Genomic DNA, 139614 nt, shown 5'->3' with positions numbered 1-139614 from the left:
CAAAGCTCTGATCTCTTGGAGCAAGGAGGAGTCTTTGCAGACCGGTTCACCTGTATGGAGCTGTTGGATCTGCCCCTCAAAGACCCAGTGTCAACCTCATCTTCTGGGTTTGTGAATTTAAGGTGACAGTTTAAGAGGTCTGAAGCTGCCTGTTTCCTTCTCCAAGCCTTTCTGCCACAAGGATTTGTCTCAGCATGGTAAACAAGTGTTTTTCATGCCTTATTCTGCCGGGTGGGAGTTGAGGGAATGATATCCTGCTGGATGTGTGCCCTGGACCTCCTTCAGCGCTTAAGAAATCCAGCTGCAAAGCTGCTCCTCTGTGGAGCCTGTTCTCCACAGCTGCCTGAGGAATGGATGATCTCAGAGCACCTGGATGCAAAAAGGATCCTGTCCTCACTTGGTCCTCATCTCCCGGAGCTCTGGCGTGCTCCGTCTCGTCAGCAGCTCCGGTGCCTCATTCTCGGTAAAGATTAACTTGCCTGAGCTCTCAGGTTTCCAGGAGACCAGCGACAGGAACAGCTACACCAGCAAGGTGGTGGCACTAATCTGCAAGGGCATCTAAAGTGGCTTCGGATTAGGGTGACCTGAACCTGTGCCAGCTGGGGAGCTGGATCCCAGCGTGCAGCAGCCTCACAGCGAGGCCTGAAAAAAGGTTTTTGTTCCCTGAGGGAACGGTGTTCATTCCTGTAATTAAGTAACCCAGTAAATCTCCTGGATTACACAGACACAGGGTGATGCGTGGGTGGAGTTTAACAGCTTCGGAGGGAAGGGATGAGGGCTGGAAAATAGTATAGCCAGCAGGCTGGTTGTCCTGGACTGCGCACTGGGGAGACCAAACCTCGAATCTTGGGCTCAGTTTTGGGTCCCTCATGCCAAGAAAGGCCTTGAGGTGCTGGAGTGAGTTGAGAGGAGGGAAGGGGCTGGAGCACAAGTGTGATGGGAGCGGCTGAGGGACCTGGGGGGTTCAGCTGGAGAACAGGAGCTGAGGGGAGACCTTCTGATCTCTGAACTGCCTGCAAGGAGCTTGGAGCCAGAGGGGTCGGGCTCTGCTCCCCAGGAATAAGTACCAGGAGCAGAGGAAACGGCCTCAAATTGCACCAGAGGAGGTTGAGGTTGGATCTGGGGAACAATTTCTTCCTGGCAAGGGCTGTTGGGCATTGGAACAGGCTGCGCAGGGCAGTGGTGGAGTCACCATCCCTGGAGGGGTTGAACAGACAGGGATGAGGTTCTCATGGACGTGGGTCAGTGCCAGTGTTGGATTAACGGTTGGACTTGATGATCTTGAAGGTCTCTTCCAACCAAAATGATTCTGTGACTCTATGAAATGACCCCTTCACTCGCACTGTGAAAGTGACTGCAAATACCTCGAGAAAACCCTGTGCTGCTGCTTTCCATGGGCTATTTGCATTGTCCCTGCCACTTGGTCACTGGTGATGTCCACCGAGTCTCTAGATACCTTTTCATACCACACGAGACAGAACTTCTGCACCTGCAGGTCCCTTCCCAGTGGGCTGGGGTGGCAGGAGACCTCCAGCAGCTGGGCAGCCCGCTGCAAGGGCAGAACCGCTTTTGCCAGAGCTGGAAAAATCTCTCTCCCTGTTTGCTGGAGCATGAGGTCATCTCCCTCCTTGGCAGCAGCCTGGGCTGCCACTTGCTGAGTGCTGTCGTCTGGAATGTGGGTGGTTACGGGTGTGCGGGAGGGCTGGGCGCTGCGTGCTCAGGCGGCGAGCGAAGAAGCCTTTGCCCAGAGTCACTGATGGGGAGGACAAGGATCTTGTATCCTTGGGCTAAGCTGTGCCAGAAGAGTGCTGGAAGGAGGAGCCTCCACGTGTCTAAGTACAACGTGCCGTTCGAATCCGCGCTGCAGGTTTCTGCTAGTGCTTGGGTTTCCTCCAACTCCCGGTGCTGTTGGAGGTGACCTGAGCTGGGATAGGACCACTTCTCATGCCCCAAGGAGATCAGCAGTGAGCAGAGTTTCTTACAGGAAGGTTGAGGATCCCATGGCAGTGTTGGGGTGGTTTGGAGCAGGTCCTGCAGACCATGCTTTGTCCCTTGGGGTGTTTCTTTCTTCTACCTGTCTTGGCCAACCATCATCTCAACTGTGTCTGCTCTCCTCAGTGATGCTGAGGAACTCACCTGAAATTAAAGGCCACAGGCTTGAACACTCTAGTACTGACTGCTGGGGTCTTGGCAAGTAGATGAGAGGTGACTTCAAGAGAAGACCTGGGCAAGACGATGAAGAAGAGTGCTAGTGCACTCATGTCTGATGGGGTGCCTGCTCCCCAAAGGTCCTGTTTGTCCTGGCCACACTGGGATGCAAAACTCAAGCCTATCCTTCCTGGCATCTGTCACACAGTGATGTTGGCAGCCGCAGCTTTTCTTCCTGGGCAGGGTGAGGTGAGATGACCTGTGTAATCCTGCCAAAACCTTTTTTCGATCTCCCTCTTGGCTGGCACATGTCCACCAAGCTCTTCTGATCACAAGCCACTTCTCATCACACCTGTGTTTAGCCAGGAAGACACTTGCATCACAGAACTAGATGGAGGGACCTGGTGGAAGTCAGTTGAGCTTTTCTTCCTGTGCTTGCTCCTGGTCAGAGGCCGGGTGAATGAAATATAACCTTAGGGATCTTCCCCTTTTCCCTGAAGTCACCAATAAAGTTCCCCATGCTTTTATCAGGACAAGGTTTGGAGTTGTGTTTACCATCTCTGCTTACTCAAAGACCTCATTGTGTTGGAAGGCCTCTGAAAGGACAGAGAACATCCATGGACATGCCGCACTGTGGAGCAGAGGTGCTCAGATTATGGGGTTTGTCCCTCCTGAGCTGAGTTGGCAGTGAAATCAGTCATTGCTCCAAAGCTTGAGGATGCTCATGACAAGAAAGGCCTTGAGGTGCTGGAGTGAGTTGAGAGAAGGGAACGGAGCTGGGGAAGGGTCTGGAGCACAAGTGTGATGGGAGCGGCTGAGGGACCTGGGGGGTTCCGCTGGAGAACAGGAGCTGAGGGGAGACCTGATCTCTGAACTGCCTGGAAGGAGCTTGGAACCAGGGGGTGTCAGGCTCTGCTCCCCAGGAACAAGTGCCAGGACCAGAGGAAATGGCCTCAAGTTGCACCAGGGGAGGTTGAGGTTGGATCTGGGGAACAATTTCTTCCTGGCAAGGGCTGTTGGGCATTGGAACAGGCTGCGCAGGGCAGTGGTGGAGTCACCATCCCTGGAGGGGTTGAACAGATGTGGAGATGAGGTTCTTCAGTACATGGGTTAGTGCCAGAGTTGGGGTAACGGTTGGACTTGATGATTTTGAAGGTCACTTCCAACCAAAATGATCCTGTAATTGTGTGATGTGGAGTGTGGTGTGGCATGGAGGTGGATGCAGATAGTTGGGGATGGGGCTCGCTATTAGCAGAGCAAGAAGGGGACATTTGCGTCACCTGGGCTTGTTCCTTGGGCATCGCAGTGGGTTTACAGCTTTGTAGCTGGTGTCTTTATCTTGAATCATCACTTGAGATGTGTCTCTCCTCTCCCCAGTGTGTGACTGCAACGGGATGTCCAGGCAGTGCATCTTCGACTGGCACCTCCTGCAGGAGACGGGGAACGGGTACCGCTGCCTCGGCTGCCAGGGCAACACGGAGGGTCCCCGCTGTGAGCGCTGCCAGGACGGCTTCTTCCGCCGGCGGGACAGGGACTGCTGCCTGCCCTGTCTCTGCCACCCCCAGGGTACGTGGCTGGAGGGGACGGGGTGGGGACAGCAGGGTTAAAGCACCTGTGCGGCCCTCGGCCCTGTGTGGGCCAGGTTGGGTGCTGGGTCGCTGCACCGGACCAGAGTGTTGCGGGAGGAGCGAGTGGGACCAGTTTGCTCCAGGTGAGGTTATCTGGGGAGGTGTCAGAGCCCAGTGCTGTGTTGCAGCACCGTAATTCGTACCAGCATCTCCTGTGTGCTTCACCACTTGGTGCTGGGTGTTTTGAACCCTGCAGCAGCTCCAGGCTGCAAAACCCGCCTGGCCCCCAAAATAATCACAGACTCACAGAATGGTTTGGGCTGGGAGGGACCTTCAAACTCATCCAGTCCAACCCCTGCCATGGATAGGGACATATTTCTCTAGAACAGGTTGCTCAAAGCCCCATCCAACTTAACCCTGAACACTTCCAGGGACTGGATGCCCACAACTTTTCTGAGCAACCTGTTTTAGTGTCCCACCACTCTCATCATAAAACATTTCTCCTTTATGTCTAATCTAAACCTCTTCTCTTTTGGTTTAAAACCTTTAGAACTTTCTTCTGTTGCTACAGGCCCTGGTAAAAAAATCTCTGTGTCTTTGCACTGTGTCTTCTTCCTGGGCATAGTGCTGTGAACTTGGAAATGATCCTTTTGCTTTTAGGATGCAATTAAAAGCCTTTGTGGAGCCCACCTTTCTATACTGAGGCCCCATGAACCTGCTGACCCCCCCCCGGGAGCTGCTTGTCCTTCCCAGCTCCCATCCTTATGTCAAGGGCAAGGGCCAAACCCCAGTGTGGGGAGCGGTGGCTTTCGCCGGCTTTGTGAGTCAGGCAGATGCCTCCTGGGTGTCGCAATGTTTGGCAGGCTCCGCAAAGGCTTTTAATTGCGTCGTAAAAGCAAAAAGATAATTCTCAAGCTGGCAGCATTGCATCTCAGCAGGGGAGGTGGTGCAAAGTGCCGTGGCACTTGGGATGCACAGGAGCCTTCAGCCCCTGCAGCTCCTCCAGCAACTTTTGGGGGGCTGCAAGGCTACAAAATGGTATTTCAAGCTCTGGGGTGTTTGCTGTGGGTCTTGTGGTGGTTGTACAGTAGATGTGATGGCTCCTTCATCCTCAGCAGGTTTCAGCTTGCTTGGCAAGTAGGCAGCTAATACCTCTTGCACCAAGGTGCTGTAGATACTGAAATGCCTGTTAGTCTTTGTCAATGCAAGAGCATCACTAGCAGCACCACCTGAACATAAAATGGCTTGCAAGGACAGAGCAATAGGCTTTGAGGTGTTGGGGGGCAAGTATCTCCTTACATGTTCCCGCACCCCAGCAGCAGGACTACTGCCCATGTCTCTGACATCCTGTCCCTTTGGTGCCCACATGTGCAGGATGGTAAGTCAGAAATGAAGGATCCTGCCATGGTCCTTGGCCCCATAAAGTCCTTGTGGTGGCCCCAACATCAAACTGTACCAATGTCTGCTAGCAGGGGGCCCAGCAAAGAAGAACTAGGCTGACATGAGGAAGGAATTTTTTACACTGAGCGTGGTGAGAGCGTGTCCCAGGTTGGCCAGAGAGGTGGTGGATGAACCATCCCTGGAGACATCCCAGGCCAGGCTGGATGGGGCTCTGAGCAGCCTGAGCTGGTGAAGACGTCCCTGCTCACGGCAGGAGTGGGACTGGATGAGCTGGAAAAGTCCCTTAAACCCAAACTGTTCTATGATTCTGTGGTTTTTAACTAATTTTCCACTTGGTTTGTGTGCCCTGGAGTCTGTTCTGTCGTTTTCAATGATGTTTGCAGTAGCAAAGAAGCTCCTTGTTCTGGGCATCTGGTCAATACCAGCTGGGATTTGTCTCTTGCATCAGCTGGGGAGGCTGGAGCAGCTTTAACAGCCTGACCTGGTGTCTCAGCGCTGTGCTGGGACCTCAAGGGGGCCCTGGGGCAGGGTTGCTGCTGCAATGATGATCTGATGCTTTGTTCCCAAGATTTTAAGCAGCATCTCTGAGAGGCGCCTATTCCAAACCTCTCGTTCCCCTCTTTCCACAGGTGCCCTTGGCCCGCAGTGCAACAGCGATGGCCACTGCAGCTGCAAACCCGGTGTGATGGGTGAGAAATGCGACCAGTGCCAGCCGGGCTTCGAGTCCCTCTCCGAGGCCGGGTGCCAGAGGAGCGGGCAGTAAGTGCTGGAGACCATCGGTGGCATAGGGACAGCTTGGGGGTCCAGCCTCCAGAGCTCTCCCAGCAGATCTAAAGAACCCGTGCTGGCTGTAAACAGCTCAAGCAGAGGTGGAGGCAGCTTGTTTCGTGGCAGTGCACTGATAGCCCCAAGCTAACCCCGTTGCTGGTTTGGGAGAGAGAAGGCTCGAATGGGGCTGGATCTCCCTTCTGACCCCCACAGCTATCAGACAATAGCATCAAAATCAGAGCTTAACCACTCTCTGAGGCAATTGCTTTATTATCCAAATAACAGCAAACAGACACTGGCCACATGGGCCAATGCAGAATAAAACCTGCCCGCATGTGGTTCTGCCTGGTGTTGATGCCGCTTACAAGGACTGTCCCCGTGCAAAGATGTACATGCAAAAATCGATCCCTTCCTTTGCACGAAGCCCTGTTTAAACACCCTTTTAAGTGTTTCTGGTTTATTTTCCTCAGTATTCCGTCCTCTTCTGCCTTGCTTCACCCCACCATCTCTCCTTTGGGCTCCCAGCAGGCAAAAGCTGGGTGTGAGGGCTGGCTGCCTGCTGCCATCCCTGGCCCCCTGCCTGAGCCTTCTTGGGGTGTTGCTGCCTGTTGGAGCTCAGCCAGGCTCTGTTAAGCTCAGCAGAGATTTGCTTTGCTCTTGTAGGTGGGTCTTGCTAAAGAGAGGCACCTGGGGTAGTTGCAGACTGGTCCTCGGGGGTGTCGTGAGGCAGTGGCATTGGGCATCATCTCAGCCCAGCATCCGTACTGCTGGGTTACTCAGAGATGTGGCTCTGCTGATCATTTTTCCCTTTCTAGCACTGGACGGGTAGCTGGGCGGGTTCTCTGCTGTCCTATATAACAGCTAGGGGCACTGAGCTCTCAGCTGAGCTGGAAATGCAGGTGAAGGATCCCGCTGTCCCTGTTGCAGGAGCCTGCGGTGCGAGTGTGACCCGGCGGGCAGCACGGGGGGCTGCATCTCTGGCCGCTGTGTCTGCAAGGCGAGCGCCACTGGAGAGCGGTGTGACAGGTGGGTGTCAGGGGACTTGCTGGAACACCATGTGCATCTCCTCCATCTCCCTGGCAGCTCCATCACTGGCAGTGGCACATGCCCATCTTCACCATCCCAGCACAAGGGTGACCTTGAACTGTGGCAATGGCTGCGTTGCTTGACTATCACTTGAGGGCTTGTGTTTGTTGGCCAGGAAGAGGAGAAAACACACTTAAACATTGTCATCTTCTTATGTTTTTCCCAGGTGCAAGCGAAACTTCTATAACCTGGACGCCAGAAACCCTGCAGGATGCTCCCCCTGCTTTTGCTACGGGCACTCGGCTGTGTGTGTCAGTGCGGACAACCACAGCATCCACAACATCACCTCCACCTTCCAGCAAGGTGAGGCCTGAGCAGGACATCCCTATGGTTACTGGGGGTGTTTGCCATCCCTTCTCTTGGACGTGCTGGAGGAGCTGCCTGGTTTGCAACCCTGCTGGGGTCCCTGGATTTTGATGGGTGGGATGGCTTGACCGTGGGCAGAAGTAGAGTGCAATGGTGGGGGAAGCATAGGTTGCTCCATCATGTCTTTCCTGCCACACAGGAGGAAAGCCTCATGCCAAGCCTGGCTTATTTTGAAATATATCAGCACAGGGATATCTGTGCTGGTCCCTTGGAGGTCAAGGGGTAGGGAGCTGGAGGGTTTTGGTAAGACACAGCTCCATAAAGATGCTGGGGTCCTGGAAACACCTTCCCTGTCCACGCTGACTGCTCCTTGTTGGTGCTCCAGGTTCTGAAGGCTGGCGAGGTGTCCATGAAAGTGGTTCCCCAGCCCAGCTCCAGTGGTCCCCACGCCATCAGGATGCCTTCATAGCAGCGAGGAGACCGGAGCCGATATACTTCGTGGCACCTGGTAGGTGTGGGATGGGAGAAGTGATGGCGTTCCCTTTGCTTGGTCCAATCTTGCTATCTGAGCCTTTGGAAGGAAGACAAGATTTTAAACCTTCAATTTTCTCCTTTCCTTCCCTTTGCAGGGAAATTCCTTGGGAACAAGCAGCTGAGCTACGGCCAGACACTGTCTTTTGATTACCGCCTGGACCGAGGGGGACGCGAGCCATCTCCGCACGATGTGGTCCTGGAAGGAGATGGCCTGAGGGTTACTGCCCCCTTCTTGCCCCAGGGGAAGGTCCTGCCCTGTGGTGTCAGCCAGACATACACATTCAGGTAAAGGGAGATGCTGGGATGTTTGCGGCAGGGTGAGCAAGAAAAGCTATGGCTTCAAAGAACTCCTGAATTCAGCTGCGGTCCTTTGGAGGTGGTGAATGGTTGCCTGGTTTGGGCTAGATGCGTCTCAGATGCTTCTGTCCTGGATGAGGTGGTTACTTTGTGAGAGGGGCAGTACAGAATCTGGCTTGAAGGTTGGTCTGGGAACTTTGCTCAAGGTCAGTTGTGTGGGTGGATGTTGTTCCCCAAAGCCTGGAGCTCAAGAGGGAGATGGGCAAGAGCTGCCATTCAATGAGACCACTCAATGGCCTCAAGTTGTGCCAGGGGAAGGTTCAGATTAGATATTAGGAAAAAATTATTCCTGGAAAGGATTGTTGGGCATTAGAACAGGCTGCTCAGGGCAGTGGTGGAATCACCGTTCCTGGAGGGGTTTAACAGACATGGAGATGAGGTTCTCAGGGACATGGTTTAGTGCCAGGGTTGGACCTGATGATCTTAAGGGTCTTTTCCAACCAAAATGATTCTATGATTTTCATCTTGTTTTCTTAAAACTGGTTCTACTTCTCCCCCTCCCACGGGCAGGCTGGACGAGCACCCAAGCAGCAAGTGGAGCCCGAGGCTGAATCACTTGGAATATCGCAGGCTGCTGGGAAACCTGACAGCTCTCTGGATCCGAGCCACCTTCGGGGAGTACAGTAAGTGGGGGGAGAGCTTGCAGGCACAAGGGTGGGGGCTTGCAGGTGGAGCTGCTGTCACCCATGGGTGACTGGCCGTATCTCCCTCCAGGCACTGGCTACATTGACAACGTCACCCTGGTGTCAGCGCAGCCCGGGGCTGGTGTCCCCGCTCCATGGGTGGAGCGATGTGAGTGCCCGGCGGGGTATGAGGGCCAGTTCTGTGAGAGGTGTGCCCCTGGCTACCGCAGAGATGCCCCTGGCATGGGACCCTTCAGCATCTGCGTGCCCTGCAATTGCCAGGGGGGAGGAATTTGTGATCCCGACACCGGTAAGAGAAGCCACTGCTACGTTGTGCTCGTAGGGTGTGTGGGATCACCTGCATCCAGAAAGTTTGGCTATAAGGTGGTGTGGGGAGCACTGAGCGGGGTGAGATCCCTGGTTGTGGGGGGCTGGAGTGCAGGGAACATCACAGGTAAAACTTTCTGAAGCCTAGAAATTCTTCGGCCAAAAATACAGGAAAGATGCATTGGGATCAAATCAGGCTTAGGGGATCATTGAGAGATAAGAAAACATCTCCTGCTGCTTGGATAGTACTAAAAATATTTTCTTATGACTTTTTGTTTTAAAAGTGTGGTGTGTGTAGATAACAATGATGTAAAAATTTTACTACACATTTTGCTAAAATAGCCTGCAGCGTTGCTATAGGAAGTCAAAGTAATGCAATGTTAAGATGTCGCTGTTTTCTAAATCTGAATTGGAATTAAATTTCCCAGTATCCGAGCATTGATCAGAAGGCACAGAAGGCAAGATGTGGCCCCATGGGAGCTATATGAGCTGCGAAAAATGAGATGCAGCCACCTTTGGGTGGTGATGGCCATCCTCCATGCCATGGGATGGGCTTCTCCGTGGCGTCCCACTGGGCTCCCGTTGCAGGAGCAGGACATGGTCCTTCCCACACGATGATGGACTGATAGGCAGAGAAACAGAAAGAGTATGGGCAGGTGTGGTGATCGTGAGGGATCTGGTGGATGATGCTGGACCACAGGGGTTTGTGATGCAGTGGGTGGTGTGGCCAGGAGGTGGGGTGGTGGAGGTTGTCCCACCGGGGGTGAGAGAAAACTGTCCTAAGCCTTTTCATTCCTCCTCCAGGTGAATGCTACTCGGGAGATGAAAACGTGGGTAATAGCATCGGCTGCCCCTTCGGCTTCTATCGAGACCCTCGGCAGCCGCACAGCTGCAGGGCATGTCCCTGCAGCAACGGCCAAGGCTGCTTCGTGGTGCCGGGCAGTGAGGAGATCATCTGTGACCACTGTCCTCCTGGAGCTGCTGGTAATGTCCTTGTCCAGGTCACTTCTGCTCTGCCTGTCCCTGAAGTTTTCATGGGCTTTTTGGGGAGATGGAGGATGCTCAGAACTGTGTGGATTATCCCATCTTCTCAGCATAGCTAGCCTGCCTGCAACGAGATGCTTCAGCCCCAAGGGCTGTGCAAACATGTCTTGCCATGCCTTGGGAAAGGTTCTTGTCTAAACAAATAATGTGGATGGAAAAAGGATGGGTGAGGAGGGAGTGGAATAGAAAAACAGGGGAAAAAAAGATAACAAAACAAAACACACCAAAAAGAAACCCCAAAGAACAAAACAAACCAACCAATCTGCCCCCCAAATAGGATATGACTTGCACAAGGTCATTTGTTGCACCCACCTTTTGAGATCCTGCCCAGAGCACCATGTGTTGGCCGTGGTGGCGAGGAGAGTGGAGATGCTGTTGTGCCAGCCCTGATGGGGCCGAATGCCCCCATTTATGTGGGGCAGAGGAAGCAAGGTGGCGTCTGCCTTTCAGGCAATAGCGTGAACTTCAGCAGCTTAAGTCACTTGTTTTGTTCAGCCTGGAGAACAGGAGACTGAGGGGAGACCTCATGGTGGCTGCAGCTTCTTCCCAAGGGAAGGAGGAGGGACAGGCACTGAGCTCTTCTCTCTGGTGGCTAATGATAGAACCTGAGGGAATGGCAGGAAGATGTGCCAGATGAGGTTTAGGTTGAATGCTAGGAAAAGGTTCTTCACCTAGAGGGTGTCAGGATTCAAGAAGCAATTGGGCAACACCCTCAGACACATGGTGTGAATTTTGGTGTTGTTCTGTGCAGGTAGAGGAGTTGGACTTGATGATCCTTGTGGGTCCCTTCTAACTCAGGACATTCTATGAACTTCTCCCCATCCCTCTTTTCCCAGGGGCCAACTGTGAGTACTGTGCTGATGGCTATTTTGGGGACCCGGCGGCTTCCCAGCCCTGCCAGCTGTGCCGGTGCAACGGCAACGTGGAGCCCAACGCCGTGGGCAACTGCGACCGCCAGACGGGCGAGTGCCTCAAGTGCATCTACAACACTGCCGGCTTCTACTGCGACCGCTGCAAAGACGGCTTCTTCGGGAACCCCCTGGCCCCCGACCCTGCTGACAAGTGCCGAGGTGAGAGCCGGGCTCTGTTTTGAGCTGGGAATGACTAGAGGAGTAGCAGGATGCTGGAAAGTGGGAGCAGAGAGCAGGAACAAGAGGACGGTGGGAGGAAAGCAGGGGGAGAGGGTGGGTGGAAGGATATGTTGGGACATGAGGTGGGGATGGCCTCCTTCGAACCTGTGCTGCTCCCACCCACAGCTTGTGCCTGTGACTCGACTGGGGCCGAGCCCCTGAAGTGTAGGAGCGATGGGAGCTGCATCTGCAAGCCTGGTTTCCAGGGTCCCCGCTGCGAGGAGAGTGAGTGCCCAGCTTGCTATGGGCAGGTGAAGGAGCAGGTGAGCATCTGTGCCAGCCTTGGGGCCACTGAGCAGCAAGGGGTGCAGCGACACGCCAACCCTCACGCATCATTCAGGATAGAGGAAATGGCCTCAGCTTGCACCAGGGGAGGTTCAGATTGGATATTAGGAAACAATTCTTCCAAGAAACGGCTGTCAGGCATTGGAACAGCTTGCCCAGGGCAGTGGTGGAGTCACCATACCTGGAGGAGTTGAACAGATGTGGAGATTAGGTTCTCAGGCACATGGGCTAGTGCCAGTGTTGTGTTAATGGTTGGACTTGCTGATCTTGAGGGTCTCTTCCAACCAAAATGATTCTATGATCTTCTGGTGCAAGTGAGAAGTGATTTTGCAGGCTGCACCTGAACTTTAGGGTTGTACTCAATTCAACTGATACAAAAAGCCATGACGTGGAGCTGCAGGCCCACTGTGCTCCATCCGAAAATGATCCCTTGCTTTGCTCTCCATTCTCTGTCCAGACTGCAGACCTGGTTTCCACCCTGGTCTTTCCACTGTGAGTTTGCTGTCCTGCTGGCTGATGGCCTGATCTGCTGTGTTTGCAGGTGGACCTGTACCTGCAGCAGCTGGCAGAGCTGGAGCTGATGTTCTCAGAGGTACAAGCTGGCAGTGGGGCTGGGAGCCAGGAGCTGGAGGGAAGGATGCAGCTGGCTGAGGAGATGCTGCGGACCATCCTCGGGGAAGCCCTGAGCCTGCAAGGTACCACCCACTCTGTGCTGTAGTAGGGGAGCGTTTTCCTCAGAGGTGATTTTTTTTTTTTTTTTAAATTTTATTTTTTTTCTCTTCAACCTCTCTCTTTCCTTCTCGCCAGCCTCTGACAGGTCTCTAGAAAGCCGCCTGGCCATGATGAAGGGGCAAGAGTCCAGCTCGCAGGGCCGCTTGGATGAGATGAAGGCAACGGTGGAGAGGCTGAGGTCTCTGGGGACTCGGTATGAGAGGCAGGTGCAGGACACCCGGCGGCTGCTGGAGAGAGCCCGGCTGGACCTGGACCGCAGTGGAGCTGCTCTGCGTTGGGTGGTAAGAGCATCCTCATGCAATGCACTCCTAGTCTAGTCTAGGGCTGAAAAAAATCCATGGAGAAAGCAAGAATTTAACGTGCTCCAGTTATTATGTCTGTTTTGTGAGTGCAGAAGACATTCTGCTGGCCCTTTCTGTAGGGCTGGGACTTGGAGAGGTGCTGGTGGGTGTCTCTGAGGGGCTGTGGAGGTTTAATGTGCCACAGTTGCCTTTTTTGCAGCTGAAGTGGATGGAGGGCAGGGAAGAGCACTCACACCTCTCTTCCTTCCTCCTCAGAACATTCCTGTTTCAAACCTTCCTGGGGGCTCAAATCAGTTCTCAATGCTGGCCCAGGAGGCTCGGAGCCTGGCTGACAGGTGAGTCCCTGCTGCTGTTGGCCGAGAGAGAGGGGAAGGGGATTGAAATCCTGCTGGGTGCCCAGAAGGTCCCTTTTTGGGGGTCCTTGTCTCACCCCCAGGCTACAGCTGCCCCAAACGCTTTACCAGGCCTGGAGCAGGGGAAGATGTGGCTGCTGAGCTGGTTTCACTGCAGTATAGAGCCGTGCTCGGTTGCCATTGAGGGTGGTGTTTGGTGTATTTTGAAACTATCTTTGGGGTCAGAGTTTGTCCCAAGGATGGTCAGTTGGAACAGGCAGCACTGCCTCCCGCCTGGTGCTCCTCTACCCTTGGGAGATGCAGGAGAGACATCAAGGTGTGTGTCACGTTGTGTTTCCCAAGAGGGTCCAATCCAGCATCACTGAACACAGCAGTAAGGGGAATTGGTGGAGGAACCTGGGGTGGGAAACATTTCTCATGACCCCACCCCGTGCTTTGCAGCCACCTACAAGCTGCCAACACCATTGAAGGAGCCGCCAAGGCGGCGCGGGAGGATGCACGGCAGGCACTGGAGCTTGTGCGTGCAGCTGCTGGTGGAGAAACAGCCACCTCTGGGTCCCTGCGAGGGCTGCTGGGCAAGTGAGTCATGGCTGCGGTCACCTACGTGGTGTCGGGGGATATGGGAGGGACAAGGGGGATGTCTGTGCCCCTGCTCTGGCTTCCTCAGCAGAGCTGCAGGAAGGTGCAGCTGGAGGCAGAGCAGGCAGGGACTTGGTTAGACTTTGGTCACTGGCATGTCTGAGTGGTGGAGATATGGACGGTTGGCAACTCTGTGGAGCATCTGAATGAGGAGAGTTGATAGGACAAGAGGAAACAGCCTCAAGTTGTGCCAGGGGAGGTTGAGGTTGGATCTCGGGAACAATTTCTTCCCAGAAAGGGCTGTTGGGCATTGGAACGGGCTGCCCAGGGCAGTGGTGGAGTCACCACCCCTGGAGGGGTTCAACAGACAGAGATGAGGTTCTCAGGGACATGGGGTAGTGCCAGGATTGGTTTAATGGTTAGACTTCATGATCCTGAGGGCCTTTTCCAACCAAAATTACTCTATGACTCTATCTGCTTCCCACTTCATGGGCTGTGATGCTCCCCGAAGCTGGGGAAGGGGTTTAGTGCCATGTGTGTGAAGAGACTTCCAGGGGCAACTCTATGCCTGGTTGCAAATCTGGGCTGGGTTTAACCCAAGGATAGATTTAACCTCATGTTGTCTGGTCATGCTGGTGCCTACCCAGAGCCCACTACGGTGCTGGGACTTTGCACACCACTGGTGGGCTGTGAGCAATGACTCCAATGAAGTTCAGGAGCTGAATGGGGACATGCAGGAGGAAACATCATGTAGCAGGACAGGGATTAGCAGAGCCACTGAAGAGCCTGGGAGGGTTCAGCTGGCATGAAACACCTCTGGATGTTGGAGCGTGAGGAAGGAGCCAGCAAATGCCCTGCTTAGCAGTGCGGCCATGATTTGGGAGATGTTTGCAATTAGCTTGGCCAGCATGATAAAGCTGTGTGGAGCCCTGGAGAGGATTTGGAGAGTATAAACAAGTCAATGCAGGAGGCAGCATTAATGCTTGAGGAGGGTGGTGTTGGAAGCTTGGTTTGTACCGTGTTCTTCAACCTCACATCTGTGCAGGTACGAGGAGCTGAAGTTGCTGGCTGGAGGCCTGAAGGCTGAAGCTGATGATATGGCCTCTGAGGCAGACAAGGCTTATCAGGGCAGCCTGGTGCTCCTCAACTCCCTGTCCCGCTTGACGAAGACCGACATTGGCTCCTTTGAGGTGAGGGCTTTGTGCCTGTGGGACCAGGAGATTCCCCTTTCGCTCTCCCCTACACTCCCTGCCAGCAGCTCAGCCCTTCCCAGGGCTCTGTCTCCACGGGGGAGCCATCAGAGATGCATCTTCCCACCCTTTTGCCCTCATCGCTGGCCATGGCACAAGTAGCAAGAGACAACCATCCATCGCTGCTTGCTGTGGTTCCTGGGTAGATGAGAAAATCCTATGACAAATAGGATATGATAGATAGATATGATAGACTCACAGAATAGTTTGGGTTGGAAGGGACCTTCAAAGCTCATCCAGTCCAACCCCTGCCATGAGGAGGGTCATCTTCACACAGCTCAGGTTGCTCAGAGGCCCGTTCAGCCTGGCCTGGGATGTCTGCAGGGGTAGGTAACCCACCATCTCTCTGGGCAACCTGGGACAGTGTCTCACCATCCTCATTGTAAAGAATTCCTTCCTCATGTCCAGCCTGATGCTGGGACTCTCAGGCAGTCATCACATCTCTGTGTTTCAGGGGGAGGCAACACAGCTGAAGCAGGACGCCAGCGCTCTCCTGACCCTGGTGGACACCTACATGGCCCAGTACCGGCAGCTTCAGGCCCGCACGGGACGCTGGGAGGAGGAAATCAAGCAGCTGCTGCAGGGGGGAGAGGGCAAGAGAGCGGTAAGAGGTTGGCTGGGGGGCTGTGGCTTGAGTCATCTTCATTGTGAGCTGGAGCCTTGGTGGGATGTCTACGGCACTACTGCTACTACATGCTGTTCTGGCCTGATCACCTTCCTGAGAAATACAACCCCTTGGGGTTGGTGTTCTGGGGCCGGTGGGGCACTGTGTGTGCAGAGCCGCTGGGTGCAGGGTCTTGCTAGCACAGCTCCGCCATGTGAGGCGGGTTGAAGACCTGCTCCTGGGAAGAGTAGAGCTCAGATGACTCATGATGGCTGCAGCCAGGTGAGAGACTGATGCTCCTGTACTATATCCTTCATCTGCCTGTTGTGTCCCTTTGGCCTGTCACAGGTGCTGATGCAACTGCTGTCCCGAGCCAACCTCGCCAGGAGCACAGCCCTGCAAGCCATGAGCGCTGGCAATGCCACCTTCTATGAGGTGGAACAGATCCTGAAGAGCCTCCGGGGTAATGTCCTAGAAACCTTCCTTTCCCATCCCTCGTGGGACCTCACAAAGGCAGCGCAGCTTCATTCCACATGCATTTCTTTCAGAGTTTAACCTGCAAGCAGATGACAAGAGAAGGGAAGCCGAAGATGCCATGAAGAGGCTACCAATCATCAGCAGCATGGTTGCAAGTGCCAGGGAGAAGACAGACCGAGCTGAAGCAATCCTGGGCAGCGCCGCTTCTGAATCCAGGGCGGCCAGCAACACGGCAGGGGAAGCAAAGGAGATCTCCATGGGGATCCAACAGGTGAGGGCAAGCCCTGCTGCTATTGCTGGCAGAAAAGGGTTTGGAAGGGAAAACCAGGGAAGAAGAGGAGATAGTTGGCAACTCCTAAGGATCTCTTCATGGTGGACCTGATGCATTGACTTTTGTGCCTGATGCATTGACTTTTTGGCTTATGTTTGTCTGTAGTGAATCCTGCAGAGAGAGTTGGCTGTAGATGAGTGGGAGTGTGGGGATCTCAACAGGCACGTTTATCCCCTGATGATCTCTGTGGCCTCTCTCTGAAGCCACCTGTTGGTGACCAAGGGGGTTTTTCACTTCCACACTGAGATCTTGGCAGGCTTGTGAACTCCTGGACTTGGTGGATTCAGCTACCAGAATGTATGTTGTAGTTACCAAGTGGTTTGCTGGTGTCTTCAGGAGGGCTTGAGTCATAATCACAGAAGCAACTCTCTGGATCAACTGGTGGGAGCATGTGAAGGATGCAGGAAAACCTGCAATAATTTTGGGTCCCTGTGGAAGGAACCAGTTTCCACCAGCTCCATGCCCCAGTGCACCCAGGCAAAGTTCAGCTGTGCTCTGCCCCTCTGAAAGTGCCTTTTGCCTTCCCTAGGAGATCACACGGCTGAGGGTGGAAGCCAACAAGACGGCCGATGGTGTCCTCGCCCTGGAGAAGGTGGTGGCCACCCTGCAGCGCGAGGCCAAGGAAGTGAATGGAGAATTTGAGAGAAAGCTCTCAGAGGTTGAAATGGATGCCACTATGATACAGAAGGTGGGTCCCCATCTCCCTCACCTTGCCCCTTTCCCTGTTGATGTTTGGGTGAGACTTTGCCTTACAGCTGTCACCTTGCCTTCTTCAGACAGCTCAAGAAGCTCAGAGGGTCCATGCCAAGGCTGGCCAGGCAGGGGTGGCTGTGCAGGAGACATTGAGTGCCCTGGAGGAGCTGCTGCATCTGATGAGTAGGTTTTGCACTGCTGCTGAAGGGCATGGGTGCAGACAGGTCCCTGTTGAGATCTAGGTGGGTTGCCAGAAGCTGTGTGAGAAGCTGCTTCAGTTTTGGGCCCCTCAGGACAAGAAAAACCTTGAGGTGCTGGAGCAAAGAAGGGAACGGAGCTAGTGAGGGGTCAGGAGCACAAGTGTGATGGGAGCGGCTGAGGGACCTGGGCGGTTCAGCCTGGAGACCAGGAGCTGAGGAGAGACCTTCTCACTTTCTGCATCTACCTGAAAGGAGGTTGTAGCATGGAGGGTGTTGGTCTCTTCTCCCAAGTACCAAGTGATAGGACAAGAGGAAATGGCCTCAAGTTGCACCAGGGGAGGTTTAGATTGGATATTGGGAACAATTTCTTCCTGGAAAGGGCTGTCAGGCATTGGAACAGGCTGTCTAGGACAGTGGTGGAGTCACCACTTCTGGAAGGGTTTAAAAGACACAGAGATGAGGTTCTTAGGGACATGGGTTAGTGCCAGTGTTGGGTTAACAGTTGGACTTGATGATCTTGAGGGTCTCTTCCAAACCAAAATGATTCCTTGGTTCTATGATGCCCGTAAACAGGGTGGGCAGCAGAATGGAGAAAGTATCTAGAAATATCTAGTCCTCAGCCCTCATCCATGGCTCCCTCTTCTTTGTTTTCCTCATGTGCGACAGACCAGCCTGGTGCTGTGGACGAAGAGGGCCTAAAACAGCTCGAGATTAATTTCAGTAAAGCCAAAACCAGAAGCAACCAGCTGAAGGATGAGCTGTTGGAGCTGGAGCAGACTGCTACGCTGCAGAAGACCCGGGTGCGGACACTGGAGAGCAGCATTGATGAGATCTTGGCAGATATTAAGAACCTGGAGGATATCCAGAGAAGTCTTCCTCCAGGCTGTTACAACACAAAAGCCATCGAACTGCCCTGAGTGAGCTCTGGAAAGGCTGCAGCAACTGCCAGGCTGTGAAGGCAGGAGAAACTGGTCCAGCTGCCCTCCCCAGACCCAGCAGGACCCAGCTGCATTTGGTTGTATTGAACTGACCCTTAACCTCAAGCTCAGCGTGGCGGCTGAAGTTCACATTGTCACGCTAGCCCTGGAGGGTCCCTGATTTTTACAAAGGAGAAGTCGCTTGGTTGTGTGAAGGTGCTACTGGCTGGAGAACAGCCCATTCCTACATTTCTCTGAGGTGCGGGTGGGGGTTGCTTGGTGTCAACCTTGGGAGTTTGCACAGTTCAGAGCCTGATGCTCAGGGCTGAGAGGTTCTCCACCCTCTGTGGATCCCCTCTCCTGGTCTGGCACGCACGGAAGGACTAAAGTCTCTGTTCTCACTTTTGACACTGCCACCACCACTTCCTCCTCATGTTCTCCATGGAGTCTTTCTCACATTTCATAAAGCTGCAAGTCTTCCACAGTGCTTCTCAGTGAGGTCATTACCATTTTGCTAAAGGAAAAGCAAAAAAAATTGCCAGCTGCCTTTGAGCTTGGTGATGTGCTGGATGGAGGAAGATGGGGTTCCTGGACTAGCAGGTTGGCAGAGGAGAGAACTGCTGGGCCTCCTGAAGTGGAAAGTCTTTCATGTTCCCTTCAGCCAGGAGAAGACCTCGTTTCTCCTGCACTTCTTTTAAAGTCCCAACACCCTTGAGGGATGGCTTTGTTGTCAAACCTCCTCCTGGGCAAGCATGGGTCTCCCTACCATCCCCTCACATGCTCCAGCACAACCTTTCCTTCCAAGCCTGGCCAGTTCGGTACCAAGCAGCTTCCTGTGTGTCCCATAGCCTGGGAGAAGGTGGTGTCCCCTCTGCACAAGCATCTGGGACCCTGCAGCCCTTGTCATGGGAATGGGGGGTCTACAGCCACAAGCTCTCACATCTGAGAGCCCAGTCCCATCCTGCTGGAGAGCCACTGCTCTGATTTGATCCATTTAAAAATATTGACATTGTCTTGAACGTCTTTCTGCCTCTGGTTTGATGCTGCCTTTTCTCCCTGCCTCCATCCATCCCTTCCTCCTGCCTGATATTGGACGTTTCTCAGAGGCTCAGAGGGGGTTTCCCACTCTACATTTGAGCAGAACTTGGAGGAGATGAAGACTGTGGTGCTCACTTCACTCACCCACGGCCTTTCTGTGGGCCCAGCTCCATTCTGGCACTGCTCCCAGCTCCCTTTAGGTTTCATTTCAGGGAAAAAAAAAAGAGCCAGCAGGTGCTGGAAGTCAACTCTGCTGAAGCCCCCTGACCTGCACGGTGGTGAAAGATGTCCTGGATGGAAAGGGACGCTGTGGGGGACATGCTCACACCTCTGACTCTGACAAAGCATCACCCATACTTTTGCTTCTTAAGGATACACCAAGTACTATGTCTGCCTTATAATTTTATTTAAGCAAGATGCATTCTTGCCTCTGGTATGTCTTCCTTCTCCCATTGTACAGCATAGAGACCGGTATTATGGACATGGCTTGATTCTTCCACGAGTTGGGGTTTTTTTGAAAGAGAGGAGGTCAATAAATAATGCCTATTTTTGACTGGATCTTGCCTACCGATTTATTTTCTCTAGCTCCCTGTTTCAGGTGAGTTTGGCAGTGCAGCCACTTGCATTCTTCATGCTGAATTCAGTCTTGGGACTGTTTTGAAATGACACCAATAACATCTTTCTTCTGTTTTGTTTTGTTTATTACATAATTTAAACATTTTGCTGATAAAGTTTTTTTCTTCTTTTTTGTCAATGACCATTTTTTTTCCATATAGCAACAGAAGAAAAAAAAAAATTAGTCTCCAAAACTTTTGACAAAGGTGAAATCGGTGGCATGGCAACTTCAACCCCTTTCCCTCCCCACCTGTATTATTTTTTTTTACCCAAAAGCGTTTGAAGTTCATTTCTCTTTTCAGCAAATTGCACTGTTTAAAAGTGGAGGTTCAAAGACCAAAACCCACAAACATCTTCCCCCCGCTCCCCTGCGCCCTGGAAACCCTGGTCCTCACCTCCCCAGCGGTCACATGGATCTTCATGGATTATTATCTTTTTGTTTTGCATACCAAACCAGTCCCAGAGCTGAATGACCTGTTACAAACCCCCCGACCTGTTACCGCCCACCCCCCCATACTGTGACCTTTACTGTGAGCAGATACACAAAGGCGCAGGTAAGACCAAATCTACTCATCATCCCTACCGCAAGGCTACATCTCTAAGGTGCGCTGTCCTAACTGCGGTGGGGTGGGACACCGGCTGGCTCCCTGTGCATCCCACCTCACGTTCCTGAGGGAAGGAGGGAGGATCTGAGATGGCTTTGGGATGCACCCCTTCTCCATCTCCTTTGTTTTTTTTCCTCTTGTCTTTTCCTCAGTTCAAACCCACTGTCCTTCCACCCACTCCAAGGAGGAGTTGCTCCCCCCAGGAGGTTAAATTCCCTCTCTGTGTGTGTATGTTTTGGAGGCTGGTTGCTACCATAGCTTTTTCTCCTCTGGCTGGGACCTAAGAAACATAGGAGTTAGGAGAAATTTAGGCTAGACATGAGGAAGAAATTTTTTACACTGAGGGTGGTGAGACCCTGTCCCAGATTGCCCAGAGAGGTGGTGGATGAACCATCCCTGGAGACATCCCAGGCCAGGCTGGACGGGGTTCCGAGCAACCTGATCTAGGTAAAGATGTCCCCATGGCAGGGGCTTGGACTCGAAGAGCTTTGGAGGTCCCTTCCAACCCAAAAGATTCCACGATTTTATGATTCTATGTCTGGCAAGGAGAAGCAGCTGCTGTCTGAAATAACTTCTGTGCAGGGTAGAGGGGGAGGAGAGACTGAAAAATGGAACGCACAAGAACGATGGATGGAGTCCAGCTACCTGCTTACGTACTTCGGGTGTTTCATGGATATGTCCCACCACAGGCATCTGCCCTGTGTGTTAGCTAAGGGGGTCAGTAGGGTGTTGGTGAGCAGCCCAAACTGGGGGACCAGCAGCTCATCACTGCGCTGACCTAGGAAAGCCACAAAGCCAGCATGGACAGAAGTTGCGCCTTGGTGGGGGGTTCTAGCCTGAGCCTAGTTAGCCCAGATTTGTGGCGAGCAAGCAGATGTCCAGGAGCTACAGGCAGAAGGGCTAAAAGGTTAGGCGGAGCAAAGGGAGAGGAAAAGGTGAGGAGCAGAGCAGGACTGTACCTTCCCCCTTGCGGCTGTGACCTTTTCTAGGGGCTGTGCAGCACCCTTGCACCCTAAGGATGCTCAGCAGGACAATGCCATGCTTCAGCAACCCTCCTATCCACAAGATTTAAATAATATTCTTTTGTTTCACGTAACCTGTCCTGGTTTTAATGCCAGCATCTCCACTAGGCTCCTTCCCTGGCATCTGGGGGCACGTCAAGGGTGGGAGAGCAGGAGCCTGGCTTCTGCCAAGGGATGTGTGAAGTAGCCACAGCCTGTTTGGAAGGGGGAAGGTATCGTGCCTTTAATAAACTCTTCAAAGAGAGGAAGAGGGGAGGAGTGGAGGTAGAAGGGGGAAGTTTCCAGACAGAATGGAGATCTGGAGGCCAGAGGATGGGGATAGACCCAGCACCCACAAAGCTCAGCCAGATTTGGAGCAAATTCTCACCAAAGGCTTTGGGTCACCACCTACTTCTTCCTCCCTGGTTTCCTGGCAACATAAAGGGCAGGTCCCTTTCTAGGTGCTCTGGGCTGACCCCTCCAACACTGGATCAGAGCAGAGCATCACCGCAGCTCCACTTGCCTAGGGAATGGGGTGGGTTCACTTGCAGCCAAGGAAAGGTGAGACATGACCTTCCCCTCAGTAGTGCTTAGGCAATGGTGCTTGTCAAGGCCTCTGCTCCCCTTCAGAAATGCCCTTTTCGTGTTTTTTCAGGGCCAGGAGGAGGATTTTGTTAGCTGGTTTGTCCTACTGCTGGCCTGAGAAGGTCCACCTGCTGTGGGACACCGCGCCAGTTGGTTACAACTGCCCACTGCCAACAAGGATTCATTTGATCATTGTTGCCACAGGGCTCACGCTAAAACTATGTAAGAAAAAAGAAGTCCACTTAGATTTATTGAGCTTAAGTATCATAAGACGGCACAGAAGAGGAACGCCCTGCTCTGAGCATGCTGGGAGGATGGACCAGGGGGACCATTTCCCAGTGTCGTGCTGGGAGGGGGTGCTGGAACTGCCCCACCTTGAGTGCACCAAGCATATCACTCTTTTACTGGTTCCCCTCCTTCCCTATGTATGAGGGGGAGGGCAATTCCCTGAAAAAAAGAGACCAAACCATTCCCCTCAGGGCCATGCCATGGTTCCCTGGACATTGCTGAACAATGGAGCGTTGGCGCTGGGAGTGAGAGGCAGATGCGGTCAGGAGGCCATGGGGTGGGGAGAGAGATGAAGACATGGACTCAGAGAGAGAGAAACAAGAGTGATGAAGAGCTGTGGGCAGGTGGGACACGAGGGCTGTCTCGCTGCGAGGCCTCTGGCGCTTAGCCGGAGGCGTTGATGTAGAGCTGGCTCTTGAGGATGTAGTCGATGACGGGCTGACAGAGGTAATCCACGACGTGTCCGTCCCCATGCTGCAGGGCCAGTCTGGGGGTGTGGAAGGAAAGAAGGGGTCAGAGCCCACTTGGGGGGTTGGGTGGCACCTTGGTGTCCACACAAATGGAGAGGCTGGCTTGGGGGCACCCATCTCCCCACCTCATAGCAGAAGTCACCCACCTGCTTTTGGTGGAGCTGACAACTGACATGGGGTGGTTTGAGTCATCCTTCACCACCAGGATGTTGTTCTGCAGGGGAAGGAAGAAGAGAGGAATGAAGGGATGGCCTGAAAGCAGGTGTCTGTCCCTCCAGCCCTGCTGTCCTTTGGGGGCTGCTGTGTGGTGGCCCCATTGCTTATCCCACCTAGCAGCTCAAAGCATCTGGCCTCGAGACTTTCTGTGTCCTGTGGCAGAAGTAGGTAAAGAGAGGATGGGGGGGTCCTCTCACACCCTTCCCCAGCCACACACGCATCCACTTACTTTGTACTTGCGGAGTATGGAGGAGTGGTTCATGATCCGGTCAGGGTCTGCTCCATCTCGGGGCACCACCACGATCCCGAACTCCCCCACGATCACCTCCATCTAGGAGCAACCCAAAGTGAGGAGAGCTTTCATAACAGTCCCACGCAGGACCTGCCACCATCTGCCAACCCCTCCCCATGCCGTGAAAGCCAGGCCATGGTCTGGATGGACATACAAAGTGAATTTGAGGCTATCTGGACAGTCTTTGGCAGAAACTTGGATTTATCAAGGAGTGGTGAGCGGTCTGCAGTGGATGAAATAAGAAGAGGGTTAAATCCTATGAACAGATGTTGAGGCTAAGGAGGGCTTGTCATAGTAGAAAGATTGTCTGAGGAGGACATGACCTCTGCCTCGCTGAAGGCTTTAGGAGCAGGATGGATGTGTTTGTCCTGACAGAGGTCTTCTAGGGTTGTTCTGCCCTGAGCAGAGAAAAAACGAGTTTGCGCCAAGGCTGGTGGCCAAGTTTCTCACTGCATGGGTATGGCTCCCACTGCCTTACCCATCTCAGGACAATCCAGGCTCATTCAAAAGAGCTCTGGGTCAGCAAATTTTAATATGCAAAAGCTGTAGATTTGGCTGTGTGTTTAATTTCTAATGTCAAGCCAACTTCTGCAAACCTATTTCCTACCGCCACACCTCACTCTGCTGGGACTTGCATCTACTTGAAGTTGGCTCCTTCCAAGGGACGAGGAGTGGGAGCAGAGCCTTTGGAAATCCCTTGGGACAAGCTTACCTGTACTTGGGGTGATGTTCTCTGTGTGAGAGGGAGCAGGGCTTGGGGCTGTGGAAGGGGCAGCTGGGCAGGGTTGGTGACTTGGGTGCAGAAGGCCCCATCCCTCAGGCTGCCCATGTGTAGGGGAGGTGAGGGTTGGGATGGAAGAGGAGGTGGGGATGGTGGCCACAACTCCCGCCATCCTGAGGGACCTTAGCAGCTCACAGGAGTGCTGGGTGTGGGGAGCAGAGGAGGAGGAGGAGGAAGTGAGCCTGGGGAAGAGGAGCACAGAGGCACCCAGCAGTGGTGACTCACATCTGCCTCGTTCCAGAGACCAGGGATGCAGAAGGACTCCAGCAGGTCGCTGCCGCAGAGCAGTAAGATGCGAAGCTCTGAAGAAAAGAAGCAGAGAATCTGAGAGGTGGGAGCAATGGTGAGCACCTCCCATTGCCATCCCACTGTGTTGCTTATGGGGATTCTCTTCCACATAGACCTCCTCTGTCAAAACAAGTCTCACTAAAGATCCTTTGGTCCTTCTCACATCTCTGTTGGTACCAAACATTAAATCACCTCTACCTTATTTTATTTCAGCTCCTCTCCTATGCTGCTGCACTTGCTATGGCTGCACTCCAGACCTGGAGGCGGGGTATACCAGGGGAAGGAAGTAATTTCTCCATGCTATAGAATCATAGAACAGTTTGGGTTGAAGGGACCTTCAAAGCTCCGCCAGTGCCACCCCTGCAATGAGCAGGGACATCTTTACCAGCTCAGGTTGCTCAGAGCCCTGTCCAGCCTGGCCTGGGATGTCTCCAGGGATGGTTCATCCACCACCTCTCTGGGAAACATGGGACAGGACCTCACCACCCTCAGTGTGAAAAAATTTTCTACTTTGGCTGCTTAGGCTGCCAAAATCCCTCCTGCTGCTGAGTGAAAAGCTTGTTGGGGCCATGGACAAAGTGAGGATGTGGGTGATCTCACTGCCAGAGGGAAGGTTTCATGGCACTTGGCCTCAAGTTGCACCAGGGGAAGTATAGGTTGGACATTAGGAACAATTTCTTCCTGGAAAGAACTGTTGGGCATTGGAACAGGATGGCCAGGGCAGTGATGGAGTCACCATCACTGGAGGGGTTGAACAGATGCGGAGATGAGGTTCTTAAGGATGTGGGGTAGTGCCAGGGTTGGGTTAAGGTTGAACTTGCTGATCTTGAGGGTCCCTTCCAACCAAAATGATCCTGTGATTCTATGGGGTGACTTTCAAAGCACGATGCCACAGTGGGTCTGTGCCAGCGCTGGGAGCTGGGTCTCAGTGGCATGGTCAGTTTGGGCTGCTTTTCTGCCCTCAGGAATAGGCTCTGGACAGTTTAGTGCTGCTCTGGTTTTACCCCTGAGAGCTGGCACTGGGACAGGATGAAGCTCCAGCATCCTTCTCTCCCTGCCAGATCTGTTGTGCAACCTCTCCTGAGCCTGTAGTGCCAGCCCAGAGGAGCCAGAGGGAGGTGGATGTGTACTCACCGATCTCCTCGTACCTCATCACCGTCCCCAAGTTGGCGTTCTCATCTGCGGGAGGGAAGCACAAGAGAGTTGCTGGTGCCCAACCTGGCAGGAAGGCTGGAGGATGGTGTTGAAGCCAAGGCAATGCTGGAGCTTTCCTCTACCTACCCACAAAGGTGAAGCGCTCCATGGGTGGACGAACGCAGCAAATCCGGCTCAGGCTTTCTCCCACCTTCCCCAGAATTTTTGCTAAAGGTGAAGAAGAAAAATTAACCAGAGACAATGATGCCCTGGCAGACTGACCCCTATGAACACTCTAGACACCCTGATCCTGCAAGATGCTCCTGTGCCCACGGGTGGGAACCGCTCTCAGCATCTCCCCATCTTTTGTGTTCTTAACTCCTGAGTGCTATGCTGTGCCCTGAAGAGAGCGGCCGGATAGCTAAAATCACTAAAAAAACTATCATGAGATGTTTGTTTTTATGGGATTTAAGTAATCCTCCCTCTTCTGCCCAGCTAATACCTCCATGTCCTACATCCCATTGGCTCATGGGGGATCCAGCAGTGTCACCTCTCCTGCCAGCTTGTCCTTTGCATGCACCCCACAGGTACCAGGTAGCCTTTCTCTTGGCTGCTCTCACTGCCTGAATATCATCCAGCTGAAGACCAGGGAGATTTCACAGACGTTTAAAGATGTTCTGGGCTGCCCTTGTTGTGCTGGGTGCTAACCAGTTCCTCCATTGCATTCCACCCGGGCTCAGGGCATGGAGCCCAATAAACCGACCTGACCCAAAATTAAGGTGATGGAGCACTGTTCCTAACACTTGGCAGCCCTGTCTGGGAGGTGAGGAGTGGGTGGCCATTCCCTCCTTACATAACCTGCTGCCACCTGCCTGCGGTGGGCTTGTTGGAGACGTTGTTGTTTTGGTAGATGGTCTGCGAGGACTCGTTCTGCGGCTGGCCGATCACAGGGGTGATGGAGGGGGTATTGACATTGGAGAGGATGCAGCCGGTCACTCTCTGCAATGAGGGAGAGATGTAGCTGGAACAGGTCCTTCATCCCAGCTGCCTCCCAAAACCCAACCCCTGTATCGAGCCCTCATACCCCAGGCTGAAGGTCGTCTCCAGTAACAGAAACACAACAATCCCTGGATGCACTACATGTCCTGCTACTTCTGTGCCTCCTTTTTGGGTTGCCCATGAGCTTTTGTGTTTTCTATCCTTGGTTTGCTTGCTATATCCACGTGATGGCAGCAGTCCTTCCCTCCCTGTCTCTACAGTCACTGAGGGGAGTCACCTCCTGTCTCATCTCTCAGGCCTGCCTGGGCTTTGGAGGGACTCTTCACCCTGGGTTTTTTTGCTCCCCACCTGCTGAATTTCACACCTCGCTGAGTCTGTCCCAGCCATATTTTGGTGTTTGATGCCCATGTGCTGCTGCAAAAGCAGCCCTGCTCCCTCGCTCTCCCCACACCCCAGCCAGGGCTGCCTCACCTTCATCAGGTCCCGGTGGTGCTCCAGCACGCTGCAGGTGGTCTGCCAGGTGTCCTGGTAGCACTCCCAGGGATCCACCCTGCGGGGAGCACAGCAAGGCAACAGTGTTCACTGATGACCTGCCTGGACCTCTTGCCATGCGAACTGCTCCCCACTGGGCCATCCAGCAGCACCGTGAGTAGCCACCATCACCCCATGAACTATGTCTTCCTCCAGCCCTTCCACCCAGCTGTCCCAAACAGCCCTGGGGACCTGAGTGTGTGCCTGGACACCATTCCACTCTTAGTATCCAACTAATGAGGTTTATTTGGCTTGGTTGTAATTATATGTGTTACAACCCTGTTTCCCGAGATGTTCCTGGTCCCACCTCATCCGTCAGATGCCATGTGGCAAGGCTGGGAAGAGGAGTCAGCGGGCTGGTGCTGCAGGTGTAGCAAAGGTGCCAGGGCACAAGGCTGGGGTGGGCTGGGTGACTTTGGGCCTCACTTAGACATCACTGACTCAACAAGTGGCTTGTGAGACCCCCCACCCAAAGCCAAAGGGCCTCCTTGAAGGATGATGTAACACTCCTGATCAGTCCTCTGCTGAACTAGGAGAGGAAGGCCTCCGATTTTTAATCAAGCTTGGCCTGGGAGAGGAGAAAATCCATCCTGGATCTCTAGCAGCCGGTGGCATCTCCACTTTGCATGCAGGACTTTGCCCTCACGGTGCCAGGGAAGGGGCAAGGGCTGCCAGGGCCGCCGGTGCTGTGGTAGGTACGAGCTCTGCCCCTCACCTGATCCAGTCGGAGGACTGAACGGCCAGTTGGCACATGGTCAGGCGGTGCCGGCTTGAGACCAGACCCTGCAAGAGAGAGTGATGGGGGAACGGTTATGGGATGCAAGCAGGGTGCCCTGGCCAGCCTGGGCTTGCAACCCTTCCTGGGGCAGAGCATCAGGCTCGCTCAGATGAGACAAGCCAGAAGGATTTGTTCCTGATCACAAACATTTATTTAAGCCCCTGCTGGCTGGAGAGGAAGAATCCCAGCCTTGCTTCAATCCCAGCTACAAACCAGTCAGTGAGGTCTGCTCAGCACCACTACTCTCAGCCCTGAGCTGGTGGGGCCAGACCCAGTGATAGTGGTTTCTGATGAAATTCCTCCAGTTTTCAGGAGAGGAGAAAACTCTCTCCTATCCTAATCTGGATTTTTCCCAACCCAGAAAGTGCTTTTAAAGGTCCCTGTTTGCAGTGTTGCCAGCCCCACAAAAAATTGTCTTTGAAATGGTTCAAACAAAAAACCCAACCCAACAAGATGACCACTACTGTTTTGAGAGAGAACACTTGTCCTTTTTGTCTAGTACTTCAGCTGGTTGTAGGGTCTCACTGCAGTTTTTATCTAAAGAGTGAGAGGTTTCATCCTCTCCCTCCTCTCGGAGGCTTTCCCATGGTCAGGAGCTGCCCTGGGCAGAAGAGGTCCATAAAGGATCATAGATGCATGCAGCACTTCCCAGTGCTCCTGCCTGGCTTCAGAGATACCACACACACAGGAGAAAGAAAGGGAAATGAGGACAACCCACCGTCTTCCCATAGGAGTCATGCACGGGTGAGACAATGCCACCGATGACAATGAAGCGTCCAGTCTTGTGCAGGTAGTCCCGGGCTCGCTCTGAAGGAGGAGGACAAGGAAAAGGGTGCAGGGGGATTCAGCTGGACCCATCAACCCCACTATCACCCACCGGCTTTGTCCAGCACCCATTGAGCAGCTCATCATTGCGTAGATGAGGTTCTCAGGGACATGGTTTAGTGCCAGTGCTGGGTTAACAGTTGGACTTGATGATCTTGAGGGTCTCTTCTAACCAAAATGATTTCATGATTCTATCCCAGTGCAGGAAGTGCTGGGTGGGGAAGGCAACTAAGGGCAGGACTGGATGCATCCTGACTGCCCATCTCATCCTTGGTGATGCTAAGCATGGACCTTCCTGGGGACCTCCAGACCTCGCAAGAAAGACAATTTGGTGGGGAGAGGGCAGGTCTTTGGCAAAAGCTAAATCACCTTCAGACCCCAGATCACCTTCAACCACCTCACCAGGGTTCTTCTGGTAGTCCTGGAACAGCCAGACAGAGCTCGTGAGGTGATGCATGAAGCTGTTCATTCCCTGCCTGCAGACAAATTCTTTCCTTTTGATTTTTCATTGTTAGCAAACTATGTGCACCCCTTCTCTCCTCGTAACTTCTCCCTTCCTCACCTGCTCCGGTTTGCAGCTGTCTACCAGCCAAAAATTCCCTTAGCAGCTAAAAGGTGACCAGTGGCTCTCCTGACATGGACCATCCCTTCTGACAAGGGCTCCTGGCCTATTTGTTGTTGTTGAGCTCAGCTTCTGTCATAGTTTCCCTGCCCATTTCTTGCCTGTTGAATACCTGTGATGTCCAGAGACTGCCCTGGACCCCAGAAAACACCCTCAGGTATTTTTATTTTCTATGAGCACTTTATAGCCTGCAACACCAACACAAGGATGTTGGGTCTGAAAAGAAAAGCTCATTTCTTTTCCGGTGTAAATGGTCCTTAATGCCCCAGCCAGCCTTGCATGGCTTTTAAATGTTGTAACATAAATAAGCTACCGGTGATGGACCCTGCCAAGATGTGCATTAGCCCACCGGCAGCGTGCTCGTGCGGTGGAGAGCTCTCATCTGCGGCTCTGTGTCCCCCAGCACAGCCCTGCTGTGACAGCTGGTGACACCTTAACCTTGCCATGGTGGGGATGGAAGGGACAGGGGTGGCATTTGAACCCTTCCCAAGTGCTGGTGACACCTGTCCTGGTTTTGTTAAAAACAAGTTTCTCTTTTAGTGATTTTGCCTGTCAGCTGAAGTCTTCATATTAGCTGCATTTTTCTGGAGAACCAGACACATGTTTTGGTAAACATAGCAATGGAATGCAAACTTATTGATAAGCATGGATGGACATCTCGCGAGAGGGGCAAGAAACCAGTGACCAAGAAACTGACCAACTGTGTATAACATTCCATTCACGTGAATACTTCATATAAAGGTGGGAGATCACGAGGATCTCGGCCCTTTTCCCCTTTGCCTTTCCCTTTTCCCTTCTGCTTATGGCCGACATTAGGAGAGGACCTTGCTAGTCGTCCCTGCAAACTGAGGCCTAGTGACAGACTGAATCCAGCTCCGGTTGGCTGCAGAGTCCAGTCCAGGACTTCGGTTGCCGGCTCTGCAGTTGCTGAGACTTTCAAGATTGGTTTTGTATATTTTGTATTATTTTCTCTATTCTTATTAGCAGCATTAGTAAAACATCTTTAATTTTTTCCAACTCTCTTCTCTCTGTCCTTCTTTCCCTCCCGATCGCCTGTCCTTAGTGGGAAGAGGGGAGAGGAAGTTAACAATACATCTGCCAGGGTTTTATTGTCACCCCGCACTCTAACCCTCGACACACCTCAGCCTTGCTCACTGCCCCTGCAAATGCACTTCAGATGTTTTCTGGCTGCCCTGCTTTCCTGTGAGCTGATGGTGGCGAAAGACTGGCCAGAGGATACACTCCAGGGCAGCAAAAATTGTAAGTGATGATTTTTGTCCCAATTGCATAAAAATAGTGTCCTGCTTCCCCAATAGGAAATCAATGCTTATTTATGAGATGTTTCTTTTTGGTGGGTCTCACTGAATATATTTAATCGCATCATTTTGGCTCATCTGGCACTGCTCTATCACCTAAACTTACGTTAATGAAATCAAATATTCCTCACATTCAATTTTTCAAGGTGTAATTTCAAATAGCATTTGCTTTGACTTTGTGCACGGTTAATCCGCTTCCTTTTTCCTTTGTTGTTGTTGGTTTTTGGTGTTGTTGTTGTTTCTTGGTTTTTGTTTTTTTTTAATGGAGGAATACCACTGAGTGACTGTGATTTACGCCCTTCTCCCCGCCGGGGGATGGAAGGTGCAGCCTGCTCTGTGCCAACCCTCTGAAAACACACACGAGACACCAAGGAGGTGAGAAAGGTTTGCACAACATTAATCGCTCCTCCCCAAGATCTGGGGCAGGGGAGGCTGCACAGCCACGAGTGAGGGAGAAGGCAAAACCATTTTCCTGGGTGCCTCATTCTCCTTTCAAGCAATTTGGCCTCCAACATCCTCGGATGGGAAGCGAGACGTGGCTATGAGGTGCTGAGGGCAAGGCAGGAGCTTTCCCGCTGTCTGAAATACCTTCTCCTGCAGGGGAGAGTGACCTAGATAAGCCAGCACAGTTTGGTTTATTATTGAGCTAGCAGCACTTGCAGGACCTAAATGTTGCTTCCTGCCCTGAGCCCAGCTCAGGAAAGGAGCCAACAGTTGTTTCTTGTCTAGTTGAGTGATGTGCGTGTATATATATATTTTAAAAAATAGAGATATAACTCCGAATGCCAAACCAGTGATGTATTCATCAGAAGTGTAGTCATCTCAGAGCCCAGCTCTTCTCTCCCACCAGCCCCAGCACCACTTTCTCTGTCCCACCTCATGTCATCACCTCCATTTCCTTGACTTCACACAGGGACAAAACAACTTTTCTACTAGAAGAACAAGCCCTAATTGTGCTTCAAGACAAGTTTCTCTTTAGGGAAGAAGCAGGCGGAGGAGGCAGAGTGTGGTTCTTTGTTGTGGGATTGACCCTTCCCAAGGCAAGCCTAGGGAGATCCCAGTGTATCCTGCCTTGAGCTCTGTGCCCCTTTGGTGATCTCAGTCAGATTCCCAGGAGACTTTTGGTTGGTAAAACTATCTCATTTAACCCCCTAATGTTTAATGATTTTTCATCTCCAAGCTAATTGCTCGGTTATGTTTTTTACCCTGCACCCCATTAGCTGCTTCCAGGCACTGTAGAAGTAAGAAATTTGGAAGGGACTTCCATGCTACACATCTTCAGTCTTTGCTGCACATTTGTTTTGATGTTTTTTTCAGAGGCACAAAAAAGCATTGGCCACTAAGTACCTGAAAACTCCTGGAGGCTACGGAAGACCCCAGAGAAACATTGCTGCTGGTCCCCCCACCTCCCAGCCCACCCAGGCACCCCACTGGTGTCCAGCTCTGATAGCCACCCAACTGATGACTAATGAAACTCGTGTTATCACCATCTGTTGACCACTTCATAGCAGAAAAGTGAAATTAGAAGTTTAAAGCAAACAAGTAGCAAAAGGTTGAAGACTGAATCGCCATGAGCTGACCTAGAAATAGCAGAGCATTTGCTGGAGAGCTAATGAGATGGAGCCTGGATGAGGGACCTAGCTGGGCCCAGGTGACCTGGGTTTCTTAGATGAAGCTGTAGAGGAACAGCCTATTTGATGTGATTGAAACAAACTTAAATTGAAAGCATCCTATTTTTCCCTCTATTTTTTTCAGAACTGGAGTATTCCAAGTGGCAACGAGTGTGAGGAGGTCCACAGGAGCCCGGGAGGAAACTCTGGATCTGAGAGCTTGAGAAGAAGCATCTGAGGAAGAGCCTGGCAAAGCAACCCAGGCTAAAGAGCTTTTTTTCCCCCCCCTGGAGCATCCCACCTGCTGTGGTGGAGCGGGTAATGCCCATCAGATGAGCAACATGAGGACAAGTATGGGGAGATGCTGCGTGAGTTGAAGCAGCCACCAGCTCCTCCAGGTAGGGCCTGGACCTACTTTTATGTCACTCTCACCACTTCTAAGGAGAAGTGATGTAATTTATTGCCCAGAGATCTCCATCCTGGTATCACAGGAAGAGCAGGAACATGCTCAGCAGCTTTCTGGGTCTCACCTGAAGGATGGACCAAGGCAGACCACCCTCCACCTGGTATTTAACACCCAGAGCTTGAGGCAGCCTCTGACCTGGTCAAAGCAACTCTTAGCAGATAAAAAGGGGTGAAGAAGATGACTTTGTGTAAAGAAGGATGTTTTGTTGAGCTCCCTGCTGCAGGACCGCACCAAAACACCTTGCTGGGAAACCCTCGGAGAAGGATTAAGCATCTCTAGGTAAGGTGAGTGTCTGTATACACAGTATTGAAAAGTGAGAGGTGGTAGAACTTTCCCTGGCTGGTGTATTAACTGGCTGACCCAAAAGTCAGCAAGGGCTGTGCATGCTGTAATGTGGTGCATGGTGGAGAGGAGAGACTGTTTCTTTTCCAATACAGTATTTTTCTCATTTTTTAGAGAGAAATGTACCAAAACGCACATTTGCCAGCACTTGGTGTAAAACGTCCCCCTGAGCACCAGGATTTATTTAAGTACAAACCAGGTTAGGGGACATCAATGCTGCTGAACCAGGCAGAAAGCAGTCGGAGCAATTTCAGCTGGAATCCATCTCTCCTATAGGGTTTTTGAGACTGAGCAGCTCTCCAGCTGGTGTAAAGCGATGTAAATACGTTGCCTGCAGTAAAGTGACATCAATTTGTGGTGCGAATCTGGCTCAGAGCTGGTATTCTGTGGCTGTATGAGTATAAATATCAGGAGCAAAAATAAACTGTTTGGCAAGCAAAGGGGAGGGTGTTCCAGATAGTCATGACTGCTCTGTTTTGAAATGATTTTTCTTGCCCTGGGCCTACAGATATAGTCAAACAGCACAAGGGTAGCAGTGAAAGGAACCTGGTGAATATTTTCATTATCCTGCTATGGTCTTATTTTGCTTCCACCAGGGTGGGGGTGGCACGGCCAAAGTAGGACACGCACCTCCATGTTTGTCCCTGGGGAGGTCCCAGTCCTTATCTTAACCAGCCACAGGTTGGGAAATCAGTGTCACCCAGTGCCTTTTGTTTAAGAAAAAAATGGAGGAAAAAGATCTAAAATAAACAAACAAACCACAACAGATTTCTCCACTTGTTTTCCACTGCCCTAATTTCCCTGTGCAAGTGCTCTGTTTTCATTTCCAAGCTGTTGTAGCACATCAAAGGCAGCAGTTTGTACCCATGGGCACAGGCTGATGCATGGCAGGATTAGAACCCTACTAGGAGCTGAGGATTTATGGTCCCCAAATCCCCCTGCAGCATTTGCCTGGCGGCTTTTTGCTGGTCTTGGGTTGCCTCAATGTGGGGCTCAGCCCTACACCATGACTCTGACCCCCTGCTTGTCTTTGGTGGCAAAGTGTCTGGAAATGCTGATCCTGGCAGGGGTCTGTGTTGGCCGAACGGGGACTGTGTGGGCAGAAAACGTCCCACCTACAGAGATTCAGAAAGGTCAGGGGGACACTGGTGACAACATGGGGCAGAGGAGGCAGCCGAGGGAGGACTTCACCCTCGTGGTGCCACAAAAGGGATGTCACGTTCCCATTAACACAGCTGCACAGCTTAGTGAAACCCTCTACTCTTTGCTGATATATTTTCAAGACCCCTTTTCCCCCCAAAGAAGCTTTGACGCTGGCTTTTTGCAAAGCAAAGGCACCAGAAGCAAAGCCACAAGCCATGCCTTCCAGCATCCCCAACCCAGCTCATGAGTCTTGCTGGGAAAACTGGATTTTCCTTCCTTCCCTTACGAATAAGCCCCAGCAAAATGGGGTCTCCTTAGGGAAGGGGCTGTTGGGTTTTCAGTGAAAGTAGAAACCTTGGTGGAGCAGAGGCTGAGCAAATCCTTCCTAGCCTGGCTCAGGGCTCTCTACCCATCCCGTGGGGAGCTCCTCTGCATTTGTCTCCTTCTGCACTGGCTCCAAACCAGACGTATCCCAGTTAATCTCCTCCTGGGGGAAGCTCTATAGTGGCTCTTGAAAATACGTATTTCGAAAGGCTATAGGTTTTTCTGTTACCAAAATATGGATTTAGCAGTTTTCTGTGGGTGTGAACTTTACTAAGCTCGAGCTTACTAAAGTAAACTAGTTGATTCTGGAGGAGGAGAGAGATAAAGCGTGCTCCTGAATTATACTGCCTTCTCCAGGTGTGATGCACACCTTCAACACAAGCAAGCAATGCTGCTTTGGGGAGATGAGAGCTGTGCTTGGCCCTGTTTTGTTTCCAGAGCTGTGATGGGCACTGCAGACTTTTCCCAGCTTTCTCCATGCAGGCGCATCCCAATAAATCCAGCCCTGTTTGGTTGGGCACTGGTGGCACCATGAAAGCAACTGCAGTGCTCGTCTCAAAGTCCAGAGCTACCCTGGCTTTATCTCCATCTTAGGCTGACTTTTCTGTCTTGGAGGTTGTCGGGTCTTTCCACAGGTGCTTTAGGCTAGGGTTAAGGTTAGGATTAGAGCTTGAGGTGGGATTACCTGTGCTGCACATTCTATGCCACTGGACTGTTTCTGTTTGCCCCTTGTCTTCTGGCCACAAGTGGTGGGACATGGCCTTGGACCTGTCTCTGATCAATCTCTGTGCCTTCTTCCTTATTTCTGTGGACCCTTCTCAGCCCCCCTGCTTTGCTGCCAGAAAGTATTTCGGAGGCCAGGACATGCAGGGGTGAGGGTATCTATTTTGGGCCAGCTGATGCACAAAGATCAGCCTCATCACCAGCCGCTCCTACCCGCATTCCCCATGACCATGGTACCCGGCACAAACCTGCAGCAGCCCGGCAGGGAAAGCTGAGACACAAGTCCCCCCGCATTGCATCCACAGGGAGAGATTAAGTGACATGCCCAAGGTCGCATGAGAGATGTGGGCTGCCACTGCTGGGGTTTAGCATTCGGCTAATTGATACCCTTGATATTGCACGAGCTGCTATTAAAAAGTATCAGAGAAGATGATGCAGGAGCTGCGAGCATCTTAGCAAGCATGAAGGGTTTTTAAATAGAAGCAGAGCCCCTGTTTCTTTTTTGAATGAGGTCGTAGGACTGGATTTGTCACTGCTAGGTTTGTTTATGGTTGGTGGAAGTAAGAGAATGTACGTGGCACATTTTGGGAGGTGGCATTGTCATGGAGACAATGTAATGTCTCACAGACCGTAATAAATGCTGCTAAATATTTAAAAGCTTATAAATATTTTAAAAGAATCCCTGAGTAGTTATTGATGGAGTTTAATACGGTGCTTGGGAAAACTCCTCCTCTCAGTGGGTCATAAAGAGGAGACAAGATGCTTGAGATGCAGGAAGCTGGCAATAAAGGACATGAAAAAACAGTCTGTATGGGGTGCAGTGATGGGAACGTGACTTTAACTGATATATAATGGCACCCAAAAGCACTATGGCTGCAGTCCTCTGGTGCTGCTTGGTCCTCCTGGCACAGCATCCCAGAAACTGCAGTTTCGGAATGTTTTGGGCGAATGCTGGGAGTGGAGGTGTCGGTGACACCCCTGTGGCACAAGGCTGGGCTGACCAGTTTCACTGCTCTGAGCTGGGAGCACTTGGTTGGGCAAGTAACAAGTGATACGATGAGAGGAAAGAGCCTCAAGTTGCATCAGGGGAGGTTTAGATTGGATATGGGGAGCAATTTCTTCCTGGAAAGGGCTGTCAGGCGTTGGAACAGGCTGCCCAGGGCAGTGGTGGAGTCACCATCCCTGAAGGGCTGAACAGATGGAGATGAGGTTCTCAGGGATGTGGGTTAGTGCCAGGGTTGGGTTAATGGTTGGACTTGATAATCTTAAAGGTCTTTTGCAACCAAAATGATTCTATGATTCTATGTCTTGCCCTCCCAGACCCTTTCTACCTGTGAAAGATTTTGGCTGTTTGCTGTGAGTTCAGCAGCCTGGCTGTCAGCAGAAGCTCCCCATGGCATTGCAAAAGCCTGGCCAGAATTAACTTTAAAAGCTGCTGAGAGGTGGCATGGATGCTGTGACTCCTTGCATCCGATAAATCAGAGATGAGATGGAAACACATGGCAGACTTGCAGAGGCCTCAACTTATTACTCGTGTTGTAGATGGCAAAGGCAAAGACTCTCTCGAGCTCCTTAGGAGCTTTTGTGAGATGGGCAGGGGGGGTTGGAATTTTAATTCTGATCATTTGCAGATATATTTGCTTTTAAGCAAAAGGGCAAAGTGCAAGCTGGCATCCCGCTCATCCTCACGGCTCTGTACCAGGCAGCGATGCTCTTATTAAGCTGTCCTGCAGTTTAGTCATCTCAATATACTAAAAAAAAAGTTGTTATTGAAATTCAGGATATTAAAACAACACACCAGAAACTAAAGCCTCAGCTCCTGCCTGTCCCTCCCTCTTTACTCGCAAAATTTCATCTCTTCAACTCAAAACCACCTTCAGATGATGCAGCAGAGCTCAGTGCTGCTCCTCTGGAAATGCAGCCTTGAATCACCAAAGAGCAGCCTGCTGGGATTTTTAATTGCTCAAATTTTCTTACAAAGCCATACAGTGGAGAATTTTACTTCTGATGGCAGAGTCCTCTTTCATTGTTTTCCATCAGAAATGTTTTTTACCCAGCTGTTGATTGGGATACAGATTCTCTTCAAGTAGCAGATGCTCGTAGGACATAGGGACCATTTAATTCTAATCAGGAAAAAAAGGGTGAGGAAAGGAAAGATGTTGGAGACTTGCTGAATTTCAGGATTCACCCTATTACGAGCTACATTTTTTTTTTGCATGAGTCCAGGTCTCAGCACTGTTTGAAATTAAGTGCATGGGAAACGCTGCGCCTAAAGAGTTTCAAACATTGAAGGTACCAAGACTCCCTATGGGGACGGCACATCTGAGCAACACGGGGTGTTTCAAAAAGATGGATCCAATTCAAAATCATTACATATTTGAAATCGTGTCCATCTTTTTGAAACACCCTGTAATACGCAAGCCCCTTCTGCGTGAATGGACCTGGAGCAATCCCTCACTCCATAAACCACCACGCAGGAGATGAGACAGTCGGGATACAGGTAGAGGCTACAGATTTGATTCGAATCACCTATTTGCTATCTAAGGCTTGGTAGTGCCAAAAAAATCAGTGTAACAAAAAGCCAGATGCCTCTAATGGAGTGAAATAACAGCATCCCAACCCCTTCCTTGGGGGTCACCCACCTCTGAGCATCCCCACCACATTGCTGGACCTCACGGGCACCGTGTGACCATGAGAGGGGAAGGACAGTGTGAAAGTGTCCTCTGCAAGGGCAGGGACATCCCCAATAAAGCTCTGCTGATCAAATGCTAACAAGCAGAGGTGGAAGGGGGACAGAAACGTGTCAGCAAGGGTTGGGTTTAATGGGTGACCCAAGCCTCGGAGATGAAGCTGTGTCAGGCTGCTCTTAGATCTGGGCAGAAATAAAACTGTGTTTGGCGAGCAAGGCTGTTTACTTGAAGCCAGAAGTTCGCATGTGAGAGGATGGGTTTTGAGGAATTTCAGGACCTTAAAAAGGCAAGAAAAAAAATGCCTACCCTGCCAAAATGGGGAATGGGAATTTACAGAGAGGCCTTTCTTCTACAATTGAAGAAAAACAAGTAAAAAGAAAACAGAAGAAAAAAAAAATCAATATCAAAACACTGCATTTTGATCAACCTGATACCACTGCCCCCCACCAAATCCCTCATGCTTCTGTTTGCAGAAATCATCAGAATAAGCCTTCAGTTCTCACGTATCTGTGTGATGGTACAAGCGCTTTTCCCCGCAGAGCTAAGAAAAACCTCGCTCAGCATCTTCCCTCCGACTGGCAGCTTGTTGGCTCCCTCTTCAACCCTGAACCACCACGAGGGAGAACCACACAAGCCTTGGAGCCTCTGACCTTGCATGGTGATGACTTTAATCCCAGGATTTTACTCAAGACCACCATGGCTTTTTGATCGAAAAATACACTTTCTACCTTCCTCTGCAGGGCTGCCCAGTGGTTTTCATGCTCTGAACCTCAGGTAGGAGGAGGACACAGCTGTGCTGGGGTTTTCTGAGCTGGGACAAGGTGAGGAAATGATTTAATTGTTAAAGCAAGCACCAGCTCCTCAGCTGGAAGAGTGCCAGCATGGGCCTTGGTGCGTTAGCAGGGCTGCGCAGATTAGATTTTGCTTTTCACATTGGCTCATTGGCTTTTGTCCTTTGGGTGGCATCACTTGCACAGGAAGGAAGCAGTAGGTGACCTGCGGTGAGGCCATGATGGAGGGAGGTGTTCTTTAGGCAGTAAATCCCACTGCTGGCAGTGTTGTGCTGCTCCATGTGTCCCCACAGGTGTCAAAGCCACCAGGGGAATGTCTCAGAGGTTCCCCTTCTGAGCTGGCTGCAAGGAAGGAGGGTTAAGCATCTACCCCATGCTCAGGTCTTTGTTCTGAATCTTGTTGTTCTCAAATTTTTAAGACTTTTTTTGCATGACATCTGCTTTTCCTTCTCCCTGCCTCTTTAGGATATAAATGGATTTTCCTTTCAGGCTGAAGCCCAATGACGTTCGCAGCAAGTTTTAGAAACAACCTCTGCCCTCTTCTCTCCTATCCCTGACATTATCATCCTAATCTGTCTCCCATAGCCACATAAAGGTAGAAAATACAACTCCAATTTGTGACTCAGAACATACATACATCTCAAAGCACATCTGATACCACAAATAACTCGGAGTGTTTTCAGGGCAATGTGGGTGTTTGTCTCAACCCCTTGGTATGGATGGCTGTACAGCACTGCATCTCACCTACTTCTTAATTATATTATGTATCTTATGTGAATTATTAGTTTGCATGTATGGTATTCATTTTATATACACAGACATGAATCAGCCTCGTTTGGGGAGCCCTAGTGACCCAGTCTCTTAACTGGCAGAGGATGGAGGGAGCCCTGTTGCAGTAAGTTCAGCAGTTGTAACAAGAATCCCACCTTTCTGGAAACTCAAGGATAATGATGATACTGAGTCTTAAATCCATATGACTGGTGGAAAAAATAACCCAGTGGGAACCTCTCCCCCACTAGAAGAGATTTCCAAACAATTAACCCGTCTCCTATTCAGGCAAAAATCCTGTGGGCAAAGGTTGGCTTTTGGCCTGAATAAAACATGGCAAAATCCAGTCTGAGAGAAATGATGGTTGGCGTACAATGGTATGTCTACAGTGGCATACCAGTGCGAATGTTAGATTTTTCTTTGGCTCAGTGCCACATGTCAAATAAATTGTGTCTCTCTGCGTTAAACAAAAAAATGCCTCTATCAGTCTCATGATGCCCAAATTTCTGTCTGAAAGATAAAGTCCATCCTTTTGCACAAATTCAGCTCTTTGAAATACATTTACAGGATGGAGTACTGTTTCGATTGGATTCCTACAGCACAGAGCTAAAGGAATAATGCAGATTTTGGCTGAGATTTCCATGGCTTCACATGATATTTCTTTTGGGCTTGGGGGAGAAGTGTTTCTCAAACAAAAATGAACAGGGATTTAGAAGCTAAATTCTGTGTAGCTTCCTTGTAGAAGACTCATTTGTCCCTAGTAGGTATCTCAACTTATATTCCAATGTGCCTACAGGACATATATAGAAAATTTCCACATCAAGCCTTCCTCTTTGAGCTAAAACATGTCTTCCTGAAATGTGTCCGAGTCTTGAGCTAACAGCCTTCAGGTGACGGAGCATCAATCAAGTACCCAAGTACCTTTTCCTGCTACTTGATTAGCTTCGCTCAAAACCACACATCATATTTGCAGGTTGAAGTTGTGCGGTATCCAAAGCTGTTCGTGGCACCTCCTCAGTCTGCTGAATAAAGGAGTCCCCTTCCATCACACACCACGTATCCCTCCCCCATGCAGATACTTAAAGGCCATCATCAAATCACTCCTTAACATCTTTAAGGATGGATCTAGGCTGAGCCTCTCTAGACTCTTGCCACAAAGCCTGGTTTCCAGAGCTAACTTAATTCTAGTTACTGTTCTTCCAAAAAGGGTTTTGCTAACACTGTACATGAAAATAATACCACCTTTCTTCTGCTGCTTGATATTCCTCTGCTTATATCTGCAAAGATTACATTTGCTGCTTTATTTACAGCATCGCATAGACTTTGTATTCAGTGAGCTACAGACAATTGTTCCTCAGTCCTCGACACAGCCACTGTTTGGCAGAAGACATTTGCCTGTTGTTTATATTTGATGTGCATTCCTCCTGGCTGGACATATGACTTTGCATTTGACTTCACTGTTTGAACAAGCCCTTTTGATCAAACAGCCTGAGTCAAGAAGCACAACTGATTCATTACCATCATTAATTGCTATTCTACCTGCTTTGGGGTCACCGGCACTTTTTACTGGCAGGGATTATATATATTCTTCCAGGTCATTGATAAAGATACCGAACAGCACTGAGTAAAAAAATAATCTCATCAGGAGTCTGCTAAAAACACCCACTGTATACCAATATCTCACTAATGCTTATTTTCTAAAATCTCTATTGTTGGTGGCTTTTAGTCCACAGAATACGTGCCATGTTAATAATTTTAGAATTATTTTTCTTAATAAAAATATTATCTAGGACTAAATAATGTGGATTACAGAAATCTGTTTTATCAATAGTTGCTTCTATCAATGTCTTTGTAATTTCATTTAATTATTGTTTTTATTTTTAAGTAGTTACTCTTGTTCCTTGTTGTTTGCAATTGTTTTAACCTTAGTTAATAGGCTTTTTTTAAAGTTTCAGGTATATTGATGCCCAGGACTACATTTTGCTGTCACTTATGAAATGGAATAACAATATGATCATTTGCATCCAGAAACCCATCATTTTCTAGCCTGCTGCTAAACTCATTATGATCGACGAAAACAAGGTCTGACTCAGAAATACCCCAAGCTGCCTTCAGTTATTTTTGCACTTAGAAACTTATCTACAGCTTCTAGAAACCCCAAGGATGCTTCTTCATCTGTAGCATGAGAACTTCAGCATCTGCTCACCAGCCTCAAATCTCCTGTCAGACATCAAGGATGGTTCCTCTCTCTGTGCTCCAAGAAGGGACATTAGAGGAGCTGATTTTTCTACCCCTGTGCTTTATATGGTCTGCAGTAGACACTTCACCCTCACTCCTCCCCACCCAGGTAAGTCGCTGTTTACATAGAGATCTCCTGGCATTTCGAGCTTTACCCGAACCGTCAGTATTTATGGCACGTCAGACTGCCTTTGACAGAGACTGCCCTTCCTCCATCCCTTCCTCCCTCTTGTCTTGCCTGAACAGGCTGTAGCAGTGAATCCAGCATCCCCATCATTTGGATCATCTCACTGATGCTCGGTAATATCAGTCACCTCACATGAGCACTTCGGATTCCTTCCCACTATTATCGATCTAATGGTTGGGTACCTTAGTATTTCAATTAACTGCCCATATTTTTGTTCACTTCTGGTTTTAGCTGCTTGGCCCGGTCCCTCCCTCGCTCCCCGGTCAGAGAGGATATAGAAGTGCTGCAGCGACCGCAGGCTTGAGACCTAATGGGCAAATGTCAGCTTAGAAATAGCACTGGGAGGGACCCCCGGGGGGCTTGTGGGGGCTCCTGGCGCTATTTTAAGCCGCCGGTCTGACGAGGTGAGTGCAGAGGGGGAAGCCCGTTATCCGAAGGGAAACACAGCCCACGGCTGGGGGCCGAGGGTGGGGTTCCGCCTCCCCCCGCAGCGCCTTCAGCACCACCTGCCGCGGACAGCGCCCGCCCGGGGCCCCCGCTCCCGGGGGACCGCGGCTGCGCCCCTCGAAACGTCCTCCCTCCCCACCCCCCGCCCCCTGCAAACCCCTGCCCGGGACTGACCGAACATCTGGATGTGGCCCTTGGTGATGGGGTTGAAGCTGCCGCAGGCCAGCAGGATAACGTGGGTCTTGGTGGTCTCCGTCATGGTGGCGGCGCGGCCCTGCCCGGCCCTGCCCCAGCCGCTTTTTGTGTCTCGGTGCGGCTGCGGTGGCGGGAGGGAGAGGAAGGAGGGAGGGAACGGGGGCGGTGCCGCTGCTGCGGGAGTGGGGCCGGGACCGCCCCCCCCGGCATAGCCAGGGGCACGGACACCTCCGCGGGCACAGACACACACGGTGCATCCGTACACTGCCCTGGGGGTGGGGGCTGCAGCCAGGCACCTGCGTGTGTACACACGCATATATGTGTATACACACATACATGTATGCATACACACATATACACGTATGCCCACACACATGTGCACACCCCCCCATATGCACACATCTACCTGCACAGGCACAAATATGTGCACACACATTTGCAGAGACATGCACACCTCTACACATGCATGTACACACCTCTACACATGCATGTGCACACAGGCATGCACACATAGAATCGTTTTTGTTGGAAGAGACACTCAAGACTATCAAGTCTGACCGTTAACCCAACCCTGGCACTAAACTACGTCCCTAAGAACCTCATCGATGTGTCTGTTCAACCCCTGCAGGGACGGTGACTCCACCACTGCCCTGGGCAGCCTGTTCCAATGCCCGACTGCCCTTTCCAGGAAGAAATTGCTCCCAATATCCAATCTAAACCTCTCCTGGTGCAACTTGAGGCCCTTTCCTCTCATCTTATCACTTGTTACTTGGGACAAACAAGTATGTACATGCAAACATCCACACCCTCTGTGTGTGCACATGCATGTGCACTACTTCACATGTGTATGCACAGGTACACAGAGACACATCTCCCTGCTCTGCAGAGGGCTGGGGAGAGGTGGCAGATGCCTACACACATACACGCAGGGGTTATGCCACCCCCACCAAACAAAGGGAATGCATTGGCTTCCTCAGACCTGAGATGTAACACACACCAAATCACCCCCAAAACTTGGTGTTCGAAAGCAGCCACACTGTGCTTGTCCCCTGTCCTGCTCAGATGACCCCAGACACCCCAACAGCTACACCCCCAGCCTGGGACACACTCGGGCCTACCAGCTGCCCCAGCCTCAGTGCAGCATCACTGCAACAGCCTTCTCTGGGGGGGGAGGACCAAGGGGAAGCCAGCTTGGGAGGCTTTAGCTTCACCCACCACCTCCATTTCTGTCTGAAGGAATCCAACATCACATAGATGTTGTGGGTGAACTGAAAACTAGTCTTTACAGCAAGGTAAACCAGTACCAGACTGACTGACTGCCTGCCTTCATTTCTCATTTGTATGACTGCAGCATCGCTGCTCTCTGCTAATGAGGCTTCTCTCTTGGAGAAAGGGCCACCAGAGTCCTCTCTGCTGCCAGCCACTGGTGGCAGAGCTGCAGGCAGCTGCCTTCAGCCACCTCTCAAAGGCTGTTTCTATCTCTGGCCTCTCACTTCTCTCCATCTCCCCCACACAGGTTTCCCTTTCTCTTTCTTCATCTGTCCTCCTTCCTCTGTCCTTAGAGGTACCAACACAGGACTATGAGCCACTGTTATCTCCCCTCTGCCTTCCTGGGATGCTGGCTTCCAGCCCTGCCTGCCCCAGCAGGATGTATTTCTTGCTGTCTTGCTAAGACAAATTATTTCCAGCCCTTTGCTTGAAAACTTTTCCCAGCTCAGCCAGGTGCTGGGATGCTCGTTGATCCTACCCCCAAGTGATACAAAGGAGCAAGACCCCCAAGGGATGAACTCAAGAAGATATTGAGGCCATTTGCTCAGGAAACCCTTAAATCCTTGTTGTGGAGGCCCTGGCTGCAGTGATACCCCTAGGAGCATGTGCTGGTCTCTCATTGCACAGGGAATTCCTTCAGGGAATCTTCTTTTCTCACCAGTGGAAATCCAGATGTGGAGCTTGCTGCTGCAAACACCAAATGATTTGGATTCTCGGAGGTTTGCTCTTGGTGCCAGTCTTGGAGCCAAGCAAAGCCCACAACAGCAGGCTGGTAGGAGACATGAATGTGGCTGATCGGCTGCAAGGTGGGCTTGGCTGGGCAATGAGGTGGGACCAAGAACGGCCACCCAACCATCACCCTGCTGGGGTGGGAGTGAGGCTGCCAAAACGAACCCGATAGCAGTGTGACCCGGGCACAAGCCTGGATGAGGTCAGCCACCAAATCAAATGCACACAATGGCCCCTAACCTGTGCAAAGTGTCCTGATTGTGTCCTAAAAATGTCGGTGTCACCTTTGCTTGCTCGGCTCAGCTGCAAGAAACACCAGGGAAAGCAGATCCATTCCTTTCCCTCAGCTGTGTGGGGAAAGGGCGGTAAATAAATGAGCAGATAACAGAAAATTAGTAAAGGTGCAGTACCCTTCTACTAGCTCTGTTCAGACATTTGATGATTCAATGGGAGGAGATTTTGGGGGTCATGTTGGTTTTCTTTTGTGTTTCTCTTCTGAGCTTACCCTGAAAGGGAAAGACTGGCTGCTTTAGGAAAAGCTGTGGCTCTGTGCAGCTTAACACTGGTGCTATGCTTGGTGTAACTCTGCCTTTAAAAAACATAGGCTTTAATTAGAATTTAGAAGCCTTGGGGTAACAGCAGAAAAAGAGGACATTCCTCATGCCTTCCCTGGTCACACGTGTGTGCTGACCAACTGGTTCTCTGTGTGCACGTGTGTGCATCTTTCTCTGTTCGCAAAACTTGTTCTCCAATTTCTTTTTTTTTAAATCAGCCAACAAGTTGAGAAGCTGTCATATAATCCAGCAAGCGACAGAAACCTCTTCTCCTTTGGAAACCTGACGATTCTGGGTAAGCTGGTTTGCACACTGGCAAGGCGGGGATAAAGGTGCTTGTTCTCCATTGCAGAGGCTCCGGTGTCTCTACCAGAGGTACCAATTGTTGGTTGTGTGATGGAGCAAGCTGCAAGACACTACAGCTCCTGTGCAAGAGCTGAGGTGAGATGCTTGAAAACCAGTTTTTTGTTAATCCTAACTCCATTCCCCAGTGATTTTGCAGGGAGGGGCATCTTTTCCCTTCAGCCTTCCATAGGTTGGCAGCTGCAGGAGCATCAAGTGCTGGTATTGCAGAAAGCACAAATGGAGAAAACGACGCGTGGCTGAGCTCCCCTTTCTGCATGGCAATCCACACTGCAAACCAGCAGGACTGCCAGCTCCTGGCACACACAGCCAAAGCCATCTGCCCTCTCCATTTCACGCTGGAGTTTGACCATAAACATGGAAGAACAAAAGGTGAAGGTGGCCTCTCCAGATGTGGGTTACGCACCATCTGGCCATGGCAGGGATGAGGTCTGGCCAACGTTGGCTGTACCCACTCCTCTGCTGTCCTGCTGTGAGCCGGGGTGGGTAAGCGATGTGGTAAATCAGCTGTCGCTTAGCAACATGGCAGGTTTTGGTGCAAGAGCAACACCTGCCAGGCAGCACGGCGGCTCAGCCAGGCCAAGATGTGCACCCAGAGCAGAGCGCCGGGGAGAGACCGGGGGGGGCACAGGGAGACTCCTCACCTCCAACACAGGCTGTGTGTGTGGGACAGGGTCAGATCACCCTTTTTGCCCTGATGTTTTCCAGCCTAGTCTTGATTTGCTTTTCCTTTTGCTGCTTTCTCTGAATGTGCGAGTGCGACTTTCCCACCACCGGAGCCAGATGCTCCCTGCCAGCCCTCGCTGTGATCGCAGTGTCGGAGCACCCCGAGCCCCCCAGCCGATTTGGGCTTCAAGCCAGCCCCCAGTGCCAAGCAGCCATCTGCATAGCTGGTACAGCAGGACAGACAGAGGGCAGAAGGATGATCAGCTTGGTTTTATCCTCTGAGGAAGGAAATAGCAGGGAGAAATGCAGCGACATGTCCACCCTGACACAGCTTGTAGCAGCACTGCAAAATCACTGTCGGCGGGACCAAAGAAGCAAGGCTGGACCTCTTAATGTCACCTGGGGTTCACAACCAAAATCTATTGAAAAAGGGGCTGGCGGGTAGCAGGAGTGAGCTGCTCTGCCAGAGCATGTGAGCAGGGAGCTGAGCTTGAAATCATCTCCTGAGCGGAGGATGGAGGCCTTGAGGAGGCTCCTTTGGCTACGGGCTGGTTGCAGGTGGCACCAGACATATGGGAAGTGACCCTGAACTTGGTCACCTTTTCACTGCTCCCCCATCTCTCTGCTGCTGGACCCAGCAAGTACAAACTACATCAAGTTCTTTGGCCATGTTAACCACACACAAGTGATTGTGAGGTCCAGCCGAGGAGTGAGAGGGGCTTAAACCAGTCATGAACCCACCCTGGCACAATTCAGAGCTGGCTAGAGCTAACAGTTCTGCTCTCCACATGCTGGCCCTGTAACGTTTTGTAATGCAACAACACCCATTTAGGAAAAAAAAGAAAAGGTACTTTTCTTGAGAATTAAGATTAAGGAGCAAAATATCTTGAAATAAGGAGGTACTTGCTTTGTAGCTCAGTTGGAATTAAACCCCCAATTGCCACTAAGCCGGTTTTTTGTGTCCACCCCATTTTGAGATGCTGTCTGAACAAAACTCAGGCCTGCAAACCCAGCCCCTGAGAGAGAAGGGATTTGCAAACGTACAGAAGCCATACTGGACTAGCAGATTGGGCCAGGCTGGACCCACCAAGGTTGACCAGCTGGTCATGGAGACACGGCATAGGGCAGTCAGTGGAAGCACACGAGTAAGGCTCAGGCTAAGTGCTACGGCGGGAACCTGGCTGAGCTAGAAACCAGGTCTAAGGCCACATGGGATGGGACAGCCTGGCCCAAAGGAAGAAACCTTCCCGTTCTCATGACCCAAGGAAGGAGCAAGCAGCGCTCTTCAGCTGGTGAAAAAGATGACTTATAACCAGCATCTGGAAATTCCTCAGTAGCCTGGGGAGCATGGCCAGTGACCATCTGGTGATCATCTCTTCCAGCTCAAAAGCTTTTCTCAGGGTATAGTTCCTCATTCCCTGGAAGAAACTGCTTAAAGAGGCCAGGGCATAAAGCTCCTGGGGACATGTTGAGCTTGTGGACCTAATATCTCGCTGTGAGGGCCTCTGCAAACCAATCCCAAGTGCTGTGTGACATTTCTAGGACACCAGGCTGACTTTTCAAGATATCTCCTTGGGAAGGTCAGCTCGGTAACAGATTTCTCTCTCACCCATATTCAGCAGCTGAGCATTGGCCACAGATGCAATTAGCTCCACAGGCATTTTAATGTCTCTAATTCTGTCTGAGGTTACAGCTCAGGCGTGCAGGATGGATCGATCTGCGCAGCCACGGTCTGAGCTGGGCTCTGCGTGATGGGGATGCGAGGAGGAGGCGCTCAGCGTGGCTTCCCAGGAACGACTGCTTTCTCCTTCCCTTCCAAGATTTAGCTTCTATTTAGTGTGAAGGGGTACTGCTCCTCAGGATGTTCAGCACTTAAAGAATTGAAAGTAAATCCATTAGATACCTTATGAATTATAAGGATTAAAAGGGATTTCTTTAAGAGGTGAAGCCTGGTTTACAATTTTTTTCTTTGGCCTGAACGATATTTGCAAGGGAATGATGAAGACTTGACAAACCTCTACACAGTCAAAATTCCTGGAGTTCTGCGTATAGGCCATATTTGGAGAAATGAGGTCCTAATTAGGGTAAGATGAGGCTTTTGTCACTAACAATTAAAAATCTAAGTAGCATAATCTGGGATGACAATAAGTGCACTTTAATCACGGTAACATAATTACAGAGAGGGATGAATACGGGGCAAAATTAAGATTGTTTAGGTATCTTCATACTTTATTTCTTCCCTCAAGTTCTTCAATTGCTTTCAAGTGCTAATTTCCCACGTTGACATCATTCAGATTGAAATAATCACCAAACCTGCAGACAGCCTGGCAGAAGGCTATTCACAGGGTCTCTGGTCTTCTGTCCTCATCTTGGCATCAAATCCTTCCCAATACTCTGCAATTAATAAAATGGTAGGCCACAGTTTTATTATAAAAATGAGAATATGCGTTGACCTCTAAAAAAAAATCTGCTTCTTTGAAGATAATTTTCATCACAAATCTCTTGGAACAAAACTGCAGGGAGACTGACTTGCAGCTCCCCCTTCAATGTAATGAAATTAGCCCCCGTGCTTTGTGCACCAAAAGATTTGGAGTAGACTTTCATAAGAGCAATCACCAGTGACTCTGAGTCTTTGAAAATGCCGTGTGGGAGAAACTGAGGCCAAATCTGAAGGTGTGGGGATGTGGAAGAGCTCTCCAGGAGGTAAGAGGAGTGTGCAAGGGAGAGAAACTCACTGCTCCAATGGCGTAGTAACTCAGAGGGAGGCAAAAGACTCCACAATTCAGAGGAAAAGCCCTGAAAAAGAGATAAAAGCCTGTGCAGGGTCTGACATCCTTCCCTTCTGTGGCTGGAAGATATTAAAGAGGAGTGAGAAGAAGTAAAGGCAGGCTTTGTGGCTGGGCAGGTTGCCCTGATGGGCCAGAGCTTCCCTCATGTCACTGCCCCGAGGAATGGCACTGCTCAGCAATTTATACTGGTGCTAAACAGGTTAAATTACACCGGCAACAACAACCCCCGTCAGATTTGCTTGAAAATACTTGGGGCTGCCTGTTCCCCACTACTCAGGACTTGGAAACAAGTTCTGCCCCACGCAAACCTCTCGGGCATTTTGGGGTGGCTCTGGAGGTGGAGTGGACTCAGACAAGACCAAACAAGAGCCATTGAGTCAACGCTGCCCGCTCCTTGCTTGAGTGTGACGCCTCGAGGAATCGCTTTCTGGTCTCCAGGATGAGACTTCTGTTCATCAAAGAGATACTGCAGAAAGGCAGAATGTGCCCTGGCCAAAATACCCCAAATCAACCTTTTGCCTTCAAGTTTTCCCTCTCCTATTCATGCACAAGTGCAAAGGTCTGGGAGAGGCAACCCTAAAAACTCCTGTTTGCACAGATCCAACCTGTCAAGCTCAGAAGTGTCCTTCCCATTGCACGGGACAACCAGCCTGCGCTCCAGTGACTTTGCCTAAGGTCCTGCACGGTACTAAATGGACTGGAAAATAAATAATCACCTTTTAAGCAATAATAGTGCAGTTAACATTAATTTAATGTTAAGCATTTTTTAAGCAATATTGTTGCGGCCACAGGGGACATAAAGCTGAGGATGTGCCAGAGGGCTCTTTGAAGTTTGGTGGCTACTCTGTAGTCAGGCTGTACAATATCGTTGTGCCTGACAGGAAGCCTCTGGCAGGGGATTCTCTCCAGAAAAAGAAAAAAAAAAGGCAGAAAAAGGTAGAAAAGTGAGTTTGTTTGGCCAAAACTAAGGAAGGAAGTCCCTGGAACAGCCTCTGGGAGAAAAGCGATGGAGAAAACAGACATGAAAATCCCAAGTCACCTCTGTGGGGGGCTCACAGGGAGCCTGTGTTCCTGTTGGGTTTTGGCTTTTGCTGCGTGAGCCAACATAAGCTGCTCTGGAAGCACCACTTTGCTCTTGTGGGACACTGCTGATGTGGGACTGGGTCAGGATCCGGCTGCAAATGGGGAATGGAATTGAGGGGCTGGTGGAAGGGCAAGCGGCACCGGCTTAAGGTGCTTCTGCTTTCAAAACTTGGCCTATTCGGCTCCTCTCTAAGGAGAAGGAATGGATGGAAAACTATGGGAAGAGCAGAGATAAGCGTGAGGTATCTCTGCAGCAGTATGTGCTGCTTGGTGGGTCTCCTCAGAGATCACTGAATCATTTTGTGTGGAAGAGACCCTCAAAATAGAGTCCAACTGTTAACCCAACCTTGGCACTAAACCACATCCCTAAGAACCTCATCTCTGTGTCTCTTCAACCCCTCCAGGGATGGTGACTCCACCCCTGCCCTGCACTGCATATTCCAATGCTTTACAACCCTTTCTTGGAAGAAATTGTTCCCAAGATCCAATCCGAAGCTCCCTGAAGCAAGCCGAGGCCGTTTCCTCTTGTCCTGGCACTTGCTCCTTGGTAGCAGAGCCTGATTCCCCTGGCTCCAAGCTCCTTTCAGGCAGTTCAGAGATCAGAAGGTCTCCCCTCAGCTCCTGTTCTCCAGGTTGAACCCCCCAGGTCCCTCAGCTGCTCCCATCACACTTGTGCTCCAGCCCCTCACCAGCTCCGTTCCCTTCTCTCAACTCGCTCCAGCACCTCAAGGGCTTTCTTGTCACAAGGGACCCAAAACTGAACATAATATTTGAGGTGCAGGGTGGCCCCAGCATGATGGTTCAGGACCCAGAAGGTCGAGGCTCCAGACAATGTGAAGCGTCCAGGGAGAGCTCAGGACAATTTGCCCTGAGAGAAGGACCTTCTAAGAGCTGCACTTGTGCGTTGATCCAGGAGATACAGGCTGTGCAAACTCAGTCTGTCTGTTTTAGCCCAGGACGGGCTGTGGGCAGGCAGGAGCGGCCCCAGTTTGCCCAGTGCTGAACCAGTTTGCTCCTGCTCTGCAGCCGGGAGCCTGCAGGGGTGGCGGCTGAGCCCCAAGCCCTGCTATGGTGCCTGCCCGAGGTGCCGTGCAGCGTTTGACGGGAGGTTTGAGGGAATGGCTTCCTGCCCAGCCCTGATTGCACCGAAACCAGGAAACCGATTCTGCAGCCTCAAGAGGCTTCTGTTTAAACATGTGAGGCCCTGAAAATAATTTCCCTAAACATGTTCTCGTTTCAACCTGAAAAAAAAAAAAAAAGTGAGGGTTTTATTTTCGAAACGTGATCTTTCATTTTGTCCTTTGGGTCACTTATGTGATCAAATAACATGATTTGCATCAACCAGCCTCCTCAGTGCTCATCTGATCCCCAGTTTTCATCTGCCTCATTTCTTCAGCCCACCATCGAATGGCCGCTGAACTCAGGGAGATTTTTTCTGCCCATAAAGATGAGTTTGAGCCTAAAATGAGTCACTGAGTAGGCAGAGGAGGCAGTACCACATGGTGTAGATAGTGTAAATATTTACCTGTGATAGGCTGGGGCTGTTTAGCCTGGAGAACAGGAGCTGAGGGGAGACCTTCTGATCTCTGAACTGCCCGAAAGGAGCTTGGAGCCAGGAGGGGTCGGGCTCTGCTCCCAAGGAACAAGCGCCAGGACCAGAGGAAACAGCTTCAGCTTGCTTCAGGGGAGCTTCAGATTGGATCTTGGGAACAATTTCTTCCAATAAAGGGTTATAAAGCATTGGAACAGGCTGCCAGGGCAGTGGTGGGGTCACCATCCCTGGAGGGGTTTAAAAGGCACACAGATGAGGTTCTTAGGGACGTGGGGTAGTGCCAGAGTTGGGTTATGGTTGCACTCAATGACTTTGAATGTCTCTTCCAATCGGAATGGTTCTGTGGTTCTGTGGTTCTGTGGTTCTGTGACTGCCATACCGAGGTGCAAGGTCACCGCCCAAAGCGCCCATGTCCCAGCTCCACACCGAGACGCGCTGACCGCAGTGCCACGGGCCATGTGCTGGGTGCAGGGCTCACGCTGTGCTTGAGCTCGCTGCCTCCCAGGCGCTGCGGCTGCCGCTGACATTGTGGGTAACGCAGGGACTCGGAGATGAGGGCTGTTCGGGACACTTTGGGGTGACCCCTAGGGAGGGACACCTGAGCAGCTGAGCTGTGGGCAGCCTGGTTTATGGGGGAAGCCCAGGACGCCCAGCATTGTTCCCGCCAAACCGTTTTCTGCCAGAAAGGTGCGAGGCCACCACCACCCTGACACGGAGGGACGGCGCCTCTTCCCCTCTCGCCTCCTCGATCTCCGTGAAGGGGCAGCAGATAACACGGGGCGGACGAGGCCGCCGAACGCCGCGCCTGCGGGCCCGGGCCCGGCCCCGACGGGCGGGAAGGCGCCGCGGTTGCCATGACGACGCCCCGCTGCCCCCCTCGGTTGCCATAGCAGCGGGCGAGCCAATCGGCGGGCGCCGCCGCGGGTCGGCGTGGGGGGAAGGCGCGGGGGAAGGGTTTGCCGGTGGCGCCGCCGGAAGTGGCGGCGGGGCCGGGCCCGGAAGCGCGGCCGGCCGGCGGGAGGGTCAGGGCGCCTCAGCGGGGCGGCGGGAGGGTCAGGGCGAGGAGTGACTGCCGCCGCCGGGGCTGCTGGGCTTGCCGGGGCCGGCGCTGCTGGGGTTGCCGCGGCGCGGGCGGTCTCTGCCCGGCCGGAGCGCAGAGCGGGGACACCCCCGCCCCTTCCTTCCTGCCGCCCCTCCCCCGCGGCGGCAGGCCCTGCACGGGAAGATGGCGGCGGCGGCCGGAGGCGGCAGCGGCAGGAGCAGCGGCAGCGGCGGCGGCGCGGGGGCGGCGGGCCGACCCGGGCTGTGAGAGCCGCGGCGGGACGGTGCGGCGAGCGGCGGAGGATGAGCCTGCTGTGTGCGCAGTATCTCCGGTGAGAGCCGGCCGGGAGCGGCGGGGTTGGCGGGGGCGGGTCGCCGGCTGCCCTGAGGCGAGGCCGCGGCTGCCGGGCCTGAGGCCGGCGGGGAGAACGTGGGGCAGGTGTGAGGAGGCGCGGAGGTCGGGGATGTGAGCCGGGGAGCTGCGGGGGTGACTCGGCCGCCACGTTACCGAGCCCCGCGCCGCGGGCGGGACGGAGCCGCGTTCCCCGCAGGCGGGCGGCCCGGACGGCTGCGGAGCTCAGGGCTCCCCGGCAAGGTCAACCGGTCCCTCGGAGAGGGAAGGGGGAACCCACTGGCTTCCCTTCCCCAGATTCTCCAGCCCCTTTGGAGTAGGTGCCCTGATCACCCGCCGCTGCGGAGCGGCTGCCAAGTGTGATCCCGGACAAGTGAAACCTGTGCCCACAGCCCCCGGGGGCTCAGGGAGAACGGGAGTAGAGGAGTCGTGCCCCAGCCCGGGCGTGCTGCAAGTCCTCTGGCGGCTTGAACGCTCCATCGGTTTGGGGGACGGTCAGCAGAGGGTTTGGGGGAGAAGTGAGAGTCAGCCGTGGTTGTGCTTCTTGGAAACGCTTCGCTGAATGGAAGTGCTCCTGAGCCCCTGAAGCCGAGAGGGCGAGATGCCGCACGTTGATCTGAGCTGAACTTTGGTAGGTTTTGGGGGGAGCTTATCTTTTGGGGATGAAGTGCCCTTTCTTTAGCGATTTTTGGAAAGGAACATTGTGAGATACCAATAGTTTTTCAGTAGCTGTAAAATCCTAAATACTGCATTGTCCGTGATGTGTTACCCCCCTCCAGCCCATCCAGAGCACCTCATGGAAAAGGTGTAGCGATGCCAAAAGGGTGTGCGCACTCTTGCAGAAGAGTTCAGGGCTTGGGAAGGATTTCTAAGGGATGAATTTAAGGAGATCTTTAAATTTTCAAAACACTTTCTATCCAGGGTTCTGAAATGCTTTTACTGTCTCTCCTTACTGATTCTTCAAATCCTTCTCTTCCTACTCATCTTCTCTTGTATCTCTGTCTGCCTCCTTCTGGTAGTCTAGATCCTGCCTCAAGTTTATCTTTTCAAAACAGGAAAAAAAAAGTAATCTTTTTTCTCTAATAGCAAGTTTACGAGCCTTTTTCTCTTCCAGGCTGCTAAACGACGCTGTCTTAGGACGTTCTTCTTTCTTTCCTGTTACATTATGGAAAAAGCTCTTAAATGCCTTATTATTAGCTCTCCTCTACCAGTAAGACTTGCTTTTGTATTTTAGTATATGTCTTCATAATGTTTTAACCTCTCACTCCCGTTTCCCTCCTCGTGACTCGAGTCTTTGGCTGCCTTGCGTCGTTACGAGAGTCACACTCATAGTGTCTCAGTCACCTTTCTGCACCACCGGACTCTTTCTTAGCCTTCTGAATTCTGCCGCACCAAGCTGGAGATCCTCCTTGTTTGCAAGAGCAAGTGGGCAGTAATCACCTGTTTCTTCTAGCTTTGTTCCTCCAACACTGTAGCTCATCCTGGGCCTTTATCACTTGATCCTCACTGCTTTCTTTGTGTTGGGTGTAATACAACAGGACTGAAGCATCTGAGCACTAATGTATTACACATAAGGACTCTTGCCTTTGTCATCAAGAACCTTATCTCCTCCAAAAAAACCCAGGACAGCCCCCCTCCCAGACTTTTCAAGCACTTTGTAGTCAGTAGTCTTCATCTTCTCCCTCTAAAGAACATTTAGGATTGTTCCTCTGTGAAGAAGGTAAGCTTGGGGGTGGTTTCCTTAAAAGCTGTGATATGCTTCTTGCATCCCCAGAGTGTCTGTTTAAATTGTTTGATTTACATAGGGCAGAAATTGAGCTGCAGATTTCTGCACCCAAGCTCATAAAGAGAACTGGGAATAGAGCCTGGAACTCTCAGAGCCAGTTCTGTTAGTCCTTTGCATTAAAGAGGAGGGCATCCTCCTTCTTACTGCAGCGTTACAAGCTCAATCCAAGTGTAATGAGGAAGGAATAGACAAAAGTATAATGATATGAAAGGGCAACTTAACCAAACATTGTGCCAAATGAAGATGTGGAGTGATTAGTCTCTGCTGGTCTTTATAATCTTAAAACTAAGGAGGGACAGGAAAGTTTTTGTGAGAAATCTTTCCCTGTGTATTTGAAGTTTAGACAGATGAGAGCTGAATTTATAAGGTGACCACATAATGGTTGAATAACTAGTGAAATAATGACTCTGCAAGAATCAAGACGCTGAAAAAATGAGCAGGGAAGAAAGGACTTATATCTGGACTTACCTTAACTCCTCCACTACCAGTCTCTTGCTTTCTGCATAAATGTATGTGAATCAACTGTTTTAAAATGCCATCCTTAAAAGATAGTACCCCTTCAGTTAAAGTGCAAGAACTGAGAAATACCTGAGGCTCCTACAGAAGTCTTCCAGAACGAACGAAGAAGGTCAGATTTCATGTACTGAGTCTTTTAAGTGACAGGAGAGGCTGTTTGTAAGTAATCTTTGTGTGTTGTAACAAAACATTGAGATTTTTTTGCTTTTCTAGTCTTACTATCCTTTTCAAGGTCACCTTTCAAGCCTTCTGTCCTATCCAGTTTCTTAGATACTTCTCTCGGGTCATTGTTTGAGTAATTTCTCCAAGATTTGCATTATGTCTGGTCAGGTGAGTAGACTTTCAGAAGGTTCTTTCAAAGAGTTTGTAGGAAAAAGAGGCACAGTTCGCATCTCTCTGTTCAAGTGATGGTGTTCGTCTCATCTGGCTAACAATATGTACTCATGCCATTTGTGCGGCTTTGGCAATCTGCAGATATTCCCCATATCCTCCTAGGTACAAAAGAAGTAACTTTTAAGCAAAATATCTATAGGATTTCTAACATAATACCACAGAAACTTCTGAGTGCATCCTTTCTATAAGACAGTATTGAACTTTAGTTCATGTTTGTTCACTTTAAGGAAATTATCTTCGCTGCCAATTTTATATGTTGATGTTTGAAACATAGTTAACTTGGATTCAAAAGCTTAGCAGTTTGACTGTGATCTGACTGTCTCAGTTGCATTTCACAAAGATGTGGACTCTAGTTACTGGTTAAATGTTGCATTACCCTGGTAAATTGTGGCTTTTAGCACTCTGTAAACATAGAATCAAAAGTACTTGAATTACAGGGCTTGAACACCACTTAGAAATTTCAGTGCTGACAAACCTAGTAGTTTCCTGTAGTCTTATGATGAGGCTATAACCAACTTCATTAAAGGTTTGACTACTTTAATAATTTAAATTGTGGGTCTCTTTTCAAAGACTCATCAGTAGCTCCATTAACTTCTGCATCTCCCGTGTCTCTTCATGGTTGCTCCTTTGCTGTCTGCCAGCCCATGACGCACCTCTTGCAGTGTTTCTTCACTTTTAATGGAGGAGGGTAGAGCAGAGGTAATTTAGTGCTGCAATCTATGCTTGTGAGTGTGTTCTGGTACCAATTCCTGATCAGGATTATGTAGAAACATAGAATTGTTTAGGTTGGAAAGGCCTTTAAGATCGAGTCCAACCATTAACCCAACTCTGCCAAGTTCACCTCTAAACCACGTCCCTAAGAACCTCATCTTTGCGTCTGTTCAACCCCTCCAGGGATGGTGACTTCACCAATGCCCTGTGCAGCCTGTTCCAATGCCCAACAACCCCTTCCAGGAAGAAATTTTTCCTAATACTCAGTTTAAACCTCCCCGGCGCAACTTGAGGCCGTTTCCTCTCATCCTGTCGCTTGTTACTTGGGAGAAGAAATGTAAAGGTGATGTTTGTCAGTGCTAGAAAGGCACTAAACAGAATAGTTTTTGAAGCCCACAATGAATTTCACCAGAACAGGCAGAGCGAGTTATTTAATTATCTTGAGGAGGAAAAAATAAACGTAACTACAGCGTTAATAGATAATCTTGTCACATGTGCCTGCAGTATGCTGCCTGAAGGTCATAGGATCACAAGGTAACTTGGGCTGGAGGAAACATCAGGAGGTCCCTGTCCAACTTCCTGCTCCAAGCAGGGGCGGCTCTGGGGTTCGGCCGGGTTGTTAGGGGGTTGAAAACCTTTGAGGATGGAGGCAGGTCAGCCTTTTGGGGCAGCCTGTGCTATTTGACTATTCTCACAATGGCAAAGATTTTCTTTACATCCAGTCTGTACCTCTCATATTTTAACTGATGCCCATTGTCTCTCATCCTCCTGCCCCAGGCTGCTGCATAGCCTGGTTCCACCTTCTCAGTCTCATCCCTGCAGGCATGTGGATGCTGTGGGTGCCCTGAATCCTTCCCTGCCCCAGGCCAACCACGTCCCGCTCCCCTTCCTCCACCCCCAGCCACGCTGGGATCCTCTGCTGACCTTCATCTACATTTTTCGTGGTCTCTCTTGATATCTGAACAAGACCAGTCATTCTCAGAGAGTATTCCCTCCAGCTTTTTTATTTTCTGAAATGATTAATGCTACTTTCATACATTGTTTACTCCTGAATTTTAACCAGGAGAGGAGTAGTGGAGAGATCAAATACTGTGGTGGCCTTCAGGAGGCACCTCTTAGCACACTCTTTTCTTTGGGGGAACATGAAGGGAAGGTGTTCCATCTTCATTTCTCTGGTTTTTTTCCTCTATGCAAGATGTCCCTACCATTTGATAAATAGAATTGCTGCCAATATTTGGTATGAGCAACACTTCTCATCCCTCTTCAAGGGTGAGGGTAATGGTTTAAAAAGGTAAATAAGATTGACGATTACTACCGATCAACAAGCTTTTTGTGGTGATCTGTGAAGTAAAAAAAAATGACAATTTAGAAAGCGTTAAGCAATTTGCCTCTGAGCTTTCTGCTGAAGGCAATTCATCTTCCTGAGAGGCCCAAGACACGCACTGTACCCCTGGAGTCTTTAGGCAGGTTCCTCCTAGCCCTGGCCACTGGCGGTGGCTGGGACAGCCAGGCAATGGTAGCCCAGCAGCTATTTTTTGCTCCCTTCTGTTGTGGAGATTTGCATTATAGAGCGTGCCACCCCTGGACAGCTTGTGCTAAAGTCACAGGTTGCCTGGATGTGCTCTCATAGCTCTGACACTTTTTTTAATCAAGCCTAGATTCCAAAGGGAACAAGGCTGGTGTGAATGTACCGCTTATCACTCGTTGCTCCCCTTTCTCAAATGGCTTTGACTAATTTTAAATGTCTTCTACAGAGGAATGGAAGATTCAAAGCTGATTGTTACCATTGACTTTATGGAAGTTAGAGCAATCCAAATGAGAGGCAGAGCTCAGCTGGTGTAAATCAGCACATACAGAGCTTCATGTCCACTTTTGTGTGTGTGGAGTTTGAGTTTGCTCCTCTGTATGGAGCTGGAGTGCAGGATGTTGAAAGAGTGGCTAGATTCACATCCTTAGAAATGAGAATTTGAATGCGTGTGCGGTTCAGCAAGTGGTGGGCTTGTTTTTCCACTGGAGGGAATGGTGGCACGATGGTGACTGTGTATGAATGTGTGCCAGCAGGAAGAGCGCTGCAGTAATCAGAAAACCTGATCCTTCTTGCTTAGTACTTGGCAAAAACTTGGCCATATAGACAAAGGGTGTGTTTTAAGTTTGAAGCTGCTCCTGACAGAAGTTTCTCACCCTTCCTCTCACCCTCAGCCCTGATTTGATGGTGTAAGTGTATGGCCAAGTCTTCAGTGAACTGGACTGGGGAACTGCCCGAGGTTAAAGTGCCTTTTTCTTTTTTAAACCCACGGAGTTTAACCTGAGTTGGTGTCTTGATGTGCTGACAAAAGGGGTGAGGTTGTGTACAACAGGAATGAGGCGCTAATAATAAGGGCAGGGTGGGACCACTGCTTCTAGTGATAGCACTGGTATCGTTAAAGTGCTCACTGACCCATAACACCAGTAAATAACACCCCATTTCCTAGAACATAGCTGTATATAAAATATATAATGCTATATATATATAGATAGAATGTAGCTGGTATCACTGTCACAAATAGTTCTCCTGTTTTCAGTCCAAGCTGAGTCTCCCTTTTTTTTATTTTCTGCTGCAGAACACAGCTTATTATGGGTGCTGTTACTGCGCTTGCTTTGAGGTTACTTGCAGAGCAGTGTTCCAGTGACCTAGAAGTGCAGGTTAGTGTAAGTAAAGTTACAGCTGTATTTATTTGTGATGGCAGGGGTGACTCCTGTAGCTGTTAGCTCTTGTTCTAACCTGCATATTCCTACACAGTTTGATCTTTTATTGAAAACGAAAAGGTTTTCTTGTGGCAGTGAAACCAGGTGATGCTTATCTGTAGTTTTGATGGGGCACTTAAGCTGTGCCAAAAGCCTTTTGAGAAGGCTTCCCTGAATATGGGGTTTGGAAGCGTTTTTTTTCCCCATTTCTTTGTTTTCAGTAAGTACTCAATATAGAGTATACAGTGATATTAATGAAAATCTCTTTCTTCTGTCCTAAGAGTGCATTTTCCATATAGCAGCCTCATAACAAGTAACCCTAGCCTGTTCCAGTGAGATGATTTTGCCTCCAAGTGAACTGATCTGTGTGCTGAATCGTATCACTAAACTTTTACCTCAGACAACTCAGAGCTTTATTTAAATCAATCTATGTGGATTAATTGCAGATCGAGTGCATGGTGTCTGGGGAGGGTGGAGAGGATAGTTTGCGGTCGTGTTTGATATTGTTGGGTGAGGAGCTGCTGGGGGTTGTAGAGTTTTAGGGGTCCTTTGTCTCTACTGTTGGATCTTTGCAAGAGCAGCAGAGGTGCACTAGTAGGAGCGTACTCCTTGGGGTAAGGAATGGTGGAAGAGCAGTTAAGGAATGCGGCTGTGATGTAGAAGGAGTATATGTGGGAGGACATTAGGTGTTGATTTTGTTACTTTGAACTTGAGGCTTGTCCTCATCTCACTCGAAAGCTGCACAGCTGCTGTCGAGCAAGTGAGGAATGAAACCACAGATTTATTTCCTTAGAATCATTAGCAGAGTTGCATACTTTGGTCTGGCACTTTTTAATACATTACTAGAGAGGTCATAGATTTCAGTGGTGTTTGGTAAAGCCAAAGTTTTCTTGTGCTCAGGAAGGGGTATGGCATCTAAACTTTAGTTCTCTGTCTTAGTGCAGTGAAAAGACCAGAGAATCGTGGAACTGACTCTGGGCCATAGTTTTTCACTATTTCCTACAGGAGGAAGTTGGGTGTTGTGTTTTTTGCTTGCTTGTTTGCTTTTTTTGTACATACCTCTTGAGCACTCATGTTGTTGCATGTGGTATCTCATTGAATGTAGCTTTACAGTTGTACTGGTTCCATCACCAGCTCCCGCTTGTGCAGCCGTGCTCAGGGTCCTGCCTTTAGCCCACATTTCTAGACTTGTCTGGCCACTACTTTTCTTCCCATTTGAATTGAAGAAGAACTTCCGATCGTAAGCTTGGGGACTTCCTAGACAACCAAATGAGGGGGAAATGGCTTAAGCTGTGTTTTGATATTGTATATTTCAATTCCTCTGAGATAAATTGGTAGCTACCCATTCAGATCAATGTAATGCTGTGATTTGGGGTGGAATAAGAGCTTTTTTGAATAACATTAGGCCTGCTTTCTCTTCTTTCTGTATTCCAGTAGGGTTTTTCTCGGATTATTCACACTGGCTTCTGCACTCAAGGGATTATCTTGAGGAACCAGAATGCTGAGGAGTCTCTTGGGATTGTAACACAGCCGTGGGCGACAGACTGAATTTCACTGATGGGACTCAAATCAGAGATACCCTTGAGGTACTTAGGAGTCCTGGTAGAGTTAATCTTCTCATCCACCTTTAGGGAAAAGAAATGTCATTTTTCTGAAAGTACTTATGATGTCTTTAACACACCAGCAGTATATTTCATTGTGGTGTTGAAAGTACCCTCTAGTGCTCAGCCCTATTGAACAGTTTTCTGCTTCATCTAATATTGGTATGTGTAAGTTGATTTTTATTTTCTTTCCTGCCTTCTGAAGCATTGTCTGTTTTGAGTCTGTGGAACCATTTGTCATATGACTGAATTATCTCAGAGAGCTGCTCTCTAAAAGTGAGAAATTAATGCTGCGTGTGTTTTCAGTGAAACCTTTATGATTGATACTGCTGAATTAGCATGGGGAAAAGTTCTTGAATTACTTTAAAGGACCTTAGGCAGCGATCAGACTTTTTAGATGCAGTAAAACAGACATTTTGGGCATTGAGAGTCTTTATTCAAGACTGACTTGGTGGTTTTTGTTGCCTTGATTTATTGAGGCCTTGATAGTTGTTCGTGTTTAATCAGGTTACAGCATAGGACAGTTTGGAGACAGCATGTTCCAGGGTCCCCTGGATTCCCTGATGGTCTGTGTTACATTATTTATCCCAGTTTGACTTCCCTACAGGTGTTGTCAGGAATATAAAGAAATTATCATTTTTTCCCTTTTGTTTTCTGATAATCTTATAAATTCTGCTACTGTACTTACTGTTAGAGTGAAAGTCTTCTGGTATTTGCTTTGCTGTGTCCTGTCTTGGTCTTGCTGTGATTTGAAGAAAGCACATGGATATTGCTATGTGTCAAACAGCTGCGACTGTGTGATAATCTTTTTTTAAACCAGGGTTTCCTGTAGCCAGCAAGGAACCTTTGACAGACTCCAGCTTCAGTTCCTTCTGCAGTTGGTGCTGGTTTTGGCCGTGCCTTTGAGCATTCATACCCTTAATTTAAAGTACACTTGAGCCATTAACAGGCGTCTCCAGGGTAGTCTTTCTCATCTAGCCTGATAATAACTAAAACCAGAAACGCTAATCTTCTGCACCTATGAAGAGAGGGAGAAGGAAGGATGAGACAAGAGTTTTGGCTGTTGAATAGATGTTGGTGGTTTGTCTTGACGCAGTATAAATACTTGTTGAGGACAAAGCCGTGACAAAACTTCTGAGCGTAAAGGCTTGATCTAGCCAGCTATTCCCAAAAAAGCCAGTCTACTAGTGGGTCTGTTTTTTGTGAATAGCAATAAGAATAGTGCCGAAAGGATTTAAGCTACATTTTTAATACTAAAGAAAAACCTAAAACCACTGAGAGTGCATAAAACCATGAAAATTGTAGCAGCTCTTAGAGCTTCAACACCCAACTGCAGTTGCTAGTAAAACAGAGGAAAAATTATTTCAATATGAAGAAAAAGGTGAGGTTTGTATATACATTGATGATTATAAATTAAATTATTAAAAGATGGAGAGTGAACTTGCAATAAAAATCTAGAAAGTGTTTCAGTTTGTCTTAATACCATCAATGTGCACAAAGTCGAACACATCTGAAATCTTTAACTGGAAAAGAACTGCCTAACATGCATTATCAACATTTGTTTGAATTAATACAGAAGGTCTTAATTCAGGAGTGTGTCGCATAGATGATGCTAGGATATGAACTTCTGGCAGTTTTTCCACAGTTTGAACATATTTATACCATTTCAGTTTAGAGGTGTTTTGGTTTGAGGTAAACTGGAAGACTTATGGGGCTTAGGGCAAAGGGCTTTGTAGGCAATTGTGGCTTGCCAGGTGTGCAGTCCAGCTTCAGCTGAAATATTCCTCTTCTCCTGGCTTTGCTATCAAAGACCAGAATAACCTCTAAAGCTTGAAACTATCTGGAAAGATATTTCCAGCATATATATTCAGAATTTTAGGTTGATCTCTCAAAATCAGGTAAAATTCTCCACACTTTGCATTAAAGATGGTTATAAAATTTTATTTTGCATCTTGTGTAACTGATTCTGTTAATTGCTGGAATAATTCTTTGTGGATTACCAAAGTAGAAACTGCTGTGCTGGAGTGAAGTGATGTGGCCCAAGAGTGTCTTGTCTTTAGGAATGACGCATGAGAAAGACGTGAAGATCTTTGGGCCTCTGAGGACACAGCCGCAGGAAATTTTATTTGTATGGTTGAAAATGCCATAGAACAGATGGATTTCAGATTTTGGGTTAGGGCAGCATGGTTCAAGTAGTTTCCATGCTTTATTGTCAAATACTGAAATAGAATGCCCAAGTTATTCTATTTTGAAATTTGTTTTGGACTTGCTGGTATCCTATACAAAACTTTTGATGAGATCCAAGCTATTGTGGTTGCAAAGTGAAATGCTGAGGCTGAGTTGGCTTGTGCAACTAGTGTTGAGTTAATAACCAGTAATTGTGTAGTCACGTGCTGAATAGTTTACCAGCATCGTCCCTCCTCGCTTAATATGTGCCAAAGATTCAGAAAATGTCTTTTCAGTCTAAGCAGGTGAGGACAGTCCCTGCCTCTTCACCGCCTTAGGAAGGTCGTGGTGAGTCAAATGAGGCTGCTGGTGTTTGGTGAGGGGAAGGAGCCAGAGTGGGTGAACCCAAAGCAAAATGCAGTGCCATGTGGAGAAGGTTTAGCCAGGTGGCTGAGATGGGCTGCTTTGGGGTATGGAGGTGTCTGGGCTATGTAACCTTTTGAGGTCCCTTCCAGCCTTAAGGTTTGATCTTCAGGCTGGGTGTGTTAGGCCATTGCTTTGGAGCCTGTTCCTCAGCTGTTGCAGAAGGTAAAATTAATGCAATGAATGAGTCTGGTCTGAATATTGAAAGGGAGACTGCAGTCTGGTAAACTGTTCTTGAGTTTATGTTCTGTAAAGATCTGCGAGACCCCCAGAATTTTACATATGTGATTCCTGAGGCAGATACTGATTTGTAGTTGGCTGAACACCACGTGAACTTCTTGAAGGCAGAGACTTTTTTAGTTCTGCAAGTAAGATGTTGAGATTTTAATTAGATATAAAATGATTTTCATAAAAATGTTTAATCACCAAAAGCAGCATTAACCTTGGAAGTTACAAATGTACTCGGCTGCTTGCTCTGAACCAATTTATTAGTTTTTAAGATGCGAAAGGCAGGGGCTGTTCTTCTTGTAGTGTATCCATACCCCTTCTCAGCTAATAAAATTGGCTAGATCTGAGCTGGTTGGATTGGTCACAGGTTGTTCCTTCAGCTGAACACAGATGAGAGTGATTAACTTTTGCGTGTTCCAGGAGTAGGTGCGTGTTGGTGGTGGGCTCTTGGGTTTTGTAGGAGACAGCCCACACTCCGGTACTTGGGAGAACCAAGAGCAGAGCACTGGGAGTGAGCTGTGTGTTGGTAAACCTGAAGTTGAATCTGAGGTTCAGTAACAAACTCAACTTCTCCTTCGCATAGTTCCATGCAGCTCAAACGGGTATCCTCGGTACTTTGTGTTGCATGTATGCTTTTACTGAAATATGTAGGAAATCTTGCTGGTTGTGCTGTTTGAGGTGTGAATTTGATGATCATGCCTTTTTTTTTTTCTTTCATTAGAAATTAATGTATTTAGTAGGCCTGCATTAAACCTGTGGTGGTAGAGGATTCAACCTCTTTCTTATTTCCCTGCTTTTTTGGGGTAAATAATTATTCAAATATTCTCTAGTTGAAAAGTACGTATGTTTAGAACAGTGTTGCCTGTGTGTTTGTGATAGAGAATGGGAAGCAGCTAATGAAACTCCTGTAAACTATTGGCAGTATGATGCACTGAGAACCCATTTAATTATCATAAATAGACAATATAATTCCCCCTGACTGGTATTCTCAATAACAGAGTCCTCTAATTCCTTCCTCCATCCATGTGAGTAGTTTTCAGCTTGACTGAGGGTAAGGATCAGCATTTGCTACTGGGCAAGGGGTAATTTCAGAGGCATCCATAGAAAACACTGAAAATCAGGCAGATATCTTGGCTTTATATCCTGAGCTGGTTTTAGTGGAGGTTGGAGGCAGTGGGGCCCTGCTAAGGCTCAAAGTCAGGACTTGGAGGGCTGCAGGTATTGCCCTCTTCATGCAAAGTGGGCTGGTTTTCCAGGGGGAAATGTGTGTCACCTTTATAACCAGCTCCCAGCTGCAGAGTTCTGCTCTCTGGCTCCGTGGGCAGGTGTGAGGGTGTATTTGATCTGTGTGGCACTAAATTAGCTGTGTAATTACCAGCCCTTGAATTGAACACCGTAGACTTGCCTTGGAGATCCCCAGCGGTGGCTGCGGAGGGTTGGCATCTGCTGCCTGACCTCAGCTGATCTGGCCTCTGCAAGGCTGACTTAACGAGCAGAACAGTCTGAAAGTGATGTGAAGATATCCAATTTGCATTTTCCATACTTCTGGACATGGTTTTCATAATGCAAAAGCTGCTGAAAGAAGTTAAATAATGTTAACTTATCTTAACATCTGTTATCTGCCATTTCCAGCCTTTAACACAAATGTTTACCAAGTAAGGAACTGTAGTAGAATGAATGAGTACTGGTGTTACTATTTATCACAACTGATATTGTGTGCACTCTAATCAGGGTGGATTTGAAAGAGCAAAATAAATTTTGTTGTGATTTTTTGTTTGTTTGTTTGTTTGTTTTGGTGGTGTATGTTAAGTTTTTGTGTGTGTGGTGGTTTTGCTTGTTTGGTTTTGGGGTGTTTCTTTTGTGTGTAAAGTAATTCTATGCTTTTCCTTGCTCAGTCTTGAAACCTTGTGGGAATTACCATGGGAAATAAGGTAGTTCAGATGCAAACCTCTCACATCCCGCTGAGCACTGTAGTCATAAGAACTAATAACGCTCCTATGTGCTTACTAGAAGTTCCTCATTGTGGGTAGCAAGCAAGCGGAGCTTTATAATTTTTCTCTTCACGATTTGTATCTTTTGAAGGGAGTGCCTGTCAATGGTTGAGTGGTTTGCAAGGCAATCTTGAAGAAGTTCTGTGTCTTCACACCTTTAAAATTGCTTTGGTTTTTAAAAACTAGCTTGACCAATGGATAGTGTGAAGTTTAAGCAGGTACGCAGACAGATTATATATTCTGTTGAACGTTTTCCAATTGACTTGCTCTCAGGTCAGCTGCAAAGCTGATATGTTGTCAGCTGATGCAGTAAATGTGTTGCTGTATGGATGCTGACAAAGACACAGACTATTCCATAAGCAAATTTATCAGCTGTTTCCTATTAGAAACTTTCATTTAGAGGTATTGCTTAAAATATGCAAGGATATCCATGTCATGGACTGCCACAGATATTGAGTATCTGTTCTTTCCCGAGTATGCCTTTATTATAGTTATTAAATAGTTTTTAATCCTTTGGGAATTTGCTCTTAATTTTTCTGTACTGCAGACAGTGTCAGGGTTACATGCGGAGTGATGCTGTCAGCTCCGGGAAGGTGAACAGTGTCAAGGTGACTGGAGTTTGTGTGCTTTTCTTTCATGGGCAACATCCATTTAGAGGTGGATTTTCTCCCCTATGGCTCCAGTAAAATTCCGGATAAGGAGCAGGTCAAGACAAAGAATGGCATAGTCAGTATTTTAAAAAATACATTTACAAACCAGTGACTGTGGAAAATGCAGCTGAGCTTTCCCAAGTTGGTCTTAATGCTGCACATTTATCCCAAGCTATTTTTGTTTGCATTGAAAAATACAGATTGTTCGGTATTTAGTTTGCGGATTACTCTCTACTTAAATTTTAGAACTCTGTGGGATGGACACAGCCATATTGCTGATGCTGAACAACTGCCTATGGGCTGGATCCCATTTCTGAGGCATTTAACTCAGGTTTGCAGCACCGCTCTTCTCTCAGGGCTCAGACTCGCTCCTGTGCTTTGTGATCGCTCTCAGCTGTAAGAAGAGGGAGGCTGGAGATTTTGGTGAGGACAGCTGAATGCTGAAAGCCTGAGCGGAATGGGAGACTTATTTCCCTCCCTGTAGATTAAACTGGAGAATAATCACATATAAACTTCCTTCAGGGTAACTTTTACCTGTTGGGCACATCTTTTTCAAAACTTGAGTCAAAGGAACTGACTTTGAATCTGGAGGAACAAAATGAGTTTGAATGAAGGTGACTGTGAGGGTGTATCTACTCTTATCCAGGGAGGAGGCTTGTCAGTTCTGATCAAACTTGGAAAGAGCTGCTTTTGGTGGTTGCTTTTTGAGGATGATTATTATGACTTCTAAGAGAGCCTGTGCTAGGAGAAAGGGGGATGATGGGATTAAAAGAAATCCTGTCCTGTGTCCCTGTTTCTCACCACCCCTCTCAGCTGAGGTGGGAACAAGAAGGTAATGGAGCAGGATTCCCTGTGGAGAGGGTTTGGGTTCTGGTGCTGATTGCCTTGCTTCAGCAAGGTGGCTTTTTACTTGCACAGTTACGCTGATGCAGAATTGTTTGTGTGGCTTTGATTTATGGCTATAATCTGATAAAGCCACTGGTGAAAGAAACTAGAGGTACCCTGGCTTCAGTTGCCTGTAACAGGAATAATAAGCTTTAAACTAGTTAGCACATAAAATTGACAATAAGGTGGTACTGTTGAAAGTGGCTTTTGTTGCCGTGTCTGTGACAACTGTCCTTTCAGTGTAAAAGGCACATGGATCATTTAATTTGATGTCTCACAGTCTCTTGCTACATCAGTAAGAGCTGACATCACCAAGACCTTCCTTCTTCCAAAGCAAGTGATTTCACCCCTTTTTTGAAAACTGTGGTCATTTGAATTAAGTGACAACACTTACAAGTTTGGAACATTAAGTTGTTCCATAAAGATAAAGCTGCTTGAAAAAAATTGTTAAACAGTACATAGCTGATGCACAAGTGAGTAGGTAAAGTCTATACGCAAATAAATAAAATCTATATCGGGCTCTGTATATCACCGCAAAATCCTGACTCCATCCAGTTACTCTTTCAGGCTGAGATGTGTCAGGCTGTTAACTGGAGCTGCTGTCTGAAACCTGTTGTATTCAGATGATGTTGAATTAATAGATGAAGGAAATATCCAAGATGAAGCTGATCCACAAGTTCCCTGCTACTGTTATTCAGGTATAAAAATTTAGGTTTGTGCACAATCCTAAGATTGCTATAAAAATATGTCCCTTTGACAGGTTGTAGTTAGAGATACAGTCGCTATCTACAAAACAGTGCAGGGAAGTCAGAGTTATTTTATTTCGGTATGTTTCAAAATCCAACGTTTGGCAAAGAGTGTGAGCTATAAAGGATTAGTGCCCAGCAAGTCTCTCAAAACTGCTAATAAAGCTTTATATGTTAGCAAGTATTAGTGGTTATTCTTAGGAATGAAAGGAAGAATGTTTATCTTCCATAAAACTGTCAGCCACTTAGATCAGACCATAATTTTTGCTCAGCGCTGAACTCCAGATGTGAATGTTGTCTTGGGAACAGTGTTCAGGGGCTTCTGGGCAACTCAACTCTCCCCTGAATCTGCTATGGAATATTCCGTGTTTTCTATAGCTTTCCCCTGCCCTGAATCAGCATGGGTACACTTAAATCAAAACAAACAAAAAACATACTGAGGTATTAAGCTTTTGTAAAGTTTTCTTGAAGTTAACGACTGTTTTGAGGAAAATCTGCAGTGGTAGTTGCTGGGTGTTGCTTTGGAGTTCCCTCTGGGTGTGAGCCTTGCCAGGTATTGGAATGACTAATAAGTGTTAAGTATATTTGACTTTTTTTTTTTAGTGCGCTAGCATAGAAAATTTACCTTCTCTACCCAAAATGAAATATTTCCTACCTTTATTCTATGTATGTTCTATATCATCTTATTCTTTTTCAGAGGAAGGAAAACTTTGTGGCAATGCCCTTCAGATCAGTCACCTCATGCTAAGGCTTACTTGGCTGTGGGCACTTTTCACCGTGGTACGATTTCTGCACTTACCTCCGGTGAACAGAAGTGCAAGAATATAAATTCCTCCTTGGAGTGAAACTGCCTGGGCCTTTCAGTATGGTTTTCAGTCTGTATTCACAGAACAAATGACTGGATTCTAATTGCTGTTGTATACCCAGTTGGATTCATTACCCATTTTGGTACTGAAAGTCTTCAATTCCTTATCAAGGGGTTTGCATTACTGTGATTTGATAAGGGAACTGATACAGATGCTGATGCTTCAGGGCTGCCAGGGGAAAACCAAGTGGAGTTCCCCATTCAGCCATGGTGGAACGCAGAGCATTGTGTTCAGTGTTTATTTTGTAGGGCTTGTCATGCCATAGCAGTTCTTGCCTGGCTCATCCTCACTGTGTGAATGTGGTGTAAGTGAAGCTTAACTTGGACCAGTTGAACTTTCCGAACTAGTGGATGTTAACTGTCTAACACAAGACTGCTGCTTTGAAAAATTTGGCTTAGTTTTATTGGCCTTTCTGTGTGCTTGATGATGAAGCTTGATAGCAAAACCAAGCTTCTGTAGAACTGATATTGCCCTCTTACAGATGCAGTGTGGTATATGGAGAACTGAAGTTTTTTTATTCTCCGTGCTTTGAATTATAACGGAATTGAAGAATGTAGGTTGAAACACAGATGAACTGTTTTGGGGTCAACAGTGAAATAGAGCCATTTGTTTAGTGCTACGTGAATGGAGTTCAAAGGCAGGGGGTAATAAGAGGATTAGGATACTTAATTTACAAATGTTAATGTTTTGCTGTACAGGAGAGAACGGACGGTTCAGAGTATGGATTTAAGCTGCTGGTTTTCCATGGTGTTGGGAGCAACACATGGCTGTGGGGAGGGCTTGCTTTGCATAAAGGGGCCCTAGTGTTTCAGAAAATGCTTCTGGACCTTCACTGAGCAATAGAATAGTTCACCAGTGTGCATGGGAGAATCATCCTCATATTTGTAGGGCTTCTCTAGTGTTTATCAGCTGAAGGGGAACAACTGATTTTCTTTGTCTGCTTGGGGAAAATTCAACTGATTAAGAATGGTAAAAACTTGAAAACAAAATGCATCTGTCTCGTCTTCCTTTGCTAAATCCGGTGGTTCATTCCAGGCTGAACGTGGTGTCTGGGTTCCCCCGAGTTACAGTAAAACAAGACTTTGTATACTGCCAGGTTTTTAAGAGGAGAAAAGTTTCCTTTGCCATCTGTGGGTACTCAAATGTCAATATGTGTTATACCTTCAGAATGTCAGAAGAAAGTCCTGACTATTGTCTTTTAAAATGTTTAAACGTTTCAAATATTTGAATAAAATGAAAGTTCCTTTACCTGTCAAACTATTTGACTGAATTGAATGATAGGCTTTTGTACCTGACTTTTGAGTTGAACTAAAGCATAGGCTGAATTATATTTGGTTAGGAAGTCGTAAAGAATAGCTATCACAATATATCAAGATGATGTATCATCTAACAGAGATGCTTGAAATACAACTTTCTGAACTGTGGTTTGTGCTTATTTGGCTTTGGACCAACAAACTCAGGGAAACTTGCCTGAACTGCTGAGTCCAACTAGGCAAGGAGGTGCTTGAGAATATTCTCAAAATGATAAAATGTGTAAGCAAGTTTGTTTGCAGGCCACGGATTTTTGCACCGGAATAAGTCATTGTAATGCAAATTCAATATGAGACGGTGCAAGAAAATATATGGACAAAAAGCCATGTTAAAAGCAGCTTGATGATGGAAGGAACGACCTGCACTATCAGAAACTCTTGCTGTTATCAGTGAACTCCAATTCGTGCCCAGTAGAAGTCTCTGAGCACCAACGGAGGCTCCTCAGTGACATTCTTTCAAGGAAAAGACAATTCATCTTTCCTCTCGAGATGCTAATATTTTGCTACTCCCATGGAACACATTTGGTACCCAGGCTGCTCTCTCTTATCGTGGTTTAGCTATGGTAGGTGCAGCTGGTTTAAATAAAAGTTGGTTTTAGGTGGAAATGAGAAATGTCAGACCCACTTTCTAATTCGTTTGGCCCCTAGGAAGTATTGAAATGACATCTGTACATCTTATTAAAAATTACAGTGATTATCAGCTCAGTGTAGCTTGTTGCGAGCTTATTAAGTATAACAGGCAGTTTGCTGTATGTCTAGTGAAGAGATTGGCCCTAAAGGCTCTTGTTCTGTGAGCCCATGAGTATTGCCTTCCAAAAAAGTTGTTCTAAAAAGAAATCTTTCTGATAAAAGTTCCGATCTGGCCATGTTGTTAGGGATATGCAGTTACGGAGCATCTGTCAGCAGTTGCACTGCTATAGGGGTTGAGGCTCACTGCATCTAAATTCTCCAGGCAACAGCTGCTCAGAACTTTATGAAATGAAGCCTTCAGAATGGTGCTACTTGTAGTTCCCCCTTTAAAGATTCATACTTAAGGTAGTGGAAGGTAGTTCTGCACAAGTCATTTTCGGAGGAGCAGTTCAGGCTTTTACAGGGCAGAGCCTTTTTGCCTGCAGGAGAATTTTGGGCTCAGCTTTGCCCAAACAGCACTGTGTGTCCTTCTTGGGCTGAGCGTCTCGGTAGGATTCATGACTTTGGCAATGCAGATTGTGTTCTCAGCTCAAATAAAAAGTTTGCAGAACTGGCGGGTGTTTAAAGTGCGAGCCAAACTGTATTAACTTGACTGGCCGTTTAAAAAAGGGAGACTTCTGCATCGAAGCAACTCAGCTCTTCTTTCTGAGCAGTGGCGTTTCCAACTGCCAAGTCAGAGCATCGCAGAACAGGCTCAGCTTTGCGCTCGATTAGACGTGCAGGTCAGAGTCGCAGAGGCTCCTGAGGTGCAGCACGCAGAGACTGCCGTCCTTCCTTGGCTCCTCTTAGCTGCGCAGGGGGTAGAAACCTGCTTTTTCCATCCTGCTACCCACCGTGCTGGGGAGGGCATCACTGAGCTGCCTTTTCTGACCTCTGTGATGACCAGGCAGAAATGTTTCTTGGGCTTTCAGCTTTCTCATGACACAATATCTAAAATTTTCCTTGCTTGTCTGCCAGCAAGAATAGGTTGTATCTTCTTCCAGCGTACCCTGTTGTTAGTTGAAAAAAAATGTATTAATGCATTCTTGAAAGAAATCCACTAAAAAAAGTTGGAATTTGTGAAGCAGGTGAGGAGCGTGCTGATTTACTTCTGACACCAGTTAAGATATTCTTACATTAATGTCCTTGGAGCATCCCATTGCTTCTTGGATGGTACACTGTGGTGAGCTGCTATTGATAAATTTTTCATTTGATAAACAGAAATTTTGTGAAGGGACTTACCGACATGCATCACCCTAGCGAAGCACTGACACTGGTACGATATCTTTTGAATCCTGATGTGGACCTCAAAACCTTCCCTATAATTTGTGGCCAATAGGTAGAAGAACCCAGAACAACTTGAAAAACTGTTTTTACAGTCACCACAACTTCACATTGGCAGGAGAGCATATATACCTGTGTCTGAAACCTCTTTATGGTTGAGGTGCTGCTTTCTCCTAGCTCTTCGTTCTTGCCCAAGCTGGCATCTGACTTTCATTTTAGACACAGTGTGACTTTCATCTATTTTTTTTTTTTGTGGATGGAGGTAGGTATTTTGTACAGTAGGAAGATGTCTGGTGTGGAAAGCTCGCACTCTGTAGTTACCATTCTGTTTGTGTGTTCTGTATGTTCTTTTTTCTTGAAAACCTGATCAAACCATGATTTTAGGGAGGCAGTGCAAGGGAGGGGGTTAATTGGGGAAGCCATTGTCTTTTTATTGCCTCTCCTTAAGGAAATCTGGGCAAGAACAACCCCAGGTTCCAGTATAGGTTGGGAAATTACATAGTAGAGAGCAATGTAGGGGAAAGGGACCTGGGGGTCCTGGTGGACAACAGGATGAGCATGAGCCAGCACTGGGCCGTTGTGGCCAGGAAGGCCAATGGCATCCTGGGGTGTGGTAGAAAGGGAGTGGTTAGTAGATTGAGAGAGGTTCTCCTTCCCCTCTACTCTGCCCTGGTGAGACCACATCTGGAATATTGTGTCCAGTTCTGGGCCCCTCAGTTCCAGAAGGACAGGGAACTGCTGGAGAGGGTCCAGCGTAGGGCCACAAAGATGATTAAGGGAGTGGAGCATCTCCCTTATGAAGAAAGGCTGAGGGAGCTGGGGCTCTTTAGTTTGGAGGAGACTGAGGGGTGACCTTATTAATGTTTATAAATATATAAAGGGTGAGTGCCATGAGGATGGAGCCAGGCTCGGTGTCAAACAATGATAGGACAAGGAGTAATAGGATCAAGCTGGAACACAAGAGGTTCCACTTAAATTTGAGAAAAAACTTCTCAGTGAGGGTGGCAGAGCCTGGCCGAGGCTGCCCAGGGGGGTTGTGGAGTCTCCTTCTCTGCAGACATTCAAAACCCGCCTGGACACCTTCCTGTGCAACCTCACCCAGGCGTTCCTGCTCCAGCAGGGGGATTGGACTAGATGATCTTTTGAGGTCCCTTCCAATCTAGTGCCGGACAGAGGGGCAGGAGGGCTGTGGTGATGTGCTGACAGGCACCCATGGGAGTTTGCTTCATTCTCGGTTGGCTACTGCATTTGATGTGTGGCAACTTGGAGTTACTATCAAATTTCCAGTTACAGGTAAGCAGGTCTTATTAAAATCAGCAGGACACTGCTGCCAGGTAAAGCTTCGAATATAGTGTAAGGGTTTTCTAGTTTATATATTTTTCTGAAAGAGACTTAGGCTAAGCAGGGAAAAGACCTGACTTTTGTTCTGGTGTGAATTAGAAGAAATAAAACTGTTCAACAACAGTAGCTCAAATCTCTACTGCAGGGAGTAAACTATGGCAGTGGAGGTTGGAGGCAGCCTCTATGGAGCTGGTTCCACGTCCTCTACTCACTGTTGCATGAATGTACTTTAGCATAATTCAATTATTTTGATCAGTCTGTTTCTGATTTATTGTTTTATTGCTTTCCTACAGGCAGGCAGAAGTCCTGAAGGCTGACATGACAGGTAACTGCCTTTATTATACAGTTGATCTAGCTGCTCATGTTTGGTTCCTGGTTTTGTTTGCCTTTTCTGTGTTCCTTATGCTTATCATTCCTAAGAATTCTCTGGAAAGTGAGTGACGTTATGTTGAAGGTTTGTCCTCTGTATTTAAATGAATAGCACTTCAACAGCTGCACCCTTCTTTCCTGTGTCTAAAATACAGGTATTTTTGAAGTTGACTTGGAGTGTTTTAAAAAATTTGGAGATGGAGATCATGTTCCTGCTCCTCTCCCATTGTGTTCTCCTTTTGGGGATGAGAAAGAGCCTCCTGCCCACACTGCCACAGGCACTGCTGTGCTTGGGATTAGCCAAGATCTGGTTTTGAGAGACCTGACTAATGGAAATGATGATCTGAATGCTACCACAGGTGTTATGAAAGTGATGCTACGAAATGCTGCAATCTCTGTTCTAAGCTGTACATGTTTATGGAAAAATGGAAATGGTTTATATAAATGTATCAGCCAAGCAGTGCAAGCAGCTTGTCTAATGAACCTGTGCTTGACTGCGCTCACCGCCTCGGTGCGTACACAGAGCAGGTGGTGCGGTCCCCACAGGAACATTTTAACTGCCTGAATCCGTTTAACCCAGCAGGAGCAGCTACACCCTCAGCAGAACAGCTTCCTTGGGGGTGAGGCCGCCCCTTGTGCTCCTGCAGCCCCAGCTTGGGTGATTTCACAGGGAAATTAGGCTCGGGGAGTAGGGAACAGCGTTTGTGTTCTCCCGCAGTGACAGAAAGCAGATGGCTACCAAAGAGGTAGAAAATGGCAAGCATGCAGCAGCGCTTGCCCAGTGTGTTCTTCTAAATGCCAAGAGCGCTGGCTCTAGGGACTGTCCTACTTAGCATTCCTTGATGGACTTTTTTTTTCCTAATAATTTTTTCAGGCGACTCTGGACATTTTTCTAAATTCATCCGGTGGCAAGAGGTTCTGCAGCTTAATGACTTACAGAGAATCGCCTCCTTGTATCTGTTTTGTTTGTTTGGTTTGGTTTTTTTTTTTTGGTTATTTTAATTTATTTCAACTTCCCAGCTGCTGCCTTTGCTCATGTCTCGTTATGGTGTTGTAGGAGACTGGTCAGTTAATCAGTGATCAGCCCCTCTGTCATTCTTGTATTTCACTGTTCTGATGAATCTGTGATAAAAGCGTGTGTTTGACACCTTACACTGTGCTATGTTCTTTCCTTCGGTGAGTGGGTGAAAGATCAGTTGGAATAACTCTGAGTGTTACAAAAACTGTTGTGTCTTTGTTTTTTTGTTGCTCAGATTCAAAGCTGGGTCCAGCAGAAGTCTGGACATCCAGACAGGCTCTACAGGACTTATATCAGAAAATGCTAGTGACTGATTTGGAATATGCTTTGGATAAAAAAGTGGAACAGGACCTGTAAGTACCTCAATAAATTCATGTGTATATGTAATCCAGGCTGATGTACAGGAAACCCAGAGACTTTTAGAAAGTGATTGTGTCCTGTGAAATGGTTGTCCTATTTCCTTTAAAATGAGAGCTGTGCTGTGGGTGAGAGATGAGAACGCATTGCAGAGTCGATGGAGAGCGTTCAGTAGGTCAGTACTTTACCTCTGGCAGTCAGCAGCAGCTGTGTCAGGCAGGAGGAGGCTTTGGTGAGCCAGATGGAAGGGAGAGTTTGGAATTTCCAGAAAGGAGGGGATTTGCCTGATGATATAATCACCTGGACCTTTGAGTCGGATCTAACAGGAGTTCAGTAGCTGCTAAAGACCCTGACTTTAAGCCTTCTGAGGTAGGGCTGGGCAGAGGGGGGAATATCAGGAGAGAACTTGGCCAGGGTGCTCAAGGCACATGAAGAATCAGGGTAAGATCCTGCTGGGTTTTCTCCATGCCCCAAGTCTGTTCCCTTTTAGTTAAGACGCAGACCTGGCTTGTCACAGGTTTAGTTAAGAGAAGGATGTGGTTCTTCCAGCATGAGCAGGCTGGCCGAGTTATCCTGTCCATGCCTCCAGATCCTGAATGATTTTTAACTCGAATTTTTATACCACACATCCTGTTTTCAGAAGAGAGAGCAATGCTGCCTAAACCAGAACAATTACAAGCAAATATTGATGGTGTTACATTGTTAGCTATACAGTATCAGGATTGGTTTCTCTAGTTGTGAGAGGTGGGGACCAGTAATTCTTCCATATTTAACGTTATTTCTAATCTGAATGTTGTCCGAACTTGAATATACTTCATTTTCACATGTGATGCTATGTAATTAAACAGTTTCTTGTTGCTTTTGTTGTCTGCATAAGGCACTTCCAAAGTAAAAAAAGGAAAACACTTCTTCTGTTTGCAGTTGGAATCATGCCTTTAAAAATCAAATCACAACGCTGCAGGGTCAGGCGAAAAACAGAGCAAATCCAAATCGGAGTGAAGTTCAGGCGAACCTTTCTCTGTTCTTAGAGGCAGCTAGTGGCTTCTACACACAGGTGAGTTGCAAATAAATGTCTGTGGTATATTTGCATAGTCTGGAAGAAAATGTGCTTCAGCCTTACGCTGCTGGCGAGTGGGTCCTTTACAAAGCTGTGGCTGTTAGATCTCCTGTGCTGCTCCAGCCACTGCTCGTGAGGAATGAGCTCTGGTATCATACCAGCATGAAAAACTAGTTTCTTGCTTTCTGAGTATACATTTGTTGCCTTCTTGAGCTCATTTGTACCTGAATCATCTGGCTATGAGGAGGTCTGGCCTTCACTGACTCACCAGTCCCTCTTGAAACCACTTACTCTGGTCTTTGTAGTAATCTGTGGTGAAGAATTCTATATTTTAATTGTAATGTCTTAAAAGAAAGACCAACAAAACCCCACCTGAGCCCAACAAACATGTTAAATGATGGTTTCATTGTGCTCTTATTTTTTTCATGCTATTTCTCTACAAATTCTCATTCACCTTCTCATGACTATGTCTGAATTCATGGGAGATTGTTTATCCTTCACTATGCAGGGGACCTCTTTTCAAAAGAAGGAATTACGACAAAGATAAGTTTTGTTCTTGGCTCCAGTCACTCAGAAACAGGTGCAGAATTCCAAAATGTGGATGCACTGAGGATTTGTGTGATGGCTTAATGTGTTGTGCTTTGTTGTGTGGCTCTTTGTAACTCCTCGTGCCAATGGTGAGCACAGAGTTAAGTTTTCCAAGAACCGTCTGTGTACATACTGCACACATATCTGAATGCAGCTCTTTTAATGATAATAGCTTAGTGCCCACTACAGCTGTGTGTGTAAGTAGCGTGGATGTCCCCAAGAGTATTGTGTTACATCTATAAAGTACGATGCCTTACTGCTTTTTTGATCAAGACTCTCAGGCTTTACAAGCACATCTTCAGTCTCAATTCTATATTTTTGTCAACCATTGTTTAGAATTGCAAACTTCATTTGTGGGAGTTTTTCTTCCCCTTAACCAAAGCTGGATTGTTGAGTGCTCTTGAGCTAAGTATCTTTTGCAGGGTTTTCAGTTAATTGCAGAAGGGTTGTGACTCCTCTTCATCTATTTCTTCCTTACTGTCAGTTTTTTGCCCATACTCTCTTTCCAATGGTAGATTTCAGCTCGTAGATTATGGAGATTAAGAGTCAGTGTGTGGCAGTGACCATAATATAGATAACTTGCCTTTCTTTCCTTTTTTTCCCCCCTCATTTGGTGGATGCTTCAGCAGCATTGTCACTGCTGAATCCTCTGTCTCAGGTATTGGTCTGACTAGGCTTTGTGGCTGGTTTGCCCCTGCCTCAGGTTACAACACACACAGTAGGTCATTCTTACCACATCAGTTCCTACCTTGATTCTGAACATCTGCAAGACAACCCCAGGTTGGTTTATTTGGGGTTTTTTGGGTGTCCCCCCCCCCCCCCGCCCCAATCTGTGTGATTATCGTTATTATTTCCCCTTCGGCATTGTTTTCTGGAAAGCTTCTTATTTGAAGCAGCCAGTTTGACAGGCTGTGGTGGGGTTGCCAAGGGTTTTCTTCCATCTCCAGCATTTGTCTTGCAAAAGCTTTGTTCTTCCCTGCAGTGTACCGGGGAATTTTGCTCATTTTGTGTATGACACTACAAACTGCGTTGTCTTTCACCGTTTACTGTGATGTTAATCGTCCCATTTTTAGTTTAAATATTTTGCTCAGGCAAGATACCTGCTCTCCATCTGCGAGGCCTGTGCAAATGACATCTTTGAAAGGGAGCATGCATCCTCCTCACTCAGCATGTAGGAAGCTGTCAAGTTTCTCTCTTTTATCCAGCTTTCATCTGTGAGTTCCCTCTCTTTTGGGGATTTTTATCTACTGTATAAAAGACAGAGCAAAAGGGGAGGGAAGTGTAACACAAACCTTTTCCTGCAGCAAGCAAAAGCACCTCATCGCAGTTTTCGCCGTTGACAGAGAGCTCATCTCTGTCACCCCTTCAATGCGCCTTCATCTGCAAGCAGAACCCTCCTGCAGGTCTGTTTTATTTGGAGACCGATTATGTTCCCAGCAGGGAGAAAGTCTGTCAATTCTTACTTTCATTTTCAACTTGTAACACAGTAGAACAAACACTTTTCATCGCTATGTGGTTACTGTTACTTTCCGGAGCGTTTGCTGGAGTTTCGTTGTGAAAAACTTCAGAAGCGCTAATTAGAGTGGAAGAGTTCCCATTTTCCTTTAGTCAGCTTTTAAGATATTTGATCAAGTAGCTGATGCCTTGTTCTTTGAAAGAGTCTCACTGTTAGCTTGGCACAAAGGTTTCCTGACAGCTCAGCCCCTGAGCTGTTAGCCACTCTTGCCTGGTGTTGCTCACAAACTTGGTGCTGAAGTTTAAGTCAGGGTAGTGCTGTTTCTTATGCTGGAACAAGGTGCTTTGGAGGATCCGTGGCGTTCCTTCCCGTTATTTCCAGAGAATGGTGTTGCTTCATCAAGGGATTAAAAAGAATGTCTTCCTCTTGAGTGCCCTATTTACAAACCAAACAAGGGGAGAAAAAAAACAAAGCCAAACAACAACAACAAAACACTACAAAAGCAAAAAACCTGCAAACAAACAAAAAAACCCAACCAAACAAAGAGAAACAAAGCAAAAAAAAAACACTAAACAAACTAAACCAAACACAACAACAACAAAACAAGGAGAACATAAAACCTGACAAGATTTGCAGATCTCTGATATTCAGTCTCCTGATGTGTGCTTGGTAACTTAAGTATCGCAGAAATTAAGTTGCTTGCTCGTTTGGGATGCACAGCTCTCTTTTACAGAAGTAAAACTTTTCCTCATGGTTCTGAGCAGAATAACGCAGTGTGGAGCTCAATGACTTCTGTATGGAGAATATAATTTTAAGTCTCTCTTTCAGTAACCAAGGCTCGTTCACTTCAAACATGGTTAACTAATCCACACCTCTGAGTGATGCTCTGTTAGTTTTGCCTGTTGTTTCAATGCTTTTCTGATTACTCTCTTGAGCTGCTACTAAACTAGACCTGTTTTTCTAGTTATTGCAGGAATTGTGCACAGTTTTTAACGTAGACTTGCCGTGTCGTGTAAAGTCTTCCCAGCTGGGGATCATTAGCAATAAACAGACGCACACCAGCGCCATAGTGAAGCCGCAGTCTAGCTCCTGCTCTTACATCTGCCAGCACTGCCTTGTCCACCTGGGAGATATCGGTGAGTTTTTGAAGGAAAAAGAGGTAGGATGCTGCGTTCTACCTGCGTTCAGCCCTCATGAAGAGAGATCTGTGTGTACCCTGGGCATCTCTGAGACCGAGCGCACTTCAAATTAACAGCTGGTAGCTGATTGTACGTTTGGTGGTTGCTGCAGGGGGAAAGGTGTGGAAAGCGATGCTGTTAGACCTTTCTGATGTGTGTTACGCATTAACGCGTGGAGACAGTTAATCACAAGCTTTCTAGTGACTTGCTAGAATCTGTCTTCTGGTGTACTAATCATTTTGTAGCTGGTAGGCACAGCGAAATGTCGAAACCGGCAACGATTACAAAAGCTTGTTGCAGCAGGTTAGCGTACTTCTCCATTTCAGAACATTACTTTTAATTCTTGTGTACAAAGGCCACAGTTAGAATTTCAGCCTTTCATAAACGACGTTTCTCTTCTACTTTAAGTTCAACAGGGTTATTTCTTTGTTTATTAGAGTAGAACTATGTGTTGTAGAAAATTCTCTTTTCACAGGAATTTGCAGTTGCTTTTGTGATAACCTAAAAGTAGATCTGGTTGCTGATTGTGCAAAGTAGTATGAAAAATATTTCTTGCTGTCTGGAGGTGATGCTTTTGGCACAACATCTTTCTGAATAAGCTGTGATAATAGAATCTGAGGAAAAAGAACCACCTTAAAATTCAACATTTTGAATTTCACGCTGCTTGGTTTAATTATATGTTCTTCTAATGCCTGTTTCTAAAACAACAGTAAAATGTTCTTCAAGTAAACTGGGTTGTATTTAGGTAGGTGCAGGAGAGTTGAATTTTTTGTCTCAACTTGTTTTTATTTTGTGTTTGTTTTCTTAGCTCGCTATAGGAATCAGACCAGCCAGGCAGAGTCTTACTACAGACATGCAGCTCAGCTCGTCCCTTCTAATGGTGAGTCTGGGATACCTTTTATGTTCATAATTCCACAGGAAGATTTAGGGTTTTGATTTTCTTGCATGGCAGTTGGAAACTGGGGATTTTATATAAACCTTCCTCCCCAAATACCTGAAACAATCCTGCAACAAACTCTGTTGGTAAATCATTTAGACAATAGCTGTTTGCTTGATCCGTGCTGCTTGTCTCCTTTTTGTGAAGATTAAAAGAAAACCCAAACAACAAAGAGTTAATGAACAGCTTCACTCTAAGGCTTCACAAATGCTACTTTATACTGTGCAACGTTCATATGTTATAAAATACAATGAATGAAAACTTGTCTACCAGCAGAATTTTTTATTGTTTGCTCACATGCCAGTTTGTAAAGTTCAGTCGCTAAAATCAGACTTTTCAAGTTGCTCATGCAAGTGAAGAGCTTCTTTAGTTCAGGTATCTAGCTTTTTATACCATATTTATTGCTCATTTTAAAGCATATGTTTAAAAAAAATAAAATAAAGAAAAATAAACCACAACAACCAAACAAGGTAAAATATACTGGAAGTTTGGATGCTTTTTCATTTCAGTGATACCAATATGAGGCTGGAGTAAAAGAATCGGCAAATGAATCTGAACCTTGTATGCTGAAGATTTTAGGACTTTGTGCTCCCTTTTAAGTTGACCACACTTATTGTGAAACCTAGCACACTCAACTTGTCTTTTTCTCCCTTAGGTCAGCCTTATAATCAGTTGGCTATTCTAGCTTCCTCCAAAGGAGACCACTTGACCACAATTTTCTACTACTGCAGAAGCATTGCTGTGAAGTTTCCTTTCCCAGCTGCCTCCACTAACCTACAAAAAGCACTTTCTAAAGCACTGGAAAGGTAAGACTAAGCATAATGTGCTTCTGCTCGGATAAGGTGGTGGAGACTTCTTCCAAATGTACCTGCCTTGCCAGAAGTTATTTGTATTTGGTAGTAAAACCAGAAGTTTCTCAACCCCTTACACATGTATGAAGCAAAAAAGTGTTTGTGTCTGGGATGCTCCCAAGTGTGAATAATAAATGCAGAAAACAAGCATCTTGTGCCACCATGAAAAAGTAGCTTTGCACGGACATTCCTCTTTTCTTGAACTCCATAGAAATACTTCGTAATGTTATGTGCAGCTGTGTTTAACTCCAAAGACTGAAGTCGAGTGTTTCTGTTCTGAATGTAGTCGTGATGAGGTGAAGACTCGATGGAGCGTGTCTGACTTCATCAAGGCATTTATTAAATTCCATGGCCATGTGTACCTGAGTAAGAGCTTGGAGAAGCTGAGCCCTCTTCGAGAAAAGCTGGAAGAACAGTTCAAGGTTAGTTCTAGCAACACATTAATGAGTGTATTGAGGAGACTATTTTTAGCAGCTGAGTTCTGAAATTACAGTCCAATAATTTTTTCACATATTAAAATACAGGAAGCTCAAATAGCCAGTTATGGAAGGTTTGTACCGGAGCTGACACTGGATAGTTCTGTTGACTTCTGCAAACAGCAGGATTTTTTTCCTGTGTGGCATGTACTGCGTTATTAGTGAAAATACAGGAGAAATCAATGACTACAGTTGATTTTTCTGCCTTTTAACATGCAGTAGTGAGTTGAGAGAAGGGAATGGAGCTGGGGAAGAGGCTGGAGCACAAGTGTGATGGAAGCGGCTGAGGGACCTGGGTGGTTCAGCTGGAGAACAGGAGCTGAGCGGAGACCTTCTGATCTCTGAACTGCCTGAAAGGAGCTTGGAGCTGGGGGATCAGGCTCTGCTCCCAAGGAACAAGTGCCAGGACAAGAGGAAATGGCCTCGGCTTGCTTCAGGGGAGGTTGAGGTTGGATCTGGGGAACAATTTATTCCCAGAAAGAGTTATTAAACATTGGAACAGGCTGCCCAGGGCAGTGGTGGAGTCACCATCCCTGGAGGGGTTGAACAGATGCGGAGATGAGGTTCCCAGGGACATGGGTTAGAGGTGGACTTGGTAGCATGAAGTTGACAGTTGGACTCTATCTTAAAGGTGTTTTTCAACCAAATGATTCTGTGATTCTTGGATATCTGTGAAAAGTACTTGATTCATCTGGCAAGTCTTGGTGCAGTTGCCTAAGGAGTTTTGAGAGCTTCATTTTTGGATGGCATTCATCCACTCCCACTGGTTATTAAGACTTCTTTTAACCTTCCTCAGAAAACTTGTCTCTCCTGACCGCAGTTTGCATTTGAAAACTATGTCCAGTACAACCTTAATTTGTGTGCGGACTAGAACTATTCAGAACACGTTTCCTCTGGAAAATACAGAAGTACCCATTAATTATATAGCCAGTTCATTAAGTTGAACAATACAGCAAAGACTGAAACAAAGAGAATTTTGTAAGGAATTTATAAAAGGTAGTACAGTTTCAAAGTGGGCATTATGTTAACTGTTATATGCCTTTTGGGAACTGCTCTGCTTCAGCATCTGCATTTGTGGAAAATGAGCAGGTAGTATGGGTACGTTCAATAGAGCAAATGTAGTGGGTGCTTTTCAAAATTAAGAAAGCGGGAAATGGTCTTAGCAGATAAAGAATTGCAAATGTTCTTTACAGTGCCTGTTTGCATTTTTGCATTGAATTGGGCTGCTAGACCAAGGTCCAAACATTCCTTCAAATAAAACAGACAAAACCCATGGCTTGTGATTTGCAGGAGCTTTCAATGTGAGCTGCTTGAACCCTGGGAGTTAATGTTGTTTTAAAATTAAATAATTGTTTCTTTTTGTGTGTGTGACTGTGGAATGAGTCCTGTTTTTTCACAATGCTTATAATCAATAATTATGAGCATTGCTCAGGCATGTGGAAAAGTCTAATTTTTCTGAACTGATCCTGGGTGTTCAAAGAGAGCTAATTGAGCCTGGCTTTGTTGCTTAGATTACTTTGTTGTTTATATTATGCAACATAAGGCTTAATTTTCTAGGAGAGCAGTGGCGGGGTTAGGAGTGTTCAGCCAGGCCCATGGTTCTGCTCCTGACAAGCTCTGCTGGTTTGAGTTGTCGGTTTCACGCCCTTTACTGAAAATCAAGGTTGAACATGGAGCTAAAACCTCTTCCTGATGCTTATGCTGGTTAATCCACTTGTCTCCCTGACTGTTGTGTCTGAAGATAAGTTTATTGTGGTTTAGGGTTTTTTTTCCACAATGCTAAAAAAAAAGCATTGAAGTTTCTTTTCCTGTTCTGAGAAAGGTGCCTTTTACAGCATAGTTACTGAAATGCATTTGTGAATAGCCCGTGCTCTTTTAGTCCACCATGCCATTCCATGATCCATGAAGTCAGATGTGGAATTAGTCTTTAATACAAAACCGCACAGTATTACATTTTCCTGGGGTGTTTTTTTTTTCCTTAATGTCACTTTCTCTGTGCTGTTTTTTCCAAAGACTGAAAAATACAGTGGATATACATGCCTCCGCAATTCTTGCATTGCAAGGCTGTCATTGCAACATTAAAGTCGCACTTAGTCTGAAAGAGAACTGTATCCAAGGGGGTGTTGGTTTGTCATGCGTGTGAGTCGGTGTACGAGCAAAAACCTTTGACTTAACAGTGCGTGTCTGCCTGTGTCCCCTTGGGAAGCCCAATGCTGCGCTAACACAGATAACCTGAAAATAAAATCTAGAATGAATGTCGCCTTCAGGGCAGAAACATTAGTCAAGCAGTGAAGTAGCAACTACTAATCCTTTCAAGCGTGTGCTTTGCCAAATAAAAATACGTATTTTGTACGTGTGTCTTTGTTGCAGAGGTTGTTATTCCAAAAGGCCTTCAACTCTCAGCAGTTAGTCCATATTACTGTTATCAATCTGTTCCAACTCCATCACCTGCGAGACTTCAGCAACGAAACGGAGCAGCATAGCTACAGCCAGGACGAGCAGCTCTGCTGGACGCAGTTGCTGGCTCTCTTCAGTGAGTAGGAAAATGAATTAATTTTTGTTTTATTTCTCTTTGGTTTTTATATGGAATCCATTAGTAATTTGCTGTCAGCATCGAGCTTAATGGCTGTGTAAGTGATGAGAATAGATGTCACAGGAGACAGTTGAGAGGAGATGGTTGCGCAGGATCATTTATGTCTAGCAGTGCTGGCTACCGCTGGATTTCTATACCCCACACTTAATCCGTTTGAAACCTCACTGAACTCTGCACCTTTTTCTTGATTCTGAAAGAGCATTTTAACCTGGGTGCCCAGGTAGATCTGATTTAACAGAGGGTAGTCACTTGCTTGTGGGCTGCTTTGCAGTCAGCTGCAGCGTGGGGTTTGAGTTGCTGTGAATGGAGCTGATTCTGATTCAACAGGACTGAACTAGGACCTCAAGTGCTTCTATGCTCTCGGTAATATCAAGTAGGAGATAAGAGGGACTCTAGGCACCTAATGCTGATTTGCTTAACCTGATCCAACCCATGATCGGTTTGGCCTTGTTCATGAACACCTAAATCTCTGAATAATTGAATTTCTCCAGGTTCTAGCCTTGTGACCGTGGCTACTGTAACTACTGTTTTTCAGCTTGTGTGTCTGAGCTGGCTGCCCGCAAAGCCAGCTCCTCTGGATTTGTGTGCCTGCTGACCTGAGAAAGCAGATAAAATGCAGATAGATAGTTCAGTTGATCATTTCTAATAAATAAACAGATGAATGAATTATTTTTGTAATGGGCTTGTCCCGTCAGATTTTGTTAACTTACCCAAATAATTTGCCATGACACTTAAAAAGGAGAAGGGGAGGAAACAACAACTGAGATTCTGCTTTGTGGTAGAAAACTCTTTATTGAAAAAAGCCTGTTCTCATCTTCTGGTGGATTGTTAAGTAATTGGGCTGGTTTGTTCTAAAGAACCAACTCTAGGGTTTTATGGGTGGGATGTGTTTGATTAGGTTATTTAGTCGACTTTCAAGTGTCATTTCCTCATGTCATTTTTTATTTTATTTCTTTTTCCCCTGCTCTGTTTTCTAGTGTCCTTTCTTGGAATTCTGTGCAAGTGTCCTTTACAAAATGACTACCAGGAGGACTCTGGGGCTGCATATCCTCTTCCAGCTGTGAAGGTGTCAATGGACTGGCTGAAGCTGAGGCCCAGTGTTTTCCAGGAGGCCGTGGTTGATGAAAGACGGTAGTGAGTGTTACTCTTTCTTTTGATACATTTAATTGCACAAAGTAATAATAACTGATGCTATGCAAATTAGTAATGGGGAAAAGTGATATAAAACATTATAATTATTATTATTATTATAAAACATTATTACAGACATCAAAATGATATAGAATGTGTGTGCTAAAAAGTTAAGAAAACACAAAATGAGACTTGTGGGCTACATGAGCAATTTCACTGTTCTAATTGGCTTTAGGTTTGCATGTAACTTTTTTTAAGATCAGAGGGATCTACTTTTAAATGTCTGGCTCGAGCATAACTACTGAGTGTACCCTTAGTGTAATCTATTGTGATGATTTCTCAGCTTTATTGAGGTGGGTGGTGTGAGAACATTTGCCTTAATTTCATGCACTAAGCCACCTCTTGGACCGTACTGGAATCCAGTTTTCCTGGCTCATCATCTAGGAATTAAATTTAATTGAGCAGAGGGGGAATCTTTAAGTGTCAGCACAGGCCTTACTGTTGTCAGCTGTTGCTCTGATTTTTTTTTTTCATTTCTGCCTCTAATCTCATAAATTTGTGCTTAAATAGTTCAAAACTCGCCAAATTTTTTCATAGCCTGTTAACTTCTCATAAATTATAGCAATTCAGTAAAGTGCTTCTGACTGCTTCACTGCAGATTGGAGTGACTGGTACTGACACAGTTGGATGAGTATTTTTTGTAGGATGGCCACTTTAGGTAAAACAGCGTGAAAGCAGCTTGCTTAGCTGATCTTTTGTGATGTGCCACAGTGGTTTCAGCTCTCCTGGCAGTGTGTGATTAAGATGCCGTTGTAGCCAAGGCTTGTGTTTTCTGTGCATTGATGTATAGGAGACAGGGGTTCCTAAAACCTCCATTTGCTAAATGAGTAATAAAACTCGCGCAAATATGTGCAAAACCTAAAGCCCTGGAGCTCTGGGAACTTCAATTCCTGAGTTTCTGAAGGCAAGATTAAGGAAAAGAGGAGTTCACAAATGGTTTTGAGATGGTAATAGGTATTACTGGATGCGTATTCTGAAGGAAGACTTTATACTGGTATTTAAATAGGGAAGATTATTACTTAATATAAGGTCGTCCTTGCAGAGAGGAGATGCAGGCAGTGCTTCATGGAGTATCAAAGTAAGTCTTCGGGTGAGAATGTGGTATATTTTGAGTTAGCCAGGGTAGGTCCTTCTGCCCATAAAACTGTCAGGCTCTCTTTAAAGAATGTGCCTGGCTTTTAAATCTGTAGTGTGATACTGTGGTGTTCTCGGGTGCTCATTGTACAAGGGAGTTGTGATGTGGGTAGCAAACAGCTGTAAAATGCACAGCTGAACTTGAAGAGAAAGTTAAAATGCTGCTAAGATTTGTCAAAATGGGCATTAATTAGCAGCCGTTAAATTTGTTGGCTCTATGAAGTTGAGGTGACTGACTGTCTGTCTTCCCCTCTGTTTGTAAGGATGGGAGTTTTATTTCTCTTGGAAGATCCTAATAAAAATCATTCTTTGCAGATTATACAAACACACACATACCGCTTTATTGGCTGCTCTTTAAAACCGGGTGTCTGTTTTATATTGAAAAATCTTCCTTACTCTGAATTCATTCTTAATTGTGCTCTTGGTTCTATAAATAACCCTTATTCCTTTTAAACTTGCGGTCAGTTGTCCTCACTTTGTGCTTATCCATTTTCCTGGGAATAATTAATCCTACCCCAAACCGAACAAGCATGTGAAGTAAGAAGGAAATGTGTTTACCTGGAAAAGCAGATGAATCTGAAAGCAAGAACTGAGAACAGAAATTACTCTTATCTCTATTATGTGTGCTGTTTGGAAGTGAGTTTTCCAAGCCTGCCCTGTGCAAGCTACTTCAGGTCTAGATTTTTACATGTTTCACTACATCACTCTTCTTCAGAGATCTCTTATTATGAAATCTCACTATTTCAAGTGTTGTGCAGGAAGCTGGCAGTTCACTGTAGGTTGCAACAGACCTGCACTCTCTCTTTTTTCCTCCTTCTGTTCCTTGTCAGTCATGGGAAGGAGCTATTGCTTAGGTTTAGTGCAGACAATAAGCACAAACATCATGTTTTGGGTGCACGTTGCATTCTCCAGTCCAGGTGCTGGATGATGAGCAAGAGCCTTGCTGAAGGAGGATGGATTCATTTCACTAAAACCCAGCACAACGATCACCTTCCTCAAACAGTTTCCAGTTGCCTCCATGGACTTGGTGCCCATTGCTAAACCAGAAGGGGGATGCTTGGATTTTTGGCTTGGAACTTTTAAAAAACAGGAGAAAGCAGCTTTTTGGTCACAGTTAAACGTTAACCATCTATGGAGCGATCGTTGCGATTTTTAAATTATTTGCTCCAGGGCCTTTGGAAAGAATTTCCAGTTGCTGGTTGTACTGGCATTGCCAGTGCCGGGTAGGGAAACTGCCAGTTAACCTCTAATTTAATGGCCTTACCCTTACTGGGACCGTTTTACCTTTCTGATAACTGTTTCAGTGCTACAGTACGGTCTCAATGTTCACAGAACAGAGATACTTCTGCACAGCTGTATCCTGATAAATCATTTTGCTTCCCAGCTGATGAACTTACTGTTCTTGGGAGCAGTCAGCTTTGGACTTGAAAACAGGAATTGCAAACAGGTGCTCTGAATGTTTGCTCTTGCAATAGGTTTGTCTAATTAAATTCATAACTGGCTTTCTGACTTGCTGGATAACAAACACTGTGCTCTCTGGCTTCCTTGTTAACTTTAGATTGACTTAAAAAGTTTTACGTTCTTCGAGAAAGCAGTCTGTTCCCTGACACTTTGAAATCGAAGGATTCATGGAAGCTGTGACTCTTGAGTTCAGTGTTTTCTTAGCGAGGGGGTAGATTCCATATTTTGTAGTTCTCACTTATAGTTTGTCTCTTTTCTGGTTTGTAGCATATGGCCCTGGCTGATTTCTCTTCTAAACAGCTTCCAGCCTCATGAAGAAGATCTATCCAGTAACAATGGTAAGGATGCTTCCAGGCTGTGCTGTAAAGAACTGGGAACTTTGCATGTTTTTCCTGATGTTGTGGGGAATTGCAGTTGAAGAGCAAATAAGGGAGCAAGTTATCTTCTAGTATTGGTGCATGTGAGTGCTTTGCAAATGCTGCTTTCTTGTGTCAAGCAGACTTTGCTCTGCTTTATCATTCCTGAGGTCCTCGGATTGCAGGGTAGACTGGTACAGATGAACATGTTAATAAAATTATTTACTATCTATGGTGACTTTCCTGCGTTATCTGCTTATGATACTGTACTCAATGCATTTGTGTTTTCCTTATGCTGTTTATTATCTATTCACCAGCAACCCCCCTTCCAGAAGAGTTTGAGTTGCAAGGATTCTTGGCTCTGAGGCCCTCCTTCAGGTGAGTGACAGCTGAAGGAAACCCTACTCTTGCTGATGTCACTACTTCAGTTAACATTGACCTGTTCCTTACAATATCTTATTTATGAGTACTTACTAATGTATGGACTGATGTAGGTATCTTTGCAAAACAACTATAGTAGATAATGCAATAAAACTCTAGGGAAAGTCATGAACTTATAACATTGCTCATGACTTTTTGTTTTCCTTCTGTAGTTTTCAGACTAGTAAACTGAAATGGAAAAATATAAGAAGTGAGGAAAGGAATAGTTTGACATGAAAACTGCTCGATGTGTTTCTACTTTGCTAATCTTTTTGCACTATTTTAACTGTGTCCCTGTACCTAATATCATGCACAAATGCTGACTAAATATTAGATGCATTCACTCAACTATTAATTTTGTGATTGTGATAATCACACAGATGACCTTTTAGCCTTTTGTTTTTTAAAAAAGCCCACCAAACCTCTTAATGTAGATGCGTCTTACCGAAAGTGAATTGCATCTGTAAATCAGACATCTGTGACACTCATGTTTTGAATAGTATCTGGTGAAATTTCTCAGCTTCTAATAGAGTAATGCTGATCAGTTGTATTTCTAAAGAAATATGATGTTGCAAAGGGTAATTGTGTAATTAATATTATTCCCTCTCCTATGTCAAAACTAGGAACTTGGATTTTTCCAAAGGCCACCAGGCAATTTCAGGAGATAAGGAAGGGCAGCAATGTCGGATACGGCAGCAGCGTCTGATCTTCACAGGCAAATGGATTGCTGATAACCAGCCGAGGTAATTGCGAGTAGCTTCTCTGTGTTTCACTTGCTGCTGTAAGCTTAGGTAAGGTGGGTGCTGGAGTTGGATGGTGTTTTTCTCACTATTCAACACAGCAATTAGATATAATGCGAATACAAGATGCTGACAGTGCCAGTAACGTGATCTGTGGGTCAGCATGCCATTGCTGCATAGACTGATTATGATAAGGAATGTATTTGAAGTAATGTGCTTGCTTTTCAATTCCTTTCTGTCTTTCTCAGGTTGATTCAATGTGAAAATGAGGTAGGAAAGCTGCTGTTTTTGACAGAAATCCCAGAACTCTTACTAGAGGACCTTAGTGAAGCCAAAGAGAGTCTCGCCTTGCAGGAAACATCTATTGCAGAGCCACTGTCTACAGATGGGAGCCCTGGCCTCAAATCAGTTCTGTCCTCTGGCAGAAGCCTCAACAACAACTGCGACGCAGGAGAAAAACCAATGGTCACGTTCAAAGAGAACATCAAGCCCCGGGAAATGAACAGAGAGCAAGGGCGAATCTATCCCCCTAAAGACATAGGCAGGGAAAGACGGGACTATAGCAAAGGAATAGTAGCCAATAAGAATGATGGGAAGAAGGATAACAATAAAAGAAAGAACGAGACCAAGAAGTGCGGCTTGGATAAGATGCAGGAAGCAGGGAAGCAGAACGTGGCAGTTCAGGTAAGCCTTTAGATCAAAGGGATTCTGCGTCTTAATCAGTAAAAAAAAAATAGAAACACATGTATCTCAGACACAGGGCATTGGTGATCGTTGTGTCTCTGCCCTTTTTGGTGATGCTGTTTCAATTTATTGGGGAGGAAAAGGTAGGGAGAAATGACAGGTGATTTTGCTGTTGTTAACTGTCTTATAAAACAGATTTCTACCTGTTGTTCCATAAATAATTCAGGCTACCGAGGCAGTTCACATGGCCAGGTCTGCAGAACGCTCTTACCCATGCTAAGGAAGCGGGTAGTTTGCGTTTTTGGTTCAATTGACTTGTGCACATCCACTAAATTGGACACATGGCAAAAGCACCCGGTTGTTGATGTGGACTGAGATCCCCCGTACTGTGCACACAGTCGGTTCCCCTCTGTGTGAGTCAGGAGAGTCACACTGCCCTTAAACTATCACCGTGTGCTCAGGCGCTCGCTCAAAATTGTTTGTTTTCTCAACAGCTGCTCTTTTATCAGGTGTATTTTTTCCCCTCTGTTTCTGTGAGCATTGCCTACAAAAACGCTCACCTTGTAAGCAGGTAGTGAATTTGCTGCTCTGGTTTTTGTCAAGCTGTAGTAAATAAGGGGTGGAGACTTTCAGGGCTGATCTGATCTGCATAGTTTGACTGCATCTCAATCATTCCCTGATGACGTCTGTAGGCATTTAATGATAGTGATGGAGACTCTATTATTTCCCTAGAAAAAGCGTGTCAATTCTTCCCTGCTCTTGCAAGTGGAAATTATTTCCTAGCGCACTTTTCACCTCCCTTGCCTCTGTGTGAGCCTGTTGCTGCTTCCCAGGCCAGGTCTGCAGAATAATTTAAACCTTCCTCTTTACAGCTGCTCTGAAGGCCTGTGCAATCAAGGTCTTTATTTTTCCTAGGTGAGAGAAACCAGCTCTTTTAGTCTTTCCAGCTTGTGCTGTTAGGACCCTTGGGTCATTCTTGTTCTTCTCCTGATTATTTGCTATTAATCATCATTATGAAACGAAAGGTCTGAACTGGCAGGGTTTATGCAGTTGGTTTTGCAGGGGGTCCTACCAAGACAGGTGTAAAGGGGAGCAGCCCACAGAAACCATGTGGCAATTGTTCATGAGTCTGATGTCTGAAAACCCACTTGGGTAGGCGAGTTAGAATAGCAGGTTTCTGATTTATTTGTTGAACGCCTCTGGAATGTGGTTGCAGGCCTGAGCGCAACTCCAGGTTTTAGCATTCGTGCCCTTGTCTTGCAAAATAAGGACTTGAGGCTGATCAAACCCACTGGATCTTCTGAGGAATATGTGTAATTTTTTGGATAGGGAAGAAATCTTAATTTTAACCCAGCTGATTTATCAGAAGCCGTCTTGTCTTAGTATTAAGAGATAACCCGAGAAAAAGTTATTTCAAAACCCAGCTGTAGAGAAATCTGTTCTGATGTGGTTGATCACTCTTATTCTCTCGCTGAACAGAAATTAATTGATGTTTTAGTTCCATTGGCTGTATTTGTCATGGAAACTGTTCCAATGAAATGCCTTTTGGTTTATATATTATAGTTTGGTGGACTTATTTATCCAGAGCTACTCCAGAATATGGGGAGGGTCTGCTTTCCCCACAGTGAGGAGAAACCAGAGTAGGTTTTGTGCAGATTAGTGGCCTCTCCGTGCTCTGCTTTGGCCTTCCTGGAAATTTCAGGCTTTATCTCCTCCACAGATCATTGCCTTTGGAAGTCTAAATGCTATTATACAAATGTTGCAGCTCTTTCTTAGCAAAATGGTTATACAAAAGTAATTAGTCCTGTTTCACAGATCAGTGGAAAACTTGAGCACTGAGGATCGTGAAAGTGTCACATAGGTTGAATCTCTGTTCTCCAGGTAAAATAACGTTAGGTGCCAGGGGAGGTTTAGTGCAGACTTACTCGAGGTGTAATGTACTCTGTAGAACCGTGAACGGGTGCTTCTCCTGAGCACTGTGTAGGAACCCTCAGGCCAGGGTAAACACATGGTAGTATTGGCACTTGGGGTGAGGTCAAGAAGGAGCAGGGAAGCAACTAAAATTTGTCTGTCTTGATTGATCAATTATCCGTTTAAAAAGCTAAATAGCTAAAAATTATGTGGAAGGGTCTTTTGGAAGCCACTTTTGGAAATGTGTTGTAGCAGCTTTGAGTTAATGATGGCCCGGAACTCATGTTTTGAAATCTAACGGCAGGAAGAATGTCTTTGAATTCTCCGACATGGCTATGAAAGGATGCGTAGATCTCAGTATGGGTGATAAAAACATTTGACTCCCTGTGGAGCAAAAAGGGACAGCATGACATAAGTTGAATATGCAGAATGCAATGAAGGGGGAAGGTGGGCAGTGAGTAGATGCAGCATGAGCAGGGGCTGCATCATTCCTGCTGCTTAGCATCAACCAGAACTTTGAGGTGGAGTTCCCTCCTGACTTGTTCTAGCGGGAGATCTAAAATACACCCAAACCTCCCAGTCTTACAATCTACTTTTTAAATTCAATGGAAAAAAAAAATAAAAGAACAAACTGCACTCCCATAATTTTTAAATGGGGAAATTCAGAATTATTTGAAAAAGCACTTAAAGTGTTTAAATGCATCTACACCTTTACCACTGTATTTTGGCAGAAAAGACCTGCCCTCTAACTCCTTTCAAATAAACCCCACGCAGTTTTGGTTTGTTTAGTTTGAATTTTGTTTTTTAATGTGATCCCTGATAAAGCCCCTTTCTTTCAACCACCCGTGAGGCTTGGTGTCAGGTCTGCTCCGGGGCCCTTTCTGTATTGCCCGGGTTCCTTGCTTGCTGTCTTTTTCCTGCCTGCTCCATCTTGCATTCCAGGCAGTTCTGCCGAGCTGAACAGAAAGGGCAAGTAGTCTTCCCCTCTGTCTTCCTCTCCAGGAAGACCCAGACCGCAGCAGACTGAGAATCAGGTAAAAATTCCATTCCATTCTTCTCTCTGCCTTTAACCGGTGCAGCTCTTTTAACAGAACATACAGCAGTTGTGCAGTAAACTGAAAGAGGTGAAGCCCTCCTGCTGTTTGTCTCGTATGTTCTCTGTCAGAAGGATTTTGTAGTATGCAGGAGTTTGTGCGTACGCTGTACCATATGGATGAGGCTGAAGGAGCTCCCTAGGAAGAAGGTGGTAGTGTTTGTTTTTTAGGGTGCTGCAGGTAAGTCTCACGAGTTAGTTTGAAGCAGTGCCCAGGGAGAAGCATAGTAGCATCTGCACTTTTTATTGTTGTTTTTAAGGCATTATGGGTGAGCAGCATGGTAAGTTCTTTGTATGGTCTGAGAATATTATTATTATTACATCCGCTTCCCACTCTCTCGCTAGAGAAGGATTCTGTTGCAGTTTTCTGGGTAGATATCCTCAGTGTGCTTTTGTGAGGCAAGGAGTGCCTGAGGACAGGCAGGGTAACCTGCTTGAGGTCAGCGAGGAGGGAACTGAGTTCCTGTGTTCCAAACCTCTCCCAGTGACTTAGGGAAAGAAAATAATCTCTCAGACAGTCTGGGAGTTGATTTTTTGGCTTGAGATGTGAGGTGGGTAATTACAGGAAAAGTTACCTAATTTCTTCTTACTTTCTTTGGCATTAGGTGAAATCGCAGACGGAGATGAGGAAGACTCCGGTGCCTGAAGCCAGGAAAACACCTGTAACTCAGACGCCAAGTCAGGCCAGCAGTTCTCAGTTCATCCCCATTCATCACCCAGGAGCCTTCCCTCCCCTTCCTAGTCGACCAGGTAATTTGTGTCATTCTTTTGAAGTGTGATTTACTGTTGACTGCAAAGAAAATACTGTAATAGTGGTTGTTACAGCTTTTGAAGGTAGGAGCTGTTTTAACACACATGCATTCTCATGTTGAGAGCCTTACAAAGTAGTAAAGAAGGGGCATAGCAGAACTGAAATGAGATACGTAAGATTACTTATGCTTTGAAGTCATGTCTGTTGTGAAATCTGCCATCTTCCTTCTTGGTTAGTGGATGTGAGATCAAGGACCTTCACCGTAGGCTGTTTCTGTACTTAGTCAAAACATGACAAAATCTTCTGCTAGCTCGGGAGGAAGCATTCTCTGTGCACAGGACTCCATTACAAAAGATCAATCGTGCTGCTTTCTTCTTTAAAGCTCAGCTTCTTTTGTAGTGGTGCTCATGTTTCAAGCTGTAATTTGTCTGGTCTGATTTGCTGTAGTTGCCACATTGCGTGTTCCCGTTTTGTTGTGGAGTGTTCCTGTCATGCCTTGCTGTCTGTTTGCTCACAAAATAGCTGCAAGCTCCATCTTCCCTGCAGCAGTTACGTGTAGTCACTCAATATATGATGGAGGGACATCTTCCCTGTCCCAAAGTCAGCATAAAATCTGGACCAAGACACAAAGAATTAAAGCTTGCCTTCTAAACCTGGCTTTTCAGTGTCAACTACAGGAAAGGAATTGATCTTGCGGATACGAGGATTTGTTTGCTTACCATCTGTCTCCCTATCTCAGTTAATCCAGAGACTGGTGATCCTTTGGGAGAGGAGGCAGTAGATTTATTGATTGTTTCTGTCTGTTGCTCTAGAAGTTTAGTCCTTGAAAATGTGTGTGGGGGAGTGGGAACTCCATAATCGGGGGATTGGACTGGATGATGTTTCGAGGTCCCTTCCAACCCCTAACATTCTGTGATTCTGTAATGGTGAAGGAAAGAAGTAGCGGGAGAAAAAAAAGGAGATTTGGGCGGAGTGGGGGTAGCCTGTGACTGTTTCAGATACTCTGCCAAATTGCGCTTAAAGTTGTGTTTTTATCTTCTGCAGGGTTTCCACCTCCGACCTACGTTGTCCCCCCTCCCGTGGCTTTCTCCATGAGCACGGGGTACACCTTCCCAGGTGGTGTTTCTGTCCCAGGAACCTTCCTCCAGCCCACAGCTCACTCGCCTGCGGGAAACCAGGTGCAAGGTGGGAAACAGTCCCACATTCCTTACAGCCAGCAACGGCCCTCCGGACCAGGGCCCATGACCCAGGGACCTCAGCAAACGCCGCCTCCTTCCCAGCAACCCCTCTCATCTTTACCAGCTCAGGCAACAGCACAGGCTCCAAGCCAGTTACAGGTCCAAGCTCTGGCCCAGCAACAGCAGCAACAGTCCCCTACAAAAGCTGTGCAGGGGCTGGGGAAGAGCCCGCCACACCACTCCGGATTCCAGCAGGTAAACTTGACTAATGCAATGTGCTAAGCTTCGTTTAAAAATAAACGACAATGTTCAGGGCTTGACGTTCCTGGATTACCTTTTCAAACCTGTCATTCAAGACCTTAGTGTGTGGAATTTTGATCTGTAAACCGGGCAAATTTGAAAAAGGATGAAATTTAGTGGGTGTGAATGTAAGATTCTGTAAGTGAGAGGAAGGTGGTCGTCTGTTTTCTGTGTTTATAGACAAGGTATGAAGGTGATATTTCTGATCAGGTATTTCTGTTTTAGTCCTTCCTAGTTTTCATGGTGAGTAGAGAGGACTGAGTCTGAACCTTCACCTGCCCCCTCCCTTGGACTAATTGGATTGCAGTGTCAATTCTTAGTTTTATGCTCATGTCATGCTGGAGAAAATCTCCCTTCTGGCACATCTGGGCTCGATGGCGAGACCCTCCTGGTGTTGTGGGCAGTACCTTAGTAAAGGAGTTTCTAAAGCACGGGATTAGAGTAAGGATTATACTTGGCTGTTGGCATAAAGCTTGACATGGGAGTCTTAGCTGCCTATCGAGACTGTGCGTTTTGATTAATAAAAGCAAATTAGGATGTTTGTGGAATGTCTGACAAGCGAACGAGACTGCAGTTTGAGTGGAGTTAGGCATTCGGTTAACATTAATTGTTCCTATCTGCCGGTGAAATTGTGTGTCTCTGCCCCAGTATCCACAGACGGACTCGTCAAAGCAGCTCTGGAACCCGCCTCAAGTCCAAGGCTCACTGGGGAAGATCATGCCCGTAAAACAGTCCTATTACCTGCAGGCCCAGGACCCTCTAAAATTATTTGAACAGTCATTACAGCCTCCGGTGATGCAACAGCAACCTCTGGAGAAAAAAATGAAGCCTTTCCCAATGGAGCCATATAACCAGAACCCCTCAGAAGTCAAGGTGCCGGACTATTACTGGGACTCTTCCTACGGCCTGGCTGACAATCGGGTGATGGCGCAGCAGCCCAACATGGACCGCAGGGGAAAACGGCAAGGAGTCTTCCGCCCAGAGCAGGAGGCTGTCTCCAGGATGACCTTTGAGGTAAAAGATCCAAGCTATAAGTGGGGAAAACCAACGAGGCTCTGATATTCCTGACAACTCTAGGAGTTTGCCTGTTTCAGGGATGCCCTGTAGCCCCGAGTAGGTCAATGTGAGCTTATTTAATAGGGAGCTGGGTACCAATAAGTGGGATTCCAGCAGACAGTGATGAATTCTCCATTTTAGTTGGCTGGTTGTGGAGTCCAGCTCTTGGGGATTTGGTTTCAAGTAGGTGTAAGTCTTGTTCAGTGCAGATGTGACATCGATCTTTGCACTGTGTCCGTCAGGTCGAGAAACATGGCAGCTCATAGTTTGGGGGGAAATTTCTTGTCTGGTAACTGGTGTCAACCATTAAAGCCATCCAGATAATTGCAGTTGAATTATTACCCTTTAGATGAACTCCTGTGTAGTTATGATGAACGCCTGATGTAGTTTAGATGAGCGCCTGTGTAGTTATGAGTGTGTTGAATGGCTGAGGCTGCAATAGTCCGATTGAGGCTGGAAATCGAGGTTGGTAGGAGCAGTCTTGTCTTGAATTATTTTCATTGTTTTTCCTGCAAATATCACCATGCAGTGAGAGCTGAGCGACTTCTTTGCTCCTGGTTGCACGAACGGAATATTTCTGTTCATGCAGTTGTGCTTCACGTTGCTGTTTAATACATAACAAAGATTGCAGGTTTTATAACAGTCCATGAGTTGCCTGTGGGTACTTTGGTGATGTTTATAAGGAAATTTACACAGAGGCCTCTTTAAACCTTTGGTCAGATGTGTCTCTGTAAACACACTCGGGATTTTCAGGAGCTCAGCTGAGATCGCTTGGCTTACCCCTTGGAGGGAAAAGCCAGACAATATACATGAGGCTGCTGCTGCCCCGATGTCAGGTTGTGGTTTATAGATGGAGCCTTGTTCTCATCCCTAAAAGGGAAACCAGCACAGTACGGACAGAAGCTGCCACTGTGATACTTGTGTTTTCAGCATCCTTCACAAAATTTGAGATGTCAGGTTTGACCAGCACTTTGCAGGGTTTTTCAGTCAGCCATACGTTGCCGTAGCAGCCGTTAGCAGTGGAAATAAGCCTCCTGGGATTTAAACTCCACAAATAGAGGAGGGAGAAGAAAATGCAAATGTAGTTTTACTTGAAGCCTAAATTAGCCCCAGGTCAGTTGTAGGAGAAAAAATTTAAAATTCTATGTTCCTTGTCCTTGAAGGTGCAAGCAGGTTCAGTATTTGGCACGGACTGCAATTGGTAGCACATGCTCCACTAATTAAAACGAGCTGCCCGTCATTTTGATGATGCAGTGCTACTCCCGGTGTATGTCAGACCACAAGGCTAGCCGTTTTCTGCTCAGCATTTTCTCTGTGCACCACTTTCTCACCTCTGCATGCTGCCTTCTGCCTTCCTCTTGCTCTTTGCGCTCCTCCTGCTGTGCTTTTTTAGCCTCTCCTGGCCACCTTTTGCTGTTTCCCTCTCTGCTTTCTGTTGTCTCACTGTGCTCATTTCTGTCACTAGGACCCCAAGAGCTCCCCTCTGCTTCCTCCGGACCTGTTAAAGAGTCTGGCTGCCTTGGAGGAGGAGGAAGAGCTGATTTTCTCTAATCCTCCCGATCTTTACCCAGCTCTGCTGGGGCCTCTCGCCTCTCTTCCTGGACGAAGCCTCTTTGTATGTATTTGACGTTAATACTGCTGCTTCTCACTCTTAACTGGCATCTCTTTCTTCTGTGAAATCGTAAGAAATGTGCGGTTCCTTTCTCTCCCCCATCCCTCCCATCCACTTCCCTGCCTCACCCTTGAGCTACTCTTCATGCCAGAGCTCAGACCAGCCCAGGGTGTAGCTCCCAGGCCTCCGAATTTGTTCAGAAATCTGAAGAACAGTTATTTCTAAGTACAGTCCACAGGAGAGACGTTGATGCATCGTTTAACGCACTCACTCTTCTGTAGTTGTACGGACTTAGAAAAAAGGGCACGGGGGAACACAGATTCAACTGCAGAAAGTCATCCGAATAAGTGTGGCTTATTACAGTCTCTGTATAGAAATTCCATAAGCACAGGGGAACCTGCTCTACTAAATGCAGAAGAGATTGTAAAAGAGCAAGATGATGGTCTTAGAAGAAAATTGCAAGCAGCTGCCTAAATAAACAGAAACTCCTGTAGAAACACAACCATTTGTGACGGACTGAGATATTTTTTTTCTCTTTTAATATTTATATATTAAAACCTTCCTAGCTGGAGGATCTGAGCTGCTGAATTTATAAATTGCCTCTGAAAATGCAGTATGCTTTTCTAGTATACCCACAAGCATGTACATTAAATAGTAGTATTTCAGATTAGTAGCAGTAACAAAGAAGAGTTCTACTCAAAATCTCTGATAAAGCCTATTTCTCAATTATTTTACATGCCATCCCGAGGAGCCGCTAGCAAAATAGACACCTGTTTCTGTCTCATTAGATACCTTTACTGAGAAACTAATAGCTGCTTCTTCAGCAGCTCCCTTTGAAGCTCTTACAGTTGCTGTCTGCTGACAAATGGAAGGAAATTCTTCTCTATGCAAGCTGTGTGGATATGCAGAGTGTGAATTTTGTCTGCCTTTTAAAATGTGCTTTCAAAGTATCAAGTTGTCGCTTTGGAAATCTAACAAGCTAGGAGCTGCTCGCCAAGAAAATCAGGCTGTTTGTCTTAGATTTACAGGATAAAAGCAAAGATGTTCCAGATACTGAGACAGTGGTAGAGAGAGGGACGCTAATTCAGTTTTTTGATGTTTGAACAATAAATTTGAAAACATCTGGCGTGAGTGTAAGAGGACTTTTATTTGGAACAAGGCTACAGCTTTTGGTTTGGATCACATACTTTTACTTGTGGCTTCACTGGTGCTATGACTTGGTGATCCTGACGCTAAATTGAGTGGTGTTTGTTGTCCACCAGCCAAGTTTTATAATTTTGCTTCAATTTCTTTATCGATGATAACTGATCCTATTTCTTCTCTAAATAGGCTTGTTCCAGACACACTATTTTTCATTGCTTACTCATAAGAAGCAAAGACAAAGCTGAGAAATATTATGCTGGAAATAACAGCTGTATGAGAGGGGGCGTAGCTGAAGGAAAAGGTCGCGGTCCATCATATCTTAACATGAAACCTCAGGGGAGTTTTGGAACCTCTGCTGTAAACACTGAGGGTTTTTTTTCTTCCTCACTACAGTCACTCGTAATGAAAATGAGAGAAACTCGGACTGTTTAGCCCAATTTAAAAAATCACAGCACTTGGCTGCTCTTACTCTCTAGGGATGCTTTCAAAACTGGAAAATATTCTATTGATAGCAATGTACAGGAGTCTGATTGTGTTTGAAGGAGTCCTCTCATCACTGGGAAGGATCTTGTCTCATTTGTACAAGTTTTTACATGACCACAGTGTTGGTTTTCTGGCAGGAATCTCCCCTCTAGATGTATCAGAGTATTCCACGTAAGATTTGAAAAGCTGTTCTGGTGGTGGGGTTTGCCCGAGACTCACAGCTGTCAGGCTTGTTGATTTTTAGATATTAATTAGTCAGTGATTTTCTGTATTCGTTAGTTTGCTTCCCCTGCCCTCCACGGTGCTGGAGCTAAAATACCAGGAAGGTTGTAAATGTGACCAAAAAACCCTTGGAAATTTCTACAAGCGTACTTTCCATCTGCTCACTACACTGAACACTAACTGCTCCTTTCCCCTTTTTGGTTTCTGAAGAAGTCCCTGCTGGAAAAACCATCAGAATTGATGTCTCAGTCGTCATCTTTCCTGTCCCTCAGTGGCTTTTCTCTTAATCAGGTAAGTCAGGACCAGAGTCTGCAGCCCTTTGCTATTTGAGCTTGCCATGTAGCTATTAAAATAAAAAATACTGTGGCTAGTAAATAATAATGTGGTAATATCTTTTAATTTAGGCTAATGGAAAACCTGAAAGAAACCCATATGGGTGCCTAATTTCAGTCCATGTCAGCAAGGTTATCTTTGCCTTGATCAGTTGTCTTCCCAAATTCATCCTCACTATGGTTCTGCAGACGTACCAGTGAATCTTGGAGCTCATGCACCCCTTGATGTTGGTAGAATCAAGGAAGTGACTGAAAAGATGCATCCGATGTGGAGGTTTTTATTCCAGAGCTATGGGTTACCCCTTCTCTTATAAAGAACCCAGCAGAGTCTTGATCTGCTTTTCATGAGTATTGGGAATTTAAAGATGCTGTGAAAGCTTTGCAGTCCAGCCAGGAGAAATCTGTCCTGATTCAGAATGTGATGAACTTTTTGTTAAATAAAATGAGCAAAGAAAATGGGTCTAGGGAGTGAAAATGGAATTAGGAAAATATTTTGACCTGTAATTGTTTCCTTTATACAGTGTCAGTGTTTAAAATAGATCCAGCACCTAAACTCTTACATTTTTTCCCCCTGTCCCCCCTCAGGAAAGGTATCCAAATAACAGCATGTTCAATGAGGTATATGGGAAGAACATGAATACCAGCACAAAACCAGAAGTCACCCCTTCAGTTGCCCATCAGGAGACTTCACTGTATTCCCTCTTTGAAGGGACTCCGTGGTCTCCATCCCTTCCAGCCAGCTCAGGTAATCCTGCTATGATTTTACTTGTGTATAGTGATTTAAAAGGATTTGAGTTAATTCTGAACCTACCGTAAGTTAAGTGCCACTGGAAATTAAAAAAAAGAAAATAAAGCTGCTTAACAATGTCTGAAGATTTCTGGTTTTCTTTATGTATCCTCAGAAATATGAGGGGATTCTGTAATTAGTCTGGACTAAGAACCTGGATTTTAATAGAAGTAGTTGAGTAGGATAAAAGTTGTGGGACATATTAAATCCTGAAATCTCCTTAACTTAGATTCCTGAGAAGCATTTGGGAATAGGGCTTTAGTAACTCAAAAATCCTATACTTTCAGTGTTGCTTCTTTGGAAAAACCAGGAAGAACTGCATTTCATAATGTAGATATTTGAAAGAAACCGTATGATTGAAGAATGTAGAGGAATATCTGACAGTTCTGTTTGGTGGTTTTGGTGGTGGTGTTGTAACTGTAAAGCAGCCTACACAGCAAAACAGCTTTTTCCTTAGTCATTTTCTTAAAGGCATAAAAACCATTACAGTCCCATCATGATTTTACTCTAAAAATCCAGAAGAGTGTGAAGGAAGGAATTAGTTGAATCTAAGAAATGAGTGGATTTTAAATAACATCTGCACTGGATGAGAGGGGCTTTTTTTGGTCACACTAAGACTTTGAAACCACCCAGGAATAACCCTTGTGGGTGAAATGGACGGAGTTGCAAAGTGCTTTTATTCGAGCAGGGCTTATGGCTCACGTGGGTTCAGCTTCATCTCCCTTCACCTCGTTCAAGACGGCAGAGTCTCCTCTGGTGTCTTTGGGCATCGTTTTCTGCTGCCCACAGTCAAGCTTTTCTGCACTTGCTGTCCTCTTTTGCTCAGGATTGTGTTCTGGTCTGAATTGCTTTAAAATCCACAGAGGTATAAAACATTCCCAGCCTGGAGAGTTCAGACTGTTAACTTGCAGACTCCTCGAGGTCTAACCTTTATTTTTAGCGACTTGTCAAGCTTGGAAGCAGATATTATTCTTTTCTTAGTTTCAGAAAAGTTATTCAAGAAACAGGGGGAAAACCCATTTTGGGTAGCCAGCCCTCTTGAGTTTTCCTGGATTTGGGTGTTCCAGTAAGCCTGTGGATGGATTAAACGTAGTCACTCTGTTCTCATGTATGCACAAAAATTTTCACTTGCAACTTAGGAATTTGCATTATACTTGTGTAAAGGAGGGAACAAAGCACTGGAGAAAACTGGGGAATGGCAGAATTTGCAGCAGCACCAAGAAACTCAAACTCGGGAGGCTCCTGCCGTTTCTGTTGACCTTTCTCCTCTTGCCTTGTCATCACTAGATCATTCGACACCAGCCAGCCAGTCTCCTCACTCCTCCAACCCCAGCAGCTTGCCGAGCTCCCCTCCAACCCATAACCACAATTCTGTTCCCTTCTCCAACTTTGGACCCATCGGGACTCCGGACAACAGAGACAGGAGAGTCGCAGACCGCTGGAAAGCAGAGAAGCCAGGCAAGTGCTGGGCTGCCAACTCTCGGTGTTTATTTTGCGATGGTTTTGCTACATTCCTTTGAACTTGTCTCTCTCTTGTGTTTAGCAATGGGAGGGTTTGGTCTGGACTATCTCCCAGCAACATCGTCATCTTCGGAGAGCAGCTGGCACCAGTCCGGTGCTCCCAGTGGCACCTGGGCAGCCCAGGGTCCCCCTGCCATGGAGGACTCCTCAGCTGTGCTTATGGAGAGCCTGAAGGTATGTTGGGCCAAAACTCAGCTCAGGGACAGGTCCTTGTCTGTGGGGCTGGAAGATGCGGTGATGGGCTTTAGCCTTACAAGCATCAGAAATGAAAGGTTTTTCCTGCAGATTCGCTTACACAGGCAGCGTGGGAGGTGTTGACCGCTGCTGGAAGGTGTCACACAGTTTTCCAGTTCTTGCTGTTCTAGAATATTTTGTGGAACAAGACCAGGCTGGCAGAACTGGAAGAAATGATAGCGTTTGTTTTGACTAGTCTAAAATTAGTAATTGTTAATGTGGGATGAATTTTTATGGTAATGAAGGTTCTGGAGGAGGATCAGCTTCTTCTAGGGGAGCCTCTCTTCAGAAAGCCTTCTTTGAAGTCTGGCTAACTTTCATGATAAGCCAGGTAGGAGTGATAAAGAAGGAGAAAATAGAAAATAGTCTCCGCTTTCTCATCTGTAAGAGGAGGGCTGTGTAACGCGAGGAGGTACTAGTGTTGGCTGTTTGTTTTTAGTCCATCTGGTCCAGTTCCATGATGCACCCTGGCCCCTCAGCCCTGGAGCAGCTGTTAATGCAGCAGAAGCAGAAGCAGCAACGTGGACAAGGCACCATGAACCCACCGCACTGAGGAAGGAGGTGGCGACCCTTGCAAACGAAGGCTCCATAAACCATGGCATGTTGGGTTTGCAGGCCTGGCCTGTGCGGGTGGCAGCCCTCTCTTCTGTTCCTTGCCGTCAGGAGGGCGTAAGTGCTCCACCGACCCGCTGAGTGTGCACAAAACGTCTGCAGCGCAAGAAAACCGACACCAGGAACTCTCCCATCCCTGGGGCCACTGGAGGGAGAGAGGAACTGCTGTTTGTCTCACTCAGTGACCCGGTATCACCGCCTCTCACCTTCTCCATCGTGCATGTCCCCGGCCACATGGGAAGCAAAAGCTGAGAACGAAGGGCAGATGGGAGAAGCCAACGAGAACTTCTCAATCCTTTTCCTCTCTTTTGGGGAGATAAAAATAGGAATCCATTAATGATTGCTTTGCTGACTGAGAATGTAGTTGAAAAATTACTCCTAAACATCTTTATTACTATCTCAGTAGTAAGATCACACTGAATTCTTCCGTACACGGACGTGCTTCGTAGTCAGTGTGTAGCAATGAAAGCCCCGGTTGCTGCTCCGGTCAGAGGTGGTTGGTGACGAGGTGGGGCTCTGTCTCTTGCGCTAGCGAAGGAGTTCCATGAAGGAGAGTCTGGCACTTGACACCACTTCACCTGTTGCCCAAAGGCTTTGGCCAGCCCGTGGGTTGGGTTAGAGACTCCAGCATGAAATGCCCTCCTCTCAGGAGGTGTTTGAGCTGTCAGCGGTGACGCAGGGCATCGCAGAACTCTGCTGGGCGAGCAAGTTAACTGCTACGGGGTTTTAAATTAATGTTTGATTCCTGTACATTTTACTGTAGCATAGTGGCTAGCCCCACAACGGGCAGGCTAGCCTGTGCACTCACCGCCTGACTCATTTTAATAGGTAGGTAGAAAGCTTTCAATGGTTTTTGGTTTGTTTTGGGTTGTTGGTTTTTTTTCCTTTCTCTCTCCATCCTCCCATCTTCGCTGGACGCTAGTAGTTTCATTACCCACATGCAAATCTCGCAGAAAATAATCAGGGGTCCAGCAGGGCTGGGTAAAGCCGATGCCGGTCGGCCCGGACAGCGCGGAGTGTATGCACCCCTCAGCAGCTCTGCAGAAACCCGTCCCCCCCCGCACCCCAAACCCCCAGCTGCAGCCCCAAACTTTCCGTTCCAGAATGAAATTCAAGGCACCCGTGGACCCACGTGTGTGAGCCGCCGCGGAAGAAAGCATAGTGCTGTTCATAGGTGAAAAGGTGCAGAAGGGAAAAGGAGAACGTTTTATTTGCTATTTATTAGGGGGAAGGAAGACTGGAAGCTTCATTAAAGAAAAGGACAGCGTTTTTGTTAGGTTTCCCGGGGAAGTTCTGGAAACAATCTCCATGTCCGTGTGCTGTGTTTAGCAGGAGGGGTTTTGTGATGATTCAGGATCTCTGGGCTGGAAATCAGCTGCAGGGCAAAGCACATGCAGGAGCTGAAGTGATGCTGGAGCCTGGGCAGCCCCAGACAACACAAAAAGGGAAGAGGGAGGAGACACGATGCCCCCACCAGGGGTACAAGCAGCTCCCCCACCATCTCCACCTTAGCGACATCCCCGTTCTTCGGTGCATTTTGAAGCTGTATTTCCTTTAAAAAGTCCAAAAAGTGAAGTTCCCACCCAGTGGTAAGATGAACCGAACCCCTCCGTACTTCTCTCCAGCCCCCCCCGGTTTGTGTATCCAGCTGTGCACCCAAGGCAGCTGCCACATTCCCGTCTTCGAGCCATCACCGACTCTTGCACCCCAGACGCGCTAACCAGGTTCAGCGGCTCGCTCCGGCAGCGCCGAGGTCCCAGCCGCGCCGTTCCACTTGTGCATGAGCATCCGGCCTGGGGAAGGCATCCGACCCTCGGCTGGGACCCCCGTCCGGTGCCCGGGGGAGCAAGGGAAGGAGCCCCCGACAGAAACTGGTTTGTGTCGTAAGCTTTTTTTGTGTTTCTTGTCTGTCTGTGCAAGAACTGCAGCTGCTGAAATCAGCTTTGCCTTTAATTAAACCATGTTCTCTCCATCCAGGCCTGTGTGTCGTGTTTTATTTCCTGTGTAACTTGGCTGCGAGCTTTTAAAAATGCATTATTTTCCTAGAGAAGTCAGACGGAGGTTTGAAGTTCATTTTTTTTTTTTATTTTTATTTGAAAGAAAACTAAATAAATGGCAGAGATTCTGGCTTGGGTTCAGCACAGATAATTGGATCGTGGGTTTGTGTGACTTGTATGTGATTCATTTTAACAGGAGTTTGGGACAGGAGTAGCTTGGAGAGCTCTCCTTTGGTCGCAGGCTGGAGTAGCTGAACCTGTTGGAATGCAGACAGCGGGAGCTGGAGGAGATGGATCCTTCTGCCCTTGACCTGCCTGTAAATGGGGATGTCAGCTGTTTGCAGCCAGTTTCTAAATGGTAAAATGTGGCAAAGAAAACTATGGAGATGCTTGTTTTTTTTAAAAAACTATGGGTGTATATTGTATCCAGACAGCTCCACAGGATAAGCTCTCTTAAAAATAAAAGTGAGATCACAGAATCAACTGGGTTGGAAAAGACCTCAGAGATCATAGAGTCCAACCCTTGGTCCAACTCTAGTCCGTTTACTAGATCATGGCACTAAGTGCCATGTCCAATCTCAGTTTAAAAAGCTCCAGGGATGGCAAGTCCAGCACCTCCCTGGGCAACCGTTCCAATGCCTGACCACTCTCTCTGTAAAGAATTTCTTTCTAATATCCAGCCTAAATTTCCCCTGGCAGAGTTTAAGCCCATGGCCCCTTGTCCTATTGCTGACTGCCTGGGAGAAGAGATTTAGGTTATTGGGAGAGTGAGTTTGTCCAGAACGCTTAGTAGGATCCAAAATGGGGAAACTGCTGCCCTTAGTCTCTTGGAAGCGAAGTGCCCCCGGTGCTGTATCTGCAGCTTGTGTGTTTTGAGGATGGGGCAAGTCTCTCATTAAGCACAGGGGGGTTTTAGAGAACAATGCAGAAAGTAAAAATAAATCTTTTAGTACAAGTAGCAATAATAATTCAAGTCCATTTTCAGATGCAGTGATTAATATGGGAACTTCTCAATTGCAATAGCTGATTTTTAATTTTTTCCCACAACTCCTTTAGCTCTTCCGAAATCACATCTCCGGGTCTTCAGCATCAGGCTTTTGAACGAAAGCGGAGGGGAAGATGCCAATCTTCCCATTGCATTGCCCTTCTAACCAGTCTTCATTCACTGGAACGAAAAATTAACACCATTTGTGTCACCCCAGGGCCGTACAGCAGCACAGTAACCTCCACATGCTACAGACAGGCCTGAGATCTCCATTTTAAGGGTATTTTGCTGATTAACCTTTTAGCTGAGCGAAAGCCTGGGAGAGAGAGGAATGTGGCGGAAAGGGGCTGAGGAGGCAGGAGAGCAAAGCTGTAAGGTAAGAAAGAACATGCTGCCAAGCACAGGTGAGAAAAATAGATCAAATTAAGGGTTTAGAAGCTGCCTTGAATACAAGGAATCTGAGTGCAGAGCAAGGAAATGGTCTGAGATGGGTTCTGCTCTTCAAGGTGTCAACCAAAGTGGATTTGAACCTGCTGTTCCATAAGGAAAGTCTGTGCTACTCTGGGTTAAGTAAAGCTTAAGAGCTCTGAAAACTCACTGTGGGGAGCCAAATGAGGTGAGGACCAACTTTTTAATGGGAAATATTTAGCTCAGCAGTGAAGGGGGGAGTAGGATTTTGGGTTGCGGGGAGTCATTGGCATTCCATGGTGCAAAAACTCACCCGTGCAGCGGTGGAGCGGGGGGGACTGAGGTGGCTACCAGCCAGCGTGAGTTACTGAGAGCTACACAGAGCAAACTGTCATCGTTTGTCATTCCTCCTGTGCGCTCTGCACAGATGTGAAAGGATCCAACTCAAAAATATGTGCTAGATCTTGCTGAGGTTTAGTCAGTGTTCGAGCCTTAGTTCTCATAGAAGCACTGAAGACTAATATTAAAAGGACTGAGGTCGATGGGAGATAGTAGACTTAAAAGCAGCCAGGTGAGGGAAGCAGGATTACGATTATTCTGCCGTTGTGGGGGTGGCAGCCAAAATGAGGCATCTCCTTTAAAAAATAATCTGTGATCGGTAAAGTCAGATGCAGCTTGAGTGAAACTCTCCTGTCTTGAAACTGTTTGAGGCAGGGGGAGGCAGAAACAGGGCTGTGATGAAAATATGTAACTGAGACGTGGGTGGGAAACCTCTGGTAGGGCTGCAGGAGCAGCTGTGGTGGAAGATTCTTAAAGAAAGCTGCCTTGAAGATCAGAGAATCACAGAAGGTTTGGAAGGGCCCGTCCCAGCTCCCTCAGTGCCACCCCTGCCATGAGCAGGGACATCTTCACCAGCTCAGGTTGCTCAGAGCCCCGTCCAGCCTGGCCTGGGATGTCTCCAGGGATGGTTCATCCACCACCTCTCTGGCCAACCTGGGCCAGGCTCTCACCACCCTCAGTGTAAAAAAATGTCTTCCTCATGTCTGGCTTGAATCTCCCCTGCATTAGTTTAAAACCATCACCCCTTGTCCTGTCACAACAGGCCCTGCTAAAAAGTCTGTCCCCAAAGCTGTTGAGTCCAGCTTGTCTTGTGGCTTCAGAGAACAGTCTTGACAAGCCAAAAGCCCTGTGGTTAGTCAGGACTGTGCAAAGCAGAGCCTGGAAGCACTTCAGTGGGCTGGAGCACCCTCTGCTCTATGAAAGGCAGTGAGTGGCAGCTTGTGGGAGAGGTTTGCTTTCAGTGAAGCTGCCTGAGCCAGGCTGCTCCTCGGCAGGTTCCCAGCATGAAGCAGTTTGCTTTGCAGGACAGGGAAAGACATTGTAGAATCACAGAATCATTTTGGTTGGCAGAGACCCCCAAGATCATCAAGTCCAACCATAACCCACCCCTGGCACTGCCCCATGTCCCTGAGAACCTCATCTCCATCTGTCCAACTCTCCAGGGATGTTGACTCCAGCATTGCCCTGGGCAGCCTGTTCCAATGCCCGACAGCCCTTTGGGGAAGAAATTGTTCCAAGATCAAGGTCCCTAGTGATGCTTTTAAGCTCCACTGAAGAATCTGTGTCCCATGTCTGACCAAATTCCTGAGACTTTTTGGCCTGACCAGCAGACTCTGGGAACCCACAACTTGCACTGAACAGAGCAGGACCTGCTGCCATTGCCCGGCATCTCAGGTTCGGGCCTGTGTTCTCACCAGAGCCGGGAGGTCCCTCCCTCCCCGCATCGTGGAAGGAGCAGATTACCTTTGGATAAAACGAGTATCACATCTCCTGCCTGAAACTCCAGGTCTTCAGGTTGGGTGGCTTCGTAATTGTACTGTGCTACAACTTGGGTTAGTCCCGTCTCCTCCAGCATTGCCTTCTGCGGTGACTCCTCTGGTTTGCTGTCGGGTAAAAACCCCTCTCCCTGGGGTGGGAAAGAAGCTGGTAAGGATGCCTTTGCCTTCACATTTTTCTTTGTACCAGGGTAAGAGAGACAAGCTCTGCTTCTTCTCGCCTCCCTGCTTCGCTCCTCTGCCTTTCCAGATGTCACTGGCTTGCTTTGAAACCCCCGAGCCTGCACTCACAGCAAGGAAAGCAGAGGCAACATCTGCTGAGGTTCATTGCTGGGAGCGGGCAGAAGAGGTGACCGCCACCGCGAGCCGTCACTGACCTCCGTGATGTCGCACCAGACTGTCAGACAGCTGTCCTTGCTCTGGCTCCAAGCCTGCCCGAGGTTCTCCATGCTCAGAGTCACCAGCGCTTGGCTCTCCACAGGCTTGTACCTGGGCGGACACAGGGTAAGTAAAGGGGGGAGCTCTGAAAACATGGCTCACCTTTGAAAACAGGACCTCACCTCAGCTCTATGTGCTCGGGCTGGAGCTCCAGCTTCTTGCAAACCAGGTCCAGGAGCTCCCGGTAGGACAGGCCTGGCTCGACTTGCAGGGCGACCGTGTATTTGTGATGCACCTTGAGGACATGGGGGCCGGGGACGGCTGCTTCGGGCTCCTGCGGGTGGGAAACAGTGTGTGAGGGCACTGGGCTGTGGAAACTGGTCTCCTGAGCCAGATCGGAGCTGCAGGACATCAGGAGGGTCAGGAGACATCTCAGCCAGCGTGTGCGGCCTCGGGTATGTCCCTCGGGGCAGGTTGTGCCACCAGAGCTGTGGCTGGACACATGGCTGGTTGGCAGCCCTGGGCTTGTTCTAGGGGACAGCACAGTAATGCGTTGGGCACTTATCAACCAAATTGTTGCTTTGAGGTGACCACATTCAATGTGTGTCCATCCCCCAATCCCCTCATTGGTTTTTTTTGAGCTGGGATTGTCAATTTTCTCATCTGCACAGCATGACTTTCTGATGTGCTGACCCTGCCCAGGAGCACACACATTAGAGCCCAGCTCTCTCCTATTTCTTCTTCTCAAGTGCCACATGAGTTGAACAAGGGTTTTGCCAACAGCCATGGGGGGAGCAAACCTCCCAAAAAGCAGCTCTAGTCACCCTGTTGGGTCCTGGTGACCTGCTGGCCCCTAGGTCTGTCGTTACACTTTGGAATGGTGAAAACCTGGATCACTTCAAGGACTGTGGTGCTTGCGGGGCGTGCCAGCACCTTTCAGTGTATAATAAATATGGGTGTGTAGCGTGGACCTTGGGATTCACATTCAGGAGATGTTACCTTGGCTGCTTCTCTCAGCTGTGCCGGAGTCACAGGAGCATGGTCTGTGGAGGAAGAAAGAGATGAGATGAGAGAAACATTTCTGCTCTGCACCTAAATATGTGTTCGGATCTCCTGCAGCCCTTCTCCTTGACACTCGTCATTATCTGCAGCACCAGCAACCAGCCCTGGAGCCGCCAGCAGTGCTCCCTTGAGTGGATGCAGCATCGACCGCAATGGGATTCATCGGTAAGATTTAGATAGGACCACCAAGCAGAGGTCTGGGCTCTGTGCCTTCCCTCCTATAGGGACAGGAGTTCTATGGGTGGGATGTCTTTCTGGGTGGAGAAAAAAAAGTTCTATATGAGCTGCTGGTGTTAGTGTCTTTGCTCTTCTGATCTCCCCAGGTCCACACTGAAAATCGGAGACAATCCTTGTCCTTCACTGTGGTTGTAAAGTTAATTTGGACCTGCAGGTAGGGCGATTTGATGCAGGTTTGGTGAAATCCTTCACAAGGACCTGCTCTATGTTTTGTCAAGGCTTTGACACGACTGTGCTTGTTATGGGAAGAGACAGAGCTTTGCTCTTGAATGCGGTCCCGCTGCTACATCTGTGGTGGCTTTTAGTGCCACAAAGATGCTCTTTGAGGTGGTTTGGTCTTTATGATGTTTGCCCTTAACTCCCATGAGCCACAACCATCTTCTCTGTCACTTGGACCACCTAGGTCACTTGCCCCATTCCTATCCCCAGGCTCTTTTCCCAATTAGTCACTGTGCTAATTAAGAGCACGGAGGGACTTGTTTTCCTTGAGGATTATTCTATTTTACTCCATTCTCAGCGCTGCAGTTGCTGTCTCTGCCTTGTGCTTCAATGCCTCTCCACCCTTGACTGCAAATGAGCCCCGGAATGAGATGGAGATGAACCCCAGCTCTGGTCTCAATGTGTGAGGATACTGAGGAGACCATCTCAAACCTGCTGCCGGGGTTTTGTCCCTAAAGCACCCCTATCCCGTCACCTCCCTGTGCTGACCTGGTGCTGGCCGCCGCGGCTTCTCCGGAGCACTGGAGCTGGGTGGCTCTGGAATCTTGGCTTCTGGAGAGTTTTCTTCCTGTGACGGGTGGGAAGAAGGTAGAGCTGCCAATCCCACCCTTCCCAATGGAGCTGGGGCACTGGAGCCTCCCCTCCAACCCAGCTTCCCAAGGTTTGTTCAGGGTCTTGAACCATGGAGGGTTGACCTCTCTACCCTTTCATCTCCCCAGCATTGCCAACCACCATCCATCAGCACAGCATCTGCCCAGATTTCACAGGTTTCTGAGCTCACATTAAGGTACTGTGATCCAGAAGAACCAATTCCAGCACTACAAGGCAGAGGGAGTTGCAGTTATGGGTCCTGCTGGAAGGCCCAGAAATAGGTGGTGGTGGGTGAATATGTGGACATCTGCCCTCCCCAGGACACCATCTCCTCCTGGGCCTCCTCACCTGGAAGTGCAGCTTGTTCTGGAGCTCCATGGGCTCAAGGAAATTGCAGGGGACAATTCCTTTCTGCAGAGGAAGGAGAGATGAGTGGGGATTCCTTGGCAAGGAGGCAACATGCTGCTGGAGGATGTACCTGAGCTTGTCCCTGCCCTGACTCCAGGAGAGTCCCTGAGGTGCGAAGGTTTGTTGCTGCAGGTTGAATGGGTTTCACTGAACCCTGTGGCCTCATCCAGGTGGACAGAAGGGACTTAACAATGAAGGTGGTGAGAGCCTGGCCCAGGTTGGCCAGAGAGGTGGTGGATGAACCATCCCTGGAGACATCCCAGGCCAGGCTGGACGGGGCTCTGAGCACCCTGAGCTGGTGAAGATGTCCCTGCTCTGGGGTGGCACTGGGGGTGCTGGGAAGGTCCCTGCAACCCAAACCATTCTGTGATTCTGTGACTAAAGTCAGAAACTCAGTTGTTGACAGCAAGGCTTTGTTCTCCAAGTCCTCTGCAGAACCTCACAGCATCCTCCCCCCAACCAAGTACACCCCCGTACCTTCCCGTTGAACATCACTGTAGCCCAGTTGTCCTTCTCTTTCTTCAGGACAAAGACGATGTTTCCCGGCAGGACCTGCAGCTCCTCACTGGTCTCGGGGATGAACTCATACAGGACGCGGTGCGGCTGCCCTTCAAGAGCCCTGCGTGCAGGAGCAGCAGGTGGGTGACATTGCTGGTTTACTTTGCAGGGGGAACCCAGACCTCCTTGTTCCTATGATCCTTTCCCCATCCCCCCAGAGCTTTGGGTGCTGCTGGTTGCTCAGGTGTGATGGTGCAGGACAGGGTTGGGCCTGGCTGCACAGGTCAGCAGCACTCTCTATCCTTCATCCAACTTACCTGAGGATCTCTGGGGTTTTGGGCCTGGGCGGAGGACCAGTGGCCTGCCAACAAGAAGACAAAAAGAAAATTATCAGTAGTCTGGAAGATTTCAGTTGTGTTGCAGAAATGTCCTGCAGCCTCCTACTGTCATCCTGACCTGGTTCTTTTTTCCCTGAGCTGGTGTTGGGGCAGACGATTTGAACCCAAAGTGATTTTTTTTACTGCTCTGCTGGCTGCAGTAGATTTTTGGCAACTGCCTTTTGTGGCTCTGCTCCTTCAAATGAGCACTTTCCAAATTCTTCCACCTGCGGTTGGTTTTCAGAGGCACAGTCCTGGTGTCAGTTGTGACTTTGGTTTCAGCTCACAGAAGGCTGAGATTGTGGATTTGAGATCCACTGATTTAAGCAATAAGTTGTGCTTCCCTGTACCTTCTCTTTTGTAAAATCCCCAGCTGCCGTCATCCTGCTTTATGGTGTCTCCTGCCGAAGTATTTTGAGGTCTCTGGTGGATTTTATCAAGCCCCTGAAGAAGCTACTTGAAATAGTCCTGACTCCTGCAGCGAGGTGTCAACACTTGGCTGCGTGGAGATGATGTATTTTCTCTTGCGTAACGGTGCTGTGGGCTGCAGCAGCTGCGCTTCCCCGTATCCTCCCAAAACGCTCCTGTAAAAGACTCCCGGGTACCCTTAGATATGGAAAGATGCTGCTGCTTCATCATGAAAATGCAAAGGGCTTTGGGAACCGGGAGGAGGAGGGAGCTCTTGCTTCTCTGGTGGCTTGAGCTGAGACACATGAACCTGATTAATCTTGCAGGGAGGGTCTGAGACAGCTCCCTGCTAAAGCTGTTGCCCAGTGGGGGCAGAGGATGTGCTGCCCAGCCACTTCTTCCTTGTTTGGGGAACCGGGTTGGCCTCAACCACAAATGTAGGTGGGTCTGATGATGAGGAGATCAGATGAGATGCAGGGGCAGCGTCTGCCCCCTCCCCACAGCAGTAGCAGAAAGTTCAGGGTGATGATGCTGCTGTTTGCTCCTCACTGTGAGACAGAGCTGGGGGGTGATGCCCATCCCCATGTTCTCCTGAACCTTCAACAAGGCAGCTGTTCATTGGTGGTGACTTACCTGTGGTTGGAGTGGAGCAAATCCTGAAAAGTCATCTTTATCCACCACAGATGCCACCACCTAGAGCCAAAGACAGACAAGTAGTGACTTGATGCTCATAGACCTCTGATGCCCACCCTCCTCTTTTGCTGTTGGCCAAGCCAAGCTCCTCGGGATGCTTCAGGTTCAAGATTTTAGGCAAAGTATCTTTGACTACAGGCTGAGTGCTTCTGGTACCAAATCTCACCTCTCAGCTGTGGCAAAGTCTCAGCTCAGCCTCATCTTGACTGCAGATAGAATCACTGTAACCTCAAAGTTTCCCTTTATATTCAAATTACAAATGTTGAAGTGAGTCAGAGTTCAAATCAAGCCCCTATCTCCTGTAGGCAACTTTAAACATTGTTTAGAAAGTTCATAAATGTTTGTGTTCTTCAGGGAAAGAACTGGAGATCAGTTGTGGGTGTCAGATGTTAAATATCTTCTTTTCCCCTCCCCGAGGTACAGCCCAGCAGATAGCAGCTCGGGGGGGTTAGAGGGTGGGCAGCACCTCACTTCAACCCCCAGGCTTGGCCTGAATGAAGAAGATACTCCTTTCTTACCATAGCTTTTCCCAGGTAGTCCTTCTTCTCCAGCTGAGCCACCTGCTTTTCGTTTGGTCTGAACAGCTTCCCCGCAGGAATGGCCACGAGCTCGCAGACCTTCTGCTTCTGTGGCATAGAGAAGTCGTAGAATCACAGAATCATTTTGGTTGGAAGAAACCCTCAAGATCATGGAGTCCAACCATACCCCACCCGGCACTGCCCCACGTCCCTGAGAACCTCATCTCCGTCTGTTCAACCCTCCAGGGACGGTGACTCCACCACTGCCCTGGGCAGCCTGTTCCAATGCCCCACAGCCCTTTGGGGAAGAAATTGTTCCCAAGATCCAATCTGGACCTCCCTTGGTGCATCTTGAGGCCATTTCCTCTCATCCTGTTGCTTGTTACTTGGGATAAGAGACCAACACCCTCCATGTGCTCTTCAGAGCAGTGACAGTCCCCTTCCTCCTACTTCTGGGGCTCAGGTCTTGCTCCATAAAGTCAAAACCCCACCGTGACAGCCTTGATATGGTCCATTTAACCTGGTCTTTCCATCCCTGCCACCCCAGTGACCCAAAACTCTTCCCACCAACTCACGTCTCAGTGCGACACCCACATTTTGCTCAGCCAGCTGCATTTTTCTCCTGCTTTGCTAAAGCTGTAGCTAGAAGTTGGTTTCTCTGTCACTGGGATTTTTCTCCCTCTTCCCTGTGAGCAAACGTGGTGGCTGTGTGACCCGCTCCTCCTTACCAGGATGGCTTCCATCGCCCTGTCGATCTTGTTGTGCTGGGGCTCGCTCTTCATGCTCATGGCCAGCGTCAGGTGCTCCTCAGCTTTCTTCCAGTCCTCCAGCGTGGCGAACACCAGTGCGATGTTATAGAGTATCTACCAGAGGGACAGGAGAAATGAGATGAGCAAGGAAATGAGTTCTTGGAGCAGCTGGACCCTTGCCAGGTGAAGGGGAGGACAGCAGGGTGGTGGCACAGAGCTCTGCACCACCTTGCTCCCTTTTTTTGCAAGGGACAAAGAGAGGTTGGCTGTATTCTCCTGAGATTTCTTGAGATAGTGAAAAACCCTTTGGGGTCAAGTCTTTCTCACCTCGCAAGCGAAGAGCCTGTATCGCAACCCCAGGATCTTGTAGTCGATGAGCTGGTTGCCTCGCAGCTGGGCCAGCGCCTCTTTGAAATCCTTGATGGCTTTTTCATGGCTGTAGAGCAAAGGACAAGGGTGTCACCACTGCATAGTGGCACTCTGGCTGCCTGGTACCCCTTGCAAATCACAGAATCACAGAATCGACTGGGTTGGAAGAGACGTCAGAGATCATTGAGTCCAACCCTTGGTCCACCTCTAGTCCATTTACTAGATCATGGCACTAAGTGCCATGTCCAATCTCAGTTTAAAAACCTCCAGGGATGGCAAGTCCAGCACCTCCCTGGGCAGCCATTCCAATGCCTGACCACTCTCTCTGTAAAGAATTGCTTTCTAATATCCAGCCTAAATTTCCCCTGGCAGAGTTTAAGCCCATGACCCCTTGTCCTATTGCTGACTGCCTGGGAGAAGAGACCAATCCCCACCTGGCTAGAACTGCCCTTCAGGTAGTTATAGAGAGTGCTGAGCTCACCTCTAAGCCTCCTCTTCTCCAGACTAAACAAGCCCAGCTCCCTCAGCCTCTCCCCATAGGTCTTATGTTCAAGTCCCTTCACCAGCCTTGTTGCTCTTCTCTGGACCCGCTCCAGCACTTCAATGCCTTTCGTGAACTGAGGGGCTCAGAACTGAACACAATATTCCAGGTGTGGCCTCACCAATGCGGAGTACAGGGGAAGGATCACTGCCCTTGTCCTGCTGACCATGCTCTTTTTGAAATGTCTCCAAGTCTTTACTTAAACTTGTTTGGGTTTAGTTGGGTCTCTCCTATCCCCTCGTAGTGCTTTTGGACACACCAGGAGGAGAAGAGGTGCTCCAAAGCTGGTGTTAATCCCAGCTGCGCTGCTGAGGAACTGGAGCCTTTTACCTTGAGGGTTGCAGTTTGACCCCCATGGTACCACCCCAGCTGGGGCTGTCCCCAGCCAGAGGTTGGCATCTCTGCAAGCCGCAAAACCGAAACGCTAAAGCCTTCCACTCACTTCTGCCTGCGATAAGACACGGTCCCCCGCTGGAAATAAGCCACTGCCAGGTGCTTGTCACAGCCGATGCTCCGGGTGAACGCCTGCACGGAGGGCAAAAAGATGGGGAGAAGAGAAAACCTTTACAAATCTGAGGGTTTTGGAGCAGTTATACCTGTCCTCATTTAGCCAAGGGGCCTAAGCTGGGCTCTGTGGGCGATGTCTCCCTGCAGCGTTGGGCACTGGGTGGTAGAGCCTGTACTGGGCTCCTAATTTGTTTTGAGCTGAAGCATCTGGCACTGCTCGCCTGGCAGCTCAGTGCCCTGCGGTCACTTCTGGGAGGGAGAAAACACGAGCAGCAAACTGCGCACCTCTGCTGCCGCTTCGCCTCTGATTCACCGAGAAAACAGGTTCAGCAGGAACAGCCCAGGGCTGTCATGCTTCATCCTGGCTTTAAAAAGCCCCGAATCCTTCCCTTAGACCATGGCACTCCCTTTCCCAGCGTGTCCATCTGCCTGGCAGGTCTCCATGCAAACTTGCCGCTGCCTGCAAGGGCTGTCCCTTACCTCCTCCGCCTCGGCCAGCTGCCCCAGGACGAGGTGGATGCAGCCGATGTTGAAGCAGATTTTGGCAGGGGGGTGCTGGACGGCTGTGAAGGCGTCCAAGGCTGCCTGCCACTCCTTCCTGTCTGCTGCGCACACCCCTTCTTGCCACAGACGGATCGTCTCCACCAGGGACATGGCGCGGTGGCAGCGGGATGCAGGGTCCCCAGGTCCTTCCTCGCAGCGCTGCTCAGCCTCTCTCTGTTCCCTTTCTGCTTCTGCCTTTGTGTCGCAAAACTGCCAGGAAGTGGCTTCACTAGCGTCACCCCAGGCGGCCCCACCATGGGGAAGTGGGGCAGAGGCTGCTGTGCCACAGTGGGTTTCCACGCCAAGCTGCTGTGGGTTGCACGACAGGTCCTCTTCAGGCTTTGCTGCTTTGGGTTTCCTCATTATTTTGTCAGCTGTGTGGCTGAGCAGTTCAAATTTAGGGTTGCAAAGCCAGAGCAGCTGAGCCTCTTGTGCCCTCCAAAGTATGGTCCTTGATGGAGGTGGTTGCCTGGAGAAGAGGAGGCTCTGGGGAGACCTTGTTGTGGTGTTTCTGTACTTAAAAGGGGCCTGTAAGGAAGATGGGGTCAGACTTTTGAGCAGGGCCTGTTGTGACAGGACAAGGGGTGATGGTTTTAAACTAAAAAAGGGGAGATTCAGGCTGGACATGAGGAAGAAATTTTTGCCTGAAGTGGTGAGAGCCTGGCCCAGGTTGCCCAGAGAGGTGGTGGACGAACCATCCCTGGAGACATCCCAGGCCAGGCTGGACGGGGCTCTGAGCAACCTGAGCTGGTGAAGATGTCCCTGCTCATGGCAGGGGTGGCACTGGGGAAGCTGGGAAGGTCCTTCCAACCCAAACCGTTCTGTGATTCTCAATGGTTCCTGCAGGCAGGGCTGCTGGAGGGGACAGGTGACACTGAGCATGTGGCAGCAATGACAGCAATGACCGCTGCTGACTCAACTTGGGAGCTGGCTGCTCCACACGTGGTTTCTAAGTTATTTTGGAAGTACTTTGCCTCAGCCGCATCTACCAGTGACGTGATGTGCATGTTGTAAGAGCTTAAAACTTGTCACCAAGACTTGGCCCTTAAGCGTTTGCTCAGAGTTCCCCAAAAAGTTACAAAATGGCAATGAGAGGAGGGAGACCACAGAGGAGACACCTTTTCTTATTCCTTCAGGGAATGCGAAACCCCATCTTGCAGGAAATGGTTCACCTTATTGTAGGGATAATTTTCTGCTCATTTAATTATCTGAATTGGCACATTGGTAAGGAGGGTCAGGTTGAGCCCAAAACTGGTACAAGGGGAGCTGGAGGAGGGTGCGAGATCACCCGTAGCAAGCGTGTTTTGTTTTGTTTCTTCTTGTGTTTCACAGAAAGGTGGGATCTGAAAGATGTAAACGCTCAGAGCAGCTATCCTGCTGCTCAGTTATTTTTAGTGTAACATGCAAGCAATTTCAAAGCTGTGACAAACACACCCCTTCTAGTGAGTCTCTTTGTTCCCCTTTCTCTTACCAAGTTGATTTAGCAGGCAAACTTCTTTCTTCTACAGCAATGTCTGAGAGGAAGTGATTAACAGAGCTGGTGACACCTCCCGTGGGAGATTCTTGGAATCCAGCACAAACACAGATCACCAAGATGTGGGTAAGAAATGCACAGAAATGCTCGAAATCCAGCCAGCATGCAGCAGTTGGGTTTGAGTTTGCACAGCAACAACATGCTCAAGTTTATCATCATTTTTGGAGAGTAGACTCAAGAAGAGATCGATCCGGGCACTAGAAAACATTATGGATGAGAAAAGACCAAGGGGATTAACCTTGTTTGGGAGGCGATCTGTAATGCAGGAGGAGATGGAGCGTGTCCAGCTCCTTCCCTGGATGGTGGGTCTGAGCGATCCCCACACAGAACCCAAGTTTATTTTTTGGGCTTTATGTTGTGCAAATGTTTCTAAACGCATCACAAACCAACCCAGTGGAATCTGGACAACCTTACATGGCTCTTTTTGTTGCCTTCATTTATCTGATGCCACCTAGAGGCAGCTGACCTGCTTTGGCGTTGTTTTAAGAAATATTTTTCACCTATCTGGGATTACTTTTTTTTTTTCTTCTTTTAAATTAGGATTGATTGGTGTCTTCACCAAATTTGGATGAATGGAAGGAAACAGAGAAGCCAAACACAGTCCTGCAAACGCAGCTGCAAGGACAGAGCCGTTGCTGCAGTAGCCTTCTGTACCTATGCATGAATGTATGTATGGTTAAATTATTAAAAGCAACAATTAAATGTTTATTTAATCTCCTGGAGCTGGGGCAGGCAGACAAACAAAAGGCCAGCTGTGAAATTAGAAGTGTCCACACAACTGCCCTGTTGGGCCATTCGCCTTTTTCTTCTTCTGTTCCTGAGAAAGCATCTAACATCAATGGTTGTAAGGATCCCGCACTCTGGCTATTAGTAGTACAATATAATAATACAATTAAAACCATTTCAGCATAAGCAGAGATAGTTCTGGGTTGGAATGATGTGCCTTCTTGTTTAAATATCTCACTCAAATAATCACAGATTTTCTGGCTGGATGAAGCTACGCATGTGTTGTCATTACAAATAATGGCTAGAAAGCAAACATATCCAGAAAAATACTGAAATGAGGAAGCCTTGGGACTTGTTTTTTTACTCTTGTCCATCCTTGAACAGCAGCCTCCTGCAAATAGTTAGTCCAAGAGTTAACTTCAAGGCATTTCAGACACCAACTAAGTATTCAGTGACAATTTATTGTCTGGTCTTTATTATTATTATTACAAAAAAAAAAAAAAAGGCAGATATCAAAAACCAGCAGAGATTTCACAAGTTCCTCAACAGTTTTACACAACTGAACTGCAGTAAAATGGTGAATGTAAAACACACATATTTCAGTCTTGGCCCTAAAACTTCAATGTGATCTGTGGTCTGGGATGCCCTGGGCTTTCCTAATTTTTTTAATGCACCGCTCTATTTTGGAGCCTGATTTGCCCACTAGCTGGCACAATGCCACTGGAATGTGAACTGTCTGGTATCCTTTAAGGCCCTATGCATCTAGAAAATAACATATGAGAGCTTTGTGAGGGTGGTGTGGATACCAGTACCCGTTTCTCAGATCACCCCAGGCAGCCACATTGTTGTGCTTGACAAAAACCATATCCCTTTCAAGTGGCTGAAAGGTGATTTGCTGTGTGAAAGCTGCTTTTTTCTTCTTTTCTTCAGGATCTTTGCTCCCCAAATTACAGAGTTCACTGGGGTGGGCTCCAGCGTAAATGGACCATCCGCCTTTTAAATTCTACCATCCAAACTGCGCGACGGACAACTTGATCCCGTTGTGATTTTCGGGCTGCAGACCCAAGCGTTTGACTGATCACGAGGAACCTGAACCGGCCGTGAGATGCGAGGTGAAGGGAAATACTCAGCTCTCTGGAATGATACTCAGGATGGGAAGGGAGCCTTTGCTTTCTGTCCTGTTCAGAGGTGGACCAAAGGAACCGTGGTCCAGTTACCGATAGTAATAGCTGCCCCACATCCAATACAGATTTTGCATCAAAACACTGCTTGGCTAGCGAAAAGGATTAAGACATTGCCCTACGTCCCTCAGCATTTGCTTGGAAAGTCAGGTCCAAATCTGCCGTAATTACACACAAACACAAATCATCCTAAACATGAAGTTTGCACATGTCGCTATACGTGTCACTGAAATGTTCACGAGTACCAAATATTCCTGTTAGAAATACAATTGCACCTTCATAATCTTCCAGAAGAGAGGAAAAAAAAACAAAAAAAAGAGATCACGATATGCATTATTTGTCAGGTATGAAAGAAGCAGCGAGAAGGCAAGCTGAGAGACAGGCGCTGCCCACAGGGCAGCAACGGCATTCGGTGCTTTGGGCTGTGTACCCGCATTTCGCGCGCCGCGGACGGCAGGCAACCGCTCGCTGCTGGATTTAAACCGTTTTCCTGGCAGTCAAAACGCGGACAATGGACCCCACTCCTCCAGCAGCCAGGGCCTGAGAAGGGAAACACAGCAATTAATACCAGGGTGAGGTAGTTATGGGCTGAAACAGCTGCCGAGCGGAAAGGCTGTATTTCAAATGAGCGTCTCGCCACTCTTTGTGTTAAAAATGAAACCCTCACGCTCAGGGTGCCTGCGAAGGATGATCACATTTGCTTTGAAGACAGTTATTTAACAGGCCTTTATTGCCCTGCATAACCGAGTTGCAAATTTTGCTTCCCTCTAGGAAGGAAATTTCACTTCCAGCTGCTTGAGTCACTGGATGGAACCATTTTGTTTGCCACAGTCTGACATAAAATCAAATTTTAACTGCAGGATCTCTACCCAGGGGATCGGAAGAAGTCAGCACGCAAGCTTGCAGGACCGTACCCTCCTCCCGGTGTGAAAGATGACATTTCCAGTTTACCAAAGCGAAAGGCAGTTCTTACCAGTCCCTACCCACGCACCTTCTCGTGCCACTGCAGTAGCACCGCACTGCTGTTGTCCGAGGGGCTCTCGAAGCCTTTGTAGATGTACTTCATCAGCAGGTCGACGCCGTTCTTGTCCAGCGACTGCACCGCCTTCTCGATATCATTGGCTTTGAAAGAGATGAGCACCTTCAGGACGATACTTTCAGCGCGATCCTGCCAACAAATGAGGAAGGCAGAGATACATTCACTCTCCTATAAGGTGCGTTCAAATATTACTCAGCTCTCCAACAAACAAAACTAGCTTAATTTTTTTTAAAAACAATTCTAAAATTTGTCTGAATAGGCCAGGTATGTCCTCAACGATGAACAGCATAAGAGTTTAACACATTGGTGCTGCTCTGGGTTTTCTGCTTCTCTGCTTGTGTCGGCAATTTCCACCTATTACATGACGATACATCTAAACACTAAATTTTCATATCAAAACTCAAGGTCTGGCAGGTTCTGAAAGAATTATAAGAATTAAGTACTTGATTGTCAAGAGAGCCCTTTCCATGCCTTTGTGCTGTTTAGTGAGATACAACTATTTCATGGAATCGCCCTTGGCCAGCCTGGAAGAGGCGACTGCTGGAAGCCACACGTTTTCAACCCAGGCAGCTCCTGTCCCAGGCACACAGGCAGCATTAATATTTTGCATTAATAACCATTTGCATGTTGATCCAGATGTAGTTTCAAAACCAGGAATGTGTGTGGTATGATCACAGCAGCAGATCAGCCTTGTAATCAGCAAAAAGCAGCTCTTCCTGTTCATCTGTCACTAACTGAGCGAGGATGAAAAGGTCTTGGGTTTGCTGGACTTCTGAATAATTTCATTATACAAATACTTCAAGCGGCTTCCTTCTTCAGAAATGATGCATGTTTGCTCGTTCAATTTAACAGCCCATAGCTGCTTGGCTTAGCAAAACCTCACATGAAGAACTTTAAGTAAAAAACACAAAAATTTCCGCGAGAGCAACTAAAAATGAAGCCAAACATTAAAATTTAGTCACTCTGCCCTCTTCAATCCCCCTGCTTTCAAAGTGTATTCTTAAACACATCAATACGGGCCTAAGGGAAACAAGTCATGAATCTGAGGACAAAGCCGTCCAGTCTCTTATACAGCATGGATCGCAAAACCCTGTGAAAACCCCCAGGAAAGGGCTTGGGTGGAAAAATCTCCACCGGTGGCCTGGTGAGCAGCAGGGAAACGTGCCTGTAAGGAGAACAGAGCTCTGTAGGCGCTCGCCATCTGGGCAGTGCCACATCTTATCTGCTTGCTCCTCACTGCCGCAATCATGAGCCATTCAAGGTTTATTTTGGGGAGATTCAGAAATACATGCAGCCAGCAATCTGTCACAGGGGGAGTGCTCTGAGGTTTTAATGGCTTAATTTTGATTGGATGAGCTAATCATCATTTCTTCCTTTTTTGCAGGTCTGGCTGTGCTAGGGGGGTTTCCTCAGTCAGTGGAGATTCCTCCATCATTCAGTGCCGACTACATCGATTACTGCCAGGTCTGGATTGGGCATGGACACCTGGAGATGTGCAGAGTTATCCAGGGCACACAACCTACAGCCACGGTACATGGGAGAACACACAAAACCTGACCTAGCAACAAGTTAAAGGTATGTGATTAAAAGAGGTCATAAATGGTTTGACATAGAGTATCCTAAAAAAACAGCCTTCTTGGCTTCCTCAAAGCACATCTGGCCAGAGTTTTTAGGGAAAGGGTTTTTACGGCGTAGCCCACGAGTGGGTTAGTTCCTGTTTCACCTTCACCGCCTGGTTCTTTGTGTTGATAGGAGGGTTCTTCAGAGCCGCCTGCAGCGCAGCCATCATGTTCCCTGTGCCGGGGGGGTTAAGGACCAGACACTAGCTCTTTGCAAAGCAACAGAACCAGCTCCAGGACAGGGATACCGGGAGCCGGCTTGTGCACGCCTCAAGGTTCAGTGGGTGCAATGACTCCCTCAGCAGCCAGCACAGGTTGCAATGTAAGGTAGCACTTATCATCAGCACACAGGAAACCCCAACCACGGGACACCTCCCACATACCGCAACCCCGGGACGCCTCTGCCGGGGCCGCCTTCCGCCGTCACCCCTGGGCCCCTTTTCCCCTGTCAGGACAGGCCCCGGTCGCCCCTCTCCGTCCCCCGCACGTTTGTTCCCATACACGGCAGCCCCGGTGCCGCCGAACACCGCCCCGCGCGCCCCCTCCGCCCCGCGGCCGCTCCCGACGGAACTCGTTCCCGCCCGGCGGCGGAAGGATATTGCCGCAGACACGAGTCCACCTCGCCCTCATCGGGCCCCGCTTGCCCGTCGCCTCCGTCCTCTTCGTCCACGAACTTGTTCTCGTCGTACTCGTCCACGTCCACCCGGCGAAACCGCGCCGAAGACACCGTGTGTTTCGCCATGGCTGCTCCCCTTCACTGCTGCCGCCGCCCCGCCCGCCGCTGGGCGCATGCGCTCCGCGCCGGCGCACTGAGGGGAAAGGGCCAAGGGGCGCTGCTGAGGGAGGGCGGGAAGAAGGATGGGCAGGGTAAGAAGCGCTTTTCCTCACAGAAAGGCTGGGTGTTTGCAACATTTCCTCACAGAAAGATTGGATATTGGCAGCGTTTTCTCACAGAAAGGGTTGTAAAGCGCTGGAACAGGCAGTGATGGAGTCACCATCCCTGAAGGGGTTGAACAGAGATGAGGTTCTGAGGGACGTGGGTCAGTGCCAGGGGTGGGCTAACGGTTGCACTCGATGTCTTCCAACCGAGATGATTTTCTGGTGTTCGGGGTTTGGCTCTGAACTCGGTGAAGCTCAAGCTCAAACACACGTTTGTTACTACAAGAGTTAAAAAATACCACAGGCTTTATGTTTCGTGGCAAAAGAAAATAATCGCCCTGATGCTACAGCACAGCGGGCTGCTTGTGATTGTGTCAGTCAACATTTTAGCAGAAAGTGCAGACCGAGTATGATCTAATTCAAGAAAGCTTTTCTAAGACAGCGCCGAGGTGCTGTACGTGTGAGGGATCTGGTGGATTTCTGCACGTTTCTGCCTCTCTTAGGTCATTAGAGACCCAAAAAAATGCTGGAGGTTTGAACATTTGCACAAGTGGGGTCGCCTGCTGAAGTGAAGGGTGTTTAAGGTCACACTGGGAAGCAGCCTCATTTTTTCACTCAGATACATAATTGCTCTGACCATAGAAAGACTAAAAAAAAAGAGCAGAAACACTGAGAAATGAGCTAGTGTGTTTAACCACAATTAACATTTCTGGGGAGGGAACCCCCCTTTGCCTGGGAACAATATGTTCTTGATTTCAGTCACTTATTCTTTAAAACCTTTAGTAGAATAATGAATATATTGCACCACAAAGTGATCATATTGCTCTAAATGACAAGAATTTCATTCTTTCCCACTTCTGCTTGGATTGTGTAGTTTTTGCATTATCTGTATTATCCTGTGTGATATTTCTTGTTAATCAGAACATTACACAGCTGTGTGAGGTTCCTCTTCATGGAAGGCAGCAGGCTTAGAAAAAACTATATATATATATATATATATATATATGTATATATACACACACACATACATGTGTGTCTAAACCCCTCTGTTGTTAAGGAAGCAGCTGGTGTGAAAACCTTATTCATGCCCCAGTGTTCCCTGCAGAACCACCTTCTTGCTCGAGCAGGAATGTGGGATCTGTCCTGTGTTCCACCAAAGCTGCTCAGCTGGGGAGCCACAGCCCGGCTGGAGTTGTGCTTGTAGCCTGTGGACTGTTGACCTGTGTCTGGTGGAAACTGGCTTGAAAGCAAGATACAAATTTATCACCAGAGGTATTTATAAGATAGTGAGGTTTTGGGTTATGTTTGAAACGTACAGTAGTAAAGCAAAAGCATGTCATCATCATCAGTTATTTGAGACCCACAGTTGCTTTATGGGTTAACTTTTGTAGGGGTGACTTTTTTTAATATATTTTTTGTGATGTGAGTTTTACAGCCTGAAATCAGTTCAATTTGTGTCATCTTCAGAGTAGGTGTCTGCTGCTTGGAAACCCTTCAGAATGATGAGATTCATTGAATTATTCCTTTGGCATTTTTAAATGCCTGACGATATTTTTAGGTCTGGGGTATAGATGTTCCCTCTGAAAGGACAGAAACATGCCTGGGAAAAGCACTGAGCAGCTCTGAGACATGGGAGGTGGCAGAATGCCCGGCATCGCCTGGAAAGGCTGCTTGGGAGAAGAAAAGGCTTTTAAGTTGTGCTGCGCAGCAGGATTTTCTGGCACAGCCTGTGGAAAGGCTTTTCTAAAATACAGTTTCATTTCCATTAAGCTGTTAATTTGATATGGATTTTGTCCACCTGCTGAAGTTCTCAGTGGTGAAGCTGGGTGACAAAGGCTTGTCCATGGGATGCTGTAGACAAAATTGCAGAGGAGGTGATGCATTGTCCCCCCAGGCAGCCTCTGCAGTGTCACCGGAGGCCACAAGCTGCAGAGGCTCCGCAAAGCCTCGCGGTTCCATGCGGCCGTGGGGGAACCGGCCTCGGTGTGATAAAGCTGAGAGAAATAGATGCAGAGCGTGATTTCTGGATGCTTCAGCAAGAAGTTGTAGATTTTAGTGATGCAGCAGTGGTAGGCCTCGTTACAAGGAGAGAAGTTGGAATAGAGGGTGATGCTTCTGATATTGTCACAGGCATCTGTAACCGCACCCAGATAACCACCCGCCATGAACAGCAGAGATTCGGGATGCTTGTCTTGGTCAGTGCAGTTTGTAGCATGGCCTTTCTGGACAACTCTGCCTGAGAAACTCCTCAGTTCGTAGAAGAGAAGGTGTTTGTTTTGGGGAGTTGCTGTTGATCTGTATGGGAAGCCAAAGACCCTGTGAAATTCCGTGTAAGGGACTCTGGCTTCTTCACCGGTCCGTATGTGGTAGGGACACGCAGCACAGGTGTGGCTCTGTCTCTGCCAGCGATAGGGCTTTACTACTGTCCCCTGGTTTGTCAAATATTCTTGGAAAATGGTCTTCTCTTCTGGATTCATGTTCTGTTGAAAAATCTCCCTCTTTATGCGCTATGTAGCGGACAGTCCTGAGTAAGAAAGGGAAACTAATATTTTCATTTAACCCTCCAATTCGTTTTGCACTTGAACTGCAAAAATAATGGGGGGCAGTTTCTCAAAAAATGTGCTGAAGCTTGTAGTAAGACGTAATAACTTGGTTGATGACATAGAGAACAAAGTTCTCGGGCAGCCTGGGAGCATTTTTAGTTTTCACAAACTAGCCTTTTTGCTAAAAACACAAGTCAGAAACATTTATTTGGCTTCTACCCTCTTACCCTAAACAGGAGAAACTGTACAATAAAAACAGCCATGCTTTTCAGGAACTGAGTAGCAGATGAGCTTTATGCAATCTGGCCAAAAACCCCAAGTAAATACCAACACCAAAAACCAAAAAAAAGGTATAATTACCATCTTCGCAGCTCCAGCTCAGGGTAATAGTGAACATTTATCTGGTTTCCTTCGCTGACTTTTTAGGATTGGTTCAGAATTCCCACTGGGTGAATATTTCAAGCTTTCTTTTCAAAATGAAGTGGTAAAGCAGGAAGTTCCTATTTCTCCCCTGTTTGGGTAGAAGGCTCTGTCCCCAGCGCAGCAGCTTTGCTGCAGTTGGGATGGTGACAGCAGGCAGCTCCTCGACTGGTGCTGGGAGACCAGAATATAAACAGGATTTTCTTTTGTCCAGCCAGCCACCTGTGGGAGTTAAGCTGCCTTTCTTTGCCTGTCAATATTTGTTTCCTATCTTATTAAGTTTCCTTTGTTTCTTTAGTGCTGTTTTGATACAGTGTTTTTATAGCTGAAAAATGGATTTTGTTCTAAGGAACAGGTTACTAAATTTGTTTCCAGGTGATTGTGATTTCTGCATGTGTTGTGCCAGCTGGGCAGAAAGCTCTTGTTTTGCTTCTGCTCTCGTTCACAGGCAACACGTTGTCATTTCACAAGTTTGTGTGTGTAATTCAAGTGAGCGGTGGCCGTTCCGTGAGGAAGCTGAGCCGTGCCTGCTTTGTTGGGTAGGGTTCCAGATGAGGGCAAACACAAGGTTTGTGTAGATGAACAACTTTTGGCTCAAGCACTGCAGCAGATAATTATTTTTCTTCACTGCTGCTGTAATTGAGCCACTCATCATCCCTGGACCTGGTTTAATTCTGTTACTGCTTTTCTGACTGTGTGCAATTTTTCTATCTGCACGTTTTATTACAGCTTGCTTCTGCATTCCATGTTGTTTCACCCTCTGACTGTATTTCATTTTCTTCTTAAATTACTAATTTGATTCATTTGCTTTGTTTTCCACTCCTGACTCTATGCCAACTTCCCTGTATTTTCCTGTGTTGAGGCTCTTTCCTGATCCAAGCCATTGTGCTGCTCTCATCCAGATTACTTGTAAAGATTGGCTTCCTGGCATCAAGAATGCTCCATTTGTCATTTTTGATGTTTCTATACATTTTTGATATTCAGTCATACTGTGCATTGCAAGATAGTTGTGGCAGTGGTGTGTCTTAGAAAATGAAAAATGCATTTACCACCTGTCACAAAAAAGAGCAGGTCTGAAAACCAGGGTGGTTTTATTTGCAGAGGGATGTTATGAGAGAGATATCGCCACCTTGTCAGTTCTCTTGTAGCCTGCCAATATGATTAAAGACAATTTAAAAAGCTGTAAATGTGGGGCAAGGTTCCAATTCCTTCTGTCCCTGGGGTTGTTTTTGCAGAGCCGGGATGGCCACACGATGGCAATGCTGCACACCAGGGAGGTGTCCCATTTTGTGCTAGAGAGACCTGAAGTTTTATATTTCCCTCTAAAACTTGCCTCTTTTTGCTTGTTTGGTGGTTGGCCTGATCAAAACCCAGCAAATATTCAGTCTTCTCAATTAGTGGCACATCCTTCTCATTTACCACATATGGCAGTCCCGTAACCGATCATTTTGGAGGTGCAAAGAGGAAGGATGTTCCCCAAAAGTGCAAGTTAGGCACAATGGAAGAAAGCTGAGCACTCGTCATATTCTTGGGATGGACCCGTTTCTGGTTTATGAGAAAGCAGGAAGTTGTTTTTTTCTTTCCCCCTCCCCTTTTTTTTTTTTTTTTTAATGTTTTTTTTTTTTTTAAAAGTAGAGAAAAAAAGGTGCAAATGTCTTATACAAAATCTCTTAAACTGGTGTCTATATGCATGTACATTTGGATGTGTGTGTGTACACGTATGTGAATTAAGCAGCTAACAGGAGCACTCATCATTCAGCTCTCCTGCAGAAAAAGTTCTTTTCCTATGCACAATTTTATTTGATAATACTGAGCAGCTCGGTAGCATCTGTCATCTGCAAAGTAGTTTATGAATCTGACCAAGTGGTTAAAATATAATCTGGTCTAAATGGCTGCTTTCCCGGTATTTCTGCTGCTTAGTGTCACTTAGATCCTGCACAGGGGAAATTGTTAAAGTGACTTCTGACTTCCAGGGTGCCTAATTTGTCACAGTGATCCTGATGCCTCTGCAGAGCTAGTAAATGCTGCAGACTTTAGCTGAAGTTCATAGCTTCTGTGAGTTGGAAATTTGGAATTCAGATGGTTTCAGGCTGGGAGATAAAAAATGAAGCTACTCAAAAGATGGTTTTCCTACTGTCTGTCTCCAGTACCCCCTTTCTGGCACTAGTCAGTTGTAAAGTGCTTTGAGAGCTTCCAAACCTGTGGTGCACCACAGGATTTTATGGTGATGTATAGCTCATTCTGTTAATTTTCTTTATCCTTTAAACACAACACACCAATCAAAATAGTCAATGCCCTGTTATAAAAGCGAGATGTCCAAACTGTTCTTTTGCGTTGCTTGGTTGTCCCATATTTTTGCCCATATCTTCCCTGATAGTCGCCTTTTTCAACACCCAGCCCTTCCTGAGCCCATAGGCTGCTCCACATCCTTAGAAGAAATGCTTGATTTTAAATATGCTCTATGTATCTCAGGGCAGGTCGTTTAACACTTGATGATGTTAGGAAAAATACCATCTTTATTTATCAATTTAATTGCATGAAAACATCATCCTGATATAGAAGAGCATGTCTAATGGGTATGATTAGGAACAGATCCATGTCCCTTCCTCAATTATCTTTAAAATTATATCCCTGTTCCAACTATATTTGGACAAGGATATAATTATAATTTTAAAAAATTGTTTTGCTCATTACTCAAATGCAGCCATCTTTGGGGCAGAGGGCAGTAGCTGTTAAATAGTTTTCCACAACAAGGTATAAATGTTCACAGGAGGAGCTGGAAAGGAATGCTTTATCCAGTTAAAACCACAGGGGAAACTTCTGTGGTCAGTACGTAATTACTCAAGTTGGAAGTTAGCCAGGATACAAGCCATATATTCTGCTCCTAGGGCAAAAAAAAAGTGTAATGATCAGATCTGGGCATTTTCTTAATCCAAATATTGGCTAAAACCTGGTATCTTTTCAGGCTAAAAAAACCATACAGAAATTCTGATCCATCCCAACATGATCAGTTTGGACCTGATATTTGGTTTACTGATTAGATCCTGAGATTTATGCATGCAGATATCTTTTGGAAGCAAAGTTACATGCGTTGATTAAGCAAAAGCTGTTTTTTTCTGGCATGTGATTATGTGGAAGTATGATGATGTTTTTATTCCCCGAACTAAATAATTATCTACTTCCATAGTCTGGTACCAGTTTAGTCCTGTTTCTGTGAGGGGATCTGGTGCTTCCCCCCAAAGAGCTGCACTCAGTATAAGAATGGTTCCTTTTTTTATTTTCTGCTGAAATTTGAGTGTTGAAATTCTGTTGCATTTCTTAGTACGGCTTGGTTCAAAATAATCTCTGTTGGAAAGCATTTTACACATGACTTCATTCAGTAAGAAGTTTATCTGAGTTCAAAGTACAGAGGAATCACATGGTCCTTAAAGAGCCAGAGACTTGACGTTCTTGTGCAGTCCTAAGATTTTCAAAATGAGAAGCAAAGGAAGTGAAGGAAGAAGCAGAACGCTCTCCAAAGCTGCTAAGAAACATGTCCACACAGATAATTTAAACCTGAGTTCTTAGGGCATAACTTGCCTCCACACTGAACAATCTGTAGTTCATTTAACCTGTGAATTTGGGATATCTAGTCCTGCAGGAACTCTGGCGCTCAGCTCCGGAGCGCAGTCCTGGTATTCTTCATTCCGCCACTGAGCCGTTAAGATTAGCGAGGATTTAAGTCCTGAGTTTCAAGCGTTTCCTGCTTGAGCTCCTGTGAAAGTCAGACCTCCACAAAACTGTTCCACCAAACATTCCTCACCTGGCTTGTCCAGCTTCAAAGTGATTTAAATTATCACCTCGCTTCCAGAGATTTTTCCAGGGCTCCACTACTTTGTTTTGTTCATTTCTCTTTATGTCTAAACCTAAGTATTTTTCCCTTGTCTATCTACTCAGAGTGGAATCTTACATCCACTGATAAATTTATGTTTCTTCTGATAATGAACAGCAGCTTGCCTTCTGCTTCTGTTACATTGACACGTAGATCTGCTGATGGTGATCATGAAAACGCAGAACATTTTGCTGTACCCAAACTATCTGTATTCTCAGAGAACTCGATATGAAACTGTTTCCTGGGCCTCCTGAAGTCCATAAGGTACTACAAGGTTCTGTGTCTTACGCTTGTCTTGTTTATCCTCACCTCTTTGCCTGAAATAATATAATAAATAATATAATAATCTTACTGTTCCTTTCTGTAGCAGTCTCTCCGCTCTCTGGCAGCCGGGTAGGGAAAGGCACTGGCTGACGTGAGTTTCAGACCATACAGGTCCAGATCTGCTGATGCCAGGTAGTGGAGCAGGTACCAGATGAGTCATACTGACAAATTTTCCTTAGTGGGGGCACTTTTTTCTGTCTTTGTCTGCCGATTATGCAGAAGTTAGTAGGAACCCTGCACATTGGTGAGCTCTGTTCATTTCTCAGCTGAGTTTGATGGGTTCAATGAGACAATAAGTTCAGAAATCAGCCAGGATGGAGCAGGAAGGGGGCAGAAAGACAGCGGGATTGCATATAGTTTGTTTCTTTAGGATTTTAGGCTAATAACCCTATAGAAGCAGGAAAAAAAATGTCTATCTGTTTTCTATCAGTTGAGTCAGAAGGTCTCAGCATGAATTGCCTGAAGTGCTTAAGAAAGTTAAAATAAAATAATGGAAACTTATTCTTGATGAACACATTGGGTACTATAGCACTACACAGACAAAGAACAACTCTGTAGTGAGTTTATACCTGAAATTCATCTCCTATGTTTGTGAACTTTTTGTTTGTTTGTTTGTTTTCCTCCAGTTGTTATGTAAGGTGAGTTACTGAAAGTTTGGTTAGTGGTTTGCCAATTTTTTATATAGTCTATGTGTTACAGCAGGTTACTCCTGTGCTTGCATATGGGAAGAATCTTGCCCTGTCTTGATTATATTCACATGCTTAAAAAAGTGTAACTAACTAGATCATAAAATGGAAAAAACATATGTCATTGTTAACATATCAAAAACTCCATCTGTCAGATTGTTTCCAATCAATATTGAAGAGAAGGCAAGAATGTTATTTGAAAAAAAAAATATATTGCAATTGAGCAGAGGTAAAACCAGAGAAAATGAAGGACAAATGCTTGCTAGCTTTGGAATATTGTCCATCTTGAATAAAGCAGGAAAGTGTTGAGTCAGGAACAAGCTGTAGGTGCCACAGAGGGGGGAGAGCCAGCAGCTTTCCTTCGTATTTCATGGTCTTTGCGTAACCTTGAGATAGAAACCATCACATCCACTTGAGTAAATTAGTGAAACACTTTCATCCTACTGCTGGCACTTGGCTCTTAATTTCAGCAGTTTTCCTATGCTCTTCCTACTGGCTTCTTCCAGAAATGTGAGATCTCACCTCCTGATGGCTCTTAGACTGGCTATTGCCATTAAAATGGCAGCCTCCTCGTTAGTCATAATTGAGGTATGAGAGAGATGCTGCAATCTCTTGTGGTGAAATGCAGGTTTGTCCCGTAGCAGAAGGGTGGATGACAAATAAGGAATACTGAAATGCCATAGGTGGGGTGACCAGCTTAAGTGTTAGGACAGCAAAAAATATAAAGAAAGAAAGTAACCTGAGATTTTTCTTGCTTTTTGATTGCTGGGAAAAAAAAAATCCCATTTTTGTTGAGTGTGGTCCCAGTACAGATTCTAGGTTGAGAAATTCTTCCATGTGACTTTATAAAGTGTTATTATATCAGGATGCTTTGTTTGTCAAACAATTGGGTAGGTTTCCTCTTGACCTATGAAAAAGCCAGTGAACTTGCCAAGAACCTGTGTTTGTAGGTAGACAATATGAAAGACCAAAAGGTAAGCTTAGAGCTGGAAACAGAAGGGACCTTGGTGGGTTTGTTTTTTAGGGTAGAATGATACTGGTGAGTTTGGTTCTGTTTAACTCTCAGTTTTTACAGGCGTAAATAATGAAGCAGGTCTACAAAGTTGGCTGCAATTCACGTGAGATACATGAAGCAAGTAGAAAGAAGAAACCAAAATATGATTGAAAACAGCTACTGAATGGCTGCTAGTATTATGCTGCTTCATCTTCTTTCCATTTAAAGTGAAGATGGTTCCTGGGCTTCAAAAAGCCACATTTCATTCTTTAAAAAAATATCAGTTCAGAAAGTAATTTGAGGTTTAGGGTCAAATGATGAATGTGTATACAGATTTGCTTCAGTGAAAATCTGTAGAGCTAGGCTGGTTTCCAGAAGTGTAAAGCCAGAGAAGGTTTTACCAACTACTTGCCTGAGTATTGTAAGACAGGCAGAAATGTTCATTTTAGTTTTTGTAAGACAGGCAGAAATGTTCATTTTAGTTTTTGTAAGAACTGTGAGCTGTGTACATGTAGAATATTGCACTAATATTCGGTCCAATTCTGATCTCACTTCCACTTGTCTAATTTAGGGCCCTTCTTTTGAAATAAATGCAGTTGCACTGGCATAAAACCTGTTTGAGTTCTGACTCCACTCTAGTAATTGTATAAACCAGGCAAATCAAAATTAGTTAGTGCAATCAGGGATGATTATACCTATCAGCTCCTCCTTCCAAACCAGCTGCCTGGTGATTCAGATCAAACCGATTGACAAATACTGGCTTTATGTCAACAAGAAGAAATAGGAGAACAGAATTTGATGTTCTCTGGGAATTCCCAGAGATGCCTGGGGATGCTTTAACTGGGGGCTTTGAGCCTGGGCATCCCAAACAGCCCCTTGTGATTTTTGGGAATTATTTACAAGAACAGTCACCAGAGAACCAATAAATAGGGCTATGTGGCACATATTTCTAAATGGTTTGGTGGGGCTCTAAGTGTTGTTTTGGGCCAGTTCCATCTCTAATCTAGTCATTAGAACAGTAGAAGAGTGGAGAAAAAGTCACTAATATTTCTCTGTTTAGATGACATGTTCTTTCACTATGCAGAGATGAGTGTTAGCTAAATAACGTGATTTAAGATCTGCTGGTCTCTAATAGAATAGGACTTTTTATAGTTCAGGAAAATCTGCTTTCAATTTCTATTGTTAAGCATTATTTTAGTCAATGAAAACAAAGTGTGCTTGGGAAGCTGCCTAGAAAACATGTGATTTCAGGGTATTGCTATTTTCCTTTTTATGAGAAAAGAGCCAGCTTTTTTCTTTTATGTCACGGTTGGACAAAGTGATGTATTCAGTATGGATGATGGGAATTCACTTGGACTCCTTTGGTATGTGTAGGGCAGCTCTATGTGCTCGCCGGCCGAAGAGGGGAAACTATTTCTCTGTACAGCACCAAAGTGTCTTACTTGGTCTGGTTAAAATGCATGTAAACTACCAAAATTTAGTTCATCATCTCAAGATCCAATATGAAAGAACATATTGTTTCTATATTCATGCATTGCACAATTTAAGCTGTTTTGTATCAGAATCCTTTAGGAGAGAATGAGGCATTTCCTGGTATAATTGATGGTATTAAGACTGGGAAGTTTGAGCTTTGTATTATTTTATGTTGTGCTGTTGATAAGCTTGTGAGGAGGGGGAAAAGTAGAAGAGGAAAGTGGATGAAAACAAATGGAAAAACGTGAGAATATCACTGGCTGTGGAGCACCTTACATTTATAGGGTGGCAGACTTCCTCCCTCCTCCTCCTCTGTTCCCTTCTCCCTTTTGCTGATGTTGAACTGCAGGAATTGCATGAGCTCATGTTGTTGCCTACGTGATTTCTTGACTAAATGGGTTGAGGTTTCCTGTGCTCTCAGCTTGGTGTCGTGTTTAGTGGTGGTGGGGCAGCCTCAAAAGGTTCAGATTGCAGACGTAGATCAGATAAGCAGTGGAGTTACCTATTCAAATTGAATACCATGGGGCTGCAGTCTGGTCCTTCCTGCTTCTGGTTATGCTGAAAATACCTCAAAACTCCTGTTTTGATATTTCGGTCCAGATATTTCAGATGCTCTAGGAGGTTTAATGCTTACTAATATATATATATATATATATTTATATGGCTAAACTTACGGGTGAGGAATGTCTTGTTAATTTTATTCTGAATGTGACTAAATATTATTTTCCAAGTATTGATGCTCTGTTGTGCTATATGATCCTTGTTCCAGGACTTCTAAAACATTTTTATAAATATCAGTGTATTTGACTGAACATTTCTCTGAGCTAGCTGAATTTATGAAGCCACTGTACCAACAGTATTTAGTGTAACTGAATCAAAAGCGTTTATGTTCAGTGTATAGAATGAGAAAGAGAGGCACAGGTGACTTACTGACTGAGCCAGGAAAAGAATCCAGATTTTTCCGGCTTCGTGTCAGCAGCAAGACTAACTTTCCCCAGAACAGTAGTTTCTTCCAATGCCCCGATGCTTGTGTGTGCCAGCTGTTCCCATTACAAGCCAGATGTGCTGTAGCATAAGCCAGATGTAAACATTATTGGTAGCCTCCTCACATCCCCCTAGAGTTGGCCCTTATAGAAGCAGATCAAAAAACTCTGTGTAGATCAGCATTGCATCTGAAAAAAAACCAAGAACCCAGTTTCAGACACTTGGAGAATTCCAGACCTGCCTGTAACTCACTGAATTACACAGCACTGGCCCAGAAGCTGAGGCTTCAGCAGCCAATTTGGTTGTTGTTCTAACTGCAGATGTGATTCTTCTTCCTATTGATGTTGAATTTGTGTGTGAAGCTTATCCTGCTTCTTGCAGCTTTACCTTTGAATGGAGTCAGGTTGTATAGGTGAAAGCAAGATAAATTTTGTTCATATATATATATATATGTTTGTGTGTTTGCTTTTAATGAGCACATTTCTTTACACACTTTATTGTATTTGGATGTTTGGGGTTTTTCATTTTACTGCTTATGTACAAAAGAACAGACTAATTATTTCCAGTATTGTTGTGCTGACTCCAGAGAGCACGTTTACAATGCCCTGGGAGATGACACAGAGGACTTGCTCTGTCCTATACAAGCCAGGAAAGATGGGCTGCTGATTTCCTGGGCCATTCACCACAGTCCCAAAGGACCTGGTCTTTTGGGAATGTACCTCAAGGATTCTGTTTCCTTGCATGCAGTTATTTTCTGGAAACAGTAGCCAAGGGGAGGAGCTGTGTGCTTTTTCCTTTCTAAGTGACACTGAAGTGCTCTCCTGATTATATCCAATTCTGCTTTCAGGATTCATGGCTTGCAGAAGCTCTTGAGAAAAGGAGGCTTCAATCTTTGCTGCCTACCTCTCTTTGTCTGGCTGATACATTAGGAAGGTGGATAAAAACTCGCAGGATGGAAGGACTTTGGCCTCAGGAGGCATGGATTCAGCTCCCAGGTTAACAATTGGGCTCTGAATCGCCTCCCTCTGACACTGCACTGCATAACGTACATGGAACAGTAGCCAGAAAAATAACATTTTAAATTAAGTTTTCTTCATGTGTTAGCTCCTAGTTGCTGTTCAGCTATCGCTATGAAGATCTTACAGGGTGAGGAGTTCCTGACTGAACCTACTGGCTACAGCAGAGAGCTGCAAGTCATTTCTAGGATTTATTCCTGGCTCTTGCATGCAGACAGTCCCTCCTGATGTTTTGACTGCCAGTGGTTCAGTTCCTGCTCTGTAATATTCATCCTCGTGACATTTCATCCTTGCTTCTTAGAGAGCTGTGGGATGTTCAGTTCTGTAAAAATCTGTGAAATGTGAGGAGACCTGATAAAGGATGTAACAAAAGTGCTAAATGTTACAAAAAAACCAAAAGTTGTAATGTCCCAAACTATGCTGGAGTTAACAGTGTATCCTTTGTGCTCATATGGTTTGTCTACAAAGTCGGATCATAATTGAAGGTAATTCATTGTTCCGTACAACCCTTTGATGCACTCAGTACGAAGGCTGTGGTGTAAAACCATATCCTGCTAAAAGAGAAATTGAAACAGATCTGATTGAGAAAAAAATCCTACATCTGTTATAGTCATGCCTTTTGCAAAAAGCTCAGGCTTTAATATCCCCAAGCAGGAGAAAAATCTTACTGTTGTATAGGAAATGCTTGAAGAACTGCAATTTTCTTTTTCTTTAGGTTTTCAAATGCTTTAGCAGGGCAGTGTCTGGATTTCTCATCAGACCTTAAGAATAGCTTGGGTAATTGTTAATAGCACTTGCAAAGACAATGCAGAATGGCTTGTGTGTATTTGTTGGGTGTTGATACTTTGATCCTTGCTCTTTACACATTTTTATGTGTGGATTTTTTATATATAGGTTAAGGGTTAAAGTTTGACAGCTGTGGCTGCTACCTAATTGACCTCTTCCATCTCTTCATATAAGTCGATCAAGGAATATGTAATGCTCTGAGTTTGTGCTAAAACTCAAGTTAAAAGTAAAAATTTCCATTTACGATGGCCAGTAAATTTATCTGGGAAGCCAGATGCAGCTGCTGCCCTTAGCTGTCTTGTCTGCTCTTCTGCTGAAACTGTTGCCTCTGTAAGTAAAAATGACCAGACAGGGTATGTATCTACTTCTGAGTTACCAGAACTTTTATAGTTCACTATAGTAGCATCAACAGCAATCGCCAGTGGACTGTGGGTTTGCGCGAGACCATAAACTGCTGTCAGCCATATAATCTCAGAGTCTGCAGCTCTTTTATTTTGGCGGAGCCTGTATTCTAGTTCTGTAAAAGCTTGTGAAAGTCTATTTTGACTTCCCCCTTGCCCCAATCAATTGTATCATATTCTCTTAATCTGTTTTAGTCAGTATTGTATAAAATCAATGTCATGCCTGAGACACGTTTTTTTCTTTTTTTTTCTTTTTTTTTTTCTTTTTTTTTTCTTTTTTTTTGCTACAATTGTAGAACCAACTTTCTCTACTTGAAGGTTTCCTAATTTTACTTTGCTCCTAAACTTTGTCTTATTTTGCAACGATATTTTCAAATTCTCTCTTATCTCAAAGCAATTGTATTTTTTGGCCTAAGCAAGCAAGCTTTTATGTGCGTATGCCTTCTTTTAGCCTGTAGTCCAACTGAATCTTGAATCACTTTGCTAAGCTCAACTTAGCAAAGCAGTAGAGGTTTCCCAGGTAGTAATGCAAGTGTCATTAAAACCAGCATTTGAGTAGAGAACAGAACTCCTTTCATGGACCCCACTGTGAAAAAGGCTTCCAACTGGAGCTCCAAAAGTTTTCTCCTCTACGTTCTTCTAGCAGGCTGGTTGGCATGGACATGCTGGTTGGGCAGGCAGTGGCGATGGGGAGCAGCTACAAGACAAATTGTTTTTTGCCTGGGCTACATAGGAAGAGGGGTAGGATTAGGGTGTTTGTAAGGGAGTTGGGGTATGTGGAGGAAGGATGAAGGGATCTAGGTCACAGATCAATCAGAAATAGGCTTCATTCACTCTTCTGCTAGCAAAACTGATTGGTTTTAGGGCTGCATTATGGTGTTCCAAGATAATCGAAGTCTCAGAGTTTCCAAAACTCCACATAGCAGGTTTCCTGAGATCTGGTGAATGTGTCCTACTATGTATTTTCAGGCACTCTCAGTCACAGAGGCCAGAACTAATGAAGCCTGGTTTACATCTAGTTTGTGTTTTGTGATTGATTCTGGATTCTAAGTTGTTTGCTCAGGACAAAATATTTCCCAAGATTGGGTCCATTTTTATCAGTTAGATGCTAGAAGGCCCTTTCCTCCTTTTCAACTGTAGCTTTCCAACAACTGTACAGCAGTTTAAACTTCTAAGCAACCTGGCTTGGATCCATCGGTTTAAGGGGGAGGGTGGCAGGCTATGTGATTGCAGGAACACAAGGGAAATCAAGCTGAAAAAGAAGTAGTATACTGACCTAGTTCCTTCAGTGTTGTTTTACGGAGTTAGGCAGCTGAGCCCTCAGAGTAAGGCTGATCCTTCCCAACAACTTACCAGGTACTGACTGCTGGGCTTAGGAGTTTTATGACTTGCTACTGACTTATAAACCTCCAGACTTAAAGTTTGTTCTTCAACACATACATAATGCCTTTCTAGCTTCATGTCTAATGAAGAATCGGCTTGCAGTTGTCACATCCTCTCAATTCCTTGATCAATAAATATCAAATATTGGGATAGATTATATGTGGCAAATACACTGATTGCTGCATCTCAGGGAAGGCTCAAACAGGTCAGTAGTTGCTTATCTTGGGGGCCTTCTTGAGCTACTGTTGTGTAGGTGCTCTCTTGCTTTTAATGGCATCTTTCTTTGCAGTGGAAACGTGATAAACTGGAAAAATTCCCCTATGGTCTTGGCTAAATATTGCTTAAGATACCATTTACCTCATGCTGCGCTGTATTGTTGCTGCCCTGAATACCTAGATCAAAGGAGGCCGTAAAACAATTCCTCAAATAATTGAGCAGGAAAAGGTAAAACAGTGACCTAGATAAGAAACATTTTCACAAGCATAGTAAGCATAATAAAGTCCTGAAGAGGGACTCCATGGTCCCCTGGTGTGTGTCTCCCATAGAGACTCATTACGTTTTGCTGTGCATTCTCTCTTTTAGCATACCTGTTTAGTATCTGCATTTGCTCTGGGTGTTGTACTCCGTTCTTGTATGAGCACAGGAGACAAACAAAGATTCTGGAGAACAGGTTAGCACAGGTGAAAGATTTATTGCCATATGACTGTTAGGGAGATGTCTAGTGTGGTATTCTGATCTTGAAGCTAGTCATAACTTGAATGTGATACGCATCATGACTTTTTTCTTAAGTCTTTTGATTAAACATGTAGGAACAAGGCAGTTACATGCCCTGTATGTGACATCCAAGGAACTTTGTTTTAATGTAGATTTATGTTAATTGACATTTGTATAATTGGTTGAATATTACTTGGGAATATTTATTTCCATTCTCCTAAGTACTGGTGCAGGAACTGCTTTCTTCACCCCACAGACTGAACCAGAGGAATTTGCAGGAATTTATTCTTTGTCCACTGAGTAGCCTGAGAGCTGGCAACAAGGTTACAGTGAAGGAAATCCATGGTAATTTCAGAAAAGGAAGTGGGGAGAGAAGGAAGTGGACCCATCCTGTCATTCCGATTCAAGTGTTGTGAGTGTTGTGATAACACAGCCTCAGGAATAGGACAGACCTTCAAATTATGAAGTCTCTGCTCTCTCCTCTCTACCTTCCCCCCCTCACTAAACCACTAGTAGCCAGACTATTGTAAAGGGTTAGTTAGTATTATCTAGATGTGATTAGTGATGAGAAGTTTGAACAGATCACCTTTCCTTAAAAGGAAGAAA

The 139614-nt window shown here is 47.0% G+C and overlaps 6 protein-coding genes across 8 annotated transcripts in view; 2 read left to right on the top strand and 4 right to left on the bottom strand.

The window, feature by feature from the left end:
- Positions 1-18015, top strand: part of LAMC2 (laminin subunit gamma 2) — a gene marked incomplete at both ends in the record, with an annotated part of 19513 nt that extends 1498 nt beyond the window's left edge. The window contains 22 exons of the mRNA XM_080349103.1: positions 3526-3714; positions 5747-5876; positions 6813-6911; positions 7138-7274; positions 7663-7785; positions 7907-8096; positions 8679-8791; positions 8883-9101; positions 9923-10102; positions 10999-11232; positions 11419-11555; positions 12119-12272; positions 12385-12590; positions 12867-12946; positions 13406-13543; positions 14589-14733; positions 15248-15397; positions 15746-15860; positions 15946-16145; positions 16735-16893; positions 16982-17081; positions 17765-18015. Coding sequence (XP_080205229.1) covers positions 3526-3714; positions 5747-5876; positions 6813-6911; positions 7138-7274; positions 7663-7785; positions 7907-8096; positions 8679-8791; positions 8883-9101; positions 9923-10102; positions 10999-11232; positions 11419-11555; positions 12119-12272; positions 12385-12590; positions 12867-12946; positions 13406-13543; positions 14589-14733; positions 15248-15397; positions 15746-15860; positions 15946-16145; positions 16735-16893; positions 16982-17081; positions 17765-18015 — 3449 coding nt within the window. The remainder of the gene's footprint in view (positions 1-3525; positions 3715-5746; positions 5877-6812; positions 6912-7137; positions 7275-7662; positions 7786-7906; positions 8097-8678; positions 8792-8882; positions 9102-9922; positions 10103-10998; positions 11233-11418; positions 11556-12118; positions 12273-12384; positions 12591-12866; positions 12947-13405; positions 13544-14588; positions 14734-15247; positions 15398-15745; positions 15861-15945; positions 16146-16734; positions 16894-16981; positions 17082-17764) is intronic.
- Positions 18016-22531: 4516 nt separating this feature from the next.
- Positions 22532-42387, bottom strand: NMNAT2 (nicotinamide nucleotide adenylyltransferase 2; the record flags this gene model as incomplete). Its single annotated transcript, XM_080349271.1, has 11 exons — positions 22532-22634; positions 22764-22831; positions 23063-23164; positions 24132-24208; positions 25329-25373; positions 25476-25556; positions 26201-26327; positions 26799-26877; positions 27574-27641; positions 28355-28443; positions 42303-42387. The coding sequence occupies 11 exons, from the start codon at positions 42385-42387 to the stop codon at positions 22532-22534; spliced, it is 924 nt and encodes a 307-aa protein (XP_080205397.1).
- A 9987-nt stretch (positions 42388-52374) lies between these two features.
- On the top strand, positions 52375-105330 carry SMG7 (SMG7 nonsense mediated mRNA decay factor). 3 transcript variants are annotated; one of them, XM_080348967.1, is made up of 22 exons: positions 52375-52701; positions 73305-73336; positions 74634-74751; positions 75677-75809; positions 78821-78992; positions 79843-79914; positions 80627-80777; positions 81109-81244; positions 83669-83831; positions 84869-85022; positions 87945-88015; positions 88351-88411; positions 89077-89196; positions 89442-89877; positions 93487-93631; positions 94677-95065; positions 95759-96124; positions 99837-99917; positions 100544-100703; positions 102033-102203; positions 102289-102440; positions 102940-105330. In XM_080348967.1, exons 1-22 carry the CDS (start codon positions 52673-52675, stop codon positions 103051-103053), a joined length of 3426 nt encoding a protein of 1141 aa, XP_080205093.1. In that variant the 5' UTR covers positions 52375-52672; the 3' UTR covers positions 103054-105330. The 3 variants fall into 3 exon arrangements, with proteins under 3 accessions (XP_080205093.1, XP_080205091.1, XP_080205092.1); XM_080348965.1 differs by having other exon boundaries at positions 84869-85025; XM_080348966.1 differs by lacking the exon at positions 52375-52701 and adding an exon at positions 60402-60437 and having other exon boundaries at positions 84869-85025.
- An 846-nt stretch (positions 105331-106176) lies between these two features.
- NCF2 (neutrophil cytosolic factor 2) lies at positions 106177-116546 on the bottom strand (the record flags this gene model as incomplete). Its single annotated transcript, XM_080348537.1, has 15 exons — positions 106177-106274; positions 108306-108468; positions 108715-108826; positions 108898-109049; positions 109715-109758; positions 110723-110801; positions 111173-111235; positions 111710-111851; positions 112048-112091; positions 113149-113208; positions 113727-113834; positions 114455-114589; positions 114803-114911; positions 115828-115910; positions 116373-116546. 15 exons carry the CDS (start codon positions 116544-116546, stop codon positions 106177-106179), a joined length of 1566 nt encoding a protein of 521 aa, XP_080204663.1.
- Positions 116547-118220: 1674 nt separating this feature from the next.
- ARPC5 (actin related protein 2/3 complex subunit 5) lies at positions 118221-123282 on the bottom strand. Its single transcript, XM_080349270.1, has 4 exons — positions 123134-123282; positions 122639-122711; positions 120868-121044; positions 118221-120416 (listed from the first exon to the last, which is right to left on the bottom strand). Exons 1-4 carry the CDS (start codon positions 123274-123276, stop codon positions 120354-120356), a joined length of 456 nt encoding a protein of 151 aa, XP_080205396.1. The 5' UTR covers positions 123277-123282; the 3' UTR covers positions 118221-120353.
- Positions 123283-124930: 1648 nt separating this feature from the next.
- On the bottom strand, positions 124931-125890 carry APOBEC4 (apolipoprotein B mRNA editing enzyme catalytic polypeptide like 4; the record flags this gene model as incomplete). The annotated part of the gene is made up of 1 exon (XM_080349235.1): positions 124931-125890. One exon carries the CDS (start codon positions 125888-125890, stop codon positions 124931-124933), a length of 960 nt encoding a protein of 319 aa, XP_080205361.1.
- Between the last annotated feature and the right edge of the window lie 13724 nt (positions 125891-139614).

Source organism: Nesoenas mayeri (assembly GCF_963082525.1).
Source record: "Nesoenas mayeri genome assembly, chromosome: 8".
In the NCBI taxonomy this organism is placed as follows: Eukaryota; Metazoa; Chordata; class Aves; order Columbiformes; family Columbidae; genus Nesoenas; species Nesoenas mayeri.
The sequence above is the reverse complement of the archived record's forward strand: the minus strand, read 5'-3'. Positions and strand labels throughout refer to the sequence as shown.

Coding starts and splice junctions, on each gene's coding strand:
- SMG7 (XM_080348965.1), top strand. CDS start 52,673: ATGAGCCTGCTGTGTGCGCAGTATCTCCG. Junction 85,026..87,944: donor GTGGTTGATGAAAGACGGTA/GTGAGTGTTACT, acceptor TCTGGTTTGTAG/CATATGGCCCTGGCTGATTT. Junction 89,197..89,441: donor ATTGCTGATAACCAGCCGAG/GTAATTGCGAGT, acceptor TGTCTTTCTCAG/GTTGATTCAATGTGAAAATG.
- ARPC5 (XM_080349270.1), bottom strand. CDS start 123,276: ATGGCGAAACACACGGTGTCTTCGGCGCGGTTTCGCCGGGTGGACGTG. Junction 122,712..123,133: donor GTGGACTCGTGTCTGCGGCA/ATATCCTTCCGC, acceptor CCCCCCCGGCAC/AGGGAACATGATGGCTGCGC. Junction 120,417..120,867: donor TACTGCAGTGGCACGAGAAG/GTGCGTGGGTAG, acceptor TTCCCTTCTCAG/GCCCTGGCTGCTGGAGGAGT.